The sequence below is a fragment of the Camponotus vicinus genome, unplaced genomic scaffold, assembly GCF_025532165.1.
Source record: "Camponotus vicinus isolate PSW18456_S1 unplaced genomic scaffold, iyCamVici1.0 SCAF_7, whole genome shotgun sequence".
Taxonomy (NCBI): domain Eukaryota; kingdom Metazoa; phylum Arthropoda; class Insecta; order Hymenoptera; family Formicidae; genus Camponotus; species Camponotus vicinus.
Window position 1 is genome coordinate 9,098,145 of NW_028141979.1, and position 142,500 is coordinate 9,240,644.

Consider the following 142,500-nt stretch of genomic DNA (forward strand, 5'->3'; position numbering starts at 1 on the left):
AAGAAATGATCCAAATCTTTCAAATTTCTAGAAATCCAGTAAAAGAAATTTAATAGGATCTGAATATATATATATATGTTTATATATTTATTTATGTTTATATATATAAATTACCGCAGAAATGTATATTTACACACTCAAATACACATAAATACTTCTTAACAATAGCACATAATAATGCCAGTTTTGATATCTACCAGAAACTTTTTCTTTTTGATTATTTATGATTAGTTATGATTATATCGAATTGATTATAGGCTCTGCCAAATTCCCGGATGATGGATTTGTTTGTAGTTCAAGTTCAACATGAATTACTCTATCTAAATGCTTATGTTGTTATAAATTCTACTATAGAATATAATAGTTATGCTGAAAATTATTTACAGTCTTCTCTTTCTCAAATCAAAGGTATGCATATAACATTGCATAATTAAACAATTAATTAATTAGAAATTTCTGAATGTTAATTTCATAGAAAATGAGAAAAGTCATTTATAAACAAAAGACCATGTACGATTCTTATGGAAATTGAATTTTGAAGTTTAGTGAAATTTGCAGAAACTCTGAAAATAATTAGTTTATGTGGCAAATCAAAAGTTACGATAAGCGCGATATCGTTTGATGATGCCGTTTCGTCACTACAAGCGTTCAAATGTTGAAATAAGGCATTATTTCAGTACTGAGAAAAAATAAATAATACTACTGAGGGAAAATAAATAATGTATTTAGTAGAATCACAGACACACATTTGATTACTTTTATTAATATATAGATATTATATTTACATGGAAAAGATATACATATATGTATATATAGGGTGTCCATAAAGTTCCCATCCACTATGTTTCAGAAACGGTTCAAGAATTACGAAAAACCATGAAACAGGTGTTCAATTATTTTGAGAGGCTAGTCTATCAAAGAAAAATTAAGAAAATTGTACCCCGTCCCCATCCGAAGAAGAAGACTTTGGAAAAATCCATATATTACTATACTTCTAACTAATTATATTTTATCAAATATCAAATAGGATGCTATGGCGACAGCGGCGATACGTCGATACACACATTTTTTCTATGTAAATATATTAGTAAAATGTATTAATAAAAATGATCAACTGTTATTTAATTCTAACATATTATTTACTTTTCCTTAATAGTATTTAAATATCGCCTTATTTCGATATTTGACTTGTAGCGACGAGACGTAGCGACTCCATCAACCAATATCGCATTTATATTTTGACATTTTTTTAACTTATTTTGTTTTCACATAAACTATTTATTTCTAAAGTTTCGGCAAATTTCATCGAAACTTAATTTCCATAAGAACCGTGCAAGGCCCTTCATTTGTAAAATTTAATTTTATTATTATTATTTTTAATATATTTTATTATAATATTAGCAATAATAATAATGAGAAACATAAGTAACTTTAAATTTAATTTTTATATAATTTTTGCATAAGTTTTTTAAATTACAAATATATATGTTTATCTAAGACTCCAAAAGATCATGATAAAACATGAAACTATCCGATTCTTTATAATTGTCTAATTTATTATTTTTATGAATATTTAATCAATCACTATTTATTTATTATTTTAAATTTTTTCGTTCAAATGTATTTAACAATCTTTCATAACTGTTTACTTTGATTTAATTACACAAACTTTGGGTGTGATATATTTAGTTTCATTAATTACGAATATATTCACAAACCTTTATTGCGCATTGCACAGTAAAGGCATTTTAAATATAGTAAATTTCTTTTCTTTTAAATTATAGGATCCATTATATGGCGCATGTTAGAACGAACATTGCCACCTTATATATTTTTAAAGGGATTTGAGAAATATTTAAATAATCAGTAAGTATAATGTATTGTAATGTAATAATATACATCATAGAAGAAAATCGAAATATATAATAAATTGAATAATATATTTATTTGTAATGTTTAAATTGTTAAATGTTTAAAAAATAGATATTTGAAATCTCACATTTATGTTATTTTATATTACTGTTATTTTATATTTATGTATTTTTGTGGAGATTGCAAATTTTACCTTGAGTTTCTCTTAATAAATATATAATAGAGATTCATATTTTCTAAATAACAAAAAATTCAAATTGAATAATTTCGAGAATCTAGTTTTACGAACAATATATAAACCCTCTAAAATCTTTGTAATATAAAAATTAAAATTATTATTTATTTAGTCGCGCCAAATGCTGACATAATTACACAGGACCACAAAATAAAATCGATGGAAGGTTCCATGGACCAGACCTAGTGCATAATATGTTTTTGGAGTCGCTGAAACCGAATCTGCAACCTATTTTTCTCTATCACGTCAGCATTTTTCCTAACCTCAAAAAATAGCTAAAAATGGTAAAATCCAACCTTATCAACCATGAAACCTCATTTAACCTTATAACTTTATACCCTTGTAACCCTTTAACTGTAAAAACGATAACTAATAACCCTAAATCTCATAACCTAAAAGTCATTAACCTCAAAACCCTAATTCTCAAACCCCAATAACCCAATAAACGCATGAAACAGCAGACATGTGAGATTCCAACCTAAATCTTGGATAATATTAATCTTAAAACCCCACAACCCTATAACCCCATAACCCTACGAGCCTGAAACGCAACTTCGGAAAAATTTATACGTAAGATTTTGACTCTGAATGTTACAGAGTTCAAACTCCATAAACTAACATCTTTATAAGTCCATCAACTTTAAATCTATAACCTTAAAACCTCATAACTCTATAACCTCACAATGCAGCATCAAAAGAACCCGGTAAGAATACCCGATAAGGTCACTTGTGTTACTTTTAACGAGAATTTCGTCCAGGGCATTGATTTGTAGCTGCATTTGAGAGTTTCAAGATTGTAAAGAAGATGTAGTTTTTTTTATCTTTTAGATCGAAGATTAAAGTTTTATCTGTAAGTCCTTTTGATGCTGCATTGTGAGGTTATAGGGTTATGAGGTTTTAAGGGGGGTTATAGGGTTGTGGGGTTTTAAGGTTAATATTATCCAAGATTTAGGTTGGAATCTCACATATCTGCTGTTTCATGCGTTTATTGGGTTATTGGGGTTTGAGAATTAGGGTTTTGAGGTTATGGACTTTTAGGTTATGAGATTTAGGGTTATTAGTTATCGTTTTTTACAGTTAAAGGGTTACAAGGGTATAAAGTTATAAGGTTAAATGAGGTTTCATGGTTGATAAGGTTGGATTTTACCATTTTTAGCTATTTTTTGAGGTTAGGAAAAATGCTGACGTGATAGAGAAAAATAGGTTGCAGATTCGGTTTCAGCGACCCCAAAAACATATTATGCACTAGGTCTGGTCCATGGAACCTTCCATCGATTTTATTTTGTGGTCCTGTGTTATTAATAAATACAATATATGTATATTAACATATAATTTTTAGTATATATTTTTGATAAAAATATTTTATTTATATATTATTTATATATTTCCATTTAATATACAGGGTGAGCCATTTTAATTAACGCACGCAATTATTTCGGAAACAAAGCATTTTAGAGAAAAATGTTTCAGACAAAAGTTGTTTGGTTTCGAGGGGGCCATAAGAGGGTATCATTGGATTGACCTTGAAGAGTTATTTGAAGGCCACATGAAGGTCACCTTCAATTTCTTAAATGGAACCTACTATTTGTCATTGCATATTCTTGTAGCTTATCTCGAGAGCTTTCCAAAACACTATAATTAAGTACCTTTTCGTTAAGTACTTTTTGAGTTATGAGGCTTGAAATAATTTCTTAATTTTACATAAACCGTAAAATATCTTGTAAAATATTCATTTTTCGATTATCTCACCTTAATACTTTTACGTACAAAATAATGAGAGGAATCAACTGGTGTAAAGAAAACACATAGTTGTTTTGAAGAAAAAATATGTAATTTGCAATTAACAATTTTATATTTTTTCTTAATAACAACTATGTGGTTTCTTTACACCAATTGATTCCTTTCATTATTTTGTACGTAAAAGTATTAAGGTAAGATAATCGAAAAATGAATATTTTATAAGATATTTTACGGTTTATGTAAAATTAAGAAATTATTTCAAGCCTCATAACTCAAAAAGTACTTAACAAAAAAGTACTTAATTATAGTGTTTTGGAAAGCTCTCGAGATAAGCTACAAGAATATGCAATGACAAATAGTAGGTTCCATTTAAGAAATTGAAGATGACCTTCATGTGGCCTTCAAATAACTCTTCAAGATCAATCCAATGATTCCGTCTTATGGCCCCCTCGAAACCAAACAACTTTTGTCTGAAACATTTTTCTCTCCCGGGCTTGGTTTTCGAGTTATTCTCCATTAAAGGTTAAAATGGTCCACCCTGTATATATATATATATATATATATATATATATATATATATATATATACAATTATATTAAATTTCATAAATTTCTATCTCTGTAAGAGTTACTTTATAGATTAACATACGATAATAAATTTTGTAAATTATGATTTTCTTCTTTAATATTTATTTATCAATTTTAATGTAGTGTTAAGATTATCATAATGTTAAATCTTATAGATTCCGTGAGTCTGAAGCAACAACTACCTATCATTTATGGAACGCTATGAGATCTGTCATGATTGAATTGAATTCCAAGTATGATTTTAATATAAAAGACACGATAGATTCGTGGATTATGCAGAGGCGTACTATCGTGTTGAAGGTGACGCGAAATTATTCTACTGCTCTTCTAACCGTATCAGTAGAATTTTACAACAAATTAGATGAGAAACAATATTATATACCTGTTACTTATACTACAGAATCGAAACTCGATTTTAATGTAACTTGGACGAATTTTTGGTTAACATCATGGCGTTCAAAAATCGAACTCTTTTTTGAGAAAAATGAATGGATTATTTTCAACTTACAACAAGCTGGTAAATATTGAATAAAAAATTTATCTTTATTGTTCATTTATGATACGTATATATCATTTATATATATATATATATATATATATATATATATTTCAAGTATATATAATTTAGTACATATATATTATGTCTGTAAAAAACCACTTTATATTAGTACAAAATTCATTACATATTCAAATTCTCAAAATTGTTTCATTATTATTTACACACACACACACACATAAATATATATATGTATATATATATATATATATATATATATATATATATATACAGGGTGTCCTAGACCACCCGTACACCCCTTTTCTTTCAAAAACTAAGCATTTTAAAGAAAAACGTTTTCGACAAAAATTGTATGGTTTTGAGGGGAACATAAGATGGTGTCATTGGTTTGACCTTGAATGGCATCGTTAAAGTTAGGTCAAGGACACCTTTAATTTCTTAAATGGAACCACCAATTTTTTATTGCATATTCTTATAGCTTATGTCGAGAGCTTTCCAAAACACTATAATAAAGTATTTTTTCATCAAGTACTTTTCGAGTTATAAGGCTTGAAATAATTTCTTAATTTTACATAAACCATAAAATATCTAGTAAAATATTCATTTCTCGATTATCTTACCTTAATACTTTTATGCACAGATCAATGTGAGGAATCAATTGGTGTAAAGAAAACACATAATTGTTTCGAAAAAAAAAATGTAATTGTTAATTGCAAATTACATTTTTTTTTTCGAAACAATTTTGTGTTTTCTTTACACCAATTGATTCCTCTCATTATTTTGTACATAAAAGTATTAAGGTAAGATAATCGAAAAATGAATATTTTACTAGATATTTTATGGTTTATGTAAAATTAAGGAATTATTTCAAGCCTTATAACTCGAAAAGTACTTGATGAAAAAAAACTTTATTATATTGTTTTGGAAAGCTCTCGACATAAGCTATAAGAATATGCAATAAAAAATAGGTGGTTCCACTTAAGAAATTAAAGGTGTCCTTGACCTCACCTTAACGATGCCATCCAAGGTCAAACCAATGACACCATCTTATGTTCCCCTCAAAACCATACAATTTTTGTCGAAAACGTTTTTCTCTAAAATGCTTAGTTTTTGAAAGAAAAGGGGTGTACGGGTGGTCTAGGACACCCTGTATAATATATGTATATAGTATATTTTATATATATATATATATATATATATATATATATAATGTAAGATATAAAGATATTACAAGAATATTGAAATTTTACCAATATATTTGAAATTTTGATTTCTTGCTATAATATGTAGAATTCCTGATACAGCCTTTATGTTAAATAATAAAAACGGAAGATGTAAACATCTCTAATTATAATAATATATTAAATTTATTTATAATAATCGAAATATCTTTAATATCTCTCGAAAAATACGTTTAATTAATATATATAATTTCAAAGTATTTAATAATCGACAAAAGTAATTTATTTTATAACAGGATATTATCGCGTCAATTATGATACTGCGAATTGGCGAAAAATTGCACAATACTTAAATTCTGAAAAATATAGTAATATACATGTTCTCAATCGCGCGCAAATCATCAATGATGCGTTTCATTTTGCGATAGAGAAGAAACTTGAATTCTCCGTATTTTGGGAACTCGCTTCTTATTTGGCACAAGAAAGAGATTATATAGCATGGTATCCTATGTTCAAAGCATTTGAATTTTTGTCGAATATCTTCCCATTCTTGGATTTTTATCCTGAATTCAAGGTACTATATACGGTTTATATATATATATATATATAAACAGTTTTTTATAAAATACCGTTCATTACACCAATTATTTCTACATAATACAACGATTTCGTATCATAATAATGAATTTTTAAAAAATAGATATATGTAATAAGCTGAACAAAAAATTAATTATACATTATTATTTATTTTTTTCTTCTTTCAAAAGTCAGAAATTTAAATTCAAAAGACCCTTATATATGTTTTTTTTCTTTAAATTTAATATAATCACATTTCATAAATTTTTAATTTTTATAAAGTTGTTTTCCTATAATAATAATATTTTAGGATTTATGTGCTAATTGATGATCAGTTATGTAATTAATAATGAATGTTTTAGGAAATTATAGAACACAGTATAACAATTATCTTTCTTACGTTAATTTTCTTCAGTAGTATTAGAACGTTTACGATGTTAAAAATATACAAACATTTTGCAGAGAAATTGACTTATATAATTTTAGGATAATTTTTTTACATTATATAACACATAATAATTTAATATATAATAATTCACTTGTAAATGCTTGTTTTATATAAGAAATTAATATTTAAAGTTTAAAATACTTAAAACCTATATTTGATATGCACAGATTTAAATTAAGAAAATAACTCATCATATATCAAAATCGATATATCAATCGATACATCAATATGCACAGACTAAAATATATATACAGAGTGTCTCGTAAAATATGATCGCGCGTACCTCGACTCTTGTTTTTTCATGGCTATGCGATACTCGCCGCTGACACACCGCGCATATCTTACGATCTAGCCTCGCGAAACGCGCGTTTATTCACATTTTTAATTAATATTTCAATAAATTATTGCGAAAAATTGCAAAATGGTAAAGGACCATTATGTTGAGTTTATTGCGTTTTATCCACTCACGAGCGTTAGCGCAATCTTATAAAACACTTTGTATATTGATATATCTGTATTAAGAATCCTTTAGATCATATAAAATCCATACCTATTTAGATGATAAAATATAATTATATACACAATTATTCACACACAAATAAGAAATTTGTAAATTTGGCTATTATGGTATTGATGCTACGAAGTCACATAAATATTAAAGAAATATAAAGAAAATTATCTAGGAAAAATGTTTATTTGCGCGTACATTATATTTGTTCTTGTAAATAATGATTAAACTAAATATAATGATACTTATTAAATTTTAGGGCGTGCTAAAGTTTGATTTTATGCGAAATTATAGATTTAGTAACTGGAATCTGTATGACGAAAATAACATTAACGATCATACTAAATGTTTAAAACAAGAACTCGCAAAGTGGGAATGTATTATAAGTGATTTTCCTTGCGAAAAGAAATCTACGCGTCATTTGAAATGGCATCTAGCAAATCCTGAAGAAAACAAGTAATTCTTTTCTTAATATTTGATTCTTTTTATAGGAATATTTTTTATATTTTGCATATGTTTGAGAAATCAGTTATCACTTATGTCAATAATTATTTATAAGACATTAAAGAAACTATTACCACAATTTCGTTAGAAGATATTTATTTCTTTCCTGGACTGTTTTTTGTAGACTTTTGCCTGGACGGAAGAGGTGGACATATTGTAATGGTTTGAAAATGGCAGATCGTGATACATGGAATAAAGTTTTTAATGATCACATGAAAGAAAATAATAAAATATTAGAATGTTTGGCTTACAGTAAAAATTCTGAAATTATAATCAATTATTTAGAAATTATCACAAATACTGTAATAATTCGAAAAATTTCAAAACCTTTGTATAATCAATCTCATCTTCAACTTGAACGGAGAGAGCGAGCTTATGCCTTAAATGCTAATATTTTCCTTTCTATTCTTGAGAGGAATACTAAGTACATGCTTACAAGTTTATTAAATAATTACAAAATAATAAGACACAGGTAACGATATTATTTAATAAAGATATACTACACGTAGACATGAAGATTTATTGAATGAATTATAAATGTACTGTTTTATTCTTCATAGGAAAATCAATAATATTGTGACATTAATTGTTATAATTAACAATGCTTATTCTAAGGGACAGTTGGATGAGGTAAATTTTAAATAAATCAAATTTCTATATTTTATATAATATTTTTCTATAATTCTGTTCATAATGATACTCTGTATTTGTGACAGTGCAATTATTAAATACGAAATCATTTATTAATAATAATTATTAAAATAATCCATTTTAGATAAAGGAATTTGTAAAAAAGGAGTTAAAAAATTCAGTCATATCCAATATTGAATACAAGATAGAAACACGCTGGTCGGAGATCGAAAAACAGATAAATTATTTTCGATCTTTATTTAACAATTGAATAACTAAATCTTGAAGACATTAACTGTTTAGAAATTAAAAATGCGGCATAAATGATTGTAATAATATTTATAAATGTATATACTTAATTATTCACTAATGTCATACAAGAATTAATAATTGTTTAATTGTATTTAATCAATATAATATTATAATTGTACAATATAATATTAAAAATATTGTGTATGTATAATATTGTATAAAAATATTGTATTGTATAATATTGTATAAAAATATTATATTATATTACAATATAATTCATATTATAAACATTATATATATTTTTAATATTATATTATATTACATATTATATTGTATTACTTTTCTGTGTTACAAATTTAATACATAGATATTGATTATATATTTACGTGTGTTTATTTTACACAGATACGTACATATGCAGGATGTTTCCAGTATCTCAGAACAAAATAAAACCATAAGTAGATCTCGCTAAACTGAATTAAAAAATCCTATACTATTTTGCAAGAAACCACGTAAAATTTCGAGATATGAATTACAAAATATTTAGTTACAGTGGGACGACCTTTCTCGTGGCGCGCTTCTAGTCACGCGCATTGACCGATCTTTTTTAAATAAGATGTCGAAATTTTACGTGGTTTCTTGCAAAATGATATAGGATTTTTTAGTTCAGTTTAGCGAGATCTACTTATGGTTTTACTTTGTTGGGAGATACTGGAAACACCCTGTATATATTTGAATCATATACTACAATATTAATTATACAGAAAACTCGGCTCTAAAAGATGCTTCTTTTTTAAATAAAAAAAATTTCGCAGAAAATATGAAAGTTTTTTAAAGTATTGTTTTATTAGCAGCTTTATTGCATATTAAGATCAGATAAATACATTTAAACTCTCGTGTGCATTCTTTTTTATCTCAGAATATATTAAAATGTTGAAATATCATTGAAATGTAAAAAAGTAAAAAAAATTTAATTTCTCTTTCTCCCCCCTTGCTTTCGCTTTCCCTTTTTAACTGGTTTCCATATTGTAATAAATTAATAATCACTAATATGTTCCGATCCGAATCGTCATCCATAACAACTGTATTATTGTGCATTATAGTTGAATTAAATTTTACTGTAATTGTATTTTTTTTATACAGGGTGATTCTGAACATACATTTGTCTTTAAAATATCAAATTCTTGAATGAATTCTAAGACGATTTTTTCTCTTGCAAAATTTTGCCCGAGTTTAGTTTTTAAACTATAAAGGAAAATAGTTAACTAATTGCGGAACGAGTACGAGAGATAGGCAGGGATGGCGCGATATAGGCGATTACGTGGGGCGCTCGCCGCGATCAGCTGATTGCTATACGCGATGAGTGTAGCAATCAGCTGATCGCGGCGAGCGCTCCACGTAATTGCCTATATCGCGCCATCCCTGCCCAGATAGCAAGCACACGTCATTTTGACGTTTTAAATTGGTCATTCGCTGACTATTCTTGACGTCACGAGCTGACGTTTTTATAACGTAAAAGTAACGGTCTAATGTCACAGATTCTTGACGTCGTCATGACATGTACCGCATTTTGATGTCATAAAATGTACCATATTTTGACGTCTTTTTCTCATCATAATAATATATTTAATAGCGTTGTCGAATAAAGCAGATTAACCGATTCGAGAGCATCATTGAACAATTACAGCCACTCTATTCTTCAGAGGATCGATTAAACTGCTTTATTTGAAAACGCTGGAAAACACAAATATGGTAAGAAAATAGGTCACAAGTTTTATATTGTTATTATTTTATTTAAACATAAATAAAAAAACTTACTTCTAATATCATATAAAATTTCAAGTAATGTCTTCCGTTGCCTGCGTTTTATAAAAATATATTTTGTCAATTAACTGTATTATAAAAAGATTCTAAAAAAATATATTTTTAAAAATATAAACTTAAATTTAAAGGCTATAAGAGCTAAACGCGGATGATAGTGCGTAAGTTCAACGAGAAAATAAGTTTTTCGTTGAAACTTATTTGTGTGCACAGGGCACAAATTTTCTTGGTACGATACCAAGCAAATTTAAATAATTCTCAATTCGAGAATTTATTTAATTATCCCTCTTTCCCCCCTGTAATGTTGTAGGCGAGAAAAATATCGGGCCGAAAGTCGCTGAATCGGGAATCGAACCCGAGTCTTTCGCTTGCCGGGCGACTGCTCTTACCACTGAGCTATTCAGACCCCTCAACTCGATACTTCTCGGTCGCCTACAATTATATACAGCAGGGGAAAGAGGGATAATTAAATAAATTCTCGAATTGAGAATTATTTAAATTTGCTTGGTATCGTACCAAGAAAATTTGTGCCCTGTGCACACAAATAAGTTTCAACGAAAAACTTATTTTCTCGTTGAACTTACGCACTATCATCCGCGTTTAGCTCTTATGGCCTTTAAATTTAAGTTTATGTTTTATACACAGAGCCTAATTTCTTATATAGTTATTTAAAATTCACGCCGGCGGAAGATGGCGTTATTCTTCAATTTAATATATAATTGTAGGCGACCGAGAAGTATCGAGTTGAGGGGTCTGAATAGCTCAGTGGTAAGAGCAGTCGCCCGGCAAGCGAAAGACTCGGGTTCGATTCCCGATTCAGCGACTTTCGGCCCGATATTTTTCTCGCCTACAACATTACAGGGGGGAAAGAGGGATAATTAAATAAATTCTCGAATTGAGAATTATTTAAATTTGCTTGGTATCGTACCAAGAAAATTTGTGCCCTGTGCACACAAATAAGTTTCAACGAAAAACTTATTTTCTCGTTGAACTTACGCACTATCATCCGCGTTTAGCTCTTATGGCCTTTAAATTTAAGTTTATGTTTTATACACAGAGCCTAATTTCTTATATAGTTATTTTAAAAATATATTATTTATTTAAAAATATTTATTTAAAAATATATTTCTAAAAATATATTATTATAAAAAATATATTTTTTGGCACTTTAATTACACTCGATTGATACAGCTAATATTTTCACTGTGCACTAATTTAATGAACATTTGAGTGGTTAAGCAACATAAGTCGTGCACAGATAAACGTATGCGTCGAAAGAAAAATGGTTAAAGTTTAATCGCGAAAGTCATGTTATATAAACTATTTAAAAAAATTTTTTTATGAGATCGATGTACTAACTAATCACATTAATAATAAAATAATCGTCAGTTCATGACTGAAATATGACGTCAAAATAATGTTATATCAAGACGTCAATATGAAGTCATGTAACAAATAAGTCATTTTGACGACATATGACCGAAAATGACCAGTTTGGAACGTCAAAATGACGTGTGCTTGCTATCTGGTTGCCTACCTCTCGTATTCGTTCCGCAATTAGTTAACTATTTTCCTTTATAGTTTAAAAACTAAGCTCCGGGCAAAATCTTCTGTATCTTGTATAATATAATAATTATCGTACTCACATACACTTGGTTTAATAAGATTGTTTATTCGAATTTAATTGTTCGAATTAAATTATATGCTTATATACATTTTACTAAAAATAAACTATATATACAGGGTGTCAGTGCAATTTTCCGCCAAAAATGACCATAAGTAGATCTCGATAAATTAATTAAAAAGTCATGTACCATTTTGAAAACCATCACGTAAAATTTCGAGATATTAAATAAAGAAGATCGGCCAATACATGCAAGCGCGATTATGATTCTTCAATTAATTTTCTCTCGCGAATGGTTTTCTAGAAAAATTGTTTCTACAAGTCTTTTAAATAAAACATTATATATGAAAACGTAATACAAAAACTAAAAGAGTATATACCTATTGACTTGTGTTGATGCGTAAGATATCCTATGCTACGTATAATCAAGATGATATTTATATAACACTACGTACCTTCTATACACTGTCATGTATGCCGACAGAGCCGTCAGTTTATAACAATCTCTTGAAGCGATAAGTTCGCGATTGAATGCTTTTGGTGTTAAATCTCGTATTAAACCTGGCTGATTCAACTAATAGGATATAAGGCATTAAATATATAATAAAATATTTATCTTTCTTTCTTTAAATGTGCATACAAAATTGCGTGGAGTAACAGGTGACGCTTCTATTTTATAAAAGACATTTTCTTTAATTTTCAAATCGACTAACTCCTTTTATTGTAAATATTATTTCTATCTTTTGCATACATTAGTGTTAATAGAAAAGAAAACATTTATTGTAATAGCATGTTTCGACCATTTTGAAATATAGAAAATGTAAAATCTGTAAGCTAAATTTCTTTTTGACATTATAAAATTATGATGTAATTAATTTCTTATTATTGCTATAAAATTATCAAAGCTATAAAATATTATCTAATTATCTAAGCTATAGCTATAAAATTATCTATCTTAAAAACGTATAATATTACCTGTGTTTTGTTTTTAAAATATTTTTTATAATGAATGTCTAGGACCAGTAGGATATGTTAATTTGAATGTGTAATAAACGAATAAACAACAAATAATAAAAAATTAACATTTTATTCAATTAACATTTTTATTCAAAAAAATGTGTTATAAAAATATTAACATAATTGTTTTTAGAATTTTGTTCGAATGTTTGATACAATTTTCCATATTATCAAAATTTCAAATATTTGATGATATTTGATTTCCGTTCAGTGTTTGTTATGTCTTTAATACATTTCTTACTTAAGAAACAGATTGATCTTGAAAATAACATGTTAGTAAACATATAGTCCATATCATGTATAAAATCGCGTTGTTCAGAATATACCTTTATTTCTCATACATTTTAATTATAAGCATTAAAATGTATGAGAAATGAAGGTATATTCTGAACAACGCGATTTTATACATGATATGGACTATATGTTTACTAACATGTTATTTTATATTTTATATATATATATATATATATATATATATATATATATACATTGAAATATGTAATTGCACTAGGAGAAATCTTAAAGATAGCTAAATTGAGATAAATAAGAGTTATGTTTATTGTGCTTGTCTTACTGGAATTATCTAAGTACATCCTTTATGTCTCCTAATATTCAAATCCAAGAAAAATATTTCATATGTCGTTTCACTAAGTTTTATATTTATCTTTTCTAATCATTTTTTTATTTATTAAACTGTATTATTATAATTCTTTTTTAAATTAATCGTATTTTCTTATGAAGCGTTTAGTAAATTCTCTTGAACGTTTTTTCACACAATAATCGATTTTATTGCATAATCTTTGCAAATACTTTTGTTTTTAATGAAGAAACGTTTTTTATAGATATCCGAGTGAAATTCAACATGACATTCTTAAAACTATTACTAAGTAATAGTATAATATACCTTGCCATGATGGCAATAGCGAGTCCTGTGCATGATGAAGAATCAAAAATCAAAGGAATCGATGAAGAATCGAAAACCTTCCGCAGTGTATTAAACAATAAATCAAGCAATATAACAGATTATATATTTCCGTTACATTATCATATGAAGTTAATGTTACACAATGATTATCTCTATAGCGAATGCAAAATCACTTTAAATATTTCTTATGCAAAACAATACATAAGTATTTATGCACCGGATTCAATGCGTATAATAGAATCGACATTAAGGAAAATTAATAGTAGGATTTATGAAACAAAAAACATAAGTCGTGGTGAAAACAATACTGTTTTGCTCGATTTCGGTGATGTCTTGTTGTGTGGACTGTACGATCTGTATATAGACTTTATAATCCCAATTAATATCGCAAGAGAGTCTTTCGGAACTCCGTACATAAATAAAGATGGAGAAATAGAGTAAGTAGAAGAATATATGAAATATCAAATTGTACATTTGTGCATTCTACGCTTACAATTTATCTAAAATTAGTCATTATCTAAAATATATCATTAAAATACGGTAGGTGGTTAATCGCAACAGTTAGCCAGCGAAGAAACAGCTATCAAAGGAAAAAACAGCAAATATTTCCATATTGGGACAAGCCAGAATTAAGAATTACTTTTATTATTTCCATAATGCATCATCCAAAATACAAAGCTTTGTCAAATATGCCGATACGAGATACTGAATTGACGAACGATAATATGATATGGACATACTTTCACGAGACTCCTTTGATCTCCATAGATAGTGTAGCATTTCTGGTATCCGGTTTTCATGAGATCATCCTCTCGGATGATGAAACAATTCGTTCATCCATATGGTTCAGACCACAATCGGAACCGCATCTAGAATTTGCGAAAACTGTTATTATTTCCGTTAGTGTATATATGCGTAAATGGAATATTTTCGAAACAGCACTTGAGGACATCTCTGTTTTATTTGAGAGCAAAGTGGATCATGTTGCAATCCCGGATTTACAAAAAGAAATCGTACATACTTTGGGTTTCATTTTTTATCGGTAATATATATAATTGAAAATAGATATATTAACTATTTTAATTACCTATTATATTATAATCTATTTACATAAGAGGTTATATTAATATCCAAAATATTTCATACATATAAGTATAATTATTTTTAGAGAAGCAGATATTACTTATAATGAAGAATTAGATCCTGTCGCATACAAAACGATAATTGCGCGCTTAATTGCACGTGGGATGATACAAAAATATATTAGAAATCAGTTCAGACCAACTTACTTAAGGCGTCATAAATGGTTAAACGAAGGATTTAATATATTTTATCAAGCATACATTATCGACAAGGTTATTTTATTATTAACGCTATTTGAATACGCAGTCAAATGATTAACAGTTTAGCAATGTAGATAATTGTTAAATATTTGTGCAAATATTCTGTTTTATTTCTTAATTATAAGAAATGATAAGAATCCAAGTCTTTTAAATTTCTAGAAATCCAGTAAAAGAAATTTAATGAGAACTAAAAATATGTAATTATATATTAAAATCGCAGAAAAATATATTTACGCACTCAAACACACATAAAAACTTTATTCTTAACAGTAGCATATAATAATGCCAGTTTTGATATCTACCATGGTAGATATGCAGTTTTTGATATGTACCAAAAACTTTTTCTTTTTGATTATTTATGATTAATTATGATTATATCGAATTGATTTTAGGCTCTGCCAAATTCCCGAATGATGGATCTGTTTGTAGTTCAAGTTCAGCATGAATTACTCTATTTAAATACTTATGTTGTTATAAATTCTACCATAGAATATAATATTTATCCTAAAAATTATTTACAGTCTTCTCTTTCTCAAATCAAAGGTATGCGTATAACATTGCATAATTAAACAATTAAATAATTATAAATTTCTGAATGTTAATTTCATAGAAAATGAGAAAAGTCATTTATAAACAAAAGACTCGGTATGGTTCTTATGGAAATTGAATTTTGAAGTTTGGTGAAATTTGCAGAAACTCTGGAAATAAATAGTTTATGTGGCAAATCAAAAGTCACAATAAGCGTGATATCGTTTGATGGAGCCGTTTCGTCACTACAAGCGTTCAAATGTCGAAATAAAGCATTATTTCATTACTACTGAGGAAAATAAATAATACATTATTGAGTAGAATCACGCACAGTTTATCATTTGTATTAATATATATAGGTAATATATTTATGTGGAAAAAATATACATGCATGTATATATAGAGTGTTCATAAAGTTCCCATCCACTATATTTCATAAAGGGTTCAAAAATTACGAAAAATCATGAAATAAGTGTTCAATTATTTTGTGGGGATAGTCTTTTGAAGGAATTAGGGAAGTTGTACCCTTCCTTCATCCGAAGGAGGAGACTTAGGAAAAATCCATATTATTATACTTTTTTTAACTAATTATATTTTATCAAATATCAAATAGCATGGCGACAACAGCGGCGATGCAGCGACACACACATTTTTTCCATGTAAATATATAAGTAAAATGTATTAATAAAAATGAACTGTGTCATGATAATATATTATTTACTTTTGCTTAATATCGCCTTATTTCGATATTTGAATAAATTGACTTGTAGCGACGAGATGACTTCATCAACCAATATCGCATTTATATTTTGACATTTGTTGAACTTTTATGGCGTTTTCAGATAAACTATTTATTTCCAAAGTTTCAGCAAATTTCATCGAAATTCAATTTCCACAAGAACCGTATGAGGCCCTTCATTTGTAAGATTTAATTTAATTATTATTATTTTTAATAGATTTTATTTCAATATTAGCAAGAACAATAATAAGAAAAATATCTAACTAAAATTTAATTTTTATATAACTTTTATATAATTTTATAATGCATAATTTTGTAAATTACAACTATATATGTTTATCTAAGACTTCGAAAAATCATAATAAAATATAAAACGATTTCTTATAATTGCTTAAAAAAAAATTAATTTTTAACAAATATTTCATCATTCAGTATTTATCTATTATTATAAATTATTTCGTTGAAATGTATTTAACAATTTTTTATAGCTGCTTACTTTGATTTAATTACACAAATTTTGTGTGATATATTTAGTTTTATTATTTACAAATATATTCACAAACTTTTATTGCGCATTTCAGTAAAGGGATTTTAAATATATTAAATTTTTTTTCTTTTAAACATTATAGGATCCATTATATGGCGCATGTTAGAACGAACATTGCCACTTGATATATTTTTAAAGGGATTTAAGAAATATTTGAACAATCAGTAAGTATAATGTATTGTAATATAATAATATACATCATAGAGGAAAAGGAAATCGAAATATATAATAAATTTAATAAGATATTTATCCTATTGTAATGTTTACAAAACATAGATATTTGAAATCTCAAATTTATACTGTTATTTTATATTTATGAATTTTTGTCGAGATTGTGAATTTCAACTTGAGTTTTTTCTAATAAATATATGATAGATATTCATATTTTTTAAATAACAAACAATTCAAATTGAATAATTTCGAGAATCTAGTTTTACAAACATAGAATATAAACACTCTAAAATCTTTGAAATATAAAAATTAATTTATTATTTATTCAGTCACGACAAATGCTAACATAATTATTAATAAAATATATATTAATATATATTAAATAAAAATATGTACATAAAATATAAATAAAATATTTTTATTAAAAATATGTACTAAAAAATATATATTACATATATGTATATATGTTTTTATTATTTTTGTATATGTTTTAAAAATAATATATATATATATATATATATATATTTTATTATATTTTTATAACATAAAATCCACGAATCAATCGTGTATATTATATATATATATATATGTATATATATATATATATATATATATATATATATATACAGGGTGTCATGAAAGTGAACATGACTTTAAAAAATTAAGGTAGATTGGCTCAAAATTAGAAGAAAAGTCTTGTACAGTTATGCAATATTCGCAATAATTAACGAGAAATAAATTAAAGAAGATCGGCCAATGCGCGTGGCTAGAAGTGTGTGGCGGTGAAGGCAGTCTCACTGTAACATAATGACAGCGCGCGGTGAAACGGTGATTGGAGAGGGGAAGAGCCTTTGCCGCGCGCTTACACGCTCATCGCTCCTGGCCACGCGCATTGGCCGATTTTCTTTAATTTATTTCTCGTTAATTATTGCGAATATTGCATAACTGTACAAGACTTTTCTTCTAATTTTGAGCTAATCTACCTTAATTTTTTAAAGTCATACTCACTTTCATGACACCCTGTATATATATATATACAATTATATTGAAATTCATAAATTTCTATCTCTGTAGTTACATTATACAGTAGATTAAAATACGATATTAAATTTTTTGTAAATTATGATTTTCTTTTTAAATATTTATCAGCTTTAATATAGTGTTAAAACGATCATATTGTTAAATTTTATAGATTCCGTAAGCCTGAAGCAACAACTTCCGATCATTTATGGTACGCCATGACATCTAAGATGATTGAATCGAATCCCGAATATGATTTTAATATAAAAAACACAATAGAATTGTGGATTATGCAGAGATGTTCTTTCGAGTTGGTGGTGACGCGAAAATATTCTACTGTATACGTATCGGTACAATTTTACAACAAATCAGATGAAGAACAATATCATATTCCTGTTACTTATACTACGGAGTCGAAACTTGATTTTACCGTAACTTGGACGAATTTTTGGTTAACACCATTGCAGTCAAAAGTGCATATCAATCTTGAAGAAAATGAATGGTTTATTTTCAATTTACAACAAGCTGGTAAATATTGAATAAGAAATATTTATATCTTTATTGTTCATTTATATATATATATTTCAAGTATATATATTTTAGTACATATATATACAGGGTGATTCTGAACAAACGTTTGTCTTTAAAATATCAATTTCTTGAATGAATTCTAAGACGATTTTTCCTCTTGTAAAATTTTGCTCGGAGCTTAGTTTTCAAACTATAAAGGAAAATAGTTAACTACTTACGGAACGAGTACAAGAGGTAGGCAGGGACGGCGCGATACGTGGAGCGCTCGCCGCGATCAGCTGATTGCTATACGCGATGACTGTAAAAATCAGTGTGTGTGTGAGAATGTGTACGCACGTGAGGGCGAAAATTTCCTGACACCCTGTATAATATAAGATATTACGAATAATATTACAAGAATATTGAAATTTTAACGATATATTTGAAATTTTCATTTCTTGCTGTAATATGTAGAATTGCTGATACAGCCTTCATGTTAAATAATAAAAACGGAAGATACAAACTTCTCTAATAATAATAATATATTTAATATCGAAATATCTTTAACATCTCGAAATATGTTTAATCAATATATATCATTTCAAAGTATTTAATAATCGACAATAGTAATTTATTTTATAACAGGATACTATCGCGTCAATTATGATATTGCGAACTGGCGAAAAATTGCACAATACTTAAATTCTGAAAAATATAGTAATATACATGTTCTCAATCGCGCGCAAATCATCAATGATGCGTTTCATTTTGCGATAGAGAAGAAACTTGAATTCTTCGTATTTTGGGAACTCGCTTCTTATTTGGCACAGGAAGAAGATTATATAGCATGGTATCCTATGTTCAAAGCATTTGAATTTTTGTCGAATATCTTCCCATTCTTGGATTTTTATCCTGAATTCAAGGTATATATATACATACAGGGTATATATATATATATATATATTTGGGTATATAATATATATATATTTGAATTTAAATTTCTGACTTTTGAAACAAAAAAAATAAATAGTAATGTATAATTAATTTTTTTGTTCAGCATACTACATATATCTATTTTTAAAAAATTTATTATTATGATACAAAATCGTTATATTATGCTTAAATATTTGGTATATTGGATGGTATTTTATAATAAACTGTTTATATATATACAGGGTGTCCTAGACCACCCGTACACCCTTTTTCTTTCAAAAACTAAGCATTTTAGAGAAAAACGTTTTCGACAAAAATTGTATGGTTTTGATGGGAACATAAGATGGTGTCATTGGTTTGACCTTGGATGACATCGTTAAGGTGAGGTCAAGGACACCTTTAATTTCTTAAATGGAACTACCTATTTTTTATTACATATTTTTATAGCTTATGTCGAGAGCTTTCCAAAACACTATAATAAAGTATTTTTTCATCAAGTACTTTTCGAGTTATGAGGCTTGAAATAATTTCTTAATTTTACATAAGCCATAAAATATCTAGTAAAATATTCATTTTTCGATTATCTTACCTTAATACTTTTATGTACAAAATAATGAGAGGAATTGATTGGTGTAAAGAAAACACATAATTGTTTCGAAAAGAAAAATGTAATTGTTAATTGCAAATTACATTTTTCTTTACGAAACAATTTTGTGTTTTCTTTACACCAATTGATTCCTCTCATTATTTTGTACATAAAAGTATTAAGGTAAGATAATCGAAAAATGAATATTTTACTAGATATTTTATGGCTTATGTAAAATTAAGAAATTATTTCAAGCCTCATAACTCGAAAAGTACTTGACGAAAAAATACTTTATTATAGTGTTTTGGAAAGCTCTCGAGATAAGCTACAAGAATATGCAATAAAAAATAGGTGGTTCCATTTAAGAAATTAAAGGTGTCCTTGACCTCACCTTAACGATGCCATCCAAGGTCAAACCAATGACACCATCTTATGTTGCCCTCAAAACTATACAATTTTTGTCGAAAACGTTTTTCTCTAAAATGCTTAGTTTTTGAAAGAAAAAGGGTGTACGGGTGGTCTAGGACACCCTGTATATATATATATATATATATATATATATATATATATATATAATTAATAATACATTATTATTTATTTTTTTTTTTCAAAAGTCAGAAATTTAAATTCAAAAAAGGCGCTTACATATGTTTTTTCTTTACATTTAATATAATCACATTTCATAAATTTTGAATTTTTCATAAAGTTATTTTCCTCTAATAATAACTTTAGAATTTATATGCTAACTAATGATCAATTATGTAATTAATAATGAGTGCTTTAGGAAATTATAACACAGTAAGAATTATCTTTCTTATATTAACTTTCTTCCATAGTATTAGAATGCTTACGATGTTAAAAATGTACAAATATTTTGCGAGAAATTGAGTTATAATTTTAACATAATTGTGTTACATTATATAACACTTAATAATTTAACACATAATAGTCCACTTGTAAATGCTCGTTTTATAAAAGAAATTAATTGATTTAAAATTTCAAACACTTAAAATCTATATTGATATGCCACAGATTTAAATTAAGAAAATTAAGATTAAATTAAGAAAATACCTGATTATACATTAAAATCATCGATACATTAATATGTATAGACTAAAAGGTAAATGTTTACTTTATGTCACACAGATCGAAAAATTTTTATTTTCACATATGTTGTAGAGGATACATTCCTAAGTAATACATCGTTTGAATTTTGTGGCGCTTTCTCTTCGTTCCTGAGATATGCAATTTTAAAATTTTATACTTATTTGTATCATCTTTTCGTTACTTTCTAAATATGTTTATATTTTTCTGTTTACATCTGAGGTCATCTTTCTGAATAACTTTTAGAAGGTTTTAGCCGCTTATTGTTATTTATTAAATAGTTATTAACAAAAAAAGTTTCAAGAATACAATATAATTTTACCACATCATGTATGTTTAAGAAGAAATATAGGCACACACACACACACACACGCGCGCGCGCGCGCGCGGGAGGGTGCAAGGAGGGCCTTCGGCTTCCCCTCTCGCAACCACCCCGCCGGTAGGGGACGCATTGCGAAGAGTTGAGTCACAATGGATATACATATGCTGTAAGTTGTAAAGCGAGGTCCACCTTGACTACCGACGGGGTGGTTGCGTGAGGGGGGGCCGAAGGCCCCCCTTGAACCCCCCGCGTGTGTGTGTGTGTGTGTGTACACATACATTTCTGATATTTCTATAGCTTAGCGACATGGAAGTGACATGGAAGTCACAACGAGTAAACGTAAATAAAAAAATATAAACACACAAAGAAAATATAATATGAAACCGTGTTGAGCAAATGTAAACAAAAAATGTAAACACATAAATAGGATATAACGAAAAGATGACATGAAAGTATGAAACTTCAAAATTGCATATCTCAGGAACGAAGAGAGAGCGCCACAAAATTCAAACGGTGTATTATTTAGGAATGTATCCTCTACAACATACGTGAAAATAAAAATTTTTCGAGCTATGTGACGTAAAGTAAACATTTACCGACTAAAATATGCAGAGTGTTTCGTAAAGCTTGATCGCGCGTGCGTAAAGCTTGACTCTTGTGTTTTCATTGCTATGCGACACTAGCCGCTGACACATCTACTGCGCATACTCTACGATCTAGCCTCGCGAAATGCGCGCTTATACACATTTTTAATTAATATTTCAATAAATTATTGCGAAAATTGCAGAATGGTAAAGGACCTTTGTGTTGAGTTTATTATATTTAGATATTTATTATTGCGCTTTACCCACTCACGAGCGTTAGCTTATGAACCACTTTGTATATCGATATATATGTGTTAAGAATTCATTAGATGATATAAAATCCATACCTATATAGATGATAAAATACATACACAATTATTCACACACAAATAAGAAATTGGTAAATCTAGTCATTATGGTATTGATGTTATAAAGTCACATAAATATTAAAGAAATATAATAGAAAATTATCTAGGAAAAATGTTTATTTGCGCATACATTATATTTGTTCTTGTAAATAATGAATAAACTAAATATAATAATACTTATCAATTTTTAGGGCGTGCTAAGGTTTGATGTTATGCAGAATCTTACATCTAGATACTGGAATCTGTATGACGAAATTACCATTAACGATCATACTAAATGTTTAAATCAAGAACTCGCTAAGTGGGAATGTATTATAAATGAAAATCCTTGCGAAGAAAGGTCTAGGCGTCATTTGAAATGGCATCTAGCAAATCCTAAAGAAAACTTGTAAATCTTCTTATAACGTATGATTTTTTTTTATAGGGATATTTTTTATATTCTTCATATGTTTAAGAAATTAGTTATCGCTTATGTCAAAAATTATTTATAAAACACTAAAGAAATTATTAACACAATTTTGTTAGAAGATTTTTATTTCTTTTCTGGACTGCAGAATTTTGCCTGGATGGAAGAGGTGGACATATTGCAATGGTTTAAAAACGGCAGATCGTGATACATGGAATAAAGTTTTTAATGATTACAGAAATGGAAATGATACAATTTTAGAATGTTTGGCTTACAGTAAAAATTCTAAAATTATAATCAATTATTTAGAAATAAAATTATCACAAATTTTATTCGAACTCAATCTATCTGATCATCAGCTTAAACTAATGAAGCGAGCTTATGCCTTAAATGCTAATATTTTTCTTTCTGTCATTGAGAGGCACACTAAATACATGCTTACAAGTTTATTAAATAATTACAAAATAATTAGACACGAGTAACGATATTATTTAATAAATATATACCACACATAGACATGAAGATTTATTGAATAAATTATAAATGTATTGTTTTATTCTTCACAGGCAAGTTGATGATATTGTGACATTAACTGTTATAATTAACAATGCGTATTCTAAGGAACAGTTGGATGAGGTAAATTTTAAATAAATCAAATTTCTACATTTTTTAAATTTTTATTTTAAAATTTATATTTCACTATAATTTTTATAAATTTTATATAATATTTTTCTATAATTCTACTCATAATGATACACCGCATTGTGTGACAGTGCAATTATTAAATAGGAAATCATTTATTGATGATAATTATTAAAATAATCCATTTCAGATAAAAAAATTCGTAAAAAAGGAACTCAAAAATTCAATCATTTCTAATGTTGAATACAAGATAGAAACACGCTGGTCGGAGATCGAAAAACAGACAAAATATTTTCGGTCTTTATTTAACAATTGAATAACTAGACTTCTAATACATTAAGTGTTTGGAAATTATAAATACAGCATAAATGATTGTGATAATATTTATAAATGTATATACTTAATTATTCACTAATGTCATACAAAAGTTAATAATTGTTTAATTATTTAATTAAATATTAATTGTATTTAATCAGTTTAATATTACTTGTACAATATAATATTAAAAATATTGTATTGTATAATATTGTATAAAAATATTGTATTATATAATATTTTATAAAAATATTATATTATTTATATTAATATTATATTATATAATTCATAATATGAATATTTTTAATATTATATTATATTACATATTATATTGTATTACTTTTCTGTATATTACAAATTTAATACATAGATGTTCATTATATATTTACGTTTGTTTATTTTACACAGTTACATACATATACATAATGTTTCCGATATCTCGCAACAAAGTAAAACCATGAGTAGATCTCGCTAAACTGAACTAAAAAATCCTATATCATTTTGCAAGAAACCACGTTGCTTTATTAGCAGCTTTATTGCATAGTAAGATCAGCTAAATACATTTAAATTCACGTGTGCATTCTTTTTTATCTCAGAATTTATTAAAATTTTGAAATATCATTGAAATATAAAAAAGTAAAAAAAATTTAATTTCTCTTTCTCTCTCTTGCTTTCGCTCTCCCTTTTTCACTGGTTTCCGTATTGTAATAAATTAATAATCACGAATATGTTCCCATCCGAATCGTCATACTTAACAACTGTATTATTGTGCATAAAATTCGTATTAAATTTTACGGTAATACAAAAACACATGCAAATTATCACGTTGAACACGTTAAATTATTTATTTATATCGCGCACTAATATATTAATCATATTATAATCGTTACAAATCTTTTCTTAAATATATTTAAGTTGAACTTATTTAACTTGTAAAAAATGCATAAAAATATGCTGATCAAAACAGAATTAAAGAATTAAAATCTCGAATTTAAAAAAATATGTAAGCTTATAAAGCTATCACATTATATAAATATGTTATCGAAGAAATGTCAATAGTTATCGATCTAAAAATGGTACCAAAAATATCTCGCGATACTTAATACTTGAAGAAAAATAGTTTACACTTGTATCGCACTTATATTGTAGTTACATTTTTCGCAATGCGGAAATCGGAGGCTGCTTGACCGAATCATCAATATTCGAGTATCAATTTCCCATTTGCATTAATATCGACGATATACGCTGCTATCAGTATTTGAGTTCACGAAGCCAAATCCTCACGGATAATCCTAATCGTCGAAATGATGCAACGTATTATCTGTTAATCCCGCACTGGACGCCTACGATCGAATTAGATTGACGTCGTTTAAGATTTATATCTGGCCATGAAAGAGATTTTTATATCGGATCGCGAGAAAGAGGGAAAGGAGAGCTCGGAGGAGTATACATTGTGTATGCGTTTAAAATTTAATTTTTAAATGCATTTTTAAAAGTCAACGAAAATCGAATCAGCTGAGATAAAATCTGATTCTCTTATTTATATTTTAATTATAAAGATAATGGAAATATCAATAAGTTAAACAAAAATTAAATTTTACAATTTAAAATCAGAGATTCTTAATATATCGCATTCTTTTCTTACTTTATACTTTGATATTATTTTATCATATATTTAAATTATTGTAATATATTTCTTATGTAATTCTCATAATTATTATATATTTAAGAAAATAAAGCGAGAATAATTTGCTTTCATCTAAGATATTACGATTGAAGACACGTGAAGTATCAAGATTAAAAATTCTACTGGAATTTTCACAATTTTCAAACATAGGCAGTTACACAGTTCAGTATATTGTGCATTATTAAATTGGAAAATGCAATCATGCTCTTTAGCAATACCGTATATTTGCTGCACAAAGTAAAACGCTAAAAGTCGTAAAGTGGCTGGGTTTGCTGTAATTCTAATTTTTTTTATATATGTATTTTTTTAATATATATATATTTCTCTTTTCTATTTGGAAATTATCCTACCTTATTATCGTACCTCTTGTGCAATATGTATTATCAAATTTCTTTAAAGATGTTACGCATTTTCTTTTGTATTTTGTATAATAATTATCGTACTCACATACACTTAGTATTAATGAGATTGTTTATTCGAATTTAATTATTCCAATTAAATTATATGCTTATATACATTTTACTAAAATTAAACTATATGTACAGGGTGTCAGTGCAATTTCCCGCCAAAAAAAACATAAGTAGATCTCGATAAACTAACTAAAAAGTCATGTACCATTTTGAAAACCACCACGTAAAATTTCGAGATATTAATTAATGAAGATCGGCCAATACATGCAAATATAAGCGCGATTATGATTCTTCAACTAATTTTCTCTCGCGAATGGTTTTCTAGAAAAATTGTCTTTAAAAGTCTTTCAAATAAAATTTTATACGAAAACGGAATACAAAAACTAAAAAAGTATATACTTATTGACTTCTGATGCGTAAGATATCCTATGGTATGTATAACCAAGATGATATTTATATAACACTACGTATAACTAGGGCCGTCTTAAGCATTAATGCAGTCTGTGTGCCAGCAAATAATTGTCGCTCCTCCTTTATTGGATTGGACAGGGCAGGAAAGACTTATTTCTATAGAGTCAATAAACAGGAATTTTATAGAACTTTAAGCATTTATTTAAATACGTAAATAAAATTATAGGTTAATAATGAAGAAATCATAATACATCTATGTATTATATCTATGTATATATATATATATATATATATATATATATATATATATATATAGGTATATAATTATTACTTCAAAAAAGCGAGAAAAACATAATTTAACTATTAATTTAATTATTGAAATCAATATTTACCTTTCTGACTTTTTTACTAGCAAATTCTTTAATAATTTCTTTTATATATGTATATATAAGCTTTCAAATATTTCATTCTCTATACTTAAAGTAGCTAAAGATTTTAGTCTTTATTGGCACGTTGAAGATCTCAGATAACTTTTTATTAATTTGAGCTTAGAAAAAAATCTTTCTCCTGTAGCTACTGTTGAAGGTAGGGTCAGTAAAATTCTTATAGATACTGTTAAATTTGGAAATATTGTGGTTAATTCATTTTTTAACATAAATTGCTATACATCGAAAGCATTAAGTTTACCTTCAAAGAAAACTGAATCATTTTCGATTTCCGTATTAAGTTCTATCGCATCGATATCACACTCTTCGAGTGAAGGATCACTCAATTTTATTTGTAGGTCCATGCAAGTTTTCAGTCTAATATCTTTATTTTCCTTATTAAATTCTTTTATATTATTTAAAAAACCAGTCATGAAAATTCTTTAAGTGTTCAAATCGTTCTTCAACCTTCGAAAAGGCAATGTCTATAATAGTGTAGAAAAAAATAAATATATACATATATACATATATATATATATGTGTGTGTGTGTGTGTGTGTGTGTGTGCGCGCGCGCGCGCGCGCGCGCGTGTGTGTGTAGAGATAGAGAGAGAGAGAGAGGGAGAGAGAGAGAGAGGGAGGGAGAGATGGAGAGAGGGAGAAAGGTTTTCCTTTTATAATAAATTACATTGTTAACCAAAATTTGCCGCCCCTTATATACTGCCGCTCGTGTGGAATGCACACTTCGTACACGCAGTTAAGACGGCCCTGCGTATAATCTTCTATATACCTGTTAGGTATGCCAACAGAGCCATCAGTTTATGGTAGTCTCTTGAAGCGATAAGTTCGCGATTGAATGCTTTTGTGTTAAATCTGGTATTAAACCTGGCTGATTGAACTAATAGGATAAGGCATTAAATATATAATAAAATATTTATCTTTCTTTCTTTAAATGTGCATACAAAATTGTGTGGAGTAACAGGTAACGCTTTTATTTTATACAAGACGTTTTCTTTAATTTTCAAATCGACTAACCCATTTTATTGTAAATATTATTTTTATCTTTTACATACATTACAGTTAATAGAAATGAAGACATATACGTTTGTACTGTAATAGCATGTTTCGATCATTTTGACATATAGAAAATGTAAAATTTATAAGCTAAATTTTTTTTTGACATTATAAAATTATTGTGTAATTATTTTTATATTATTGCTATAAAATTATCTAAGCTATAAAATACTATCTCATTATCTAAGTTATAAAATTATCTATCTTAAAAACGTATAATATTACCTGTGTTATGTTTTTAAAATATTTTTTATAATGAATATCTAGGCCCAGTAGGATATGTTAATTTAAATGTGTAATGAACGAATGAATAGCAAATAATGAATAAGTAACATTTTATTCAAAAAGATGTGTTATAAAAATATTAACATAATTGTTTTTAGAATTTTGTTCGAATGTTTGATACAAATCGCTATAATATCAAAATTTCAAATATTTGATGATATTTGTTTTCCATTCAGTGTTTATATGTTTTTAATATATTTCTTACTTAAGGAACAGATCGATCTTGAAGTAACATGTTAGTAAATATACAGTCCATATCACGTATAAAATCGCGTTGTTCAGAATATACTTTCATTTCTCATACATTTTAATGCTTATTTTATATATATATATATATATATATATATATATATATATATACTGAAATATGTAATTGCACTAGAAGAAATCTTAAAGATAGCTAAATTAAGATAAATAAGAGTTATGTTTATTGTGCTTGTCCTATTGGAATTATCTAAATACGTCCTTTTGTCTCCTAATATTCAAATCCGAGAAAAATATTTCATATGTCGTTTGAATAATTTTTATATTTATCTTTTCTAATCATTCCTTTATTTATTAAACTGTATTATTTTAATTTCTTTTTAAATTAATCCTATTTTCTTATGAAACGTTAGTAAATTCTCTTGAACGTTTTTTTCACACAAAAGTCGATCGAATCGCATACTCTTTGTAAACACCTTGTTTTTAACGCAAGAACGTTTTTTATAGATATCCGAACGAAATTTAACATGACATTCTTAAAACTATTATTAAGTAGTAGTATAATATACATAACCATAATGGCAATAGCGAGTTCTATGGATGATGAAGAATCAAAAATCAAAGGAGTAGAAATCGATGAAGAATCGAAAATCGCAGTGCGCAGTGTATTAAACAACAAATCAAGCAATATATCAGATTATATATTTCCGACACATTATAATATGAAGTTAATGTTACACAATAATTATCTCCATAGCGTATGCATAATCACTTTAAATATTTCTCATGCAAAACGATACATAAGTTTTTATGTACCGGATACAACATTTATAGCGTACTCAAAATTAAATCAAAATGGTACGGTTTATGAAACAAATTCAACAAATTTTATTAAAAACAATATTGTCGTGCTCGATTTCGGTGATGTCTCGTTGTGTGGAATATACGATCTGTATATAGAGTATGCAATCTCGATTAATATCGTAATGGAATCTTTCGGAACTCCGTACATAAACGATCATGAAGAAATAGAGTAAGTAGAAGAATATATGAAATATCAAAAACAAATTGTACATTTCTGCATTCTACGCTTACAATTATCTAAAATTAGTCATTATCTAAAATATATCATTAAAATACGGTAGGTGGTTAATCGCAACAGGTATTCAGCGAAGAAAGGGATCAGACGAAAGGTATCAAACGAAAAAACAGCAAATATTTCCATATTGGGACAAGCCAGAATTAAGAATTACTTTTAATATTTCCATAATGCATCATCCAAAATACAAAGCTTTGTCAAATATGCCGATACGAGATACTGAATTGATAAACGATAATATGATATCGACATATTTTCACGAGACTCCTTTGATCTCCATAGATAGTGTAGCATTTCTGATATCCGGTTTTCATGAGATCATCCTCTCGTATGATGCAACAATTCGTTCATCCATATGGTTCAGACCACAATCGGAACCGCATCTAGAATTTGCGAAAACTGTTATTTCTTCCGCTAGTGTATACATGCGTAGATGGAATATATGGAGAAGAAAACTTGCGCAGGCCTCTGTTTCATTTGAGAGCAAAATGGATCATGTCGTAATCCCGGATTTAAAAAATAAAATCGAACAGACTTTTGGTTTCATTTTTTATCGGTAATATATATAGTCAAAAATATAGATATATTTTCAAAACTATTTTAATTACATATTATATTGTAATCTATTTACACAAGAAATTATATTAATGTCCAAAATTTGTCATACATATAAGTATAATTATTTTTAGAGAAGCAGATATCACTTATAATGAAGAATTAGATCTTGTCGCATACAAAACGATAATTGCGCGCTTAATTGCACGTGGGATGGTACAATTATATGTTAGAAATCTGTTCAGACCATCTTACTTATGGCCTCATACATTGTTAAACGAAGGATTTAATATATTTTATCAATCATACATTATCGACAAGGTTATTACGTTTATTACTAACGCTATTTGAATACGCAGTCAAATGATTAACAGTTTAGCAATATAAATAATTGTTAAATATTTGTGCATATATTCCGTTTTGTTTCTTAAATATAAGAAATTATAAGAATCCAAGTCTCTATAATTTCTTGAAAGCCGGTGAAAGAAATTTAATAAGAGCTAAATATGTATATGTTTTTGTATGAAAATTATCGCAGAAAAATTTACACACACAAACACACATACAAACTTTATTTTTAACAACAGCATATAATAAGCTAATTTTGATATGTACCAAAAACTTTTTCTTTTTGATTATTTATGATAAGTTATGATTATATCGAATTGATTTTAGGCTCTGCCAAATTCCCGGATGATGGATTTGTTTGTAGTTCAAGTTCAACATGAATTACTCTATCTAAATACTTATGTTGTTATAAATTCTACTATAGAATATAATATAAGCTATCCTGAAAATTATATACAGTCTTCTCTTTCCCATATCAAAGGTATGCGTATAACACTGCATAATTAAACAATTAAATAATTATAAATTTCTCAATGTTAATTTCATAAAAAATGAGATCACTTTATAAACAAAAGTCCTCGTACGATTCTTATGGAAAATGAATTTTGAAGTTTGGTGAAATTTGCAGAAACTCTGAAAATAAATAGTTTGTGGCAAATCAAAAGTCACATTAATCGCGATATCGATTTGATAGAGCCATTTCATCGCTACAAGCGTTCAAATGTCGAAATAAGGCGTTATTTCATTACTACTGAGGGAAAATAAATAATGTATTATTGAGTAGAATCACACACAGTTGATTACTTTTATTAATATATATTATATTTACGTGGAAAATATGTACATAAATGTATATATAGGGTGTACATAAATTTCCCATCCACTATGTTTCAGAAACGGTTCAAAAATTACGAAAAATCATGAAACAGGTGTTTAATTATTTTGAGAGGCTGGTCTTTTAAAGCAAATAGGGAAGTTGTATCCCTCTTCCATCTGAAGGGGGAGACTTAGGGAAAACCTATATAATAACTATGCTTTTAACTAATTATATTTTATCAAATATCAAATAGCATGTTATGGCGACGACAGCGGCGATGCTGCTACACACACATTATTTCCATGTAAATATATTAGTAAATATTAGTAAATATATTAGTAAATATATTAGTAAATATATTAGTAAAATGTATTAATAAAAATGATCACCTGTGTGTCACATTCTAATATATTATTTACTTTATTTGATATATTATTTACTTTTCCTTAATATTGAAATAACGTCTTTTTTCGATATTTTAATACTTGTAGTGACGAAACGACTTCATCAAACTTATCACATTTATTTTGACATTTTTTAAACTTTTATTGTGTTTTCACGTAAACTTTATTTCCAAAATTCAGCAAATTCAATCAAAATTCAAATTTCTTCGAAATTTAATTTCCATAGAAAGAACCGTGCAAGGCCCTTCATTTGTAAAATTTAATATATTTTTTTTTAATATTTGCAATAACGTAATAATATCTAACTTTAAAATTAAATTTTTATATAATTTTTAGATAATTTTATAATGTGTAATTTTTTTAATATTATGATTTTAAAAAATCATAATAAAATATAAAATTAACTGATTCCTTATAATTATCTAATTTACTATTTTTAACCTATTTTAATTATTTTTACTATTTTATCTAATTTAAATTTTTAATCATTCACTATTTATCTATTATTACAAATTTTTTCGTTGAAATGTATTTAACAATTTTTTATAGCTACTTACTTTCATTTAATTGCACAAATTTTGTGTGTGATATATTTAGTTTTATTAGTTACAAATATATTTACAAATATATTTACAAACCTTTATTGCACATTTCAGTAAAGGGATTTTAAATAAATTAAATTTTTTTTCTTTTAAACATTATAGGATCCATTATATGGCGCATGTTAGAACGAACATTACCACTTCATATATTTTCAAAGGGATTCATGAAATATTTGGATAATCAGTAAGTATAATGTATTGTAATGTAATAATATACATCATAGAGGAAAAGGAAATCAAAATATAAAATATAAAATAAATTTAATAATATATTTCTAGTTTTTTAATGTTTAAAAGACATAGATATTTCAAATCTTAAATTTATACTGCTATTTTATATTTATAAATTTTTGTTAATTGAATTTCAACTTTTTTCTTAATAAATATATAATAGATATTCATATTTTCTACATGACAAATAATGCAAATTAAATGATTTCGAGAATCTAGTTTTACAAACATAGAATATAAACTCTCTAAAATCTCTTTGTAATATAAAAATTGAAATTATTATTTATTCAGTCACGATAAATGCTGACATAATTACTTATAAATATATATTAATATATACTAATAAGAATATATATATATATATATATATATATATAGTATATACAATTATATTAAAGTTCATAAATTTCTATCTCTATAGGAGTCACATTATAGATTAAAATACGAAAACAAATTATGTGTAAATTATGATTTTTTTTCTTATTATTTATTTATCAATTTTAATATAGTGTTAAAATTATTATATTGTTAAATCTTATAGATTAGATGAGCCTGAAGCAACAACTTCTGTTGATTTATGGAATGCTGTGAGATTTGCCATGTTTGAATTGAATTTCAATTATAAACTTGATATAAGAAACATGATAGATTCATGGATTATGCAGAGATATCCTTCCGTGTTGGAGGTGACGCGAAATTATTCTACGTATCTTGTAACTGTATCGGTACAATTTTACAACAAATTAGAGAAACAATATTATATACCTGTTACTTATGCTACGGAGTCGAATCCCAATTTTACCATAATTTGGACAAATATTTGGTTAACACCATGGCATTCAAAATTTGAATTTTTCTTTCTTGAGAATAATCAATGGATTATTTTCAATTTACAACAAGCTGGTAAATAATGAATAATAATTTACATCTATATTGCCTATTATATAATAATAAATTTACAATTATATTGTATATAATTTCAAGTATACATATATAAGATATAAAGATATTACAAGAATATTGAAATTTTACCAATATATTTGAAATTTTGATTTCTTGCTGTAATATGTAGAATTCCTGATACAGCTTTTATGTTAAATAATAAAAACGGAAGATGTAAACATCTGTAATTATAATAATATATTAAATTTATTTATTATAATCGAAATATCTTTAATATCTCCCGAAGAATACGTTTAATTAATATATATAATTTCAAAGTATTTAATAATCGACAATAGTAATTTATTTTATAACAGGATACTATCGCGTCAACTATGATATTGTGAACTGGCGAAAAATTGCACAATACTTAAATTCTGAAAAATATAGTAATATACATGTTCTCAATCGAGCGCAAATCATCAATGATGCGTTTCATTTTGCGATAGAGAAGAAACTTGAATTCTCCATATTTTGGGAACTCGCTTCTTATTTGGCACATGAAAGAGATTATATAGCATGGTATCCTATGTTCAAAGCATTTGAATTTTTGTCGAATATCTTCCCATTCTTGGATATTTATCCTGAATTCAAGGTATATATACATATATACATATATATATATAAACAGTTTTCTTATAAAATATCATCCATTATGATAATTATCCATATAATATAACAATTTCGTAACATAATAATGAATTTTCTAAAAATAGATATATGTAGTGAGTTAAACAAAAAAATTGATTATACAATAATATTCAATTTTTTTGTATCAAAATTCAGAAATTTAAATTCAAGAGGCGCTTATGTTACATATTTATGTTATATATTTTTTCTTTATATTTAATACAATCACATAAATTTTGAATATTTCATCAAGTTATTTTTCTATAATAATAATACATTAGTATTTACATGATAATTGATGATCAATTGTGTAATTAATATTTAATTATTTTTAGGAAATTATAGAACACAGTATATAACACAATTATCTTTCTTATATTAATTTTCTCCCGTAGTATTCGAAGTTTACGCTGTTAAAAATATACAAATATTTTCCAGAGAAATTGACTTATATAATTTTAAGATAATTTTTTTACATTATACAACATAATAATTTAATATATAATAATCCACTTGTAAATGCCTGTTTTATAAAAGAATTTGATGATTAAAGTTTAAAATACTTAAAACCTATATTTGATATGCACAGATTTAAATTAAGAAAATAACTCATCATATATCAAAATCGATACATCAATCGATACATCAATATGCACGGACTAAAATATATATACAAAGTGTCTCGTAAAGTTTGATCGCGCGTATCTCGAATCTTGTTTTTTCATGGCTATGCGATACTCGCCGCTGGCACACCTACCGCGCATATCCTACGATATAGTCTCGCGAAACGCACGCTTATTCATATTTTTAATTAATATTTCAATAATTATTGCGAAAATTGCAGAATGGTAAAGAATCTTTCTGTTCAGTTTATTGCGTTCTACCCACTCACGTTAGCACAACTTATGAAACAATTTATATATCGATACGTGTGTTAAAAATCCATTAAATGATATAAAATACATACCTATATAGATGATAAAATACATACACAATTATTCACACACAAATAAGAAATTGGTAAATCTGGTCATTATGGTATTGATGCTATAAAGTCACATAAATATTAAAGAAATGTAAAAAAAATTATTTAGGAAAAACGTTTATTTGCGCGTACATTATATGTGTTCTTGTAAATAATGAATAAACTAAATATAATAATACTTATCAACTTTTAGGGCGTGTTAAGGTTTGATTTTATGCAGAATATTACATCTAGATACTGGAAGCTGTATGACGAAAGTAACATCAACGACCATACTAAATGTTTAAAACAAGAACTCCCAAAGTGGGAATGTATTATAAATGAAAATTCTTGCGAAGAAAATTCTAAGCGTCATTTGAAATGGCATCTAGCAAATCCTAAAGAAAACAAGTAATTCTTTTCATAATATTTTATTCTTTTTCTAGGATTATTTTTTTATATACTACATATGTTTGAGAAAGTGAGTTATCACTTATTTCAAAAATAATATATAAAACACTAAAGAAACTATTAACACAATTTCGTTAGAAGATTTTTATTTCTTTTCTGGACTACAGAATTTTGCCTGGATGGAAGAGGTGGACATATTGCAATGGTGTGAAGACGGCAGATCGTGATACATGGAATAAAGTTTTTAATAATTACATTTTTAATGATTACATGAAAGGAAATAATAAAATATTAGAATGTTTGGCTTGCAGTAAAAATTCTGAAATTATAATCAATTATTTAGAAATGATCACAAATATTGTAATGATTCCACAAAAAATTTTAAAACCTTTGTATAATCAATCTCATCTTCAACTTGAACCGACAGAGCGAGCTTATGCCTTAAATGCTAATATTTTCCTTTCTATTCTTGAGAGGAATATTAAGTACACGCTTACAAGTTTATTAAATAATTATAAAATAATAAGACACAGGTAACGATATTATTTAATAAAAATATACTACACGTAGACATGAAGATTTATTGTACGAATTAGTTATAATATTGTTCTTATATTTCTTCATAGGAGAGTCAGTGAGATTGTAACATTAATTGTTATGATTAACAATGCGTATTCTAAGGAACAGTTGGACGAGGTAAATAAATCAAATTTCTACATTTAAAAAATTTTTTTTTTTTAATTTACTTTAAACTATAATTGTTATATATTTTATATAATATTTTTCTACAATTCTGCTCATAATGATGTGTGACAGTACAATTATTAAATACGAAATCATTTATTGATAATAATTATTAAAATAATCCATTTTAGATAATGGAGTTTGTAAAAAAGGAACTGGAAAATTCAATCATTTCTAATGTTGAATACAAGATGGGAACACGCTTGTTGGAAATCGAAAAACAGATAAAATATTTTCGGTCTTTATTCATATAATTGAATAACTATATTTCTAAGACATTAAGTGTTTTGAAATTATAAATACAGCATAAATGATTGTGATAATATTTATAAATGTATATACTTAATTATTCACTAATGTCATATAAAAGATAATAATTGTTTAATTATTTAATTAAATATTAATTGTATTTAATCAATTTAATATTAATTGTACAATATAATATGAAAAATATTGTATTGTATAATATTGTATAAATATTGTATTATATAACATTTTATAAAAATATTATATTACAATATAATTCATATTATGAATATTTTAAATATTATATCATATTACATATTATATTGTATTACTTTTCTGTATTACAAATTTAATACATAGTTGTTGATTATATATTTACGTGTGTTTATTTTACACAGTTACTTACATATACAGGGTGTTTCCGCTATCTCGCAACAAAGTAAAACCATAGAGTAGATCTCGCTAAACTGAACTAAAAAATCCTATATCATTTTGCAAGAAACCACGTTGCTTTATTAGCAGCTTTATTGCATAGTAAGATCAGCTAAATACATTTAAATTCTCGTGTGCATTCCTTTTTATCTCAGAATATATTAAAATTTTGAAACATCATTGAAATATAAAAAAGTAAAAAAAATTTAATTTCTCTTTCTCCCTCTTGCTTTCGTTCTCCCTTTTTCACTGGTTTCCGTATTGTAATAAATTAATAATCACGAATATGTTCCCATCCGAATCGTCATCCGTAACAACTGTATTATTGTGCATTATATTCGGATTAAATTTTGCGGTAATACAAAAACACATGCAAATTATCACGTTGAACATGTTAAATTATTTATCTATATTGCGCACTAATATATTAATCATATTATAATCGTTGCAAATCTTTTCTTAAATATATTTAAGTTGAACTTATTTAACTTGTAAAAAATGCATAAAAATATGCTGATCAAAATGGAAACAGAATTAAAGAATTAAAATCTCGAATTTAAAAATATATGTAAGCTTATAAAGCTATCACATTATATAAATATATTATTGAAGAAATGTCAATAGTGATCGATCTAAAAATGGTACCAAAAATATCTCGCGATATTTAATACTTAAAGAAAAATAGTTTACACTTGTATCGCGCTTATATTGTAGTTACATTTTTCGCAATGCGGAAATCTTAGGAAATCTCGAGGCTGCTTGACCGAATCATCAATATTCGAGTATCAATTTCCCATTTGCACTAATATCGACGATATACGCTGCTATCAGTATTTGAGCTCACGGAGCCAAATCCTCGCGGATAATCCTAATCGTCGAAACGATGCAACGTTTCATCTGCTAGTCCCGAACTGGACGCCTACGACGATCGAATCAGATTGACGTCGTTTAAGATTTATATCTGGCCATGAAAGAGATTTTTATATCGGATCGCGAGAAAGAGGGAGAGGCGAGCTCGGAGGAGTATACATTTTAAAAGTCAACAAAAATTGAATCAGCTGAGATAAAATCTGATTCTCTTATTTATATTTTAATTATAAAGATAATGGAAATATCAATAAGTTAAACATAAATTAAATTTTACATTTTAAAATCTGAGATTCCTAATATATCGCACTTTATCCTTACTTTATACATTGATATTATTTTATCATATACTTAAATTATTGTAATATATTTTTTTTATGTAATTCTTATAATTATTATATATTTAAGAAAATAAAGCGAGAATAATTTGCTTTAATCTAAGATACTACAATTGAAGACACGTGAAGTATCAAGATTAAAAATTCTTCTGGAATTTTCACAATTTTCAAACATAGGCAGTTACACAGTTCAGTATATTGTGCATTATTAAATTGGAAAATGCAATCATGCTCTTTAGCAATACCGTATATTTGCTGCACAAAGTAAAACGCTAAAAGTCGTAAAGTGGCTGGGTTTGCTGTAATTCTAATTTTTTTTATATATGTATTTTTTTAATATATATATATTTCTCTTTTCTATTTGGAAATTATCCTACCTTATTATCGTACCTCTTGTGCAATATGTATTATCAAATTTCTTTAAAGATGTTACGCATCTTCTTTTGTATCTTGTATAATAATTATCGTACTCACATACACTTGGTATTAATAAGATTGTTTATTCGAATTTAATTATTCCAATTAAATTATATGCTTATATACATTTTACTAAAATTAAACTATATGTACAGGGTGTCAGTGCAATTTCCCGCAAAAAAAAAACATAAGTAGATCTTGATAAACTAACTAAAAAGTCATATACCATTTTAAAAACCACCACGTAAAATTTCGAGATATTAATTAATGAAGATCGGCCAATACATGCAAGTATAAGCGCGATTATGATTCTTCAATTAATTTTCTCTCGCGAATGATTTTCTAGAAAAATTGTCTTTAAAAGTCTTTCAAATAAAATTTTATACGAAAACGGAATACAAAAACTAGAAAAGTATATACTTATTGACTTCTGATGCGTAAGATATCCTATGGTATGTATAACCAAGATGATATTTATATAACACTACGTATAACTAGGGCCGTCTTAAGCATTAATGCAGTCTGTGTGCCAGCAAATAATTGTCGCTCCTCCTTTATTGGATTGGACAGGGCAGGAAAGACTTATTTCTATAGAGTCAATAAACAGCAATTTTATAGAACTTTAAGCATTTATTTAAATACGTAAATAAAATTATAGGTTAATAATGAAAAAATCATAATATATCTATGTATTATATATGTATATTATATGTATATATATATATAGGTATATGATTATTACTTCAAAAAAGCGAGAAAACAAACATAATTTAACTATCAATTTAATTATTGAAATCAATATTTACCTTTCTGACTTTTTTACTAGCAAATTCTTTAATAATTTCTTTTATATATGTATATATAAGCTTTCAAATATTTCATTCTCTATACTTAAAGTAGCTAAAAATTTTAGTCTTTCTTGGCACGTTGAAGATCTCAGATAACTTTTTATTAATTTGAGCTTAGAAAAAATCTTTCTCCTGTAGTTACTGTTGAAGGTAGGGTCAGTAAAATTCTTAAAGGTACTGTTAAATTTGGAAATATTGTGGTTAATTCATTTTTTAACATAAATTGCAATACATCGAAAGCATTAAGTTTACCTTCAAAGAAAACTGAAACATTTTCGATTTCCGTATTAAGTTCTATCGCATCGATATCACACTCTTCGAGTGAAGGATCACTCAATTTTATTTGTAGGTCCATGCAAGTTTTCAGTCTAATATCTTTATTTTCCTTATTAAATTCTTTTATATTATTTAAAAACCCAAACCAGTCATGAAAATTTTTTAAGTGTTCAAATCGTTCTTCAACCTTCGAAAAGGCAATGTCTATAATAGTGTAGAAAAGAATAAATATATACATATATACATATATATGTGTGTGTGTGTGTGTGTGTGTGTGTGTGTGTGTGTGTGTGTGTGTGTGTGTGTGTGTGTGTGTGTGTGGAGAGAGAGAGAGAGGGAGGGAGAGAGGGAGAAAGGTTTTCCTTTTATAATAAATTACATTGTTAACCAAAATTTGCCGCCCCTTATAATCTGCCGCCCGTGTGCAATGCACACTTCGTACACGCAGTTAAGACGGCCCTGTGTATAACCTTCTATATACCTGTTAGGTATGCCAACAGAGCCATCAGTTTATGGTAGCCTCTTGAAGCGATAAGTTCGCGATTGAATGCTTTTGGTGTTAACTCTGGTATTAAACCTGGCTGATTGAACTAATAGGATAAGGCATTAAATATATAATAAAATATTTATCTTTCTTTCTTTAAATGTGCCATTTTCTTTAATTTTCAAATCGACTAATCCATTTTATTGTAAATATTATTTTTATCTTTTACATACATTACAGTTAATAGAAATGAAGACATATACGTTTGTACTGTAATAGCATGTTTCGACCATTTTGACATATAGAAAATGTAAAATTTATAAGCTAAATTTCTTTTTGACATTATAAAATTATTGTGTAATTAATTTTATATTATTGCTATAAAATTATCTAAGCTATAAAATACTATCTCATTATCTAAGCTATAAAATTATCTATCTTAAAAACGTATAATATTACCTGTGTTTGGTTTTTAAAATATTGTTTATAATGAATATCTAGGCCAAGTAGAATACGTTAATTTAAATGTGTAATGAACGAAAGAATAACAAATAATGAATAAGTAACATTTTATTCAAAAAGATGTGTTATAAAAATATTAACATAATTGTTTTTAGAATTTTGTTCGAATGTTTGATACAAATCGTTATATTATCAAAATTTCAAATATTTGATGATATTTGATTTCCGTTCAGTGTTTATATGTTTTTAATATATTTCTTACTTAAGGAACAGATCGATCTTGAAATAACATGTTATATATATATATATAATATAAGCATTAAAATGTATGAGAAATGAAGGTATATTCTGAACAACGCGATTTTATACGTAATATGGACTGTATGTTTACTAACATGTTATTTCAAGATCTATAAAAGACGTTCTTGCGTTAAAAACAAGGTGTTTACAAAGAGTATGCGATTCAATCGACTTTTGTGTGAAAAAAACATTCAAGAGTATTTACTAACGTTTCGTAAGAAAATAGGATTAATTTAAAAAGAAATTAAAATAATAGAGTTTAATAAATAAAGGAATGATTAAAATAGATAAATATAAAAATTATTCAAACGACATATGAAATATTCTTCTCGGATTTGAATATTAGGGGACAAAAGGACGTATTTAGATTATTCCAATAGGACAAGCACAATAAACATAACTCTTATTTATCTTAATTTAGCTATCTTTAAGATTTCTTCTAGTGCAATTACATATTTCAGTATATATATATATATATATATATATATATATATATATATATATACTGAAATATGTAAGGGGAATTCCCTAGTAGCGGACACTTAAGGTTTTTTGTAGATAAATTAAAAAAATGTATTTTATTTCTTTTATATTTTGCATTAATTATTAGTTAACAATAATAGAAATGAGAATAAATAAACGGAATAATCAACTTTTTTATAATATAATATTTAAATCAGTGTCAAACTTTGGTATAAAATTTTGTACGATCTTGAAGTGGCGCCTAGTACCGGACATGGTTAAAATAGATCCCCTAAACACCGTATAATTTCAAAATAATTTATAATGATCACAAATATAATTATCAGAACACTCAGGGATATCAGCATATGCCTCGTGAGCTCATTCCTAGCAGATGGAGTATTGAATTTAATCTTTTCATTGTTCTCTAGGCAAACTACACAGGTAGTATCATCGTTTGTATGTTTAGATGTTAGTGTTCTAGTTTTCTTTATCTTCTTTAATCGATTCGTGTTCTTTTTAAACTTATTTCTTCACAGACATGCAATACTGACATTTTTAGTATCTGGCAAGATTAGAACAAAATATTCTGTCCGAGCCAGAGGACAAAATATGTATTAAAAAATAACGAATTCGTAAAAATTACTTTACTTTATGCAATAAGCACATAGATATTTGAAAACTATTTATCAAAATACTTCATAATACAAGAACATGTATTGTAGACAACAAATCTTCGTAAGTATGACCTGTTTCTAAATTATACAATGCAACGTTTTATCTTCAAACGCATCGATTAACAGTCCTCTTAGATTGCGTATGCAAATCTGGAGTGTGTCGCATCCTGCACGTGGATTACTATACTTTCTCCGCCCTGTCACCGAAATTATCACCCGATCGCGTTTTTATTCGCATAGATATGACATATGTCCGGTACTAGGTGCCGTCCGGCGCTAGGGGAACTCCCCCTAATTGCACTAGAAGAAATCTTAAAGATAGCTAAATTAAGATAAATAAGAGTTATGTTTATTGTGCTTGTCCTATTGGAATTATCTAAATACGTCCTTTTGTCTCCTAATATTCAAATCCGAGAAAAATATTTCATATGTCGTTTTAATAATTTTGATATTTATTTTTTCTAATCATTCCTTTATTTATTAAACTGTCTTATTTTAATTTCTTTTTAAATTAATCGTATTTTCTTATAAAACGTTAGTAAATTCTCTTGAACGTTTTTTTCACACAAAAGTCGATTGAATTGCATACTCTTTGTAAACATCCTGTCTTTAACGCAAGAACGTTTTTTATAGATATCCGAACGAAATTTAACATGACATTCTTAAAACTATTATTAAGTAGTAGTATAATATACATATCCATAATGGCATTGGCGAGTCCTATGGATGATGAAGAATCAAAAATCAAAGGAATCGATGAAGAATCGAAAATCGTGCGCAGTGTATTAAATAACAAATCAAGCAATATATCAGATTATATACTTCCGATACATTATAACATACAGTTAATGTTACACAATAATCTCCACAAATATCTCTATAGCGAATGCATAATCACTTTAAATATTTCTTATGCAAAACAATACATAAGTTTTTATGCACCGGATTCAGCGAATATAATTGTATCGACATTAAAGAAAAATAATAGTATGGTTTATAAAACAAATTCACCAATTTTTATTAAAAATAATATTGTCGTGCTCGATTTCGGTGATGTCTTGTTGCGTGGAATGTATGATCTGTATATAAAGTATAAAATCTCAATTAATATCGTAAGGGAATCTTTCGGAACTCCGTACATAAACGAAGATGAAGAAATAGAGTAAGTAGAAGAATATATGAAATATCAAAAACAAATTGTACATTTGTGCATTCTACGCTTACAATTATCTAAAATTAGTCATTATCTAATGTTTATCATTGAAATACGGCAGGTGGTTAATCGCAACAGGTATCCAGCGAACAAATAGGTACCAAACGAAAAAACAGCAAATATTTCCATATTGGGACAAGCCAGAATTAGGAATTTCTTTTGATATTTCCATAATGCATCATCCAAAATACAAAGCTTTGTCAAATATATATATATATATGCCGATAGAAACTATATTTATGTCCGACATTATGATGTGGACATATTTTCACGAGACTCCTTTGATCTCCATAGATAGTGTAGCATTTCTGGTATTCGATTTTCATCAGATCATCCTCTCGGATGATGAAACAATTCGTTCATCCATATGGTTCAGACCACAATCGGAACCGCATCTAGAATTTGCGAAAACTGTTATTTCTTCCGCTAGTGAATACATTCGTAATTGGAATATTTTGAGGAGAGAACTTGAGCGGACCTCTGTTTCATTTGAGAGCAAAGTAGATCATGTTGTAATCCCGGATTTACAAAATGAAATCGGACAGACTTTGGGTTTCATTTTTTATCGGTAATATATATAATTAAAAATATAGACATATTTTAAAAACTATTTTAATTACATATTATATTATAATCTATTTACATAAGAAATTATATTAATATCCAAAATTTTTCATACATATTAGTATAATTATTTCTAGAGAAGCAGATATCACTTATAATGAAGAATTAGATTCTGTCGCATACAAAACGATAATTGCGCGCTTAATTGCACGAGGGATGGTACAAAAATATATTAGAAATCTGTTTAGACCATCTTACTTATGGCCTCATACATGGTTAAACGAAGGATTTAATATATTTTATCAAGCATACATTATAGACAAGGTTATTTTATTACTAACGCTATTTGAATACGCAGTCAAATAATTAACAGTTTAGCAATATAGATAATTGTTAAATATTTGTGCAAATATTCCGCTTTATTTCTTAATTATAAGAAATTATAAGAATCCAAGTCTCTAAAATTTCTAGAAATCCGATGAAAGTAATTTAATAAGCACTAAATATATGTTTATATATTAAAATTATCGAAAAATACATTTACACACTCAACACATATAAAAACTTTATTCTTAACAATAGCACATAATAATGCTAATACTTTTGATATGTACGAAAAACTTTTTCTTCTTGATGATTTATGATTTGTTATGATTATATCGAATTGATTTTAGGTTCTGCCAAATTCCCGGATGATGGATTTGTTTGTAGTTCAAGTTCAACATGAATTACTCTATCTAAATACTTATGTTGTTATAAATTCTACTACAGAATATAATATAAGCTATCCTGAAAATTATATACAGTCTTCTCTTTCTCATATCAAAGGTATGCGTATAACACTGCATAATTAAACAATTAAATAATTATAAATTTCTCAATGTTAATTTCATAAAAAATGAGAAGTCATTTTATAAACAAAAGAACCCGTATGATTCTTATGAAAAATAAATTTTGATAAAATTTGCAGAAATTCTGAAAATAAATAGTTTACGTGACAAATCAAAAGTCACAATAAGCTTAATATCGGTTGAAGGAGCCGTTTCGTCACTATAAGCGTTCAAATGTCGAAATAAAGCGTTATTTCAGAACTGCTGAAGGAAATAAATAATGTATTATTGAGTAGAATCACGCACAGTTTGTCAATTTTATTAATATATAGGTATTATATTTATGTGGAAAAAATATACATGCATGTATATATAGAGTGTCCATAAAGTTCCCATCCACTATATTTCATAAATGGTCCAAAAATTACGAAAAATCATGAAACAGGTGTTCAATTATTTTGAGAGGTTAGTCTTTTGAAGGAATTAGGGAAGTTGTACCCTTCCTTTATCCGAAGGAGGAGACTTAGGAAAAATCCATATTATACTTTTTACTATACTTTTTTTAACTAATTATATTTTATCAAATATCAAATAGCACGGCGACAACAGCGACGATGCAGCGACACACATTTTTTCCATGTAAATATATAAGTAAAATGTATTAATAAAAATGAACTGTGTCATTCTAATATATTATTTACTTCCCTTAATATTGCCTTATTTCGATATTTGAATAAATTGACTTGTAGCGACGAAACGACTTCATCAATCAATATCGCATTTATATTTTGACATTTGTTTAACTTTTATTGCGTTTTCACATAAACTATTTATTTCCAAAGTTTCAGCAAATTTCATCAAAATTCAATTTCCACAAGAACCGTACGAGGCCCTCCATTTGTAAAATTTAATTTAATTATTATTATTTTTAATAGATTTTATTATAATATTAGCAAAAACAATAAGAAAAATATCTAACTAAAATTTAATTTTTATATAACTTTTATATAATTTTATAATGTATAATTTTGTAAATTACAACTATACATGTTTATCGAAGACTTCGAAAAATCATAATAAAGTATAAAACGATTTCTTATAACTGTTTAAAAAAAAATTTATTTTTAACAAATATTTCATCATTCAGTATTTATCTATTATTATAAATTATTTCGTTAAAATGTCTTTAACAATTTTTTATAGCTGCTTACTTTGATTTAATTACACAAATTTTGTGTGATATATTTAGTTTTATTATTTACAACTATATACACAAACTTTTATTGCGCATTTCAGTAAAGGGATTTTAAATATATTAAATTTTTTTTCTTTTAAACATTATAGGATCCATTATATGGCGCATGTTAGAACGAACATTACCACTTCATATATTTTCAAAGGGATTCATGAAATATTTGGATAATCAGTAAGTATAATGTATTGTAATGTAGTAATATACATCATAGAGGAAAAGAAAATCGAAATATATAATAAATTTAATAAGATATTTATCCCATTGTAATGTTTACAAGACATAGATGTTTGAAATCTCAAATTTATCCTACTGTTATTTTATATTTATGAATTTTTGTCGGGATTGTGAATTTCAACGAGTTTTTTTCAATAAATATATGATAGAGATTCATATTTTTTAAATTATAAATAATTAAAATTAAATAATATTTCGAGAATCTAGTTTTATAAAAATACAATATAAACATTCTAAAATCTTAGTAATATAGAAATTAAAATTATTATTTATTCAGTTAAAACAAATGCTTATTAGCATTATACAATTATTAATAAATATATATAAATATTAATATAAAAATGTATAAACATGTATAAAATGTATAAAATATACATTTTTATATATTATATATATATATATATATATATATATATATATATACAGGGTGTCGGGGAAATTTTGATCCACACGAAGTGAGGAGATAGATTGGCTCAAATTAAGAAGGAAGGACTTGTACTGTTTTGTGATATTCGCAATAATTAACGAAAAATTAAATAAAGAATATCGGCCAATCTGCGTGAGTAGAAGCGCGCGGCGACGAGAGTCGTCCCACTGTAATCCTATACTAGGCGTGCGGCGAAGCGATGGGCGGATCGCTCTCCGAGACATGATGGTGGCGTGCGATATATCGCAATACCGCGCCGAAAAATGACCCGTTCTTTTAGTGGCGAGAAAATGATGCGCTATCATTTCCACACCACCTTGCGGTAGATAGCATGGTGCGCTTTTTTTATAGTGGTTTCCCCCATAGGCCTATTCCACTCTCAATTTAAATGTTTGTGAAAATTGTTCAAAATGCCGTTACTGTACGCTGAATGTATCGTAAATGTAAAAAATTGATGATGACAGTACCTTCACAAAAATTGATCCGTGGTTGAAAATCCCTCGATAAAATGTGTTACACACGTTGGTAATGATACGGACGTAATCCATTACACGTAAAGCGTGATGTACTGCGTATCGCGAAAAACCAAATTCGTGTGTCACATGACGCACGCTAGTTCCAGGATTTTCATAAAATGCTTCCAGAATTCTTTCTTCATCTCGTACACAAAGACGCACTGCTGGACCGGTTATCCCGATATTATCACGACACTCAGTTTCACATAATTATTGCACAACTCGTAAAACTGTACGTTCACTTGGCTTTCGTGCACGCCCGGAAAATCATTCCACGTAAGGCCTATGGGGGAAACCACTATAAAAAAAGCGCACCATGCTATCTACCGCAAGGTGGTGTGGAAATGATAGCGCATCATTTTCTCGCCACTAAAAGGACGGGTCATTTTTCGGCGCGGTATTGCGATATATCGCATGCCACCATCATGTCTCGGAGAGCGATCCGCCCATAGCTTCGCCACGCGCCTAGTATAAGATTACATTGGGACGACTCTCGTCGCCGCGCGCTTCTACTCACGTAGATTGGCCGATATTCTTTATTTAATTTTTCGTTAATTATTGCGAATATCACAAAACAGTACAAGTCCTTCCTTCTTAATTTGAGCCAATCTACCTCCTTACTTCGTGTGGGCAAAAATTTCCCTGACACCCTGTATACAATCAAATTAAAGTTTATAAATTTATATCTTTTAAGGAGTTACATTATAGAATGAAGTATGAAAATAAATTCTGTGTAAATTATATGATTTTCTTTCTTATTATTTATTTATCAAGTTTGATATGTGGTGTTAAAATTATCATAATATTAAATCTTATAGATACAATGAGCCTACAGCAACAAGTTCTGCTCATTTTTGGAACGCTATGACATCTGTCATGAATGAATTAAATCCCAAGTATGATTTTAATATAAAAAACATGATAGATTCGTGGATTATGCAGAGGTGTTCTTTCGTGTTGAAAATGACGCGAAATTCTAATTCTAATTCTTATGATCTTCTAACCGTATCAGTAGAATTTTACAACAAATTAGATGAGAAAATATATTATATACCTTTTACTTATACTACGGAGTTTAATCCCAATTTTACAATAACTTGGCCGAATATTTGGTTAACACCATTGCATTCAAAAGTGCATATCTTTCTTGAGAAAAATCAATGGATTATATTCAATTTACAACAAGCTGGTAAATATTGAATAATAAATTTACATCTATATTGTCTATTATATAATAATAAATTTACAATTATATTGTATATAATTTCAAGTATATATATTTCAATATATAAATACATATATTTGTATTATTATTAAATATATACATATATATATATATATATATTATGTTTGTAGTCGACGCCATTTTATGTTTGCACTAAATTGCATATCCAAATTTTCAGAATTGTTCAATTCTTATACACACACACACACATACTGGGTGTTAAAAAACTGGACACGGTCGAGTATCTCGATAAGGAAGAGTTACTAGAAAGTGTTTCAGACAAAAGTTGTATGGTTTCGAGGGGGCCATAAGAAGGTACCATTGGTTTGACCTTGAAGAATCATTTTAAGGTCACATGAAGGTCACCTTCAATTTGTTAAGTGGAACACTATATTTTTTATTGCATATTTTTGTAGCTTATCTCGAGGGCTTTCCAAAACACTATAATTAAGTTAGTTTTCATTAAGAACTTTCCGAGTTATGAGGCTTGAAATCATTTCTTAATTTTGCATAAACCATAAAATATCTGGCAAGATATTCATTTTTCGATTATCTTACCTTAATACTTTTATGTACAAAATAATGAGAGGAATCGATTGGTGTAAAGAAAACACATAATTGTTTCGAAAAAAAGAAATGTAATTGTTAATTGCAAATTACATTTTTTCTTTCGAAACAATTATGTGTTTTCTTTACACCAATTGATTCCTCTTATTATTTTGTACATAAAAGTATTAAGGTAAGATAATCGAAAAATGAATATTTTACAAGATATTTTACGGTTTATGTAAAAGTAAGAAATTATTTCAAGCTTCATAACTCGGAAAGTACTTAATGAAAACTAACTTAATTATAATGTTTTGGAAAGCTCTCGAGATGAGCTACAAGAATATGCAAAAGCATATAGGGTGTCCCATTTAAAAAGTTAAAGGTGACCTTCACGTGACCTTCAGGTGACTCTTCAAGGCCAAATTATGGCACCATCTTATGTCCCCCTTGAAATCATACAACTTTTGTCTGAAACATTTTTCTCTAAATTGCTTCATTTCCGAAATATAAATTTGTAACACTTTACGTGGGCCACCCTGTATACATATACGTATATATATAATATCATATATATTATATATGACATAAATTTTAATAAAAAATAATCATAAGATGTATTAAAACTCATATATATAATATAAGATATAACAAAAGATATTACAATATATTTGAAATTTTCATTTCTTGCTGTAATAAAAGATGTAGAATTGCTGATACAGCCTTCATGATAAATAATAAAAACGGAAGATACAAATTTCTCTAATAATAATAATATATTTAATATCGAAATATCTTTAACATTTCGAAATATGTTTAATCAATATATATAATTTCAAAGTATTTAATAATCGACAAAAGTAATTTATTTTATAACAGGATACTATCGCGTCAATTATGATATTGCGAACTGGCGAAAAATTGCACAATACTTAAATTCTGAAAAATATAGTAATATACATGTTCTCAATCGAGCGCAAATCATCAATGATGCGTTTCATTTTGCGATAGAGAAGAAACTTGAATTCTCCGTATTTTGGGAAATTGTTTCTTATTTGGCACATGAAAGAGATTATATAGCATGGTATCCTATGCTCAAAGCATTTGAATTTTTGTCGACCATCTTTCCATTCTTAAATTTTTATCCTGAATTTAAGGTATACAGGGTGTTCGGAAATTCAATCAACAAATTTTCAGAGATTGTCGGGGGCACCATAAGAATCATTTTTTGCAAATGAACCTAGGGTCGGAAACGTGTCATTACATCGCTACGGCATATCACGGCACATACATCCCTATCTTTCTCTGGAGGCCTGCCCCGGCCCTATCTTGGGGTCCATCCGCCACTGCTATTTGGTACAGTGGGGATTTTAGTATATACTAGAGGGATCTTGGGGGATGTGTTCACTCTACGGCGTTGTGCTCGTCGGTGCCGTTTCATACGGAAGGCCAGTCGGAAGCCAGCATGCACGCGAATACCTCCACCGGCACTTATTTGGTCAACGAGCGACCTTTAAGGGATTCTCCGTGGCAATCGGCATTGCATCCATCGAGTGAGATACCAACATCGCTCTGGAGTCGCATATCACCGTGTTAAAAAGCAGTATTAGGTGTGAGGTCTGGATAGCGCAGTGGTCTAGAACAGTTGCCCGGAAAGCGAAAGACTCGGGTTCGATTCCCGATCCAGCCACTTGCGCCTCACATATTTTTCTAGTCTGCGAATATTGTTTTCTAGCAGTTATTCGTTAGGCTGAAAAATGTGTGAATGCTCTCTCCACAGGATATGCGTCAATGCCGTTGCCACGGATGGATTCTGTCGCTCGTTGATCAAATGGGCGTAAAGACACGTCCGACCTCCTCCCACATACATCCCTATCTTTCTCGGCTTACTTAAAGTTGGTAAAATTAGTGCTTTGAAAAGGTCTCGAGAAGGGCTACAAGAATATGCAATAAAAAGTGGAGGCTTCCATTTCATAAATTCAAGATGGCCTTGTCGTGACCTTGGCGACGCCATCCAAGGTCAAACACATGGCGCCAGTAAATAGACCTTTTTACACCCTACAACTTTTGTTTGAAACAATTTTTTGTAAAACTTCTATTTTTTGTGATTTTCGAGATCCCGACACTTTCGAACACTCTGTATGCCGTAGCGATGTACTATAATGACACGTTTCCGACCCCAGGTTCATTTGCAAAAAATGATTCTTCTGGTGCCACTGACAATCTCTGAAAATTTGTCGTTTGAATTTCCGAACATCTTGTATAGATATAACATTTTTTATAAAAAAAATTATTCATTACACCAATTATCTATTTTATAATACAACGATTTCATATCATAATAATGAATTCTTTTAAAAATAGATATATGTAGTGAGTTAAACAAAAAAATTAATTATACATTAATATTTAATTTTTTTGTACCAAAATTCAGAAATTTAAATTCAAAAGGCGCTTATATTACATATTTATGTTATATATTTTTTCTTTATATTTAATACAATCACATAAATTTTGAATATTTCATCAAGTTATTTTTCTATAATAATAATACATTAGTATTTACATGATAATTGAAGATCAATTGTGTAATTAACATTTAATTAGTTTTAGGAAATTATAGAACACAGTATATAACATAATTATCTTTCTTATATTAATTTTCTTCCGTAGTATTCGAATGTTTATGATGTTAAAAATATACAAACATTTTGCAGAGAAATTGACTTATATAAGGAAGAGGGCCCCTAAGGCCTATATTCCGCCCCCTTGAAATTTTGATCCAAATGATTGAAATCTATTTCCTGACAAAGAAAAAGTATATTTTTAATGATTTTAGGTGAAACGAGGGTGTTTTGGGCAAATTAACCCTTAGATTAGTAGGGGTTTGTTTAAAAAAAGGTCAAAAATATCTGAAAAATATATTCTGGAAAATATTTTCAAATTGTCAAGTAATTCGCTTGAAACTCGTTACTCGGAGATTTTCGGGGTCGCTGATTACGAATCTGTTGTCGGATTTCAAAAATTCAATTTTAAAAACGAGTAAAATCTTTTTTTGGTTAAAAAAGGATAATATAGAGTGGAACGGGAGTGTTTCCAGCAATGTTTTCTATAGAATGTGAGTTAGACTCGAATGCGGTGGGGAAGTGGTTTTTCTTGTAAAAAATAATTCTGACAACTCAAATATTTATCGAATTAATTAAGTTTTAGTTTCGAATACTCTGGAGGATTTGTACTAGAAGATATACGAGTTTCAAGCGAATTACTTGACAATTTGAAAATATTTTCCAGAACATATTTTTGACCTTTTTTTAAACAAACCCCTACTAATCTAAGGGTTAATTTACCCAAAACACCCTCGTTTCACCTAAAATCATTAAAAATATACTTTTTCTTTGTCAGGAAATAGATTTCAATCATTTGGATCAAAATTTCAAGGGGGCGGAATATAGGCCTTAGGGGCCCTCTTCCTTTTAAAATAATTTTCTTACATTATACAACACATAATAATTTAATATATAATAATCCACTTGTAAATGCTTGTTTTATAAAAGAAATTGTTATTTAAAGTTTAAAATACTTAAAACCTATATTTGATATGCCACAGATTTAAATTAAGAAAATAACTCATCATATATCAAAATTGATACATCAATCGATACATCAATATGCACGGACTAAAATATATATACAGAGTGTCTCGTAAAGTTTGATCGCGCGTACCTCGACTCTTGTTTTTTCATTGCTATGCGACACTCGCTGACACACCTACCACGCATATCTTACGATCTAGCCTCGTGAAACGCGCGTTTATTCACATTTTTAATTAATATTTCAATAAATTATTGCAAAAATTGCAAAATGGTAAAGGACCTTTGTGTTGAGCTTATTGCGTTTTATCCACTTACGAGCGTTAGCACAAAATCTTATAAAACACTTTGTATATCGATTATATGTGTTAAGAATCCATTATATGATATAAAATCCATACCTATTTAGATGATAAAATATATATACAATTATTCACACACAAATAAGAAACTGGTAAATCAAGTTATTATGGTATTGATGCTACGAAGTCACATAAATATTAAAGAAATATAAAGAAAATTATTTAGTAAAAATGTTTATTTGCGCTTACATTATATTTGTTCTTGTAAATAATGAATAAACTAAATATAATGATACTTATTAAATTTTAGGGAGTGCTAAGGTTTGATTTTATGCAGAATTTTAGATCTATTTATTGGAATCTGTATAACGAAAGTCACATCAACGATCATGCTAAATGCTTAAAACAAGAACTCGCAAAGTGGGAGTGTATTATAAATGAAAATCCTTGCGAAGAAAAGTCTAAGCGTCATTTGAAATGGCATCTAGCAAATCCTAAAGAAAACAAGTAATTCTTTTCATAATATTTTATTCTTTTTATAGAAATATGTTTTTATATTCTGTATATGTTTGAGAAATTAATTATCACTTATTTCAAAAATTATTTATAAAACACTAAAGAAACTATTAACACAATTTCGTTAAAAGATTTTTATTTCTTTTTTGGACTGTCTTCTGTAGACTTTTGCCTGGATGGAAGAGGTGGACATATTGTAATGGTTTGAAAATTGCAGATCGTGATACATGGAATAAAGTTTTTAACGATTACATGAAAAGAAATGATAAAATATTAGAATGTTTGGCTTATAGTAAAAATTCTGAAATTATAATCAATTATTTAGAAGTTATCACAAATACTCTAATAATTCCACAAATTTCAAAACCTTTGTATAATCAATCTCATCTTCAACTTGAACCGATAGAGCGAGCTTATGCCTTAAATGCTAATATTTTCCTTTCTGTTCTTGAGAGGAATACTAAGTACATGCTTACAAGTTTATTAAATAATTACAAAATAATGAGACATAGGTAACGATATTATTTAATAAAGATATACTACACGTAGACATGAAGATTTATTGAATGAATTATGAATGTACTGTTTTATTCTTCATAGGAAAATCAATAATATTGTGACATTAATTGTTATAATTAACAATGCGTATTCTAAGGAACAGTTTCACGAGGTAAATTTTAAATAAATCAAAATTCTATATTTTTTAAAATTAATTTTTAAATTTACTTTTCGCTATAATTGTTATATATTTTATATAATATTTTTTTATAATTCTGTTCATAATGATAATCTCATGTGTGACAGTGTAATTATTAAATAAAAAATTATTTATTGATGATAATTATTAAAATAATCTATTTTAGATAAAGAAATTTGTAAAAAAAGAGCTCAAAAGTTCAATCATTTCAATTACGGATGTTGAACAGAAGATGGGAACACGCTGGTCGGAGATCGAAAAACAGACAAAATATTTTCGATCTTTATTCAATAATTGAATAACTATATTTCTAAGACATTAAGTGTTTTGAAATTATAAATACAGCATAAATAATTGTGATAATATTTATAAATGTATATACTTAATTATTCACTAATGTCATATAAAAGTTAATAATTGTTTAATTGTATTTTATCAATAATATTAATTGTACAATATAATATTAAAAATATTGTATTGTATAATATTGTATAAAAATATTATATTGTATAATATTGGATAAAAATATTATATTACATTACAATATAATTCATATTATGAATATTATGTATATTTTTAATATTATATTATATTACATATTATATTGTATTACTTTTCTGTATTATTCTGTAAATTTAATACATAGATGTTGATTATATATTTACATGTATTTATTTTACACAGATACGTACATATACAGGGTGTTTCCAGTATCTCGGAACAAAGTAAAACCATAAGTAGATCTCGCTAAACTGAACTAAAAAATCCTATACCATTTTGCAAGAAACCACGTAAAATTTCGAGATATAAATTACAAAATATTTAGTTACAGTGGGACGACCTTTCTCGCAGCGCTCTTCTAGTCCCGCGCATTGGCTAATCTTTTTTAAATAAGATGTCGAAATTTTACGTAGTTCCTTGTAAAATGATATAGGATTTTTTAGTTCAGTTTAGCGAGATCTACTTATGGTTTTACTTTGTTGGGAGATACTGGAAACACACTGTATATATTTGAATCATATACTACAATATTAATTATACAGAAAACTCGGCTCTAAAAGATGCTTCTTTTTTAAATAGAAAAAATTTCGCAGAAAATATGAAAGTTTTTTAAAGTATTGTTTTATTAGCAGCTTTATTGCATAGTAAGATCAGATAAATACATTTAAACTCTCGTGTGAATTCTTTTTTATCTCAGAATATATTAAAATATTGAAATATCATTGAAATGTAAAAAAGTAAAAAAAATTTAATTTCTTTTCTTCCCCCTTACTTTCACTCTCCCTTTTTAACTGGTTTCCATATTGTAATAAATTAATAATCAGTAATATGTTCCCATCCGAATCGTCATCCATAACAACTGTATTATTGTGCATTATATTCGAATTAAATTTTGCTGAAATTGTAATTTTTTTTATATATGTATTTTTTTAATATATATATTTCTCTTCTCTATTTGGAAATTATCCTACCTTCTTATCGTACTTCTTGTGCAATATGTATTATCAAGTTTCTTTAAGATGTTATATATCTTCTTTTGTATCTTGTATAATAATAATCGTACTCACATACACTTGGTATTAATGAGATTGTTTATTTGAATTTAATTATTCCAATTAAATTATTAGCTTATATACATTTTATTAAAAGTAAACTATATATACAGGGTGTCAGTGCAATTTCCCGCCAAAAATAACCATAAGTAAATCTCGATAAACTAACTAAAAAGTCATACCATTTTGAAAAACACCACGTAAAATTTCGAGATATTAATTAAAGAAGATCGGCCAATACATGCAAGTATAAGCGCGATTATGATTCTTCAATTAATTTTCTCTCGCGAATGGTTTTCTAGAAAAATTGTCTTTGAAAGTCTTTCAAATAAAATTTTATACGAAAACGGAATGTAAAAACTAAAAAAGTATATACTTATTGACTTCTGATGCGTAAGATATCCTATGGTATATAATACATATATATAATACATATATATATACATATATATATATATATATATATATATATATATATATAATACATAGATATATTATGATTTTTTCATTATTTACCTATAATTTTACTTACCTATTTAAATAAATGCTTCAAGTTCTATAAAATTGCTGTTTATTGACTCTATAGAAATAAGTCTTTCCTGCCCTGTCCAATCCAATAAAGGAGGAGCGACAATTATTTGCTGGCACACAGACTGCATTAATGCTTAAGACAGTCCTAGTTATACATAGTGTTATATAAATATCATCTTGATTATACATACCATAGGATATCTTACGCATCAGAAGTCAATAAGTATATACCTCTTTAGATTTTTTATTCCGTTTTCGTATAAAATTTTATTTGAAAGACTTTTAAAGACAATTTCTCTAGAAAACCATTCGCGAGAGAAAATTAATTGAAGAATCATAATCGCGCTTATACTTGCATGTATTAGCCGATCTTCTTTAATTAATATCTCAAAATTTTACGTGGTGTTTTTCAAAATAGTACATGACTTTTTAGTTAGTTTATGGAGATCTACTTATGGTTATATATATATATATATATATATACATATAGGTATATGATTATTACTAAACAAAAAAGCGAGAAAAACAAACATAATTTAACTTATCAATTTAATTATTGAAATCAATATTTACCTTTCGGACTTTTTTACTAGCAAATTCTTTAATAATGTCTTTTATATATACAGGGTGTTTCAGACCACCCGTTCCACCTATTTAAAAACTAGAGAAGTGGTTATTTCAAAAAAGTAAAAACATTTTCTTTATAAATCGGGTGCGCTCTATCGAATGGTGATATTTTCAACTTTTGGTTCCGGCCGGAAATAGGCGATTCAGACCGGAAGTGTATTTTTTTAAATGGAACCCCCTATTTTTTATTACATATTCTTGTAGCTCATCTCGAGAGCTTTCCAAAACACTATAATTAAGTTAGTTTTCATAAAGTACTTACCGAGTTATGAGGCTTGAAATCATTTCTTAATTTTACATAAGCCGTAAAATGTCTTGTAAAATATTAATTTTTCGATTATCTTACCTAATACTTTTACGTACAAAATAATGAGAGGAATCAATTGATGTAAAGAAAACATATAGTTGTTTCGAAGAAAAAGTATGTAATTTACAAATAACCATTACATATTTTTTTCTTAAAAATAACTATGTGTTTTCTTCATACCAATTGATAGAGCGCACCCGATTTATAAAGATAATGTTTTTACTTTTTTGAAATAACCACTTCTCTAGTTTTTAAATGGGAGGTACGGATGGTCTGAAACACCTGTATATAAGCACACTGTATATAAGCTTTCAAATATTTCATTCTCTATACTTAAAATAGCTAAAGAATTGAGTCTTTCTTGGCACGTTGAAGATCTCAGATAACTTTTTATTAATTTGAGCTTAGAAGAAGATCTTTCTCCTGCAGCTACTGTTACAGGTAGGATCAGTAAAATTCTTAAATAATACTGTTAAATTTGGAAATATTGTAGTTAATTCATTTTTTAACATAAATTGCAATACATCGAAAGCATTAAGTTCATCTTCAAAGAAAACTGAAACATTTTCGATTTCCTTATTAAGTTCTATCGCACTTAATCATCAATATCACACTCTTCGAGTGAAGGATCACTCAATTCTATTTGTAGGTCCATGCAAGTTTTCAGTCTAATATCTTTATTTTCTTTATTAAATTCTTTTATATTATTTAAAAACCCAAACCAGTCATGAAAATTTTTTAAGTGTTCAAATCGTTCTTCAACCTTCGAAAAGGCAATGTCTATAATAGTGTAAAAAAAAATAAATATATACATATATACATATATACATATATACATATATACATACATATATATGTGTGTGTGTGTGTGTGTGTGTGTGTGTGTGTGTGTGTGTGTGTGTGTGTGTGTGTGTGTGTATGTGTGTGTCGAGAGAGAGAGAGAAAGAGAGAGGGAGGGAGAGAGAGGGAGAGAGGGAGAAAGGTTTTCCTTTTATAATAAATTACATTGTTAATCAAAATTTGCCGCCCCTTATATTCTGCCGCCCGTGTGCAATGCACACTTCGTACACGCAGTTAAGACGGCCCTGCGTATAACCTTCTATATACCTGTTAGGTATGCCAACAGAGCCATCAGTTTATGGTAGCCTCTTGAAGCGATAAGTTCGCGATTGAATGCTTTTGGTGTTAACTCTGGTATTAAACCTGGCTGATTGAACTAATAGGATAAGGCATTAAATATATAATAAAATATTTATCTTTCTTTCTTTAAATGTGCATACAAAATTGTGTGGAGTAACAGGTAACGCTTTTATTTTATAAAAGACATTTTCTTTAATTTTCAAATCGACTTCATTTTATTGTAAATATTATTTTTATCTTTTACATACATTACAGTTAATAGAAATGAAGACATATACGTTTGTACTGTAATAGCATGTTTCGATGTAATAGCATTTTGACATATAGAAAATGTAAAATTTATAAGCCAAATTTCTTTTTGACATTATAAAATCATTGTGTAATAAATTTTATATTATTGCTATAAAATTATCTAAGCTATAAAATACTATCTCATTATCTAAGCTATAAAATTATCTATCTTAAAAACGTATAATATTACCTGTGTTTTGTTTTTAAAATATTGTTTATAATTAATATCTAGGCCAAGTAGGATATGTTAATTTAAATGTGTAATGAACGAATGAATAACAAATAATGAATAAGTAACATTTTATTTAAAAAGATGTGTTATAAAAATATTAACATAATTGTATTTAGAATTTTGTTCGAATGTTTGATACAATTCGCTATATTATCAAAATTTCAAATATTTGATGATATTTGATTTCCGTTCAGTGTTTGTATGTTTTTAATATATTTCTTACTTAAGGAACAGATCGATCTTGAAAATAACATGTTAGTAAACATACAGTCCATATCACGTATAAAATCGCGTTGTTCAAAATATACCTTCATTTCTCATACATTTTAATGCTTATATCATATATATATATATATATATATATATATATATATATATATATATATATATACTGAAATATGTAATTGCGCTGGAAGAAATCTTAAAGATAGCTAAATTGAAATAAATAAGAGTTATGTTTATTGTGCTTGTCCTATTGGAATTATCTAAATACGTCCGTTTGTCTCCTAATATTCAAATCCGAGAAAAATATTTCATATGTCGTTTCACTAAGTTTTATTTAAGTATTTACCTCTTCTAATCATTCCTTTATTTATTAAACTGTATTATTTTAATTTCTTTTTAAATTAATCGTATTTTCTTATGAAACTTTTCTTAGTAAATTCTTTTGAACGATTTTTCACACAAAAGTCGATTGAATTGCATACTCTTTGTAAACCTTGTTTTTAACGCAAGAACGTTTTTTATAGATATCCAAACGAAATTTAACATGACATTCTTAAAACTATTATTAAGTAGTAGTATAATATACATAACCATAATGGCAATAGCGAGTTCTATGGATGATGAAGAATCAAAAATCAAAGGAGTAGAAATCGATGAAGAATCGAAAATCGCAGTGCGCAGTGTATTAAACAACAAATCAAGCAATGTATCAGATTATATATTTCCGACACATTATAATATGAAGTTAATGTTACACCATAATTATCTCCATAGCGTATGCATAATCACTTTAAATATTTCTCATGCAAAACGATACATAAGTCTTTATGTACCGTATACAGCATTTATAGTGTACTCAAAATTAAATCAAAATAATACTACGATTTGTGAAATAAATTCAACAAATTTTATTAAAAACAATATTGCCATGCTCGATTTCGGTGATGTCTCGTTGCGTGGAATATACGATCTGCATATAGAGTATGCAATCTCAATTAATATCGTAATGGAATCTTTCGGAACTCCGTACATAAACGATCATGAAGAAATAGAGTAAGTAGAAGAATATATGAAATATCAAAAACAACTTGTACATTTCTGCATTCTACGCTTATAATTATCTAAAATTAGTCATTATCTAAAATATATCATTAAAATACGGTAGGTGGTTAATCGCAACAGGTATCCAGCGAAAAAATAGGTACCAAACGAAAAAACAGCAAATATTTCCATATTTGGACAAGCCAGAATTAGGAATTACTTTTAATATTTCCATAATGCATCATCCAAAATACAAAGCTTTGTCCAATATGCCGATACGAGATACTGAATTGACGAACGATAATATGATATGGACATACTTTCACGAAACTCCTTTGATCTCCATAGATAATGTAGCATTTCTGGTATCCAATTTTCATAAGATCATCCTCTCGGATGATGCAACAATTCCTTCATCCATATGGTTCAGACCACAATCGGAACCGCATCTAGAATTTGCGAAAACTGTTATTTCTTCCGCTAGTGGATACATTCGTAATTGGAATATTTTGAGAAGAGAACTTGAGCGGACCTCTCTTTCATTTGAGAGCAAAGTCGATCATGTTGTAATCCCGGATTTAAAAGATGAAATCAAACAGACTTTGGGTTTCATTTTTTATCGGTAATATATATAGTTAAAAATATAGATATATTTTAAAAACTATTTTAATTACATATTTTATTGTAATCTATTTACACCAAGAAATTATATTAATATCCAAAATTTGTCATACATGTAAGTATAATTATTTTTAGAGAAGCAGATATCACTTATAATGAAGAATTAGATCCTGTCGCATACAAAACGATAATTGCGCGCTTAATTGCACGTGGGATAGTACAAATATATGTTAAAAATCTGTTCGGACCATCTTACTTATGGCCTCATACATTGTTAAACGAAGGATATAATATATTTTATCAATCATACATTATCGATAAGGTTATTTTATTACTAACGCTATTTGAATACGCAGTCAAATGATTAACAGTTTAGCAATATAGATAATTGTTAAATATTTGTGCAAATATTCCGTTTTATTTCTTAAATATAAGAAATTATAAGTATCCAAGTCTCTAAAATTTCTTGAAATCCGATGAAAGAAATTTAATAAGAACTAAATATGTATATGTTTTTGTATGAAAATTATCGCAGAAAAATTTACACACACAAACACACATACAAACTTTATTCTTAACAACAGCATATAATAAGCTAATTTTGATATGTATCAAAAACTTTTTCTCTTTGATGATTTATGATTTGTTATGATTATATCGAATTGATTTTAGGTTCTGCCAAATTCCCGGATGATGGATTTGTTTGTAGTTCAAGTTCAACATGAATTACTCTATCTAAATACTTATGTTGTTATAAATTCTGCTATAGAATATAATATAAGCTATCCTGAAAATTATATACAGTCTTCTCTTTCCCATATCAAAGGTATGCGTATAACACTGCATAATTAAACAATTAAATAATTATAAATTTCTCAATGTTAATTTCATAAAAAATGAGATCATTTTATAAACAAAAGTCCTCGTATGATTCTTATGGAAAATGAATTTTGAAGTTTGGTGAAATTTGCAGAAACTCTGGAAATAAATAGTTTGTGACAAATCAAAAGTCACATTAACCGCGATATCGTTTGATGGAGCCAATTCGTCGCTTCAAGTGTTCAAATGTCGAAATAAGGCGTTATTTCATTACTACTGAGGGAAAATAAATAATGTATTATTGAGTAGAATCACACACAGTTGATTACTTTTATTAATATATATTATATTTACGTGGAAAATATGTACATAAATGTATATATAGGGTGTCCATAAATTTCCCATCCACTATGTTTCAGAAACGGTTCAAAAATTACGAAAAATCATGAAACAGGTGTTTAATTATTTTGAGAGGCTGGTCTTTTAAAGCAAATAGGGAAGTTGTATCCCTCTTCCATCTGAAGGTGGAGACTTAGGGAAAACCTATATAATAACTATGCTTTTAACTAATTATATTTTATCAAATATCAAATAGCATGTTATGGCGACGACAGCGGCGATGCTGCTACACACACATTTTTTCCATGTAAATATATTAGGAAAATGTATTAATAAAAATGTGTATGACATTCTAATATATTATTTACTTTATTTAATATATTATTTACTTTTCCTTAATAATATTGAAATAACGCCTTATTTCGATATTTGAATATTTGTAGTGACGAAACCACTTCATGAACCTTATCACATTTATTTTGACATTTTTTAAATTTTTATTGTGTTTTCACGTAAACTATTTATTTCCAAAATTCAGCAAATTCAATCAATATTCAAATTTCTTCGAAATTCAATTTCCATAGAAAGAACTGTGCAAGGCCCTTCATTTGGAAAATTTAATATATCTTTTATAATATTTGCAATAACGTAATAATATCTAACTTTAAAATTAAATTTTTATATAATTTTTGGATAATTTTATAATGTGTAATTTTTTTTAAATTATAACTATACATGTTTATCTAAGATTTCAAAAAATTGTAATAAAATATAAAATTAACTGATTCCTCATAATTGTCTAATTTGTTATTTTTAACAAATTTTTAATCATTCACTATTTATCTACTATTACAAATTTTTTCGTTGAAATAAATTTAACAATTTTTTATAGCTACTTACTTTGATTTAATTGCACAAATTTTGTGTGTGATATATTTAGTTTTATTAGTTACAAATATATTGAGAAACCTTTATTGCACATTTCAGTAAAGGGATTTTAAATATATTAAATTTTTTTTTTTTAAACATTATAGGATCCATTATATGGCGCATGTTAGAACGAATATTACCAATTCATATATTTTCAAAGGGATTCATTAAATATTTGGATAATCAGTAAGTATAATGTATTGTAATGTAATAATATACATCATAGAGGAAAAGGAAATCAAAATATAAAATATAAAATAAATTTAATAATATATTTCTAGATTTTGTTTAAAAATTGTAAAATGTTTAAAAGACATAGATATTTCAAAGCTTAAATTTATACCGCTATTTTATATTTATAAATTTTTGTTGATTGAATTTCAACTTTTTTCTTAATAAATATATAATAGATATTCATATTTTCTACATAACAAATAATGCAAATTAAATGATTTCGAGAATCTAGTTTTACAAACATAGAATATAAATTCTCTAAAATCTTTGTAATATAAAAATTAAAATTATTATTTATTCAGTCACGATAAATGCTGACATAATTACTTATAAATATATATTAATATATACTAATAAGAATATATATATATATATATATACATATATATATATATAGTATACACAATTATATTAAAGTTCATAAATTTCTATCTCTGTAGGAGTCACATTATAGATTAAAATACGAAATTATGTGTAAATTATGATTTTTTTTCTTATTATTTATTTATCAATTTTAATATAGTGTTAAAATTATTATAATGTTAAATCTTATAGATTAGATGAGCCTGAAGCAACAACTTCTGTTCATTTATGGAATGCTGTGAGATTTGCCATGTTTGAATTGAATTTCAATTATAAATTTGATATAAGAAACACGATAGATTCGTGGATTATGCAGAGATATCCTTCCGTGTTGGAGGTGACGCGAAATTATTCTACGTATCTTGTAACTGTATCGGTACAATGTTACAACAAATTAGAGAAACAATATTATATACCTGTTACTTATGCTACGGAGTCAAATCCCAATTTTACCATAACTTGGACAAATATTTGGTTAACACCATGGCTTCCAAAATTTGAATTTTTCTTTCTTGAGAATAATCAATGGATTATTTTCAATCTACAACAAGCTGGTAAATAATGAATAATAATTTACATCTATATTGCCTGTTATATAATAATAAATTTACAATTATATTGTATATAATTTCAAGTATACATATATAAGATATAAAGATATTACAAGAATATTGAAATTTTACCAATATATTTGAAATTTTGATTTCTTGCTGTAATATGTAGAATTCCTGATACAGCTTTTATGTTAAATAATAAAAACGGAAGATGTAAACATCTGTAATTATAATAAAATATTAAATTTATTTATTATAATCGAAATATCTTTAATATCTCTCGAAGAATACGTTTAATTAATATATATAATTTCAAAGTATTTAATAATCGACAAAAGTAATTTATTTTATAACAGGATACTATCGCGTCAACTATGATATTGTGAACTGGCGAAAAATTGCACAATACTTAAATTCTGAAAAATATAGTAATATACATGTTCTCAATCGAGCGCAAATCATCAATGACGCGCTTCATTTTGCGATAGAGAAGAAACTTGAATTCTCCATATTTTGGGAACTCGCTTCTTATTTGGCACAGGAAAGAGATTATATAGCATGGTATCCTATGTTCAAAGCATTTGAATTTTTGTCGAATATCTTCCCATTCTTGGATATTTATCCTGAATTCAAGGTATATATACATATATACATATATATATATATATATATATATATATATATATATATATATATATATATATAAACAGTTTTCTTATAAAATATCCATTATGATAATTATCCATATAATATAACAATTTCGTAACATAATAATGAATTTTCTAAAAATAGATATATGTAGTGAGTTAAACAAAAAAATTGATTATACAATAATATTCAATTTTTTATATCAAAATTCAGAAATTTAAATTCAAGAGGCGCTTATGTTACATATTTATGTCATATATTTTTTCTTTATATTTAATACAATCACATAAATTTTGAATATTTCATCAAGTTATTTTTCTATAATAATAATACGTTAGTATTTACATGATAATTGATGATCAATTGTGTAATTAATATTTAATTAGTATTAGGAAATTATAGAACACAGTATATAACACAATTATCTTTCTTATATTAATTTTCTTCCGTAGTATTCGAAGTTTACGCTGTTAAAAATATACAAACATTTTCCAGAGAAATTGACTTATATAATTTTAAGATAATTTCTTTACATTATACAACACATAATAATTTGATATATAATAATCCACTTGTAAATGCTTGTTTTATAAAAGAATTTGATATTTAAAGTTTAAAATACTTAAAACCTATATTTGATATGCACAGATTTAAATTAAGAAAATAACTCATCATATATCAAAATCGATACATCAATCGATACATCAATATGCACAGACTAAAATATATATACAGAGTGTCTCGTAAAATATGATCGCGCGTACCTCGACTCTTGTTTTTTCATGGCTATGCGATACTCGCCGCTGACACACCTACCGCGCATATCTTACGGTCTAGCCTCGCGAAACGCGCGTTTATTCACATTTTTAATTAATATTTCAATAAATTAATGCGAAAATTGCAAAATGGTAAAGGACCTTTGTGTTGAGTTTATTGCGTTTTATCCACTCACGAGCGTTAGCACAATCTTATGAAACACTTTGTATATCGATATATCTATGTTAAGAATCCATTAGATCATATAAAATCCATACCTATTTAGATGATAAAATATATACACAATTATCACACACAAATGAGAAATTGGTAAATTTGATTATTATGGTGTTGATGCTACGAAGTCACATAAATATTAAAGAAATATAAAAGAAAATTATCTAATAGAAATGTTTGTTTGCGCGTACATTACATTTGTTCTTGTAAATAATAAATAAACTAAATATAATGATACTTATTAAATTTTAGGGAGTGCTAAGGTTTGATTTTATGCAGAATTTTACATCTAATTATTGGAATCTGTATGACGAAAGTCACATCAGCGATCATGCTAAATGCTTAAAACAAGAACTCGCAAAGTGGGAGTGTATTATAAATGAAAATCCTTGCGAAGAAAAGTCTAAGCGTCATTTGAAATGGCATCTAGCAAATCCTAAAGAAAACAAGTAATTCTTTTCATAATATTTTATTCTTTTTCTAGGATTATTTTTTTATATTCTGCATAGGTTTGAGAAAATGAGTTATCACTTATTTCAAAAATTATTTATAAAACACTAAAGAAACTATTAACACAATTTCGTTAAAAGATTTTTATTTCTTTTCTGGACTGTCTACTGCAGAATTTTGCCTGGATGGAAGAGGTGGACATATTGCAATGGTTTGAAAACGGCAGATCGTGATACATGGAATAAAGTTTTTAATGATTACATGAAAGGAAATGATAATATATTAGAATGTTTGGCTTATAGTAAAAATTCTGAAATTATAATCCATTATTTAGAAATAAAATTATCACAAATTTTATTCGAACTATTCAATCAATCTGGTCATCAGCTTGGACTGACGAAGCGACCTTATGCCTTAACTGCTAATATTTTTCTTTCTGTCATTGAAAGGCATGCTAAATATATGCTTACAAGTTTATTAAATAATTACAAAATAATAAGACACAGGTGACAATATTATTTAATAAAGGTATACTACACATAGATGTGAAGATTTATTGTACGAAATAGTTATAATATTGTTCTTATATTTTTTCATAGGAGAGTCAGTGAGATCGTAACATTAATTGTTATAATTAACAATGCGTATTCTAAGGAACAGTTGGACGAGGTAAATTTTAAATAAATCAAATTTATACATTTTTTTAATTTTTATTTTAAAATTTACTTTTCACTATAATTGTTATATATTTTATATAATATTTTTCTACAATTCTGCTCATAATGATACTCTGTATGTGTGACAGTACAGTTATTAAATACGAAATCATTTATTGATAATAATTATTAAAATAATCCATTTTAGATAATGGAATTTGTAAAAAAGGAACTGGAAAATACAATCATTTCTAATGTTGAATACAAGATGGGAACACGCTTGTTGGAGATCGAAAAACAGATAAAATATTTTCGGTCCTTATTCACATAATTGATTAACTATATTTCTAAGACATTAAGTGTTTTGAAATAATATATACAGCATAAATAATTGTGATAATATTTATAAATGTATATACTTAATTATTCACTAATGTCATATAAAAGATAATAATTGTTTAATTATTTAATTAAATATTAATTGTATTTAATCAATATAATATTAGTTGTACAATATAATATTAAAAATATTGTATTGTATAATATTGCATAAATATTGCATAAATATTGTATTATATAATATTTTATAAAAATATTATATTACAATATAATTCATATTATGAATATTTTAAATATTATATCATATTACATATTATATTGTATTACTTTTCTGTATTACAAATTTAATACATAGATGTTGATTATATATTTACGTGTGTTTATTTTACTCAGTTACATACATATACAGGGTGTTTCCGGTATCTCGCAACGAAGTAAAACCATGAGTAGATCTCGCTAAACTGAACTAAAAAATCCTATATCATTTTGCAAGAAACCACGTTGCTTCATTAGCAGCTTTATTGCATAGTAAGATCAGCTAAATACATTTAAATTCTCGTGTGCATTCTTTTATATCTCAGAATTTATTAAAATTTTGAAATATCATTGAAATATAAAAAAGTAAAAAAAATTTAATTTCTCTTTCTCTCTCTTGCTTTCGCTCTCCCTTTTTCACTGGTTTCCGTATTGTAATAAATTAATAATCACGAATATGTTCCCATCCGAATCGTCATACTTAACAACTGTATTATTGTGCATAAAATTCGTATTAAATTTTACGGTAATACAAAAACACATGCAAATTATCACGTTGAACACGTTAAATTATTTATTTATATTGCGCACTAATATATTAATCATATTATAATCGTTACAAATCTTTTCTTAAATATATTTAAGTTGAACTTATTTAACTTGTAAAAAATGCATAAAAATATGCTGATCAAAACAGAATTAAAGAATTAAAATCTCGAATTTAAAAAAATATGTAAGCTTATAAAGCTATCACATTATATAAATATGTTATCGAAGAAATGTCAATAGTTATCGATCTAAAAATGGTACCAAGAATATCTCGCGATATTTAATACTTGAAGAAAAATAGTTTACACTTGTATCGCACTTATATTGTAGTTACATTTTTCGCTATGCGGAAATCTTAGGCACTCTCGAGGCTGCTTGACCGAATCGTCAATATTCGAGTATCAATTTCCCATTTGCATTAATATCGACGATATACGCTGCTATCAGTATTTGAGTACACGAAGCCAAATCCTCACGGATAATCCTAATCGTCGAAATGATGCAACGTATTATCTGTTAATCCCGCACTGGACGCCTACGATCGAATTAGATTGACGTCGTTTAAGATTTATATCTGGCCATGAAAGAGATTTTTATATCGGATCGCGAGAAAGAGGGAAAGGAGAGCTCGGAGGAGTATACATTGTGTATGCGTTTAAAATTTAATTTTTAAATGCATTTTTAAAAGTCAACGAAAATCGAATCAGCTGAGATAAAATCTGAGTCTCTTATTTATATTTTAATTATAAAGATAATGGAAATATCAATAAGTTAAACAAAAATTAAATTTTACATTTTAAAATCAAAGATTCTTAATATATCGCATTCTTTTCTTACTTTATACTTTGATATTATTTTATCATATATTTAAATTATTGTAATATATTTCTTATGTAATTCTTATAATTATTATATATTTAAGAAAATAAAGCGAGAATAATTTGCTTTCATCTAAGATATTACGATTGAAGACACGTGAAGTATCAAGATTAAAAATTCTTCTGGAATTTTCACAATTTTCAAACATAGGCAGTTACACAGTTTAGTATATTGTGCATTATTAAATTGGAAAATGCAATCATGCTCTTTAGCAATACCGTATATTTGCTGCACAAAGTAAAACGCTAAAAGTCGTAAAGTGGCTGGGTTTGCTGTAATTCTAATTTTTTTTATATATGTATTTTTTTAATATATATATATTTCTCTTTTCTATTTGGAAATTATCCTACCTTATTATCGGACCTCTTGTGCAATATGTATTATCAAATTTCTTTAAAGATGTTACGCATTTTCTTTTGTATTTTGTATAATAATTATCGTACTCACATACACTTGGTATTAATGAGATTGTTTATTCGAATTTAATTATTCCAATTAAATTATATGCTTATATACATTTTACTAAAATTAAACTATATGTACAGGGTGTCAGTGCAATTTCCCGCCAAAAAAAACATAAGTAGATCTCGATAAACTAACTAAAAAGTCATGTACCATTTTGAAAACCACCACGTAAAATTTCGAGATATTAATTAATGAAGATCGGCCAATACATGCAAATATAAGCGCGATTATGATTCTTCAACTAATTTTATCTCGCGAATGGTTTTCTAGAAAAGTTGTCTTTAAAAGTCTTTCAAATAAAATTTTATACGAAAACGGAATACAAAAACTAAAAAAGTATATACTTATTGACTTCTGATGCGTAAGATGTCCTATGGTATGTATAACCAAGATGATATTTATATAACACTACGTATAACTAGGGCCGTCTTAAGCATTAATGCAGTCTGTGTGCCAGCAAATAATTGTCGCTCCTCCTTTATTGGATTGGACAGGGCAGGAAAGACTTATTTCTATAGAGTCAATAAACAGGAATTTTATAGAACTTTAAGCATTTATTTAAATACGTAAATAAAATTATAGGTTAATAATGAAGAAATCATAATATATCTATGTATTATATCTGTGTATATATATATATATAGGTATATGATTATTACTTCAAAAAAGCGAGAAAAACATAATTTAACTATTAATTTAATTATTGAAATCAATATTTACATTTCTGACTTTTTTACTAGCAAATTCTTTAATAATTTCTTTTATATATGTATATATAAGCTTTCAAATATTTCATTCTCTATACTTAAAGTAGCTAAAGATTTTAGTCTTTCTTGGCACGTTGAAGATCTCAGATAACTTTTTATTAATTTGAGCTTAGAAAAAAATCTTTCTCCTGTAGCTACTGTTGAAGGTAGGGTCAGTAAAATTCTTATAGATACTGTTAAATTTGGAAATATTGTGGTTAATTCATTTTTTAACATAAATTGCTATACATCGAAAGCATTAAGTTTACCTTCAAAGAAAACTGAATCATTTTCGATTTCCGTATTAAGTTCTATCGCATCGATATCACACTCTTCGAGTGAAGGATCACTCAATTTTATTTGTAGGTCCATGCAAGTTTTCAGTCTAATATCTTTATTTTCCTTATTAAATTCTTTTATATTATTTAAAATACCAGTCATGAAAATTCTTTAAGTGTTCAAATCGTTCTTCAACCTTCGAAAAGGCAATGTCTATAATAGTGTAGAAAAAAATAAATATATACATATATACATATATATATATATATATATATATATATGTGTGTGTGTGTGTGTGTGTGTGTGTGTGTGTGTGTGTGTGTGTGTGTGTGTGTGCGCGCGCGCGCGCGCGTGTGTGTAGAGATAGAGAGAGAGAGAGAGAGGGAGAGAGAGAGAGAGAGGGAGGGAGAGATGGAGAGAGGGAGAAAGGTTTTCCTTTTATAATAAATTACATTGTTAACCAAAATTTGCCGCCCCTTATATTCTGCCGCTCGTGTGGAATGCACACTTCGTACACGCAGTTAAGACGGCCCTGCGTATAATCTTCTATATACCTGTTAGGTATGCCAACAGAGCCATCAGTTTATGGTAGTCTCTTGAAGCGATAAGTTCGCGATTGAATGCTTTTGTGTTAAATCTGGTATTAAACCTGGCTGATTGAACTAATAGGATAAGGCATTAAATATATAATAAAATATTTATCTTTCTTTCTTTAAATGTGCATACAAAATTGTGTGGAGTAACAGGTAACGCTTTTATTTTATACAAGACGTTTTCTTTAATTTTCAAATCGACTAACCCATTTTATTGTAAATATTATTTTTATCTTTTACATACATTACAGTTAATAGAAATGAAGACATATACGTTTGTACTGTAATAGCATGTTTCGATCATTTTGACATATAGAAAATGTAAAATTTATAATCTAAATTTTTTTTTGACATTATAAAATTATTGTGTAATTATTTTTATATTATTGCTATAAAATTATCTAAGCTATAAAATACTATCTCATTATCTAAGTTATAAAATTATCTATCTTAAAAACGTATAATATTACCTGTGTTTTGTTTTTAAAATATTTTTTATAATGAATATCTAGGCCCAGTAGGATATGTTAATTTAAATGTGTAATGAACGAATGAATAGCAAATAATGAATAAGTAACATTTTATTCAAAAAGATGTGTTATAAAAATATTAACATAATTATTTTTAGAATTTTGTTCGAATGTTTGATACAAATCGCTATAATATCAAAATTTCAAATATTTGATGATATTTGTTTTCCATTCAGTGTTTATATGTTTTTAATATATTTCTTACTTAAGGAACAGATCGATCTTGAAGTAACATGTTAGTAAATATACAGTCCATATCACGTATAAAATCACGTTGTTCAGAATATACTTTCATTTCTCATACATTTTAATGCTTATTTTATATATATATATATATATATATACTGAAATATGTAATTGCACTAGAAGAAATCTTAAAGATAGCTAAATTAAGATAAATTAGAGTTATGTTTATTGTGCTTGTCCTATTGGAATTATCTAAATACGTCCTTTTGTCTCCTAATATTCAAATCCGAGAAAAATATTTCATATGTCGTTTGAATAATTTTTATATTTATCTTTTCTAATCATTCCTTTATTTATTAAACTGTATTATTTTAATTTCTTTTTAAATTAATCCTATTTTCTTATGAAACGTTAGTAAATTCTCTTGAACGTTTTTTTCACACAAAAGTCGATCGAATCGCATACTTTTTGTAAACACCTTGTTTTTAACGCAAGAACGTTTTTTATAGATATCCGAACGAAATTTAACATGACATTCTTAAAACTATTATTAAGTAGTACTATAATATACATAACCATAATGGCAATAGCGAGTTCTATGGATGATGAAGAATCAAAAATCAAAGGAGTAGAAATCGATGAAGAATCGAAAATCGCAGTGCGCAGTGTATTAAACAACAAATCAAGCAATATATCAGATTATATATTTCCGACACATTATAATATGAAGTTAATGTTACACAATAATTATCTCCATAGCGTATGCATAATCACTTTAAATATTTCTCATGCAAAACGATACATAAGTTTTTATGTACCGGATACAACATTTATAGCGTACTCAAAATTAAATCAAAATGGTACGGTTTATGAAACAAATTCAACAAATTTTATTAAAAACAATATTGTCGTGCTCGATTTCGGTGATGTCTCGTTGTGTGGAATATACGATCTGTATATAGAGTATGCAATCTCAATTAATATCGCAATGGAATCTTTCGGAACTCCGTACATAAACGATCATGAAGAAATAGAGTAAGTAGAAGAATATATGAAATATCAAAAACAAATTGTACATTTCTGCATTCTACGCTTACAATTATCTAAAATTAGTCATTATCTAAAATATATCATTAAAATACGGTAGGTGGTTAATCGCAACAGGTATTCAGCGAAGAAAGGGATCAGACGAAAGGTATCAAACGAAAAAAGAGCAAATATTTCCATATTGGGACAAGCCAGAATTAAGAATTACTTTTAATATTTCCATAATGCATCATCCAAAATACAAAGCTTTGTCAAATATGCCGATACGAGATACTGAATTGATAAACGATAATATGATATCGACATATTTTCACGAGACTCCTTTGATCTCCATAGATAGTGTAGCATTTCTGATATCCGGTTTTCATGAGATCATCCTCTCGGATGATGAAATAATTCGTTCATCCATATGGTTCAGACCGCAATCGAAACCGCATTTAGAATTTGCGAAAACTGTTATTTCTTCCACCAATGAATACATGCGTAATTGGAATATTTTGAGGAGAGCCCTTAAGCGGTCCTCTGTTTCATTTGAGAGCAAAGTGGATCATGTCGCAATCTCGGATATACAAGATGAAATCAAACATACTTTGGGTTTCATCTTTTATCGGTATATATATAGTGAAAAATAGATATATTTTAAAAATTATTTTGATTACCTATCATATTATAATCTATTTATATAAGAAGTTATATTAATATCCAAAATTTTTCATACATATTAGTATAATTATTTTTAGAGAAGCAGATATCACTTATAATGAAGAATTAGATCCTGTCGCATACAAGACGATAATTGCGCGCTTAATTGCACGTGGGATGGTACAAAAATATATTAGAAATCTGTTCGAACCAACTTACTTATGGCGTCATACATGGTTAAACAAAGGATTTAATGTATTTTATGAAGCATACATCATCGACAAGGTCATTTTATTACTAATGCTATTTGAATACGCAGTCAAATGATTAACAGTTTAGCAATGTAGATCATTGTTAAATATTTGTGCAAATATTGTGTTTTATTTCTTAATTATAAGAAATGATCCAAATCTTTCAAATTTCTAGAAATCCAGTAAAAGAAATTTAATAGGATCTGAATATATATATATATGTTTATATATTTATTTATGTTTATATATTTAAATTACCGCAGAAATATATATTTACACACTCAAATACACATAAATATTTCTTAACAATAGCACATAATAATGCCAGTTTTGATATCTACCAGAAACTTTTTCTTTTTGATTATTTATGATTAGTTATGATTATGTCGAAATGATTATAGGCTCTGCCAAATTCCCGGATGATGGATTTGTTTGTAGTTCAAGTTCAACATGAATTACTCTATCTAAATGCTTATGTTGTTATAAATTCTACTATAGAATATAATAGTTATGCTGAAAATTATTTACAGTCTTCTCTTTCTCAAATCAAAGGTATGCATATAACATTGCATAATTAAACAATTAATTAATTATAAATTTCTGAATGTTAATTTCATAGAAAATGAGAAAAGTCATTTATAAACAAAAGACCATGTACGATTCTTATGGAAATTGAATTTTGAAGTTTGGTGAAATTTGCTGAAACTCTGAAAATAATTAGTTTATGTGGCAAATCAAAAGTTACGATAAGCGCGATGCCGTTTCGTCACTACAAGCGTTCAAATGTTGAAATAAGGCATTATTTCAGTACTGAGAAAAAATAAATAATACTACTGAGGGAAAATAAATAATGTATTTAGTAGAATCACAGACACACAGTTGATTACTTTTATTAATATATAGATATTATATTTACATGGAAAAGATATACATATATGTATATATAGGGTGTCCATAAAGTTCCCATCCACTATGTTTCAGAAACGGTTCAAGAATTACGAAAAACCATGAAACAGGTGTTCAATTATTTTGAGAGGCTAGTCTATCAAAGAAAAATTAAGAAAATTGTACCCCGTCCCCATCCGAAGAAGAAGACTTTGGAAAAATCCATATATTACTATACTTCTAACTAATTATATTTTATCAAATATCAAATAGGATGCTATGGCGACAGCGGCGATACGTCGATACACACATTTTTTCTATGTAAATATATTAGTAAAATGTATTAATAAAAATGATCAACTGTTATTTAATTCTAACATATTATTTACTTTTCCTTAATAGTATTTAAATATCGCTTTATTTCGATATTTGACTTGTAGCGACGAGACGTAGCGACTCCATCAACCAATATCGCATTTATATTTTGACATTTTTTTAACTTATTGTGTTTTCACATAAACTATTTATTTCTAAAGTTTCGGCAAATTTCATCGAAATTTAATTTCCATAAGAACCGTGCAAGGCCCTTCATTTGTAAAATTTAATTTTATTATTATTATTTTTAATATATTTTATTATAATATTAGCAATAATAATAATGAGAAACATAAGTAACTTTAAATTTAATTTTTATATAATTTTTGTATAATTTTTTTAAATTACAAATATATATGTTTATCTAAGACTCCAAAAGATCATGATAAAACATAAAACTATCCGATTCTTTATAATTGTCTAATTTATTATTGTTACGAATATTTAATCAATCACTATTTATCTATTATTTTAAATTTTTTCGTTCAAATGTATTTAACAATCTTTCATAACTGTTTACTTTGATTTAATTACACAAACTTTGGGTGTGATATATTTAGTTTCATTAATTACGAATATATTCACAAACCTTTATTGCGCATTGCACAGTAAAGGCATTTTAAATATAGTATAAATTTCTTTTCTTTTAAACTATAGGATCCATTATATGGCGCATGTTAGAACGAACATTGCCATCTTATATATTTTTAAAGGGATTTCAGAAATATTTAAATAATCAGTAAGTATAATGTATTGTAATGTAATAATATACATCATAGAAGAAAATCGAAATATATAATAAATTGAATAATATATTTATCCCATTGTAATGTTTAAAAAATAGATATTTGAAATCTCACATTTATGTTATTTTATATTAATGTATTTTTGTGGAGATTGCAAATTTTACCTTGAGTTTCTCTTAATAAATATATAATAGAGATTCATAGTTTCTAAATAACAAAAAATTCAAATTGAATAATTTCGAGAATCTAGTTTTACGAACAATATATAAACACTCTAAAATCTTTTTGTAATATAAAAATTAAAATTATTATTTATTTAGTCGCGCCAAATGCTGACATAATTATTAATAAATACAATATATATTAACATATATTATTTAGTATATATTTTTGATAAAAATATTTTATTTATATATTATTTATATATTTCCATTTAATATATATTAATATATAATAGAAATAGAGTTACATTATAGATTAACATACGATAATAAATTTTGTAAATTATGATTTTCTTCTTTAATATTTATTTATCAATTTTAATGTAGTGTTAAGATTATCATAATGTTAAATCTTATAGATTCCGTGAGTCTGAAGCAACAACTACCTATCATTTATGGAACGCTATGAGATCTGTCATGATTGAATTGAATTCCAAGTATGATTTTAATATAAAAGACACGATAGATTCGTGGATTATGCAGAGGCGTACTATCGTGTTGAAGGTGACGCGAAATTATTCTACTGCTCTTCTAACCGTATCAGTAGAATTTTACAACAAATTAGATGAGAAACAATATTATATACCTGTTACTTATACTACAGAATCGAAACTCGATTTTAATGTAACTTGGACGAATTTTTGGTTAACATCATGGCGTTCAAAAATCGAACTCTTTTTTGAGAAAAATGAATGGATTATTTTCAACTTACAACAAGCTGGTAAATATTGAATAAAAAATTTATATCTTTATTGTTCATTTATGATACGTATATATCATTTATATATATATATATATATATATATATACAGGGCGATCCTGAAAAACGTTATGTCTTTAAAATGACGTATTCCTGACACCATTCTAAGACAATTTTTCCTTTACCAAAATTTGATTTGAAGCGTAGTTTTTGAATTATGAGCAAAAATAGTTAGTAAATCACGCGTCGGGTACAGAAGGCAGGCAGGAGCGGCGCGGCGTGCCGCGAGCGCGGGCGCAGCTGACCGCCCGACCGGTGATTATCACCACATGAGTCGCTAACTATTTTATCTTATAACATAAAATTATGCTTTAAATGAAATTTTGGTAAAGAAGAAAATGTTTTAGAATTACGTCAGAAATACGTGTTGCTTAAAATAACGTTATTTTAATAATGAAAAGTTGTTCCGGATCGCCGGCCGTCCGACGTTGCAATCAGCTGATTGCTACACGCGATGTGTGTATGGCGGAGTGTGTGCGTAAGAGAGAGAGAGAGAGAGAGAGAGAGAGAGAGAGAGAGAGAGAGAGAGAGAAAGAGAGAGAGAGAGAGGGAGGGTAGGAGGGACAGACATTCATACACACGCACGCACTTTTTTTCTCGCTCTCTTTCTCTCTTTTACGCAACACTCGTACACTCTCTCATTCAGTCTCTCACTCACACTCTCTCGGACACTCACTCACTCACTCACCTGCTTACTCACTTGCTCACTCTCCTTGTAGCAGCGTAGCGAATCTTCATGCTATGTATTGTTGTTATCTGCTGCACGGTTATGATTGCTAGAGATGCACGACACATCGAAATTTTTTCGATTATTAGTCTCACACTCGATTGACACAATACAGATTACACGATAACGAGTTTACTGTTTATTCACTCACTATTGATTTATCGATACCAAAAATTACTTTCAAAGAAACGCGAATGCAAACAGCACATGACTCGACGCGAAGCGACGGACCGCGGAGACTGCGCGACCACAAGAGTTATGTTGCCAGAAACGCGACACGCGACATCTAACAAATGACTTGCGCGTGGCGCGTGATTGACGCGAGATAAGACGAACGATCGGCTAAAACCTTCGCATTGCGAATGCGGTAGAAAACATGAAACGTATAATGACATACTTAAAAAATTAATTATTTATTATAAATAATAACTATTTCTAATTATAATAAATAATTATTATTTTAAAAAGCATGTGTTGTACGTTATTACGTTTTCGAAATTATTGCATTCACGATGCGAAGATTTAAGTCAATCGCAAGAATAATGTAATTAAAATTACATTTGGAAAAATTTATTTTTATTCTGCTCACAATGAAATGTTCCAACGTGAAAATGTATTGGTCGCTCTGAAAAGAGCGGATTGATTAAAAAAAATTTTAAAGCAGATGCTCAAAATGCCCGCCATCCATCCTAATGCAAGCTCTCATGCGTTTTAATAAGTTTCTTTCGACGTTTTCCATTATTTCTTCGTCAATATTCCAAATAGAGAATCGTAATCTTGTCTCCAGATCTTCAATATCTTCGGGAAGCGTTTTATAAATTACTTCCTTGCAGTATCCCCATAAGAAAAAATCTAGAGGATTGAGATCCGGAGATCTTGCGGGCCAACGTATCGGGCCGTACCGACCCATCCAGCGTCCGGGAAAATTCTCGTTTAAGTAATTCGTAACGATCCTGGCGTTGTGTGGCCCAGCACCGTCTTGTTGGAAGATAATATCGTTTCTTTCAAATAATGGCACATCTTCTAAGAAATGTGGTAGATTTTCTGTTAATAAATCGACGTAGGTTCTTCCAGTTAAAATATCTGGAAGAATAACTGGACCAAGTATTTCAGTGCCCATTATTCCAGCCCATACATTAATCTTCCAACGAGTTTGAAAATTTCGAAATCGCGTGACTCTGGGATTTTCTTCGCTCCAAAAGTGCATATTATGCACATTAAAAATTCCTTCTTGTGTGAATAGCGATTCATCGCTGAATATCACACGAGAGGAATATCTGGGATCTCGATCGACGTTTCGCAGAAAATTTTCGCAAAACGTTCGTCTTGCAGGGTAATCTGCTGGTCGTAAATGCTGCACGCGTGTATAATGAAACGCGTGCAACTTTTCTTCTTTTAATATTCTTTGTACGGTTGTATAGGATAAATCATGTTCTCGAGCAACTACCCGAATACTTGTTTCGGGATTATCCTCGAAAGTACGTATGACTCTCTCCGTGTTCCGTACATTTCTAACATCGCGATTTCTCCCAGCGTCGTGTTTGTTCGGCAGGACACTGCCAGTATCATACAGTCTTTGAGCTGCTCTAAGTATGACGTTACCCGATGGATGTCTTCGGTTTGGATATAATTCGGCGTATCTTCTTGCAGCAGGGTTTTGCTGCCCGTGACACTCGCCAAGTGCCATCAGCATGTCATAATATTCTTGACTTGTGTACGCTGCCATATCTTCTTCGCGCTTATTGATAATCGCTGATAATCGCAGGCTTATTGATTGCATCATCGATCGTGCGTCTAATTTATACGATCTTCGCTGGGGGTCTATGCCCCTCCTCGCCTCCCGCGACCAATCGCGAATGTCGCGGACGCTAATTAGTGATTGGTCGCGGGAGGCGAGGAGGGGCATAGACCCCCAGCGAAGATCGTATAAATTAGACGCACGATCGATGATGCAATCAATAAGCCTGCGATTATCAGCGATTATCAATAAGCGCGAAGAAGATATGGCAGCGTACACAAGTCAAGAATATTATGACATGCTGATGGCACTTGGCGAGTGTCACGGGCAGCAAAACCCTGCTGCAAGAAGATACGCCGAATTATATCCAAACCGAAGACATCCATCGGGTAACGTCATACTTAGAGCAGCTCAAAGACTGTATGATACTGGCAGTGTCCTGCCGAACAAACACGACGCTGGGAGAAATCGCGATGTTAGAAATGTACGGAACACGGAGAGAGTCATACGTACTTTCGAGGATAATCCCGAAACAAGTATTCGGGTAGTTGCTCGAGAACATGATTTATCCTATACAACCGTACAAAGAATATTAAAAGAAGAAAAGTTGCACGCGTTTCATTATACACGCGTGCAGCATTTACGACCAGCAGATTACCCTGCAAGACGAACGTTTTGCGAAAATTTTCTGCGAAACGTCGATCGAGATCCCAGATATTCCTCTCGTGTGATATTCAGCGATGAATCGCTATTCACACAAGAAGGAATTTTTAATGTGCATAATATGCACTTTTGGAGCGAAGAAAATCCCAGAGTCACGCGATTTCGAAATTTTCAAACTCGTTGGAAGATTAATGTATGGGCTGGAATAATGGGCACTGAAATACTTGGTCCAGTTATTCTTCCAGATATTTTAACTGGAAGAACCTACGTCGATTTATTAACAGAAAATCTACCACATTTCTTAGAAGATGTGCCATTATTTGAAAGAAACGATATTATCTTCCAACAAGACGGTGCTGGGCCACACAACGCCAGGATCGTTACGAATTACTTAAACGAGAATTTTCCCGGACGCTGGATGGGTCGGTACGGCCCGATACGTTGGCCCGCAAGATCTCCGGATCTCAATCCTCTAGATTTTTTCTTATGGGGATACTGCAAGGAAGTAATTTATAAAACGCTTCCCGAAGATATTGAAGATCTGGAGACAAGATTACGATTCTCTATTTGGAATATTGACGAAGAAATAATGGAAAACGTCGAAAGAAACTTATTAAAACGCATGAGAGCTTGCATTAGGATGGATGGCGGGCATTTTGAGCATCTGCTTTAAAATTTTTTTTAATCAATCCGCTCTTTTCAGAGCGACCAATACATTTTCACGTTGGAACATTTCATTGTGAGCAGAATAAAAATAAATTTTTCCAAATGTAATTTTAATTACATTATTCTTGCGATTGACTTAAATCTTCGCATCGTGAATGCAATAATTTCGAAAACGTAATAACGTACAACACATGCTTTTTAAAATAATAATTATTTATTATAATTAGAAATAGTTATTATTTATAATAAATAATTAATTTTTTAAGTATGTCATTATACGTTTCATGTTTTCTACCGCATTCGCAATGCGAAGGTTTTAGCCGATCGTTCGTCTTATCTCGCGTCAATCACGCGCCACGCGCAAGTCATTTGTTAGATGTCGCGTGTTGCGTTTCTGGCAACATAACTCTTGTGGTCGCGCAGTCTCCGCGGTCCGTCGCTTCGCGTCGAGTCATGTGCTGTTTGCATTCGCGTTTCTTTGAAAGTAATTTTTGGTATCGATAAATCAATAGTGAGTGAATAAACAGTAAACTCGTTATCGTGTAATCTGTATTGTGTCAATCGAGTGTGAGACTAATAATCGAAAAAATTTCGATGTGTCGTGCATCTCTAGCAATCATAACCGTGCAGCAGATAACAACAATACATAGCATGAAGATTCGCTACGCTGCTACAAGGAGAGTGAGCAAGTGAGTAAGCAGGTGAGTGAGTGAGTGAGTGTCCGAGAGAGTGTGAGTGAGAGACTGAATGAGAGAGTGTACGAGTGTTGCGTAAAAGAGAGAAAGAGAGCGAGAAAAAAAGTGCGTGCGTGTGTATGAATGTCTGTCCCTCCTACCCTCCCTCTCTCTCTCTCTCTTTCTCTCTCTCTCTCTCTCTCTCTCTCTCTCTCTCTTACGCACACACTCCGCCATACACACATCGCGTGTAGCAATCAGCTGATTGCAACGTCGGACGGCCGGCGATCCGGAACAACTTTTCATTATTAAAATAACGTTATTTTAAGCAACACGTATTTCTGACGTAATTCTAAGACATTTTCTTCTTTACCAAAATTTTATTTAAAGCATAATTTTATGTTATAAGATAAAATAGTTAGCGACTCATGCGGTGATAATCACCCGTCGGGCGGTCAGCTGCGCCCGCGCTCGCGGCACGCCGCGCCGCTCCTGCCTGCCTTCTGTACCCGACGCGTGATTTACTAACTATTTTTGCTCATAATTCAAAAACTACGCTTCAAATCAAATTTTGGTAAAGGAAAAATTGTCTTAGAATGGTGTCAAGAATACGTCATTTTAAAGACATAACGTTTTTCAGGATCGCCCTGTATATATTTCAAGTATATATATTTTAGTACATATACAGGGTGACCCATTTTAACTTAGGCAGCCAAATAACTCGAAAAATAAGCAAGATAGAGAAAAATGTTTTAGACAAAAGTTGTATGGTTTCGAGGGGGCCATAAGATGGTATCATTGGTTTGACCTTGAAGAGTCATTTGAAGGTCACGTGAAGGTCACTTCAATTTTTTTAAATGGAACATCCTATATATTTTTGTACATTCTTGTAGCTCATCTCGAGAGCTTTCCAAAACACTATAATTAAGTACATTTTCGTTAAGTACTTTTTGAGTTATGAGGCTTGAAATAATTTCTTAATTTTACATAAACCGTAAAATATCTTGTAAAATATTCATTTTTCGATTACCTTACCTTAATAGTTTTATGTACAAAATAATGAGAGGAATCAATTGGTGTAAAGAAAACACATAGTTGTTTCGAAGAAAAAATATGTAATTTGCAATTAACAATTCCATATTTTTTCTTAAAAACAACTATGTGTTTTCTTTACACCAATTGATTCCTCTCATTATTTTGTACATAAAAGTATTAAGGTAAGATAATCGAAAAATGAATATTTTACAAGATATTTTATGGTTTATGTAAAATTAAGAAATTATTTCAAGCATCATAACTCAAAAAGTACTTAACGGAAAGGTACTTAATTATAGTGTTTTGGAAAGCTCTCGAAATAAGCTACAAGAATGTACAAAAATATATAGGGTATTCCATTTAAAAAAATTGAAGTGACCTTCACGTGACCTTCAAATGACTCTTCAAGGTCAAACCAATGATACCATCTTATGGCCCCCTCGAAACCATACAACTTTTGTCTAAAACATTTTTCTCTATCTTGCTTATTTTTCGAGTTATTTGGCTGCCTAAGTTAAAATGGGTCACCCTGTATATTATGTCTGTAAAAAACCACTTTATATTAGTACAAAATTCATTACATATCCAAATTCTCAAAATTGTTTCATTATTATTTACACACACACACACATAAATATATATATATATATATATATATATATATATATATATATATATATATATATATATATATATATACCTTGAATTCAAGATAAAAATCCAAGAATGGGAAGATATTCGACAAAAATTCAAATGCTTTGAGCATAGGATACCATGCTATATAATCTCCTTCCTGTGCCAAATAAGAAGCGAGTTCCCAAAATACGGAAAATTCAAGTTTCTTCTCTATCGCAAAATGAAACGCATCATTGATGATTTGCGCGCGATTGAGAACATGTATATTACTATATTTTTCAGAATTTAAGTATTGTGCAATTTTTCGCCAGTTCACAATATCATAATTGACGCGATAGTATCCTGTTATAAAATAAATTACTTTTGTCGATTATTAAATACTTTGAAATGATATATATTAATTATAAGCATTTTTCGAGATGTTAAAGATATTTCGATATTAAATATATTATTATTATTAGAGAAGTTTGTATCTACTGTTTTTATTATTTAACATGAAGGCTGTATCAGCAATTCTACATTTTACAGCAAGAAATGAAAATTTCAAATATATTGTTAAAATTTCAATATTCTTGTAATATCTTTTGTTATATCTCATATTATATATATGAGTTTTAGTACATCTTATGATTATTTTTAATTAAAATTTATGCCATATATGATATATATGATACTACACTCACCCGCAAAAAAAGCGGTACACCTACAATTTGAGAAAATTTCATCAAATTTTAAATGATCATAACTTGGTAAATAATGATGATAAAAATATGTTTAAAAAAACAAAATGAAGGCTGTAATGTCCACTTTAAGAATATTTAAGTGGCAATTATGCTCAGCCATTGTTTTCAAAATGGCGGATAAGGAAGTGAAAGGATGTAAAATTGATTATTAAAGGATCGAGTTTGGGACGGTGCACGGCGTAAATCAGGTAACGCAGCCCAATGAGACCAAATGCTCGTGAAAGTGTGGAGTGTTATCTTTAAAATGTTTTTTTACCGAGCTCGATACGATGATTTTTCGCTGAGTTATTCCGAATTTAATTAAAAACGCTCTTTTTTCTTCTTCAATTTGCAGCTCAGCGAATAATTATCGTATCGAGCTCGGTAAAAAAGCATTGTAAAGGTGATACTCCACACTTTCACATGCATTTCGTCCCATTGGGCTGCGATACCTGATTCACGCCACGCACTGGAGCAAAGCGGGAACCTTTATTTATCGGTTTTGTATGCTTTCATTTATCCGCTATTTTGAAAAAAAATGGTTGCACATAATTTCAATTTAATTTAGGTGTGTGTGTGTGTGTGTGCTCGTTTGTATACCACAAGGATAAGGACCCCGTGGTTCGTCAGCTCCACAGTATTTAAAGACTCCAAACCCTCCTTGTGGCGTGTGTGTGTGTGTGTGTGTGTGTGTGTGTACGGGCGCACGCATGTGTGTATTAATAGTGGGTATGACCTCCTCGTGCGCGTATTACCTCATTCATACGATCAGGCATACTCTGTATTAGTCTTTTTATTTCATCCTGCGTAATTGCATCCCATGCATTTTGAAGAACTCTTTGAAGTTCTTGCAGTGACTGAGGTGCAGGTACGTGATTTCATACTTTCTTGCCGAGATTGTCCCACAAATGCTCAATGGGATTTAAATCCGGACTACTTGCTGGCCAAACAAGTCGATTTATGCCAACTTCATCGAGGAAATCAAACACTCTTCTCGCAGTGTGTGGTCGAGCATTGTTTTGCATAAACAAGAAGTTCTCTCCGATAAAGGGTGCATACGGAACAACATACGGAAGGAGTATGTCTTCCACGTATACATCTGCGTTCATGTTCCTGTCAAAAAAGTGCAAATCTGTATGAGCGTCCGCTGAAATACCTGCCCAAACCATCACAGAGCCTCCATTGTAGCTGTACCTTTCACTTACAGTACAATCTGCAAATCCTTCTCCACGACGACGATAAACTCGTTCTCGTCCATCTGGAGAATAGAGACAAAAACGAGATTCATCGCTAAAGAGTACTTTGCCCCAGTCTGCGTAATTCCAGTCTCTATGCGCAACTGCAAAATTGAGTCGAGCTACGCGATGACGACCTGTAAGAAAAGGTACAGCCGCTGGCCTGCGCGAAAACAGATTTTGTTCCGCTAATCTTCTCCGAACGGTGTCAACGGATACATTGCAATTGTGGACATCCCTTAAATTGTTTCGAATTTGAACAGCTGTTCGATGTCTGTCTCTTAATGAATTTAAAACAATAAATCGGTCATCGTTTTCATTGGTACGTCGAGGGCGCCCAGAACCAGGCCTCCTCTTGAAAGAATTGGTGTCTAAGTACCTGGCATAAGCACGTTGCACAGTTGACACTGACAGATCAAGTGCCTCAGCAACGTATCTTCGACTTCTGCCATCTTCAATTAAAGCAACAACTTGAGCAGCTTTTTCTGGAGTTATCGTTGCCATAATCGAGAAGTAATTTCGAGAAGAAGTAATTAATTATGGTTTCAATAGATGAAGTCGCAAGGAGCAACGCGTCTAGAGAGCTAGCAAATCAATCGCATAACTTGTACTATAGTCTTTCAATGTACCTGGCATAAGCACGTCTCAAACGGAAAAAACATTGAAAGACTATAGTACAAGTTATGCGATTGATTTGCTAGCTCTCTAGACGCGTTGCTCCTTGCGACTTCATCTATTGAAACCATAATTAATTACTTCTTCTCGAAATTACTTCTCGATTATGGCAACGATAACTCCAGAAAAAGCTGCTCAAGTTGTTGCTTTAATTGAAGATGGCAGAAGTCGAAGATACGTTGCTGAGGCACTTGATCTGTCAGTGTCAACTGTGCAACGTGCTTATGCCAGGTACTTAGACACCAATTCTTTCAAGAGGAGGCCTGGTTCTGGGCGCCCTCGACGTACCAATGAAAACGATGACCGATTTATTATTTTAAATTCATTAAGAGACAGACATCGAACAGCTGTTAAAATTCGAAACAATTTAAGGGATGTCCACAATTGCAATGTATCCGTTGACACCGTTCGGAGAAGATTAGCGGAACAAAATCTGTTTTCGCGCAGGCCAGCGGCTGTACCTTTTCTTACAGGTCGTCATCGCGTAGCTCGACTCAATTTTGCAGTTGCGCATAGAGACTGGAATTACGCAGACTGGGGCAAAGTACTCTTTAGCGATGAATCTCGTTTTTGTCTCTATTCTCCAGATGGACGAGAACGAGTTTATCGTCGTCGTGGAGAACGATTTGCAGATTGTACTGTAAGTGAAAGGTACAGCTACAATGGAGGCTCTGTGATGGTTTGGGCAGGTATTTCAGCGGACGCTCATACAGATTTGCACTATTTTGACAGGAACATGAACGCAGATGTATACGTGGAAGACATACTCCTTCCGTATGTTGTTCCGTATGCACCCTTTATCGGAGAGAACTTCTTGTTTATGCAAGACAATGCTCGACCACACACTGCGAGAAGAGTGTTTGATTTCCTCGATGAAGTTGGCATAAATCGACTTGTTTGGCCAGCAAGTAGTCCGGATTTAAATCCCATTGAGCATTTGTGGGACAATCTCGGCAAGAAAGTACGAAATCACGTACCTGCACCTCAGTCACTGCAAGAACTTCAAAGAGTTCTTCAAAATGCATGGGATGCAATTACGCAGGATGAAATAAAAAGACTAATACAGAGTATGCCTGATCGTATGAATGAGGTAATACGCGCACGAGGAGGTCATACCCACTATTAATACACACATGCGTGCGCCCGTACACACACACACACACACACACACACACACACACACACACACACACACACACACACACGCCACAAGGAGGGTTTGGAGTCTTTAAATACTGTCGAGCTGACGAACCACGGGGTCCTTATCCTTGTGGTATACAAACGAGCACACACACACACACACACACACACGCCACAAGGAGGGTTTGGAGTCTTTAAATACTGTGGAGCTGACGAACCACGGGGTCCTTATCCTTGTGGTATACAAACGAGCACACACACACACACACACACACACACACACACACACACGCCACAAGGAGGGTTTGGAGTCTTTAAATACTGTGGAGCTGACGAACCACGGGGTCCTTATCCTTGTGGTATACAAACGAGCACACACACACACACACCTAAATTAAATTGAAATTATGTGCAACCATTTTTTTTCAAAATAGCGGATAAATGAAAGCATACAAAACCGATAAATAAAGGTTCCCGCTTTGCTCCAGTGCGTGGCGTGAATCAGGTATCGCAGCCCAATGGGACGAAATGCATGTGAAAGTGTGGAGTATCACCTTTACAATGCTTTTTTACCGAGCTCGATACGATAATTATTCGCTGAGCTGCAAATTGAAGAAGAAAAAAGAGCGTTTTTAATTAAATTCGGAATAACTCAGCGAAAAATCATCGTATCGAGCTCGGTAAAAAAACATTTTAAAGATAACACTCCACACTTTCACGAGCATTTGGTCTCATTGGGCTGCGTTACCTGATTTACGCCGTGCACCGTCCCAAACTCGATCCTTTAATAATCAATTTTACATCCTTTCACTTCCTTATCCGCCATTTTGAAAACAATGGCTGAGCATAATTGCCACTTAAATATTCTTAAAGTGGACATTACAGCCTTCATTTTGTTTTTTTAAACATATTTTTATCATCATTATTTACCAAGTTATGATCATTTAAAATTTGATGAAATTTTCTCAAATTTTAGGTGTACCGCTTTTTTTGCGGGTGAGTGTATATATATACGTGTATATATATATATATATATATATATATATATATATATATATTTATATATATATATTTATACAGGGTGTCCTAGACCACCTGTACACCCCTTTTTTTTCAAAAACTAAGCATTTTAGAGAAAAACGTTTTCGACAAAAATTGTATGGTTTTGAGGGGAACATAAGATGGTGTCATTGGTTTGACCTTGGATGGCATCGTTAAGGTGAGGTCAAGGACACCTTTAATTTCTTAAATGGAACCACCTATTTTTTATTGCATATTCTTATAGCTTATGTCGAGAGCTTTCCAAAACACTATAATAAAGTATTTTTTCATTAAGTACTTTTCGAGTTATAAGGCTTGAAATAATTTCTTAATTTTACATAAACCATAAAATATCTAGTAAAATATTCATTTTTCGATTATCTTACCTTAATACTTTTATGTACAAAATAATGAGAGGAATCAATTGGTGTAAAGAAAACACAAAATTGTTGTTGTTTCTTGCTATAATATGTAGAATTCCTGATACAGCCTTTATGTTAAATAATAAAAACGGAAGATGTAAACATCTCTAATTATAATAATATATTAAATTTATTTATAATAATCGAAATATCTTTAATATCTCTCGAAAAATACGTTTAATTAATATATATAATTTCAAAATATTTAATAATCGACAAAAGTAATTTATTTTATAACAGGATATTATCGCGTCAATTATGATACTGCGAATTGGCGAAAAATTGCACAATACTTAAATTCTGAAAAATATAGTAATATACATGTTCTCAATCGCGCGCAAATCATCAATGATGCGTTTCATTTTGCGATAGAGAAGAAACTTGAATTCTCCGTATTTTGGGAACTCGCTTCTTATTTGGCACACGAACGAGATTATATAGCATGGTATCCTATGTTCAAAGCATTTGAAATTTTGTCGAATATCTTCCCATTCTTGGATTTTTATCCTGAATTCAAGGTACTATATACGGTTTATATATATATATATATATATATAAACAGTTTTTTATAAAATATCGTTCATTACACCAATTATTTCTACATAATACAACGATTTCGTATCATAACAATGAATTTTTTAAAAATAGATATATGTAGTAAACTGAACAAAAAAATTAATTATACATTATTATTTATTTTTTTTGTTTCAAAAGTTAGAAATTTAAATTCAAAAGGCCCTTACTTATGTTTTTTTTTCTTTAAATTTAATATAATCACATTTTATAAATTTTGAATTATTCATAAAGTTGTTTTCCTATAATAATAATACTTTAGGATTTATGTGCTAATTGATGATCAGTTATGTAATTAATAATGAATGTTTTAGGAAATTATAGAACACAGTATAACAATTATCTTTCTTACGTTAATTTTCTTCAGTAGTATTAGAACGTTTACGATGTTAAAAATATACAAACATTTTGCAGAGAAATTGACTTATATAATTTTAGGATAATTTTTTTACATTATACAACACATAATAATTTAATATATAATAATTTTCACTTGTAAATGCTTGTTTTATATAAGAAATTAATATTTAAAGTTTAAAATACTTAAAACCTATATTTGATATGCACAGATTTAAATTAAGAAAATAACTCATCATATATCAAAATCGATACATCAATCGATACATCAATATGCACAGACTAAAATATATATACAGAGTGTCTCGTAAAATATGATCGCGCGTACCTCGACTCTTGTTTTTTCATGGCTATGCGATACTCGCCGCTGACACACCTACCGCGCATATCTTACGATCTAGCCTCGCGAAACGTGCGTTTATTCACATTTTTAATTAATATTTCAATAAATTATTGCGAAAAATTGCAAAATGGTAAAGGACCATTATGTTGAGTTTATTGCGTTTTATCCACCCACGAGCGTTAGCACAATCTTATAAAACACTTTGTATATTGATATATCTGTATTAAGAATCCTTTAGATCATATAAAATCCATACCTATTTAGATGATAAAATATAATTATATACACAATTATTCACACACAAATAAGAAATTTGTAAATTTGGCTATTATGGTATTGATGCTACGAAGTCACATAAATATTAAAGAAATATAAAGAAAATTATCTAGGAATAATGTTTATTTGCGCGTACATTATATTTGTTCTTGTAAATAATGATTAAACTAAATATAATGATACGTATTAAATTTTAGGGCGTGCTAAAGTTTGATTTTATGCGAAATTATAAATTTAGTAACTGGAATCTGTATGACGAAAATAACATTAACGATCATACTAAATGTTTAAAACAAGAACTCGCAAAGTGGGAATGTATTATAAATGAAAATCCTTGCGAAAAGAAATCTACGCGTCATTTGAAATGGCATCTAGCAAATCCTGAAGAAAACAAGTAATTCTTTTCTTAATATTTGATTCTTTTTATAGGAATATTTTTTATATTTTGCATATGTTTGAGAAATTAGTTATCACTTATGTCAATAATTATTTATAAGACATTAAAGAAACTATTACCACAATTTCGTTAGAAGATATTTATTTCTTTCCTGGACTGTTTTTTGTAGACTTTTGCCTGGACGGAAGAGGTGGACATATTGTAATGGTTTGAAAATGGCAGATCGTGATACATGGAATAAAGTTTTTAATGATCACATGAAAGAAAATAATAAAATATTAGAATGTTTGGCTTACAGTAAAAATTCTGAAATTATAATCTATTATTTAGAAATTATCACAAATACTGTAATAATTCGAAAAATTTCAAAACCTTTGTATAATCAATCTCATCTTCAACTTGAACGGAGAGAGCGAGCTTATGCCTTAAATGCTAATATTTTCCTTTCTATTCTTGAGAGGAATACTAAGTACATGCTTACAAGTTTATTAAATAATTACAAAATAATAAGACACAGATAACGATATTATTTAATAAAGATATACTACACGTAGACATGAAGATTTATTGAATGAATTATAAATGTACTGTTTTATTCTTCATAGGAAAATCAATAATATTGTGACATTAATTGTTATAATTAACAATGCTTATTCTAAGGGACAGTTGGATGAGGTAAATTTTAAATAAATCAAATTTCTATATTTTATATAATATTTTTCTATAATTCTGTTCATAATGATACTCTGTATTTGTGACAGTGCAATTATTAAATACGAAATCATTTATTAATAATAATTATTAAAATAATCCATTTTAGATAAAGGAATTTGTAAAAAAGGAGTTAAAAAATTCAGTCATATCCAATATTGAATACAAGATAGAAACACGCTGGTCGGAGATCGAAAAACAGATAAATTATTTTCGATCTTTATTTAACAATTGAATAACTAAATCTTGAAGACATTAACTGTTTAGAAATTAAAAATGCGGCATAAATGATTGTAATAATATTTATAAATGTATATACTTAATTATTCACTAATGTCATACAAGAATTAATAATTGTTTAATTGTATTTAATCAAGATAATATTATAATTGTACAATATAATGTTAAAAATATTGTGTATGTATAATATTGTATAAAAATATTGTATTGTATAATATTGTATAAAAATATTATATTATATTACAATATAATTCATATTATAAACATTATATATATTTTTAATATTATATTATATTACATATTATATTGTATTACTTTTCTGTGTTACAAATTTAATACATAGATATTGATTATATATTTACGTGTGTTTATTTTACACAGATACGTACATATGCAGGATGTTTCCAGTATCTCAGAACAAAATAAAACCATAAGTAGATCTCGCTAAACTGAATTAAAAAATCCTATACTATTTTGCAAGAAACCACGTAAAATTTCGAGATATGAATTACAAAATATTTAGTTACAGTGGGACGACCTTTCTCGTGGCGCGCTTCTAGTCACGCGCATTGACCGATCTTTTTTAAATAAGATGTCGAAATTTTACGTGGTTTCTTGCAAAATGATATAGGATTTTTTAGTTCAGTTTAGCGAGATCTACTTATGGTTTTACTTTGTTGGGAGATAGTGGAAACACCCTGTATATATTTGAATCATATACTACAATATTAATTATACAGAAAACTCGGCTCTAAAAGATGCTTCTTTTTTAAATAGAAAAAATTTCGCAGAAAATATGAAAGTTTTTTAAAGTATTGTTTTATTAGCAGCTTTATTGCATATTAAGATCAGATAAATACATTTAAACTCTCGTGAGCATTCTTTTTTATCTCAGAATATATTAAAATATTGAAATATCATTGAAATGTAAAAAAGTAAAAAAAATTTAATTTCTCTTTCTCCCCCCTTGCTTTCGCTTTCCCTTTTTAACTGGTTTCCATATTGTAATAAATTAATAATCACTAATATGTTCCGATCCGAATCGTCATCCATAACAACTGTATTATTGTGCATTATAGTTGAATTAAATTTTACTGTAATTGTATTTTTTTTATACAGGGTGATTCTGAACATACATTTGTCTTTAAAATATCAAATTCTTGAATGAATTCTAAGACGATTTTTTCTCTTGCAAAATTTTGCCCGAGTTTAGTTTTTAAACTATAAAGGAAAATAGTTAACTAATTGCGGAACGAGTACGAGAGATAGGCAGGGATGGCGCGATATAGGCGATTACGTGGGGCGCTCGCCGCGATCAGCTGATTGCTATACGCGATGAGTGTAGCAATCAGCTGATCGCGGCGAGCGCTCCACGTAATTGCCTATATCGCGCCATCCCTGCCCAGATAGCAAGCACACGTCATTTTGACGTTTTAAATTGGTCATTCGCTGACTATTCTTGACGTCACGAGCTGACGTTTTTATAACGTAAAAATAATGGTCTAATGTCACAGATTCTTGACGTCGTCATGACATGTACCGCATTTTGACGTCATAAAATGTACCATATTTTGACGTCTTTTTCTCATCATAATAATATATTTAATAGCGTTGTCGAATAAAGCAGATTAACCGATTCGAGAGCATCATTGAACAATTACAGCCACTCTATTCTTCAGAGGATCGATTAAACTGCTTTATTTGAAAACGCTGGAAAACACAAATATGGTAAGAAAATAGGTCACAAGTTTTATATTGTTATTATTTTATTTAAACATAAATAAAAAAACTTACTTCTAATATCATATAAAATTTCAAGTAATGTCTTCCGTTGCCTGCGTTTTATAAAAATATATTTTGTCAATTAACTGTATTATAAAAAGATTCTAAAAAAATATATTTTTAAAAATATATTATTTATTTAAAAATATTTATTTAAAAATATATTTCTAAAAATATATTATTATAAAAAATATATTTTTTGGCACTTTAATTACACTCGATTGATACAGCTAATATTTTCACTGTGCACTAATTTAATGAACATTTGAGTGGTTAAGCAACATAAGTCGTGCACAGATAAACGTATGCGTCGAAAGAAAAATGGTTAAAGTTTAATCGCGAAAGTCATGTTATATAAACTATTTAAAAAAATTTTTTTATGAGATCGATGTACTAACTAATCACATTAATAATAAAATAATCGTCAGTTCATGACTGAAATATGACGTCAAAATAATGTTATATCAAGACGCGTCAATATGAAGTCATGTAACAAATAAGTCATTTTGACGACATATGACCGAAAATGACCAGTTTGGAACGTCAAAATGACGTGTGCTTGCTATCTGGTTGCCTACCTCTCGTATTCGTTCCGCAATTAGTTAACTATTTTCCTTTATAGTTTAAAAACTAAGCTCCGGGCAAAATCTTCTGTATCTTGTATAATATAATAATTATCGTACTCACATACACTTGGTTTAATAAGATTGTTTATTCGAATTTAATTGTTCGAATTAAATTATATGCTTATATACATTTTACTAAAAATAAACTATATATACAGGGTGTCAGTGCAATTTTCCGCCAAAAATGACCATAAGTAGATCTCGATAAATTAATTAAAAAGTCATGTACCATTTTGAAAACCATCACGTAAAATTTCGAGATATTAAATAAAGAAGATCGGCCAATACATGCAAGCGCGATTATGATTCTTCAATTAATTTTCTCTCGCGAATGGTTTTCTAGAAAAATTGTTTCTACAAGTCTTTTAAATAAAACTTTATATATGAAAACGTAATACAAAAACTAAAAGAGTATATACCTATTGACTTGTGTTGATGCGTAAGATATCCTATGCTACGTATAATCAAGATGATATTTATATAACACTACGTACCTTCTATACACTGTCATGTATGCCGACAGAGCCGTCAGTTTATAACAATCTCTTGAAGCGATAAGTTCGCGATTGAATGCTTTTGGTGTTAAATCTCGTATTAAACCTGGCTGATTCAACTAATAGGATATAAGGCATTAAATATATAATAAAATATTTATCTTTCTTTCTTTAAATGTGCATACAAAATTGTGTGGAGTAACAGGTGACGCTTCTATTTTATAAAAGACATTTTCTTTAATTTTCAAATCGACTAACTCCTTTTATTGTAAATATTATTTTTATCTTTTACATACATTACAGTTAATAGAAAAGAAAACATTTATTGTAATAGCATGTTTCGACCATTTTGAAATATAGAAAATGTAAAATCTGTAAGCTAAATTTCTTTTTGACATTATAAAATTATGATGTAATTAATTTCTTATTATTGCTATAAAATTATCAAAGCTATAAAATATTATCTAATTATCTAAGCTATAGCTATAAAATTATCTATCTTAAAAACGTATAATATTACCTGTGTTTTGTTTTTAAAATATTTTTTATAATGAATGTCTAGGACCAGTAGAATATGTTAATTTGAATGTGTAATAAACGAATAAACAACAAATAATAAAAAATTAACATTTTATTCAATTAACATTTTTATTCAAAAAAATGTGTTATAAAAATATTAACATAATTGTTTTTAGAATTTTGTTCGAATGTTTGATACAATTTTCCATATTATCAAAATTTCAAATATTTGATGATATTTGATTTCCGTTCAGTGTTTGTTATGTCTTTAATACATTTCTTACTTAAGAAACAGATTGATCTTGAAAATAACATGTTAGTAAACATATAGTCCATATCATGTATAAAATCGCGTTGTTCAGAATATACCTTTATTTCTCATACATTTTAATTATAAGCATTAAAATCTCATGTATGAGAAATGAAGGTATATTCTGAACAACGCGATTTTATACATGATATGGACTATATGTTTACTAACATGTTATTTTATATTTTATATATATATATATATATATACATTGAAATATGTAATTGCACTAGGAGAAATCTTAAAGATAGCTAAATTGAGATAAATAAGAGTTATGTTTATTGTGCTTGTCTTACTGGAATTATCTAAGTACATCCTTTATGTCTCCTAATATTCAAATCCAAGAAAAATATTTCATATGTCGTTTCACTAAGTTTTATATTTATCTTTTCTAATCATTTTTTTATTTATTAAACTGTATTATTATAATTCTTTTTTAAATTAATCGTATTTTCTTATGAAGCGTTTAGTAAATTCTCTTGAACGTTTTTTCACACAATAATCGATTTTATTGCATAATCTTTGCAAATACTTTTGTTTTTAATGAAGAAACGTTTTTTATAGATATCCGAGTGAAATTCAACATGACATTCTTAAAACTATTATTAAGTAATAGTATAATATACCTTGCCATGATGGCAATAGCGAGTCCTGTGCATGATGAAGAATCAAAAATCAAAGGAATCGATGAAGAATCGGAAATCTTGCGCAGTGTATTAAACAACAAATCAAGCAATATATCAGATTATATATTTCCGACACATTATAATATGACGATAATGTTAGACAATAATTATCTCCATAGCGTATGCATAATCACTTTAAATATTTCTTATGCAAAACAATATATAAGTTTTTATGTACCGGATACAACATTTATAGTGTACTCAAAATTAAATCAAAGTAATAGTACAGTTTATGAAACAAATTCAACAAATTTTATTAAAAACAATATTCACGTGATCGATTTCGGTGATGTCTTGTTGCGTGGAATGTACGATCTGTGTATAGAGTTTCTAATCCCAATTAATATCGTAAGGGAATCTTTCGGAACTCCGTACATAAATAAAGATGGAGAAATAGAGTAAGTAGAAGAATATATAAAATATCAAAAACAAATTGTACATTTAAGCATTCTACGCTTAAAATTATCTAAAATTAATCATTACCAAAATTATATCATTAAAATACGGTAGGTGGTTAATCGCAACAGGTATTCAGCGAAGAAAGGGATCAGACGAAAGGTATCAAACGAAAAAACAGCAAATATTTCCATATTGGGATAAGCCAGAATTAAGAATTACTTTTATTATTTCCATAATACATCATCCAAAATACAAAGCTTTGTCAAATATGCCGATACGAGATACCGAATTGATGAACAATAATATAATATGGACATATTTTCACGAGACTCCTTTGATCTCCATAGATAGTGTAGCATTTCTAGTATCCGGTTTTCATCAGATGATCCTCTCGGATGATGAAACAATTCGTTCGTCCATATAGTTCAGACCACAATCGGAACCGCATCTAGAATTTGCGAAAACTGTTATTTCTTCCGCTAGTGTATACATGCGTAGATGGAATATTTTGAGGAGAGCACTTGCGCGGACCTCTGTTTCATTTGAGAGCAAAGTGGATCATGTCGTAATCCCGGATTTACACAATGATATCGAACAGACTTTGGGTTTCATTTTTTATCGGTAATATATATGGTTAATGATATAGATATATTTTAAAAATTATTTTAATTACATATTATATGATAATCTATTTACATAAGAAATTATATTAATATCCAAAATTTTTCATACATATTAGTATAATTATTTTTAGAGAAGCAGATGTCACTTATAATGAAGAATTAGATCCTGTCGCATACAAAACGGTAATTGCGCGCTTAATTGCACGTGGGATGATACAAAAATATATTAGAAATCTGTTCAGACCAACTTACTTATGGCCTCATACATGGTTAAACGAAGGATTTAATATATTTTATCAAGCATATATTATCGACAAGGTTATTTTATTACTAATTTTATTACTATTTGAATACGCAGTCAAATGATTAACAGTTTAGCAATGCAGATAACTGTTAAATATTTGTGCAAATATTCTGTTTTATTTCTTAATTATAAGAAATGATAAGAATCCAAGTCTCTAAAATTTCTGGAAATCCGGTGAAAGAAATTTAATAAGAACTAAATATGTATATGTTTTTGTATTATAATTATTGTAGAAAAATTTACACATCCAAACACACATACAAACTTTATTCTTAACAATAGCATATAATAAGCTAATTTTGATATGTACCAAAAACTTTTCTTTTTTTATTATTTATGATTAGTTATGATTATATCGAATTGATTTTAGGCTCTGCCAAATTCCCGGATGATGGATCTGTTTGTAGTTCAAGTTCAACATGAATTACTCTATCTAAATACTTATGTTGTTATAAATTCTACTATAGAATATAATAGTTATCCTAAAAATTATTTACAGTCTTCTCTTTCTCAAATCAAAGGTATGCGTATAACATTGCATAATTAAACAATTAAATAATTATAAATTTCTGAATGTTAATTTCATAAAAAATGAGAAAAGTCATTTATAAACAAAAGACTCTGTATGATTCTTATGGAAATTGAATTTTGAAGTTTGGTGAAATTTGCAGAAACTCTGGAAATAAATAGTTTGTGGCAAATCAAAAGTAACATTAACCGTGATATCGTTTGATAGAGCCATTTCGTCGCTACAAGCGTTCAAATGTCGAAATAAGGCGTTATTTCATTACTACTGAGGGAAAATATGTAAATAGTGTATTATTGAGTAGAATCACACACAGTTGATTACTTTTATTAATATATACATATTATATTTACGTGGAAAATATGTACATAAATGTACATATAGGTTGTCCATAAATTTCCCATCCACTATATTTCAGAAACGGTTAAAAAATTACGAAAAATCATGAAATAGGTGTTTAATTATTTTGAGAGGCTGGTCTTTTAAAGCAATTAGGGAAGTTGTATCCCTCTGCCATCCGAAGGGGGAGACTTAAGGAAAACCTATATAACTATACTTTCAACTAATTATATTTTATCACATATCAAATAGCATGTTATGACGACGACAGCGGCGATACTGCTACACACATTTTTTCCATGTAAATATATTAGTAAAATGTATTAATATAAATGATCAACTGTGTACGACATTCTAATATATTATTTACTTTATTTAATATATTTTTTACTTTTCCTTAATAGTATTGAAATAACGCCTTATTTCGATATTTGAATATTTGTAGTGACGACACCACTTCATGAACCTTATCACATTTATTTTGACATTTTTTAAATTTTTATTGTGTTTTCACGTAAACTATTTATTTCCAAAATTCAACAAATTCAATCAAAATTCAAATTTCTTCAAAATTCAATTTCCATAGAAAGAACCGTGCAAGGCCATTCATTTGTAAAATTTAATATATTTTTTTATAATATTTGCAATAACGTAATAATATCTAACTTTAAAATTAAATTTTTATATAATTTTTGAATAATTTTATAATGTGTAATTTTTTTTAATTTATAACTATACATGTTTATCTAAGATTTCAAAAAATCATAGTAAAATATAAAATTAACTGATTCCTTATAATTATAATTATAATTGAAATTCAATTTCATCATGACAGATTTTACAGCATTCCATAAATGATCGGCAGTTGTTGCTTCAGGCTTACTAAGTCTATAAGATTTAACATTATGATAATTTTAACATTATATTAAAATTGATAATTAAATAATAAGAAAAAAGATCATAATTTACACATAATTTATTTTCGTATTTTAATCTATAATGTAACTCCTACAGAGATAGAAATTTCATGATGAAATTGAATTTCAATTTATAATTGTCTAATTTATTATTTTTAACAAATTTTTAATCATTCACTATTTATTTATTATTACAAATTTTTTCGTTGAAATTTATTTAACAATTTTTTATAGCTACTTACTTTGATTTAATTGCACAAATTTTGTGTGTGATATATTTAGTTTTATTAGTTACAAATATATTCACATACCTTTATTGCACATTTCAGTAAAGGGATTTTAAATATATTAAATTTTTTTTCTTTTAAACATTATAGGATCCATTATATGGCGCATGTTAGAACGAACATTACTTCATATATTTTTAAAGGGATTCATCAAATATTTGGATAATCAGTAAGTATAATGTATTGTAATGTAATAATATACATCATAGAGGAAAAGGAAATCAAAATATAAAATATAAAATATAAAATAAATTTAATAATATATTTCCAGTTTTTTAATGTTTAAAAGACATAGATATTTAAAAGCTTAAATTTATGCTGCTATTTTATATTTATGAATTTTTGTTAAGATTAGATTTCAACTTTTTTCTTAATAAACATACAGGGTGATGCAGACCACCCGTTTCAGCTGAATATCTCAAAAACTGAGCGCGGCAGACAAAAATATGTCAGACAAAAGTTGTAAGGTTTCAAGTAACGCATTACATGGCGATATCAGTATGACCTTGAAGAGTCTTGTCAAGGTAACGTAAAGGTCACCTTGAATTCTGTAAATGGAAACCGCAATTTTTTATTACATATTCTTATAGCTTATCTCGAGAGCTTTCCAAAACACTATAATAAAGTATTTCTTCAATGAGTACTTTTCGAGTTATGAGGCTTGAAATCATTTCTTAATTTTACATAAACCGTAAAATATCTTGTAAAATATTCATTTTTCGATTATCTTACCTTAATACTTTTATGCACAAAATAATGAGAGGAATCAATTGGTGTAAAGAAAACACATAGTTGTTTCGAAGAAAAAATATCAAATTAATTGCAAATTACATATTTTTTCTTCGAAACAACTATGTGTTTTCTTTACACCAATCAATTCCTCTCATTATTTTATGCATAAAAGTATTGAGGTAAGATAATCGAAAAATGAATATTTTACAAGATATTTTACGGTTTATGTAAAATTAAGAAATGATTTCAAGCCTCATAACTCGAAAAGTACTCATTGAAGAAATACTTTATTATAGTGTTTTGGAAAGCTCTCGAGATAAGCTATAAGAATATGTAATAAAAAATTGCGGTTTCCATTTACAGAATTCAAGGTGACCTTTACGTTACCTTGACAAGACTCTTCAAGGTCATACTGATATCGCCATGTAATGCGTTACTTGAAACCTTACAACTTTTGTCTGACATATTTTTGTCTGCCGCGCTCAGTTTTTGAGATATTCGGCTGATATGAGTGGTCTGCGACATAATAGATATTCATATTTTCTAAATAACAAATAATTCAAATTGAATGATTTCGAGAATCTAGTTTTACAGACATAGAATATAAACACTCTAAAATTTTTGTAATATAAAAATTAAAATTATTATTTATTCAGTCACGATAAATGCTGACATAATTACTAATAAATATAAATTAATATATGTATACTAATAAGAATATATATATATATATATATATATATATATATATATATGTATATACAATTATATTAAAGTTCATAAATTTCTATCTCTGTAGGAGTTACATTATAGATTAAAATACGAAAATAAATTATGTGTAAATTTTATGATCTTTTTTCTTATTATTTATTTATCAATTTTAATATAATGTTAAAATTATCATAATGTTAAATCTTATAGACTTAGTAAGCCTGAAGCAACAACTGCCGATCATTTATGGAATGCTGTAAAATCTGTCATGATGAAATTGAATTTCAATTATGAATTTGATATGAAAAACACGATAGATTTGTGGATTATGCAGAGATATCCTTCCGTGTTGGAGGTGACGCGAAATTATTCTACTGTATACGTATCGGCACAATTTTACAACAAATCAGATGAGAAACAATATCATATTCCTGTCACTTATACTACGGAGTCGAATCCCAATTTTACCGTAACTTGGACGAATATTTGGTTAACACCATGGCATTCAAAAATTGAACTCTTTCTTGAGAAAAATGAATGGATTATTCTCAACTTACAACAAGCTGGTAAATCTTGAATAAAAAATTTATATCTTTATTGTCCATTTATATATATACTATATATACAGGGTGTCATGAAAGTGAGCATAACTTTAAAAAATTAAGGTAGATTGGCTCAAAGTTAGAAGAAAAGTCTGGTACAGTTATGCAATATTCGCAATAATTAACGAGAAATAAATTAAAGAAAATCGGCCAATGCGCGTGGCTAGAAGTGCGTGGCGGTGAAGGCGGTCTCATTGTAACATAATGGCGGCGCGCGGCGAAGCAGTGATTGGAGAGGGGAAGAGCCTTCGCCGCGCGCCTACACACTCATCGCTCCTCCCCTCCCCAATCACCGTTTCGCCGCGCGTCGCCATTATGTCACAGTGAGACCGCCTTCACCGCCACGCACTTCTAGCCACACGCATTAGCCGAATTTCTTTAATTTATTTCTCGTTAATTATTGCGAATATTGCATAACTGTACAAGACTTTTCTTCTAACTTTGAGCCAATCTACCTTAATTTTTTAAAGCCATGCTCATTTTCATGACACCCTGTATATATATATATATACAGGGTGACCCATTTTAACTTAGGCAGCCAAATAACTCGAAAAATAAGCAAGATAGAGAAAAATGTTTTAGACAAAAGTTGTATGGTTTCGAGGGGGCCATAAGATGGTATCATTGGTTTGACCTTGAAGAGTCATTTGAAGGTCACGTGAAGGTCACTTCAATTTTTTTAAATGGAACATCCTATATATTTTTGTACATTCTTGTAGCTCATCTCGAGAGCTTTCCAAAACACTATAATTAAGTACATTTTCGTTAAGTACTTTTTGAGTTATGAGGCTTGAAATAATTTCTTAATTTTACATAAACCGTAAAATATCTTGTAAAATATTCATTTTTCGATTACCTTACCTTAATAGTTTTATGTACAAAATAATGAGAGGAATCAATTGGTGTAAAGAAAACACATAGTTGTTTCGAAGAAAAAATATGTAATTTGCAATTAACAATTCCATATTTTTTCTTAAAAACAACTATGTGTTTTCTTTACACCAATTGATTCCTCTCATTATTTTGTACATAAAAGTATTAAGGTAAGATAATCGAAAAATGAATATTTTACAAGATATTTTACGGTTTATGTAAAATTAAGAAATTATTTCAAGCATCATAACTCAAAAAGTACTTAACGGAAAGGTACTTAATTATAGTGTTTTGGAAAGCTCTCGAAATAAGCTACAAGAATGTACAAAAATATATAGGGTATTCCATTTAAAAAAATTGAAGTGACCTTCACGTGACCTTCAAATGACTCTTCAAGGTCAAACCAATGATACCATCTTATGGCCCCCTCGAAACCATACAACTTTTGTCTAAAATATTTTTCTCTATCTTGCTTATTTTTCGAGTTATTTGGCTGCCTAAGTTAAAATGGGTCACCCTGTATATATATATATATATATATATATATATATATATATATATATATATATATATTAGTACATATCATGTTTGTAAAAAGACCACTTTATATTAGTACAAAATTCTTTACATATACAAATTCTCAGAATTGTTTCATTATTATTTACATATATATATATATATATATATATATATATATATATATATATATATATATACATGTGTATATATATATATATATATATATATATATATATACATGTGTGTATATATATATATATATATATATATATATATATATATATATATAAGATAAGATATAATAAAAGATATTACAAGAATATTGAAATTTTACCAATATATTTGATATTTTGATTTCTTGCTGTAATATGTAGAATCGCTTTATGTTAAATAATAAAAACGGAAGATGCAAACACCTCTAATTATAATAATATATTTAATATTGTAATATCTTTAACATCTCGAAATATGTTTATAATTAATGTACATATATTATTTAAAAGTATTTAATAATCGACAAAAGTAATTTATTTTATAACAGGATATTATCGCGTCAATTATGATACTGCGAATTGGCGAAAAATTGCACAATACTTAAATTCTGAAGATTATAGTAATATACATGTTCTCAATCGCGCGCAAATCATCAATGATGCGTTTCATTTTGCGATAGAGAAGAAACTTGAATTCTCCGTATTTTGGGAACTCGCTTCTTATTTGGCACACGAACGAGATTATATAGCATGGTATCCTATGTTCAAAGCATTTGAAATTTTGTCGAATATCTTCCCATTCTTGGATTTTTATCCCGAATTCAAGGTATACATTAATAGATATAAAAACAGTTTTTTATAAAATACCATTTAATACCAATTATTTCTACATAATACAACAATTTCGTATCATAATAATGAATTTTTAAAAAATAGATATATGTAGTAAACTGAACAAAAAAATTAATTATACATTATTATTTATTTTTTTTGTTTCAAAAGTTAGAAATTTAAATTCAAAAGGCCCTTACTTATGTTTTTTTTTCTTTAAATTTAATATAATCACATTTTATAAATTTTGAATTATTCATAAAGTTGTTTTCCTATAATAATAATACTTTAGAATTTATATGCTAATTGATGATCAATTATGTAATTAATAATGAATATTTTAGGAAATTATAGAACACAGTATAACAATTATCTTTCTTACATTAATTTTCTTCCGTAGTATTAGAATATTTACTGTGTAAAAAATATACAAACATTTTGCAGAGAAATTGATTTAGAATTCAAAGATAACTTTGTTACATTATATGACACTTAATAATTTAATACATAATAATTCATTTGTGAATGCTTGTTTTATAAAAAAAATTAATTGATTTGATTTATTGATTTATTGATTTGAAATACTTAAAATCTATATTTGATATGCCACAGATTTAAATTAAGAAAATAACGGATCATACAACAAAATTATCGATATATCAATATGCATAGACTAAAATATATATACAGAGTATCTCGTAAAGCTCTTGATCGCGCGTGCCTCGACTTTTGTTTTTTCATTGTTATGCGACACTCGCCGCTGACACACCTACCGCGCATTATCTTACGATCTAGCTTCGCGAAACGCGCGCTTATTCATATTTTTAATTAATTTTTCAATAAGTATTGCAAAAATTGTAGAATTGTAAAGGACTTTTCGATTCAGTTTACTGCGCTGTAACCACTCACGAGCGTTAGCGCAATCTTAAGAAACACTTTATATATCGATATATATATATGTGTTAAGAATCTATTAGATGATATAAAATCCATACTTATTTAGATGATAAAATATATACACATTTATTCACACACAAATAAGAAATTGGTAAATCTGGTTATTATGATATTGATGCTATGAAGTCACATAAATATTAAAGAAATATAAAGAAAATTATTTAGTAAAAATGTTAAATTTGCGCGTACATTTTATTTGTTCTTGTAAATAATGAATAAACTAAATATAATGACACTTATTAAATTTTAGGGCGTGCTAAAGTTTGATTTTATGCGAAATTATAGATTTAGTTACTGGAATCTGTATGATGAAAATAACATTAACGATCATACTAAATGTTTAAAACATGAACTCGCAAAGTGGGAATGTATCATAAGTGATTTTCCTTGCGAAAAAAAATCTACGCGTCATTTGAAATGGCATCTAGCAAATCCTAAAGAAAACAAGTAATTATTTTCATAATATTTGATTCTTTTTATAGAAATATCTTTTATATTCTGCATATGTTTGAGAAATTAGTTATCATTTATGTCAAAAATTATACAGGGTGTCCGATTCGTGAGGGACCAGACGAAAAGTGATGATAGATTGTGTCAAACTAAGAAGAAAAGTCCTCAACCATTTTGCAAAATTCGCAATAATTATTAAGTAATAAGCAAAAATGTCACATGAAGGTTTAATTTTTTAAATGGAACCCCCTATTTTTTATTATGTATTCTTATAGCTTATCTCGAGAGCTTTCCAAAACACTATAATAAAGTATTTCTTCATTGAGTACTTTTCGAGTTATGAGGCTTGAAATAATTTCTTAATTTTACATAAATCATAAAATATCTAGTAAAATATTCATTTTTCGATTATCTTACCTTAATACTTTTATATGCAAAATAATGAGAGGAATCAATTGGTGTAAAAAAGAAACAACTATGTTTTTTTTTACACCAATTGATTCCTCTCATTATTTTGCATATAAAAGTATTAAGGTAAGATAATCGAAAAATGAATATTTTACTAGATATTTTATGGTTTATGTAAAATTAAGAAATTATTTCAAGCCTCATAACTCGAAAAGTACTCAATGAAGAAATACTTTATTATAGTGTTTTGGAAAGCTCTCGAGATAAGCTATAAGAATACATAATAAAAAATAGGGGGTTCCATTTAAAAAATTAAACCTTCATGTGACATTTTTGCTTATTACTTAATAATTATTGCGAATTTTGCAAAATGGTTGAGGACTTTTCTTCTTAGTTTGACCCAATCTATCATCACTTTTCGTTTGGTCCCTCACGAATCGGACACCCTGTATATAAAACACTAAAGAAATTATTAACACAATTTCGATTAGAAGATTTTTATTTCTTTTCTGGACCATCTTCTGTAGGCTTTTGCCTGGATGGAAAAGGTGGACATATTGTAATGGTTTAAAATCGGCAGATCGTGATACATGGAGTAAAGTTTCTATTAATTACATGGAAGGAAATGATACAATTTTAGAATGTCTGGCTTACAGTAAAAATTCTGAAATTATAATCAATTATTTAGAAATTATCACAAATATTGTAATAATTCCACAAATTTCAAAACCTTTGTATGATCAATCTCATCTTCATCTTGAACGGACAGAGCGAGCTTATGCCTTAAATACTAATGTTTTCCTTTCTGTTCTTAAGAGGAATACTAAGTACATGCTTACAAGTTTATTAAATAATTACAAAAGAATAAGACACAGGTAACGATATTATTTAATAAAGATATACTACACGTAGACAGAAGATTTATTGAATGAATTATAAATGTACTGTTTTATTCTTCATAGGAAAATCAATAATATTGTGACATTAATTGTTATAATTAACAATGCGTATTCTAAGGAACAGTTGGGCGAGGTAAATTTTAAATAAATCAAATTTCTACATTTTTTAAATATTTATTTTAAAATTTACTTTTTACTATAATTGTTATATATTTTATGTAATATTTTTGGTAAATGTTTACTTTAGGTTACACAGCTCGAAAAATTTTTATTTTCATATATGTTGTAGAGGATACATTCCTAAGTAATACACCGTTTGAATTTTGCGGCGGTCTCCTTTCGTTTCTGAGATATGCACTTTTGAATTTTCATATTTTTATGTCATCTTTTCGTTATGTCCTATTTATATATTTACATTTTTTGTTTACATTTGTTCATCACGGTTTCATATTATATTTTACTTGTATGTTTATATTTTTTTGTTTACGTTTGCTATCTCTAATTAATATTCTAATATAAATATTCTAATAAAAAAAGGTAAACAATTTAAATTTATATAGAATTTAATACAATTTAATACAATTAAAAAATATCACAAATGTATGTGTACACACACACACGCGCGCGCGCGCGGGGTTCAAGGGGGGCCTTCGGCCCCCCCTCCCGCAACCTCCCCTCCGGTAGGCATGGTGGACCTCGCTTTACAACTTACAGCATATATCCATTGTGATTGAACTCTTCGCAATGCGTCCCCTACCGGCGGGGTGGTTGCGGGAGGGGGGCCGAAGGCCCCTCTTGCACCACCCCCCCCCCCGTGTGTGTGTGTGTACACATACATTTGTGATATTTTTTATTTGTATTAAATTATATTAAATTTTATATAAATTTAAATTGTTGGGCCCTTTTTATGCATAATTACCTATATTCTCTCTTCTTAAACATATATGATGTGGTAAAATTATATTCTATTCATGAAACTTTTTTTGTTAATAACTATTTAATAAATAACAAACGGTTAAAACCTTTTGAAAGTTTTTCAGAAAGATGACCTCGGTAAATGTAAACAAAAAAATATAAACATATTTAGAATGTAACGAAAAGATGATACAAGTATAAAATTTCAAAATCGCATATCTCAGGAACGAAGAGAGACCGCCGCAAAATTCAAACGGTGTATTACTTAGGAATGTATCCCCTACAACATATGTGAAAATAAAAATTTTTCGAGCTGTGTAACCTAAAGTAAACATTTACCATATTTTTCTATAATTCTGTTCATAATGATACTCTGTATGTCTGACAGTACAATTATTAAATACGAAATTATTTATTGATAATAATTATTAAAATAATCCATTTTAGATAAAGGAATTTGTAAAAATGGAGTTGAAAACTTCAGTCATATCCAATATTGAATACAAGATAGAAACACGCTGGTCGGAGATCGAAAAACAGATAAATTATTTTCGATCTTTATTTAACAATTGAATAACTAAATCTTGAAGACATTAACTGTTTAGAAATTAAAAATACAGCATAAATAATTGTAATATTTGTAAGATTTATAAATGTATATACATACTTAATTATTCACTAATGTCATATAAGAATTAATAATTGTATAATTGTATTTAATCAATATAATATTATAATTGTACAATATAATATTAAAAATATTGTATTGTATAATATTGTATAAAAATATTATATTGTATAATATTGTATAAAAATATTATATTACATTACAATATAATTCATATTATGAATATTATGTATACTTTTAATATTATATTATATTACATATCATATTGTATTACTTTTCTGTATTATTCTGTAAATTTAATACACAGATGTTGATTATATATTTACATGTGTTTATTTTACACAGATACATACATATACAGGGTGTTTCCAGTATCACGCAACAAAGTAAAACCATAAATAAATCTCGCTAAACTGAACTAAAAAATCCTATATCATTTTGGAAACCACCACGTAAAATTTCGAGATATTAATTTAAAAAATCGGCCAATACATACAAGTATAAGCGCGCTTATGATTCTTAAATTAATTTTCTCTCGCGAATGGTTTTCTAGAAAAATTGTTTCTAAAAGTCTTTTAAATAAAACTTTATATATGAAAACGGAATACAAAACTAAAAGAGTATATACCTATTGACTTTTGTTGATGCGTAAGATATCCTATGCTACGTATAAGATCAAGATGATATTTATATAACACTATGTACCTTCAATTTATTGTCAGGTATGTCGACAGAGCCGTCAGTTTATGATAGTCTCTTGAAGCGATAAGTTCGCGATTGAATGCTTTTAGTGTTAAACCTGGCTGCTTCAACTAATAGAATATAAGGCATTAAATATATAAAAAATAATAAAATATTTATCTTTCTTTCTTTAAATGTACATACAAAATTGTGTGGAGTAACAGGTAACGCTTTTATTTTATAAAAGACATTTTTTTTAATTTTCAAATCGACTAACTCATTTTATTGTAAATATTATTTTTATCTTTTACATACATTACAGTTAATAGAAATGAAGACATTTACGTACTGTAATAGCATGTTTCCACCATTTTGACATATAGAAAATGTAAAATTTATAATCTAAATTTCTTTTTGACATTATAAAATTATTGTGTAATTAATTTTATAATATTGCTAAAATTATCTAAGCTATAAAATATTATCTCGTTATCTAAGCTATAAAATTATCTATCTTAAAAACGTATAATATTACCTGTGTTTTGTTTTTAAAATATTATTTATAATAAATGTCTAGGACCAGTAGGATATGCTAATTTGAATGTGTAATGAATAAATAAACAACAAATAATAAAAAATTAACATTTTATTCAAAAAGATGTGCTATAAAAATATTAACATAATTGACATTTTAGAATTTTGTTCGAATGTTTGATGCAAATCGCTATATTATCAAAATTTCAAGTATTTGATGATATTTGATTTCCGTTCAGTGTTTGTATGTCTTTAATACATTTCTTATTTAAGAAACAGATTGATCTTGAAAATAACATGTTAGTAAACATATAGTCCATATCATGTATAAAATCGCGTTTTCAGAATATACCTTCATTTCTCATACATTTTAATGCTTATATTATATATACAGGGTGACCCATTTTAACTTAGGCAGCCAAATAACTCGAAAAATAAGCAAGATAGAGAAAAATGTTTTAGACAAAAGTTGTATGGTTTCGAGGGGGCCATAAGATGGTATCATTGGTTTGACCTTGAAGAGTCATTTGAAGGTCACGTGAAGGTCACTTCAATTTTTTTAAATGGAATACCCTATATATTTTTGTACATTCTTGTAGCTTATTTCGAGAGCTTTCCAAAACACTATAATTAAGTACCTTTCCGTTAAGTACTTTTTGAGTTATGATGCTTGAAATAATTTCTTAATTTTACATAAACCGTAAAATATCTTGTAAAATATTCATTTTTCGATTATCTTACCTTAATAGTTTTATGTACAAAATAATGAGAGGAATCAATTGGTGTAAAGAAAACACATAGTTGTTTCGAAGAAAAAATATGTAATTTGCAATTAACAATTCCATATTTTTTCTTAAAAACAACTATGTGTTTTCTTTAGACCAATTGATTCCTCTCATTATTTTGTACGTAAAAGTATTAAGGTAAGATAATCGAAAAATGAATATTTTACAAGATATTTTACGGTTTATGTAAAATTAAGAAATTATTTCAAGCATCATAACTCAAAAAGTACTTAACGGAAAGGTACTTAATTATAGTGTTTTGGAAAGCTCTCGAAATAAGATACAAGAATGTACAAAAATATATAGGGTATTCCATTTAAAAAAATTGAAGTGACCTTCACGTGACCTTCAAATGACTCTTCAAGGTCAAACCAATGATACCATCTTATGGCCCCCTCAAAACCATACAACTTTTGTCTAAAACAAATTTCTCTATCTTGCTTATTTTTCGAGTTATTTGGCTGCCTAAGTTAAAATGGGTCACCCTGTATATATATATATATATATATATATATATATATATATATATACATATATATATATACATTGAAATATGTAATTGCACTAGGAGAAATCTTAAATATAGCTAAATTGAGATAAATAAGAGTTATGTTTATTGTGCTTGTCCTATTGGAATTATCTAAATAGGTTCTTTATGTTTCCTAATATTCAAATCCGACAAAAATATTTCATATGTCGTTTCAATAAGTTTCATATTTATCTTTTCTAATCATTCCTTTATTTATTAAACTGTATTATTTTAATTTCTTTTTAAATTAATCGTATTTTCTTATGAAGTGTTAGTAAATTCTCTTGAACGTTTTTTCACACAAAAATCGATTTTATTGCATACTTTTTGCAAATACTTTTGTTTTTAATGATGAAACGTTTTTTATAGATATCAGAGTGAAATTCAACATGACATTCTTAAAACTATTACTAAGTAATAGTATAATATACCTTGCCATTATGGCAATAGCGAGTCCTGTGGATGATGAAGAATCAAAAATCAAAGGAATCGATGAAGAATCGAAAACCTTCCGCAGTGTATTAAACAATAAATCAAGCAATATATCAGATTATATATTTCCGTTACGTTATCATATGAAGTTAATGTTACACAATGATTATCTCTATAGCGAATGCAAAGTCACTTTAAATATTTCTTATGCAAAACAATACATAAGTATTTATGCACCGGATTCAATACATATAATAGAATCGACATTAAAGAAAATTAATAGTAGGATTTATGAAACAAAAAACATAAGTCGTGGTGAAAACAATACTGTTTTGCTCGATTTCGGTGATGTCTTGTTGTGTGGACTGTACGATCTGTATATAGACTTTATAATCCCAATTAATATCGCAAGAGAGTCTTTCGGAACTCCGTACATAAATAAAGATGGAGAAATAGAGTAAGTAGAAGAATATATGAAATATCAAAAACAAATTGTACATTTGTGCATTCTACGCTTACAGTTATCTAAAATTAGTCATTATCTAAAATATATCATTAAAATACGGTAGGTGGTTAATCGCAACAGTTAGCAAGCGAAGAAACAGCTATCAAAGGAAAAAACAGCAAATATTTCCATATTGGGACAAGCCAGAATTAAGAATTACTTTTATTATTTCCATAATGCATCATCCAAAATACAAAGCTTTGTCAAATATGCCGATACGAGATACTGAATTGACGAACGATAATATGATATGGACATATTTTTACGAGACTCCTTTGATCTCCATAGATAGTGTAGCATTTCTGGTATCCGGTTTTCATGAGATCATCCTCTCGGATGATGAAACAATTCGTTCATCCATATGGTTCAGACCACAATCGGAACCGCATCTAGAATTTGCGAAAACTGTTATTTCTTCCGCTAGTGAATACATTCGTAATTGGAATATTTTGAGGAGAGAACTTGGGCGGACCTCTGTTTCATTTGAGAGCAAAGTAGATCATGTTGTAATCCCGGATTTACAAAATGAAATCGGACAGACTTTGGGTTTCATTTTTTATCGGTAATATATATTATTAAAAATATAGATATATTTTAAAAACTAATTTAATTACATATTATATTCTAATCTATTTACATAAGAAATTATATTAATATCCAAAATTTTTCATATATATTAGTATAATTATTTTTAGAGAAGCAGATATCACTTATAATGAAGAATTAGATCCTGTCGCATACAAAACGATAATTGCGCGCTTAATTGCACGTCAAATGGTACAAAAATATATTAGAAATCTGTTCAGACCAACTTACTTATGGTCTCATACATGTTTAAACGAAGGATTTAATATATTTTGTCAAGCATACATTATCGGCAAGGTTATTTTATTACTAACACTATTTGAATACGCAGTCAAATGATTAACAGTTTAGCAATGTAGATAATTGTTAAATATTTGTGCAAATATTCTGTTTTATTTCTTAATTATAAGAAATGATAAGAATCCAAGGCTCTAAAGTTTCTAGACATCCGGTGAAAGAAAGAATGACCGCAAAAACAGGCCTAAAATCGCCCGTTTCGTGGACATCGAAGTTTGAGTCGATTTTGGCGGTAAATAATTGTACATCATGGAACACCAATCTTCTGAAAATTTCAGATTGAGCATATCTTTATTACTGAGATATGAGGGGTTAAATTGGTCACTATACATCAATGAAGGGTATGCCATTTTATCCGTTCAACACAAAATACCTCGCGGTTATTTCTCATATCAAAAAATGTTTCAGATAAGATTTGTTTATCTGTTAGAAGACTAATTTATCGTGACCTCAAATCGACGTTTAAGTCAAAATTGTGAATAATCTTAAAGTATCTTGTGTTGAACGTGTAAAATGGCGTACCCTTCGTGAATACTACCAACTTCAACCCTTCATATCTCAGCAATAAAAGGTATGCTCAATTCGAAATTTTTAGGGAATGAATATTTAATGATATACAATCATTTACCACCAAAATCGTATCAAAACTCGAGGTCCACGAAACGGGAGATTTTTGCGGTCATTCTTTAATAAGAACTATATATGTATGTTTTTGTATAAAAATTATCGCAGAAAAATTTACACACACAAACACACATACAAACTTTATTCTTAACAATAGCATATAATAAGCTAATTTTGATATGTACCAAAAACTTTTTCTTTTTGATTATTTATGATTAGTTATGATTATATCGAATTGATTTTAGGCTCTGCCAAGTTCCCGGATGATGGATTTGTTTGTAGTTCAAGTTCAACATGAATTACTCTATCTAAATACTTATGTTGTTATAAATTCTACTATAGATAATAGTTATCCTGAAAATTATTTACAGTCTTCTCTTTCTCAAATCAAAGGTATGTGTATAATATTGCATATTTAAACAATTAAATAATTATAAATTTCCGAATGTTAATTTCATAGAAAATGACAAAAGTCATTTATAAACAAAAGACTCTGTACGATTCTTATGGAAATTGAATTTTGAAGTTTGGTGAAATTTGCAGAAACTCTGGAAATAAATCGTTTGTGACAAATCAAAAGTTACATTAACCGCGATATCGTTTGATAGAGCCATTTCGTCGCTACAAGCGTTCAAATGTCGAAATAAAGCGTTATTTCATTACTACTAAGGGAAAATAAATAATGTATTATTGAGTAGAATCACACACAGTTGATTACTTTTATTAATATATAGATATTATATTTACGTAAAAAATATGTACATAAATGTATATATAGGGTGTCCATAAACTTCTTATACATATGTTATATTTCAAAAACGGTTCAAAAATTGCGAAAAATCATGAAACAGGTGTTTAATTATTATGAGAGGCTAGTCTTTTAAAACAATTAGAGAAGTTGTATCCCTCTCCCATCCGAAGAGGGAAACTTAGGACAAACCTATATAATAACTATACTTTTAACTAATTATATTTTATCAAATATCAAATAGCATGTTATGGCGATGATAGCGACGATGCTGCTACACACACATTTTTTCCATGTAAATATATTAGTAAAATGTATTAATAAAAATGATCAACTGTGTATGACATTCTAATATATTATTTACTTTATTTAATATACTATTTACTTTCCCTTGTGTGTGATATATTTAGTTTTATTTGTTACAAATATATTCACAAACCTTTATTGCACATTTCAGTAAAGGGATTTTAAATATATTTAATTTTTTTTCTTTTAAACATTATAGGATCCATTATATGGCGCATGCTAGAACGAACATTACCACTTCATATATTTTCAAAGGGATTCATGAAATATTTGGATAATCAGTAAGTATAATGTATTGTAATGTAATAATATACATCATAGAGGAAAAGGAAATCAAAATATAAAATATAAAATAAATTTAATAATATATTTCTAGTTTTTTAATGTTTAAAAGACATAGATATTTAAAAGCTTAAATTTATACTGCTATTTTATATTTATGAATTTTTGTTAAGATTGAATTTCAACTTTTTTCTTAATAAATATATAATAGATATTCGTATTTTCTAAATAACAAATAATTCAAATTAAATGATTTCGAGAATCTAGTTTTACAAACATAGAATATAAACACTCTAAAATCTTTGTAATCTAAAAATTAAAATTATTATTTATTCAGTCACGATAAATGCTGACATAATTACTAATAAATATATATTAATATATACTAATAAGAATATATATATATATATATATATATATATATGTATATACAATTATATTAAAGTTCATAAATTTCTATCTCTGTAGGAGTTACATTATAGATTAAAATACGAAAATAAATTATGTGTAAATTATGATTTTTTTTCTTATTATTTTCTTATTATCTATTTATTTATCAATTTTATTATAATGTCAAAATTATTATAATGTTAAATCTTATAGATTAGATGATCCTGAAGCAACAACTTCTGTTGATTTATGGAATGCTGTGAGATTTGCCATGTTTGAATTGAATTTCAATTATAAATTTGATATAAAAAACACGATAGATTCGTGGATTATGCAGAGATATTCTTCCGTGTTGGAGGTGACGCGAAATTATTCTACGTATCTTGTAACTGTATCGGTACAATTTTACAACAAATTAGAGAAACAATATTATATACCTGTTACTTATGCTACGGAGTCGAATCCCAATTTTACCATAACTTGGACGAATATTTGGTTAACACCATGGCATTCAAAAATTGAATTTTTCTTTCTTGAGAATAATCAATGGCTTATTTTCAATTTACAACAAGCTGGTAAATAATGAATGATAAATTTACATCTATATTGCTTATTATATAATAATAAATTTACAATTATATTGTATATAATTTCAAGTATATATATATATATATATATATATATATATATATATATATATATATATATAATGTTTGTAGTCGAAGTCATTTTATGTTTGCACTAAATTGCATATCCAAATTCTCAGAATTGTTCAATTGTTACACATACATACATACATACATACATACATACATAAATACATACATATATATATATATATATATATATACATATATATATACATATAAACACAGGATGTTAATGAATATCTGTTACAAACTTGTAGAGTAAAATTACAGAGTTACATTAGAGTAAATGTAACATTACAAAAATACACTACAAAAATGTTTAGCAATGTCAAAACAGATGGCTACAATAATTGCTCATAATGACAACAAGAAATCCAAATGACGCCTAATATTTTGGAAAGAGTGTACCAGAACATGTTTCGCAGGTGCAATGCTTGCATCGAAGTTGGTGGTCGTCATTATGAGCAATTATTGTAGTCATCTGTTTTGACATTGCTAAACATTTTTGTAGTGTAATGTAAGCAAATAAAGTTATTATGAGAATTATTCCTAATACTGAACATACCAACAGTTCCAGTCTGTAGCTCGCAAACGGTGCGTTTCCGGTTATGAGTTCCTTATTAAAAGTTAGTCTACTTTGAACCCTCTACATACCCTAGAAGTTTGTAACAGGTATTCATATACATACATATGCATATATATATATATATATATATATATATATATATATATATATATATAGGGGAGACCGGGGACAAAAGTAACAGCGTCATGAAAGTAACAAGCCTCCTACTAAACTACACAATATGTTGAATAATTTGTACTATATAATCAAACGCGTACGCCCCCATTCTCTTCCTTTTCAGTTAATTGTTGTAGAACGATCGCGCCGGTTGCACATGCAGGAGTGAAATTCGTGTATTTGCATTATTCACCTAAGTATTTCTTGTTTTAGTTTTTTTGTATCTATGCCTAATTAAAGTGTATATATTGATGTAATTATTTGCCGGTGTATTCTTCTAAAATGTATTCATAAGTTTTTATAGTTGATTTGGCTAAGTCTTACATTATATTTAGGTTATAATGCTTTTATTCTAAAAAATGTGTTTGGGGACGAAAGTAACACGACACTCTGTGAACGAAAGTAACATGTTTCAATGCTTAAAGTATAAGGGCTGGTCCCATAATAACTGTACCAAAGGCGATTCTTATTACGTATGCCATAATTGTGATTCGGAATAGATACCAATCTCTTTTGTATAAGTAGTTATCATACAATTTTTACACTATTATTTAGAATTAAACTATTATTTAGTTGTACTTAAAAAAGTACAAAACTGGTGTGATATTAAGTATAATTATTTTATGATATTACTTATAATTATTTTGCTTAACGAAGATTATTTCTTTTAAGTTTTTTAAAGATGATAAAAATAAATATTTATTTTATTTTTTATTTTAATATAATATAATACAAATTTATAATAAAAGTTATCTTGCTTAATAAAAGATTATAATAAAAGTTGCCTTAAATTGAAAAAAGGCATATTTATTTTATTTTCCCAAAAATAAGAACTGTTACTTTCATCCCCAGACTATGTTACTTTCGTTCCCGGCCCCCAGGACGGAAGTAACAATCAACGTACTTGTGAAAAGCTATAATAACTCTTTAAATATTTATCATTTGAGATTGAAACATAGGTATAATAATAGAGCAATAAATGGGGTTTTTTAACATATAATTTGTCCTTCTTTTTATATCTCTAACGATAATTAATTAATGACCTATAATACAAAAAATGTTACTTTTGTCCCCGGTCTCCCCTATATATATATATATATATATATATATATATATATATATATATATACATATATATATATGTATGTATGTATATATATAATATATAAAGATATTGCAAGAATATTGAAATTTTAACAATATATTTGAAATTTTCATTTCTTGCTGTAATATGTAGAATTGCTGATACAGCCTTCATGTTACATAATAAAAACGGAAGATGCAAACATCTCTAATTATAATAATATATTTAATTTATTATAATCGAAATATCTTTAACATCTCGAAAAAATATGTTTAATTAATATATATAATTTCAAAGTATTTAATAATCGACAAAAGTAATTTTATAACAGGATATTATCGCGTCAATTATGATACTGCGAATTGGCGAAAAATTGCACAATACTTAAATTCTGAAGAATATAGTAATATACATGTTCTCAATCGCGCGCAAATCATCAATGATGCGTTTCACTTTGCGATAGAGAAGAAACTTGAATTCTCCGTATTTTGGGAACTCGCTTCTTATTTGGCACACGAACGAGATTATATAGCATGGTATCCTATGTTCAAAGCATTTGAAATTTTGTCGAATATCTTCCCATTCTTGGATTTTTATCCCGAATTCAAGGTATACATTAATAGATATAAAAACAGTTTTTTATAAAATGACATCCATTACACCATTTATTTCTGCATAATATAACGATTTCGTATCATAATAATGAATTTTTTTAAAGTAGATATATGTAATAAGCTGAACGAAAAATTAATTATACATTATTATTTATTTCTATTTTGTTTCAAAAGTCAGAAATTTAAATTCAAAAGGACCTTACATATGTTTTTTTTCTTTAAATTTAATATAATCACATTTCATAAATTTTGAATTTTTCATAAAGTTGTTTTCCTATAATAATAATACTTTAGGATCTATATGCTAATTGATGATCAATTATGTAATTAATAATGAATGTTTTAGGAAATTATAGAACACAGTATAATAATTATCTTTCTTACATTAATTTTCTTCCATAGTATTAGAATGTTTACGGTATTAAAAATGTACAAACATTTTACAGAAAAATTGACTTATAATTTTAAGATAATTTTGTTACATTTCATAACACTTAATAATCTAATACATAATAATCCACTTGTAAATACTTGTTATATAAAAAAAATTAATTGATTTAAAGTTTGAAATACTTAAAATCTATATTTGATATGCCACAGATTTAAATTAAGCAAACAACTGATCAAAATTATCGATATATTAATATGCATAGACTAAAATATGTATACAGAGTGTCTGGTAAAGCTTGATCGCGCGTGCCTTGACTCTTGTTTTTTCATTGCTATGCGACACTCGCCGCTGACACATCTACCGCACATATCTTACGATCTAGCCTCACGAAACGCGCGCTTATTCATATTTTTAATTAATATTTCAATAAGTTTTGCGAAAATTGCAGAATGGTAAAGGATCTTCCTTTTCAGTTTATTGCGTTCTACTCACTCACAAGCATTAGTACAATCTTATGAAACACTTTGTATATCAATATAGATATATACAGGGTTTCCCAGATCACCCGTACACCCCTTTTAAAATGAAAATAAATGGCTTTTATCAAAAATCGCGAACAATTTTTAAGTAAATCGGGTACGCTCTATCAAATGGTGATATTTTCAACTTTTGATTCCCACTGGAAATACGCCATCCGGATCGGAAGATGAATTTTTTTAGGGAAACATGGTAATTTTTATTATAAATTCGAATTGTACATGAAAAAATAAGAAACTTTTGTATTAAACGTTTTTTCTGAAAGCGCCTCTGTCAATCTTAAAATTGACCTTGAAAGTAACTGTGATGAACTTCAAATGTTAACATTGACAGAGGCACTTTGTATTTTTGTATGTATTTTTTTAATATATATATATTTCTCTTTTCTATTTGGAAATTATCCTACCTTATTATCGTACCTCTTGTGCAATATGTATTATCAAATTTCTTTAAAGATGTTACGCATCTTCTTTTGTATCTTGTATAATAATTATCGTACTCACATACACTTGGTATTAATGAGATTGTTTATTCGAATTTAATTATTCCAATTAAATTATATGCTTATATACATTTCACTAAAATTTAACTATATGTACAGGGTGTCAGTGCAATTTCCCACAAAAAAAAACATAAGTAGATCTCGATAAAGTAACTAAAAAGTCATGTACCATTTTGAAAACCACCACGTAAAATTTCGAGATATTAATTAATGAAGATCGGCCAATACATGCAAGTATAAGCGCGATTATGATTCTTCAATTAATTTTCTTTCGCGAATGGTTTTCTAGAAAAATTGTCTTTAAAAGTCTTTCAAATAAAATTTTATACGAAAACGAAATACAAAAACTAAAAAGTATATACTTGTTGACTTCTGATGCGTAAGATATCCTATGGTATGTATAATCAAGATGATATTTATATAACACTACGTATAACTAGGGCCGTCTTAAGCATTAATGCAGTTTGTGTGCCAGCAAATAATTGTCGCTCCTCCTTTATTGGATTGGACAGTGCAGGAAAGACTTATTTCTATAGAGTCAATAAACAGCAATTTTATAGAACTTTAAACATTTATTTAAATAGGTAAATAAAATTATAGGTAAATAATGAAAAAATCATAATATATCTATGTATTATATGTATATATATATATATATATATATATATATATACATATATATATATACATATATATATAATACATGTGTGTATATATATATATATTTATATATATATTTATAGGTATATATATATAGGTATATGATTATTACTTCAAAAAAGCGAGAAAACAAACATAATTTAACTATCAATTTAATTATTGAAATCAATATTTACCTTTCTGACTTTTTTACTAGCAAATTCTTTAATAATGTCTTTTATATATATTTAAGCTTTCAAATATTTCATTCTCTATACTTAAAATAGCTAAAGAATTGAGTCTTTCTTGACACGTTGAAGATCTCAGATAACTTTTCATTAATTTGGGCTTAGAAAAAGATCTTTCTCCTGCAGCTACTGTTAAAGGTAGAATCAGTAAAATTCATAAAGATATTGTTAAATTTGGAAATATTGTGGTTAATTCATTTTTTAACATAAATTGCAGTACATCGAAAGCATTAAGTTCATCTTCAAAGAAAACTGAAATATTTTCAATTTCTGTAATTAAGTTCTATCGCATCGATATCACACTCTTCGAGTGAAGGATTAATTTTATTTGTAGGTGCATGCAAGTTTTCAGTATAAAATCTTTATTTTCCTTATTAAATTCTTTTATATTATTTAAAAACCCAAATCAGTCATGAAAATTCTAAGTGTTCAAATCGTTCCTCAACCTTCGAAAAGGCAATGTCTATAATAGTGTAGAAAAAATATATATATATACATATGTGTGTGTGTGTGTGTGTCGAGAGAGAGAGAGAGAGCTTTTCCTTTTATAATGAATTACATTGTTAACCAAAATTTGCCGCCCCATATATTTTGCCGCCCGTATGCAAGGCACACTTTGCACACGCAATTAAGACGGCCCTGCGTATAACCTTTTATATACTGTTAGGTATGCCAACAGAGCCATCAGTTTATGATAGCCTCTTGAAACGATAAGTTCGCGATTGAATGATTTTGGTGTTAAATATCGTATTAAACCTGGCTGTTTCAACTAATAGGATAAGGCATTAAATATATAATAAAATATTTATCTTTCTTTCTTTAAATGTGCAAAAATGTATGGAGTAACAGGCAACGCTTTTATTTTATAAAATACATTTTTCTTTAATTTTTAAATTGACTGACTCCTTTTATTGTAAGTATTGTTTTTTATCTTTTACATATATTATAGTTAAAAAAATAAAGACATTTACGTTTGTACTGTGATAGCATGTTTCGACTATTTTGATATATAGAAAGTGTAAAATCTATAAGCAAAAATTCCTTTTGACATTATAAAATTATTATGTAACTTTATATTATTGCTATAAAATTTTACCTAAGCTATAAAATATTATCTAATTATCTAAGCTATAGCTATAAAATTATCTATCTTAAAAACGTTTAATATTACCTGTGTTTTGTTTATAAAATATTTTTTATAATGAACGTCTAGGACCAGTAGGATATGTTAATTTGAATGTGTAATGAACGAATAAACAACAAATAATAAAAAATTAACATTTTATTCAAAAAGATGTGTTATAAAAATATTAACATAATTGTTTTTAGAATTTTGTTCGAATGTTTGATACAATTCGTTATATTATCAAAATTTCAAATATTTGATGATATTTGATTTCCGTTCAGTGTTTATATGTCTTTAATACATTTCTTACTTAAGAAACAGATTAATCTTGAAAATAACATGTTAGTAAACATACAGTCCATATCATGTATAAAATCGCGTTGTTCAGAATATACCTTCATTTCTCATACATTTTAATGCTTATATTATATTATATATATATGTATATATATATACATATATATATATATATATACACTGAAATAATTGCACTAGAAAAAATCTTAAAGATATCTAAATTGAGATAAATAAGAGTTATGTTTATTGTGCTTGTCCTATTGGAATTATCTAAATACGTTTTTTTGTCTTCTAATATTCAAATCCGAAAAAAATATTTCATATGTCGTTTTAATAATTTTTATATTTATCTTTTCTAATTAATCCTTTATTTATTAAACTGTATTATTTTAATTTCTTTTTAAATTAATCGTATTTTCTTATGAAACGTTAGTAAATTCTTTTAAACGTTTTTTTCACACAAAAGTCGATTGAATTGCATACTCTTTGTAAACACCTTGTTTTTTAACGCAGGAACGTTTTTTATAGATATCCGAACGAACAATTTAACATGACATTCTTAAAACTATTATTAAGTAGTAGTATAATATACATAACCATAATGGCAGTAGCGAGTTCTATGGATGATGAAGAATCAAAAATCAAAGGGGTAGAAATCGATGAAGAATCGGAAATCATGCGCAGTGTGTTGAACAACAAATCACGCAATATAACAGATTATATATTTCCGTTACATTATCATATGAAGTTAATGTTACACAATGATTATCTCTATAGCGAATGCAAAATCACTTTAAATATTTCTTATGCAAAACAATACATAAGTATTTATGCACCGGATTCAATGCGTATAATAGAATCGACATTAAGGAAAATTAATAGTAGGATTTATGAAACAAAAAACATAAGTCGTGGTGAAAACAATACTGTTTTGCTCGATTTCGGTGATGTCTTGTTGTGTGGACTGTACGATCTGTATATAGACTTTATAATCCCAATTAATATCGCAAGAGAGTCTTTCGGAACTCCGTACATAAATAAAGATGGAGAAATAGAGTAAGTAGAAGAATATATGAAATATCAAATTCTACATTTGTGCATTCTACGCTTACAATTTATCTAAAATTAGTCATTATCTAAAATATATCATTAAAATACGGTAGGTGGTTAATCGCAACAGTTAGCCAGCGAAGAAACAGCTATCAAAGGAAAAAACAGCAAATATTTCCATATTGGGACAAGCCAGAATTAAGAATTACTTTTATTATTTCCATAATGCATCATCCAAAATACAAAGCTTTGTCAAATATGCCGATACGAGATACTGAATTGACGAACGATAATATGATATGGACATACTTTCACGAGACTCCTTTGATCTCCATAGATAGTGTAGCATTTCTGGTATCCGGTTTTCATGAGATCATCCTCTCGGATGATGAATCAATTCGTTCATCCATATGGTTCAGACCACAATCGGAACCGCATCTAGAATTTGCGAAAACTGTTATTATTTCCGTTAGTGTATATATGCGTAAATGGAATATTTTGGGAACAGTACTTGAGGACATCTCTGTTTTATTTGAGAGCAAAGTGGATCATGTCGCAATCCCGGATTTACAAAAAGAAATCGAACAAACTTTGGGTTTCATTTTTTATCGGTAATATATATAATTGAAAATAGATATATTAACTATTTTAATTACCTATCATATTATAATCTATTTACATAAGAGGTTATATTAATATCCAAAATATTTCATACATATAAGTATAATTATTTTTAGAGAAGCAGATATCACTTATAATGAAGAATTAGATCCTGTCGCATTCAAAACGATAATTGCGCGCTTAATTGCACGTGGGTTGATACAAAAATATATTAGAAATCTGTTCAGACCAACTTACTTAAGGCGTCATAAATGGTTAAACGAAGGATTTAATATATTTTATCAAGCATACATCATCGACAAGGTTATTTTATTATTAACGCTATTTGAATACGCAGTCAAATAATTAATTGTTTAGCAATGTAGATAATTGTTAAATATTTGTGCAAATATTCTGTTTTATTTCTTAATTATAAGAAATGATAAGAATCCAAGTCTTTTAAATTTCTAGAAATCCAGTAAATGATATTTAATAAGAACTAAAAATATGTAATTATATATTAAAATCGCAGAAAAATATATTTATGCACTCAAACACACATAAAAACTTTATTCTTAACAGTAGCATATAATAATGCCAGTTTTGATATCTACCATGGTAGATATGCAGTTTTTGATATGTACCAAAAACTGCATATCTAAATGCAACTTTCTTTTTGATTATTTATGATTAATTATGATTATATCGAATTGATTTTAGGCTCTGCCAAATTCCCGAATGATGGATCTGTTTGTAGTTCAAGTTCAGCACGAATTACTCTATTTAAATACTTATGTTGTTATAAATTCTACCATAGAATATAATAGTTATCCTAAAAATTATTTACAGTCTTCTCTTTCTCAAATCAAAGGTATGCGTATAACATTGCATAATTAAACAATTAAATAATTATAAATTTCTGAATGTTAATTTCATAGAAAATGAGAAAAGTCATTTATAAACAAAAGACTCTGTATGATTCTTATGGAAATTGAATTTTGAAGTTTGGTGAAATTTGCAGAAACTCGGGAAATAAATAGTTTATGTGGCAAATCAAAAGTCACAATAAGCGTGATATCGTTTGATGGAGCCGTTTCGTCACTACAAGCGTTCAAATGTCGAAATAAAGCATTATTTCATTACTACTGAGGAAAATAAATAATACATTATTGAGTAGAATCACGCACAGTTTATCATTTGTATTAATATATATAGGTAATATATTTATGTGGAAAAAATATACATGCATGTATATATAGAGTGTTCATAAAGTTCCCATCCACTATATTTCATAAAGGGTTCAAAAATTACGAAAAATCATGAAATAAGTGTTCAATTATTTTGAGGGGATAGTCTTTTGAAGGAATTAGGGAAGTTGTACCCTTCCTTCATCCGAAGGAGGTGACTTAGGAAAAATCCATATTATTATACTTTTTTTAACTAATTATATTTTATCAAATATCAAATAGCATGGCGACAACAGCGGCGATGCAGCGACACACACATTTTTTCCATGTAAATATATATATAAGTAAAATGTATTAATAAAAATGAACTGTGTCATGATAATATATTATTTACTTTTGCTTAATATCGCCTTATTTCGATATTTGATTAAATTGACTTGTAGCGACGAAATGACTTCATCAACCAATATCGCATTTATATTTTGACATTTGTTTAACTTTTATGGCGTTTTCAGATAAACTATTTATTTCCAAAGTTTCAGCAAATTTCATCGAAATTCAATTTCCACAAGAACCGTACGAGGCTCTTCATTTGTAAGATTTAATTTAATTATTTTTAATAGATTTTATTTCAATATTAGCAAAAACAATAATAAGAAAAATATCTAACTAAAATTTAATTTTTATATAACTTTTATATAATTTTATAATGCATAATTTTGTAAATTACAACTATATATGTTTATCTAAGACTTCGAAAAATCATAATAAAATATAAAACGATTTCTTATAATTGCTTAAAAAAAAATTAATTTTTAACAAATATTTCATCATTCAGTATTTATCTATTATTATAAATTATTTCGTTGAAATGTATTTAACAATTTTTTATAGCTGCTTACTTTGATTTAATTACACAAATTTTGTGTGATATATTTAGTTTTATTATTTACAAATATATTCACAAACCTTTATTGCGCATTTCAGTAAAGGGATTTTAAATATATTAAATTTTTTTTCTTTTAAACATTATAGGATCCATTATATGGCGCATGTTAGAACGAACATTGCCACTTGATATATTTTTAAAGGGATTTAAGAAATATTTGAACAATCAGTAAGTATAATGTATTGTAATATAATAATATACATCATAGAGGAAAAGGAAATCGAAATATATAATAAATTTAATAAGATATTTATCCTATTGTAATGTTTACAAAACATAGATATTTGAAATCTCAAATTTATACTGTTATTTTATATTTATGAATTTTTGTCGAGATTGTGAATTTCAACTTGAGTTTTTTCTAATAAATATATGATAGATATTCATATTTTTTAAATAACAAACAATTCAAATTGAATAATTTCGAGAATCTAGTTTTACAAACATAGAATATAAACACTCTAAAATCTTTGAAATATAAAAATTAATTTATTATTTATTCAGTCACGACAAATGCTAACATAATTATTAATAAAATATATATTAATATATATTAAATAAAAATATGTACATAAAATATAAATAAAATATTTTTATTAAAAATATGTACTAAAAAATATATATTACATATATGTATATATGTTTTTATTATTTTTGTATATGTTTTAAAAATAATATATATATATATATATTTTATTATATTTTTATAACATAAAATCCACGAATCAATCGTGTATATTATATATATATATATATATATATATATATATATATATATATATATATATACAGGGTGACCCATTTTAACTTAGGCAGCCAAATAACTCGAAAAATAAGCAAGATAGAGAAAAATGTTTTAGACAAAAGTTGTATGGTTTCGAGGGGGCCATAAGATGGTATCATTGGTTTGACCTTGAAGAGTCATTTGAAGGTCACGTGAAGGTCACTTCAATTTTTTTAAATGGAACATCCTATATATTTTTGTACATTCTTGTAGCTCATCTCGAGAGCTTTCCAAAACACTATAATTAAGTACATTTTCGTTAAGTACTTTTTGAGTTATGAGGCTTGAAATAATTTCTTAATTTTACATAAACCGTAAAATATCTTGTAAAATATTCATTTTTCGATTACCTTACCTTAATAGTTTTATGTACAAAATAATGAGAGGAATCAATTGGTGTAAAGAAAACACATAGTTGTTTCGAAGAAAAAATATGTAATTTGCAATTAACAATTCCATATTTTTTCTTAAAAACAACTATGTGTTTTCTTTACACCAATTGATTCCTCTCATTATTTTGTACATAAAAGTATTAAGGTAAGATAATCGAAAAATGAATATTTTACAAGATATTTTACGGTTTATGTAAAATTAAGAAATTATTTCAAGCATCATAACTCAAAAAGTACTTAACGGAAAGGTACTTAATTATAGTGTTTTGGAAAGCTCTCGAAATAAGCTACAAGAATGTACAAAAATATATAGGGTATTCCATTTAAAAAAATTGAAGTGACCTTCACGTGACCTTCAAATGACTCTTCAAGGTCAAACCAATGATACCATCTTATGGCCCCCTCGAAACCATACAACTTTTGTCTAAAACATTTTTCTCTATCTTGCTTATTTTTCGAGTTATTTGGCTGCCTAAGTTAAAATGGGTCACCCTGTATATATATACAGGGTGTCATGAAAGTGAACATGACTTTAAAAAATTAAGGTAGATTGGCTCAAAATTAGAAGAAAAGTCTTGTACAGTTATGCAATATTCGCAATAATTAACGAGAAATAAATTAAAGAAGATCGGCCAATGCGCGTGGCTAGAAGTGTGTGGCGGTGAAGGCAGTCTCACTGTAACATAATGACGGCGCGCGGTGAAACGGTGATTGGAGAGGGGAAAAGCCTTTGCCGCGCGCTTACACGCTCATCGCTCCTGGCCACGCGCATTGGCCGATTTTTTTAAATTTATTTCTCGTTAATTATTGCGAATATTGCATAACTGTACAAGACTTTTCTTCTAATTTTAGAGCCAATCTACCTTAATTTTTTAAAGTCATACTCACTTTCATGACACCCTGTATATATATATACAATTATATTGAAATTCATAAATTTCTATCTCTGTAGTTACATTATACAGTAGATTAAAATACGATATTAAATTTTGTAAATTATGATTTTCTTAAATATTTATCAGCTTTAATATACAGGGCGATCCTGAAAAACGATCCGTCTATAAAATGACATATTCCTGACACCATTCTAAGACAATTTTTCCTTTACCAAAATTTGATTTGAAGCGTAGTTTTTGAATTATGAGCAAAAATAGTTAGTAAATCACGCGTGGGGTACAGAAGGCAGGCAGGAGCGGCGCGGCGTGCCGCGAGCGCGGGCGCAGCTGACCGCCCGACGGGTGATTATCACCGCATGAGTCGCTAACTATTTTATCTTATAACATAAAATTATGCTTTAAATAAAATTTTGGTAAAGAAGAAAATGTCTTAGAATTACGTCAGAAATACGTGTTGCTTAAAATAACGTTATTTTAATAATGAAAAGTTGTTCCGGATCGCCGGCCGTCCGACGTTGCAATCAGCTGATTGCTACACGCGATGTGTGTATGGCGGAGTGTGTGCGTAAGAGAGAGAGAGAAAGAGAGAGAAAGAGGGAGAGAGGGAGGGTAGGAGGGACAGACATTCATACACACGCACGCACTTTTTTTCTCGCTCTCTTTCTCTCTTTTACGCAACACTCATACACTCTCTCATTCAGTCTCTCACTCACACTCTCTCGATCACTCACTCACTCACTCACCTGCTTACTCACTTGCTCATTCACCTTGTAGCAGCGTAGCGAATCTTCATGCTATGTATTGTTGTATCTGCTGCACGGTTATGATTGCTAGAGATGCGCGACACATTGAAATTTTTTCGATTATTAGTCTCACACTCGATTGACACAATACAGATTACGCGATAACGAGTTTACTGTTTATTCACTCACTATTGATTTATCGATACCAAAAATTACTTTCAAAGAAACGCGAATGCAAACAGCACATGACTCGACGCGAAGCGACGGACCGCGGAGACTGCGCGACCACAAGAGTTATGTTGCCAGAAACGCGACACGCGACATCTAACAAACGACTTGCGCGTGGCGCGTGATTGACGCGAGATAAGACGAACGATCGGCTAAAACCTTCGCATTGCGAATGCGGTAGAAAACATGAAACGTATAATGACATACTTAAAAAATTAATTATTTATTATAATAATTATTTATTATAAATAATTAATTTTTTAAGTATGTCATTATACGTTTCATGTTTTCTACCGCATTCGCAATGCGAAGGTTTTAGCCGATCGTTCGTCTTATCTCGCGTCAATCACGCGCCACGCGCAAGTCGTTTGTTAGATGTCGCGTGTCGCGTTTCTGGCAACATAACTCTTGTGGTCGCGCAGTCTCCGCGGTCCGTCGCTTCGCGTCGAGTCATGTGCTGTTTGCATTCGCGTTTCTTTGAAAGTAATTTTTGGTATCGATAAATCAATAGTGAGTGAATAAACAGTAAACTCGTTATCGCGTAATCTGTATTGTGTCAATCGAGTGTGAGACTAATAATCGAAAAAATTTCAATGTGTCGCGCATCTCTAGCAATCATAACCGTGCAGCAGATACAACAATACATAGCATGAAGATTCGCTACGCTGCTACAAGGTGAATGAGCAAGTGAGTAAGCAGGTGAGTGAGTGAGTGAGTGATCGAGAGAGTGTGAGTGAGAGACTGAATGAGAGAGTGTATGAGTGTTGCGTAAAAGAGAGAAAGAGAGCGAGAAAAAAAGTGCGTGCGTGTGTATGAATGTCTGTCCCTCCTACCCTCCCTCTCTCCCTCTTTCTCTCTCTTTCTCTCTCTCTCTTACGCACACACTCCGCCATACACACATCGCGTGTAGCAATCAGCTGATTGCAACGTCGGACGGCCGGCGATCCGGAACAACTTTTCATTATTAAAATAACGTTATTTTAAGCAACACGTATTTCTGACGTAATTCTAAGACATTTTCTTCTTTACCAAAATTTTATTTAAAGCATAATTTTATGTTATAAGATAAAATAGTTAGCGACTCATGCGGTGATAATCACCCGTCGGGCGGTCAGCTGCGCCCGCGCTCGCGGCACGCCGCGCCGCTCCTGCCTGCCTTCTGTACCCGACGCGTGATTTACTAACTATTTTTGCTCATAATTCAAAAACTACGCTTCAAATCAAATTTTGGTAAAGGAAAAATTGTCTTAGAATGCTGTCAGGAATATGTCATTTTATAGACGGATCGTTTTTCAGGATCGCCCTGTAGTGTTAAAACGATCATATTGTTAAATTTTATAGATTCCGTAAGCCTGAAGCAACAACTTCCGATCATTTATGGTACGCCATGACATCTAAGATGATTGAATCGAATCCCGAATATGATTTTAATATAAAAAACACAATAGAATTGTGGATAATGCAGAGATGTTCTTTCGAGTTGGTGGTGACGCGAAAATATTCTACTGTATACGTATCGGTACAATTTTACAACAAATCAGATGAGGAACAATATCATATTCCTGTTACTTATACTACGGAGTCGAAACTTGATTTTACCGTAACTTGGACGAATTTTTGGTTAACACCATTGCAGTCAAAAGTGCATATCAATCTTGAAGAAAATGAATGGTTTATTTTCAATTTACAACAAGCTGGTAAATATTGAATAAGAAATATTTATATCTTTATTGTTTATTTATATATATATATTTCAAGTATATATATTTTAGTACATATATATACAGGGTGATTCTGAACAAACGTTTGTCTTTAAAATATCAATTTCTTGAATGAATTCTAAGACGATTTTTCCTCTTGTAAAATTTTGCTCGGAGCTTAGTTTTCAAACTATAAAGGAAAATAGTTAACTACTTACGGAACGAGTACAAGAGGTAGGCAGGGACGGCGCGATACGTGGAGCGCTCGCCGCGATCAGCTGATTGCTATACGCGATGACTGTAAAAATCAGTGTGTGTATGAGAATGTGTACGCACGTGAGGGCGAAAATTTCCTGACACCCTGTATAATATAAGATATTACGAATAATATTACAAGAATATTGAAATTTTAACGATATATTTGAAATTTTCATTTCTTGCTGTAATATGTAGAATTGCTGATACAGCCTTCATGTTAAATAATAAAAACGGAAGATACAAACTTCTCTAATAATAATAATATATTTAATATCGAAATATCTTTAACATCTCGAAATATGTTTAATCAATATATATCATTTCAAAGTATTTAATAATCGACAAAAGTAATTTATTTTATAACAGGATACTATCGCGTCAATTATGATATTGCGAACTGGCGAAAAATTGCACAATACTTAAATTCTGAAAAATATAGTAATATACATGTTCTCAATCGCGCGCAAATCATCAATGATGCGTTTCATTTTGCGATAGAGAAGAAACTTGAATTCTTCGTATTTTGGGAACTCGCTTCTTATTTGGCACAGGAAGAAGATTATATAGCATGGTATCCTATGTTCAAAGCATTTGAATTTTTGTCGAATATCTTCCCATTCTTGGATTTTTATCCTGAATTCAAGGTATATATATACATACAGGGTATATATATATATATATATATTTGGGTATATAATATATATATATTTGAATTTAAATTTCTGACTTTTGAAACAAAAAAAATAAATAGTAATGTATAATTAATTTTTTTGTTCAGCATACTACATATATCTATTTTTAAAAAATTTATTATTATGATACAAAATCGTTATATTATGCTTAAATATTTGGTATATTGGATGGTATTTTATAATAAACTGTTTATATATATACAGGGTGTCCTAGACCACCCGTACACCCTTTTTCTTTCAAAAACTAAGCATTTTAGAAAAAAACGTTTTCGACAAAAATTGTATGGTTTTGAGGAGAACATAAGATGGTGTCATTGGTTTGACCTTGGATGGCATCGTTAAGGTGAGGTCAAGGACACCTTTAATTTCTTAAATGGAACCACCTATTTTTTATTACATATTTTTATAGCTTATGTCGAGAGCTTTCCAAAACACTATAATAAAGTATTTTTTCATCAAGTACTTTTCGAGTTATGAGGCTTGAAATAATTTCTTAATTTTACATAAGCCATAAAATATCTAGTAAAATATTCATTTTTCGATTATCTTACCTTAATACTTTTATGTACAAAATAATGAGAGGAATTGATTGGTGTAAAGAAAACACATAATTGTTTCGAAAAGAAAAATGTAATTGTTAATTGCAAATTACATTTTTCTTTACGAAACAATTTTGTGTTTTCTTTACACCAATTGATTCCTCTCATTATTTTGTACATAAAAGTATTAAGGTAAGATAATCGAAAAATGAATATTTTACTAGATATTTTATGGTTTATGTAAAATTAAGAAATTATTTCAAGCCTTATAACTCGAAAAATACTTGATGAAAAAATACTTTATTATAGTGTTTTGGAAAGCTCTCGAGATAAGCTACAAGAATATGCAATAAAAAATAGGTGGTTCCATTTAAGAAATTAAAGGTGTCCTTGACCTCACCTTAACGATGCCATCCAAGGTCAAACCAATGACACCATCTTATGTTGCCCTCAAAACTATACAATTTTGGTCGAAAACGTTTTTCTCTAAAATGCTTAGTTTTTGAAAGAAAAGGGGTGTACGGGTGGTCTAGGACACCCTGTATATATATATATATATATATATATATATATATATATATATATATATATATATATATATAATTAATAATACATTATTTATTTTTTTTTTCAAAAGTCAGAAATTTAAATTCAAAAAAGGCGCTTACATATGTTTTTTCTTTACATTTAATATAATCACATTTCATAAATTTTGAATTTTTCATAAAGTTATTTTCCTCTAATAATAACTTTAGAATTTATATGCTAACTAATGATCAATTATGTAATTAATAATGAGTGCTTTAGGAAATTATAACACAGTAAGAATTATCTTTCTTATATTAACTTTCTTCCATAGTATTAGAATGCTTACGATGTTAAAAATGTACAAATATTTTGCGAGAAATTGAGTTATAATTTTAACATAATTGTGTTACATTATATAACACTTAATAATTTAACACATAATAGTCCACTTGTAAATGCTCGTTTTATAAAAGAAATTAATTGATTTAAAATTTCAAACACTTAAAATCTATATTGATATGCCACAGATTTAAATTAAGAAAATTTAGATTAAATTAAGAAAATACCTGATTATACATTAAAATCATCGATACATTAATATGTATAGACTAAAAGGTAAATGTTTACTTTATGTCACACAGATCGAAAAATTTTTATTTTCACATATGTTGTAGAGGATACATTCCTAAGTAATACATCGTTTGAATTTTGTGGCGCTTTCTCTTCGTTCTTGAGATATGCAATTTTAAAATTTTATACTTATTTGTATCATCTTTTCGTTACTTTCTAAATATGTTTATATTTTTCTGTTTACATCTGAGGTCATCTTTCTGAATAACTTTTAGAAGGTTTTAGCCGCTTATTGTTATTTATTAAATAGTTATTAACAAAAAAAGTTTCAAGAATACAATATAATTTTACCACATCATGTATGTTTAAGAAGAAATATAGGCACACACACACACACACACGCACGCGCGCGCGCGCGGGAGGGTGCAAGGAGGGCCTTCGGCTTCCCCTCTCGCAACCACCCCGCCGGTAGGGGACGCATTGCGAAGAGTTGAGTCACAATGGATATACATATGCTGTAAGTTGTAAAGCGAGGTCCACCTTGACTACCGACGGGGTGGTTGCGTGAGGGGGGGCCGAAGGCCCCCCTTGAACCCCCCGCGTGTGTGTGTGTGTGTGTGTACACATACATTTCTGATATTTCTATAGCTTAGCGACATGGAAGTGACATGGAAGTCACAACGAGTAAACGTAAATAAAAAAATATAAACACACAAAGAAAATATAATATGAAACCGTGTTGAGCAAATGTAAACAAAAAATGTAAACACATAAATAGGATATAACGAAAAGATGACATGAAAGTATGAAACTTCAAAATTGCATATCTCAGGAACGAAGAGAGAGCGCCACAAAATTCAAACGGTGTATTATTTAGGAATGTATCCTCTACAACATACGTGAAAATAAAAATTTTTCGAGCTATGTGACGTAAAGTAAACATTTACCGACTAAAATATGCAGAGTGTTTCGTAAAGCTTGATCGCGCGTGCGTAAAGCTTGACTCTTGTGTTTTCATTGCTATGCGACACTAGCCGCTGACACATCTACTGCGCATACTCTACGATCTAGCCTCGCGAAATGCGCGCTTATACACATTTTTAATTAATATTTCAATAAATTATTGCGAAAATTGCAGAATGGTAAAGGACCTTTGTGTTGAGTTTATTATATTTAGATATTTATTATTGCGCTTTACCCACTCACGAGCGTTAGCTTATGAACCACTTTGTATATCGATATATATGTGTTAAGAATTCATTAGATGATATAAAATCCATACCTATATAGATGATAAAATACATACACAATTATTCACACACAAATAAGAAATTGGTAAATCTAGTCATTATGGTATTGATGTTATAAAGTCACATAAATATTAAAGAAATATAATAGAAAATTATCTAGGAAAAATGTTTATTTGCGCATACATTATATTTGTTCTTGTAAATAATGAATAAACTAAATATAATAATACTTATCAATTTTTAGGGCGTGCTAAGGTTTGATGTTATGCAGAATCTTACATCTAGATACTGGAATCTGTATGACGAAATTACCATTAACGATCATACTAAATGTTTAAATCAAGAACTCGCTAAGTGGGAATGTATTATAAATGAAAATCCTTGCGAAGAAAGGTCTAGGCGTCATTTGAAATGGCATCTAGCAAATCCTAAAGAAAACATGTAAATCTTCTTATAATGTTTGATTTTTTTTTATAGGGATATTTTTTATATTCTTCATATGTTTGAGAAATTAGTTATCGCTTATGTCAAAAATTATTTATAAAACACTAAAGAAATTATTAACACAATTTTGTTAGAAGATTTTTATTTCTTTTCTGGACTGCAGAATTTTGCCTGGATGGAAGAGGTGGACATATTGCAATGGTTTAAAAACGGCAGATCGTGATACATGGAATAAAGTTTTTAATGATTACAGAAATGGAAATGATACAATTTTAGAATGTCTGGCTTACAGTAAAAATTCTAAAATTATAATCAATTATTTAGAAATAAAATTATCACAAATTTTATTCGAACTCAATCTATCTGATCATCAGCTTAAACTAATGAAGCGAGCTTATGCCTTAAATGCTAATATTTTTCTTTCTGTCATTGAGAGGCACACTAAATACATGCTTACAAGTTTATTAAATAATTACAAAATAATTAGACACGAGTAACGATATTATTTAATAAATATATACCACACATAGACATGAAGATTTATTGAATAAATTATAAATGTATTGTTTTATTCTTCACAGGCAAGTTGATGATATTGTGACATTAACTGTTATAATTAACAATGCGTATTCTAAGGAACAGTTGGATGAGGTAAATTTTAAATAAATCAAATTTCTACATTTTTTAAATTTTTATTTTAAAATTTACATTTCACTATAATTGTTATATATTTTATATGATATTTTTCTATAATTCTGCTCATAATGATACACCGCACTGTGTGACAGTGCAATTATTAAATAGGAAATCATTTATTGATGATAATTATTAAAACAATCCATTTCAGATAAAAAAGTTCGTAAAAAAGGAACTCAAAAATTCAATCATTTCTAATGTTGAATACAAGATAGAAACACGCTGGTCGGAGATCGAAAAACAGACAAAATATTTTCGGTCTTTATTTAACAATTGAATAACTAGACTTCTAATACATTAAGTGTTTGGAAATTATAAATACAGCATAAATGATTGTGATAATATTTATAAATGTATATACTTAATTATTCACTAATGTCATACAAAAGTTAATAATTGTTTAATTATTTAATTAAATATTAATTGTATTTAATCAATTTAATATTAATTGTACAATATAATATTAAAAATATTGTATTGTATAATATTGTATAAAAATATTGTATTATATAATATTTTATAAAAATATTATATTATATTATTTATATTAATATTATATTATATAATTCATAATATGAATATTTTTAATATTATATTATATTACATATTATATTGTATTACTTTTCTGTATATTACAAATTTAATACATAGATGTTCATTATATATTTACGTTTATTTATTTTACACAGTTACATACATATACATGGTGTTTCCGGTATCTCGCAACAAAGTAAAACTATGAATAGATTTCGCTAAGCTGAATTAAAAAGTCCTATATCTTTTTGCAAGAAACCACGTAAAATTTCAAGATATTAATTAAAAAAGATTGGCCAATGCGCATGACTAAAAGCGCGAAAAGGTCGTCCCACTCTAACTTGATGCTAGATACGTGGAGAAGCGGCGAGTGGGGCGCTCTCCAAAACAGGTTAGTGGTACGCGGCGCTTTAGCGTTACGTTGGTGAGTAAACCTCGCCCACCGCTTTGCCGTGCACCTAGTATCAAGTCACAGTGGGACGACCATCCCCGTCACGCGAGATACTGGAAACACCCTGTATATATTTGGATCATATACTGCAATATTAATTATACAGAAAACTCGACTCTAAGAGGTGCTTCTTTTTTAAATAGAAAAAGTTTCGCAGAAAATATGAAAGTTTTTTAAAGTATTGTTTTATTAGCAGCCTTATTGCATAGTAAGATCAGATAAATACATTTAAACTCTCGTGTGCATTTTTCTTTATCTCAGAATATATATTAAAGAATATACATTAAAATTTTGAAACATCATTGAAATATAAGAAAGTAAAAAAAAATTTTATTTCTCTTTCTCCCCCTTGCTTTCGCTTTTCCTTTCTTACTGGTTTCCGTATTGTAATAAATTAATAATCACGAATATGTTCCTATCCGAATAGTCATCCGTAACAACTGTATTATTGTGTATTATATTCGGACTAAATTTTGCAGTAATACAAAAACAAAGGCAGATTATTACGTTGAACACGTTAAATTATTTATTTATATTGCGCACTAATATATTAATCATATTATAATCGTTGCAAATCTTTTCTTAAATATATTTAAATTGAACTTATTTAACTTCTAAAAAATGCATAAAAATGTGCTGCCCAAAATGGAAACAGAATTAAAGAATTAAAATCTCGAATTTGAAAAAATATGTGAGCTTATAAAGCTATCACGTTATATAAACATGTTATTGAAGAAATGTCAATAGTGATCGATCTAAAAATGGTACCAAAAATATCTTGCGATATTTATTACTTGAAGAAAAATAGTTTACACTTGTATCGTGCTTATATACGTAGTTACATTTTCCGCAATGCGGAAATCTCAGGCACCCTTGAGGCTGCTTGACCGAATCACCAATATTCGAGTATCAATTTGCCATTTGCACTAATATCGATGATATACGCTGCTATCAGTATTTGAGTTCACGAAGTCAAATCCTCGCAGATAATCCTAATCGTTGAAACGATGCAACGTTTCATCTGCTAATCCCGAACTGAACGCCTACGACGATCGAATCAGATTGACATCGTTTAAGATTTATATCTAGCCATAAAAGAGATTTTTATATCGGATCGCGAGAAAGAGGGAGAGGCGAGCTCGGAGGAGTATACATTTTAATAGTCAACAAAAATCGAATCAGCTGAGATAAAATCTGATTTTCTTATTTATGTTTTAATTATAAAGATAATGGAAATATCAATAAGTTAAACAAAAATTAAATTTTACATTTTAAAATCTGAGATTCTTAATATATCGCACTCTTTCCTTACTTTATACATTGATATTATTTTATCATATACTTAAATTATTGTAATATATTTTTTTATGTAATTCTTATAATTATTATATATTTAAGAAAATAAGGCGAGAATAATTTGCTTTAATCTAAGATATTACGATTGAAGACACGTGAAGTATCAAGATTAAAAATTTTTCTGAAATTTTCACAATTTTCAAACATAGACAGTTACACAGTTCAGTATATTGTGCATTATTAAATTGGAAAATGCAATCATGCTCTTTAGCAATACCGTATATTTGCTCCACAATGTAAAACGCTAAAAGTCGCAAAGTGACTGGTTTTGCTGTAATTGTAATTTTTTTTATATATGTATTTTTTTAATATATATATATTTCTCTTTTCTATTTGGAAATTATCCTATCTTATTATCGTACCTCTTGTGCAATATGTATTATCAAATTTCTTAAGATTTCTTAATTTCTAAAGATGTTACGCATCTTCTTTTGTATCTTGTATAATAATTATCGTACTCATCATACACTTGATATTAATGAGATTGTTTGTTCGAATTTAATTATTCCAATTAAATTATATGCTTATATACATTTCACTAAAATTTAACTATATGTACAGGGTGTCAGTGCAATTTCCCACAAAAAAAAACATAAGTAGATCTCGATAAAGTAACTAAAAAGTCATGTACCATTTTGAAAACCACCACGTAAAATTTCGAGATATTAATTAATGAAGATCGGCCAATACATGCAAGTATAAGCGCGATTATGATTCTTCAATTAATTTTCTTTCGCGAATGGTTTTCTAGAAAAATTGTCTTTAAAAGTCTTTCAAATAAAATTTTATACGAAAACGGAATACAAAAACTAAAAAGTATATACTTGTTGACTTCTGATGCGTAAGATATCCTATGGTATGTATAATCAAGATGATATTTATATAACACTATGTATAACTAGGGCCGTCTTAAGCATTAATGCAGTTTGTGTGCCAGCAAATAATTGTCGCTCCTCCTTTATTGGATTGGACAGTGCAGGAAAGACTTATTTCTATAGAGTCAATAAACAGCAATTTTATAGAACTTTAAACATTTATTTAAATAGGTAAATAAAATTATAGGTAAATAATGAAAAAATCATAATATATCTATGTATTATATGTATATATTGTTTGATCCTCTCTTATGCAGTATTCATGCCTAGCTGCCGATCAAAAATCAACTATCAGGGGCACGAAGCACTGACCGCGCTCACTACCTTTTGTTTTTGACTGCCCCTGCGTGGTGGCAGTTATGTCGCCTAGTCAGTCGGCCTCATGGCGTAGAGCAAACAAGACTGTTTCTTTGTTAATTAATTAAAAATAAATATGCATATCAAACAAGAAAGTGGGCTCGTGATTTATTGTAAACACAGCCATTTCACCCATACATGGAACATGGTCCTTCGAGCCGGATAGTACCGGATACATTATCGAATAATTTGACGAATATTGGCAAATATTCAGAAATATCAACACAAACGGCATTTTCTTCTTGAGAATCACGGAGCGTGTCTGTGAATATCTGTGACAAGGCGTTACAGCAGACGTATTATCCACAGCAGCAAACCGAGTAGCAAGGCTACGTAACACAAGCATTGTGAATCAGCACAAGTATCGACGATTCTCGACGGCATAACGACGATCGTCGACGGCCATTTTTTTCCTTGCGGACATATTGGTGAGTCGCATCATATTCTCGTCCTTGACGACGATACGACGGCCATCTTTTCTTTTTTGTGGACATTCTGGTGAGTCACGTCATATTCTCGTCTTTATTACATCTCAAAAAAAAAAACTATTGTTTCGTTGTAATGGCGGAAGCCGAATTAAAGAAGGCTAGAATAAAACGCGGGGCGATTAAGAGTGCTCTCACGCGAGCTCGCACATTTCTCGATTCTGACGATGCAATCACCGCTATCTTATCACAAATACATCAACGTAAACAAAAGATAGAAGCAACATGGGATGAGTTCGATAAAGTCCAAACAACGATAGATCTCGCGACAGATGAGGAGGTCATGCACGAAGAAAGAAAACTTTTCGAGGATGCATATTTTGATATTATTTCGCGATTTGACGAACTTATATTATCTCGCACACCCGCCGAAGTTGTCGCGCCGCCACGAGAAGATGAGCGAGCGCATCGGCATGAAGTTAATAATAATTTGCGATTGCCGAAAATTGAATTGCCGACTTTTTCAGGAGGATATGAAGAATGGTATCCATTCCACGATACTTTCCAGTCACTCATACATGATGTGGAAGCCATTCCAAGCATTCAAAAATTCCATTATTTGAGATCATCGCTCCGAGGTGAGGCCGCCGATGTTATACAATCTCTAGAGGTTTCTGCGGACAATTACTTAGAAGCATGGCAGATGCTGCGCCAAAGATACGACAATAAACGACTAATTGTTCAAAAACATATAAAGGCAATGTTTGAGTTGCCCACAGTGTCAAAGGAAAATCATTCATCTCTACGATCTCTCATCGACGGTACTCTAAAACATAAACGTGCCCTGCGAGCTCTCGGTCGTTCCACAGGCGAATGGGATGATCTTCTTGTGTATTTGATCACGAGTAAACTCGATGTAGTTACTAATCGAGAATGGGAAAACAGTTTGAAGGAACCGAACATTCCGACACTTCAGGAGTTAATAGACTTTTTGGAACATAGGTGCCATACGCTAGAAATAATTCAAAGAAAGGCGCTACCGTCAAGCACGTCAGTCACTGCAAGCAAACAGCGCCAAGTGAGATCAGTTTCTGCAAACGCTGCGGTCCAAGGCAAAAAATGTCCTATTTGTAAAGGTGAGCATTTTGTTCATGTGTGACACGTTATTAAAAATGAGCGTTCAGGACAGATCAAAGGCTGTTAGAGACAGCAAATTATGTTTGAATTGTTTGAGATCCACATCGCATCAGGCTAAAAATTGTTCTTCGCGTGGATGTAAAACTTGTGGTAAGCGGCATAACACGTTGCTACATTTCGCATCATCTGAGGATCAAGGCGAATTGCAAAAGGAGTCCAAGCAAGGAGAAGCAATAGCTCAATCTTCAATAGTCACGAGTGCAATTCGTCCTGAGGACCACAATGGTCAAGTATGGCTATCGACTGCGATCATTCAGGTGTTAGACGTAGACGGGAATGCTCATTCATGCCGTGCCCTTCTTGATCCTGGTTCCCAATCCAATTTGATAACGGAAACATTGGCGAAGAAATTGAGATTACCGTGCCACACTGTAAACATTCCTATTGTGGGAGTAAATCAAGCAATGAGTCTCGCCCGAAATATCACAAAGGTCACGATTAATTCAAGACATTATTCATTTCGCAGGGAAGCGGATTGCCTCATATTGAAGCGTATCACAGACAGGCTTCCATCGGTATCATGCAACAAATTAAGCTTAGATATTCCGCAAAATCTAAGGTTAGCGGATCCCAAATTCCATATTTCAGATGACATTGACATGCTTATTGGAGCTACAATTTTCTGGGAAAGTTTGTGTGTCGGACAAATTAAGGCCACATCTGAGCGTCCAGTTCTCCAAAAAACGCTTTTCGGTTGGATATTAGGTGGCTCAAGTGAATCCACGAGACAGAAGCGAATGCCGACACATTGCAACCTCATTACAAACCAACAACTTGACGCAAGCCTCACAAGATTCTGGGAGCAGGAACAATGTCCTAAACGAATTACTCTTACAGCTGAAGAGAAACTCTGTGAACAGCACTTTGTAGAAACACATCGTCGTGACGACGAAGGACGATTCATCGTGCAACTTCCGTTTAGAAGAGATATAATCGAGCAACTTGGTGAATCTAAAGATATAGCATTGCGTCGATTTTACGCGTTGGAACGGAAGCTGAATAAAAATCCAACGTTACGAAATCAATACATTGAATTTCTCGACGAATACCAACGATTGGGACATATGGAATCGGTTGGAAAGCATGACTCATCGACAACTGTCATTAAAGAAGCGAGTTCAACTACTAAATTGCGTGTCGTTTTTGATGCATCTTGCAAAACCACAACTGGAATTTCGCTCAATGATGCACTCATGGTAGGGCCAACTTTGCAGCAAGATCTCTTAGACATAATTTTCCGATTTCGTTGTTGGCAATACGTTGTGACGGCCGATATAGAGAAGATGTATAGGCAAGTTCGTGTTGAGCAATCTCAAACTCGATATCAGCGTATTCTTTGGAGAACAAATCCAGAAGAAGAAATAAGGGCATTTGAGCTCAAAACGGTCACTTATGGCACCGCATCGGCATCGTTCTTATCGATACGAGCATTGCAAGAATTAGCACACATAGAGAGATCAAATTTCCCATTGGGAGCTGCAGCAGTATTGTCAGACTTTTATGTTGACGATCTGTTAACTGATGCAAACGATTTAGACTTAGCACTCAAGATCCGTGATGAAGTGATGGCTATACTAGCCAAGGGCGGATTCCAATTGAGAAAATGGGCATCGAATTGTCAGGAATTGCTTCAGAATATTCCGGATTCAGCATCAGAGCAATCAGTCTTAACCTTAAGCAAGAGTGAGCATCTATCAACTCTGGGATTACAGTGGCATTCGGTCAACGACACCTTGCAATACCAAGTGAAGCAATCAACACCTTACAACACAGTAACGAAAAGGACTATTCTATCGAGTGTTGCTCGAATTTTTGATCCCCTTGGATTGCTCGGACCAGTCATCATAGTCGCAAAAATTTTAATACAGAAGCTTTGGTTACTCAAACTTGATTGGGACGAAACAGTACCTGTGGAAATTGAGACAAGATGGCGCAATTACGAGGCTCAATTGGCTCTTTTAATCACGCTAAGAATACCTAGAAAGGTCATAATGCAGTCATCGCCTCACACTGTCGAAATGCATGGATTCTGTGATGCTAGTATGGATGCTTACGGAGCCGTAGTATACATTAGAACAACAGGTTCCGATGGTCATAAAGAAGTACGTCTACTCTGTGCAAAATCACGTGTTGCCCCAGCTAAGGCAGTCACTCTTCCAAGATTGGAGCTTTGTGCGGCGCACTTGCTTGCCCAACTAACTTACAGAATTTTACAGACTCTTAGCATTAAATTTGACAACATTTATTATTGAACAGATTCCATGATCACACTGGGATGGATACAAGCAGACGCAAAACGTTGGAACACTTTTGTGGCAAATCGTGTCGGACAAGTCCAAGAACTAACAGATGCATCATCGTGGAGGCATGTAAATTCTAAGGAGAATCCTGCTGACGCAATATCTCGAGGGATCTCACCTTCTCAATTGATCCAATCAGATCTCTGGTGGAATGGGCCGCAGTGGCTCAAATGTGGAATTGCAGACTGGAAAGCGGAATCAGTTCTCGTGTCCATACCGGAAAATCTTCCAGAAGCTCGCAAGGGTACTTTAATTGCAATAAACAGATCGCAGGAGTGGAGCATTTTTTACACTATGTCCAGTGCAACTCGCTTAATCCGATCTATGGCATATGCTTTACGTTTCATAGAGAACGCCAGAAGGGTTAAGCAAGAACGACAGATTGGTCCTCTCACCGCTCAAGAATTATGTCGAGCGACTACACAACTGTCGAAAATCGTTCAAAAATCCGCATTCTCACTCGAAATAAGGGCATTACAGAAGGGCGATTCAGTGCCCCGCAACAGCAAGCTTATTGGTTTATCGCCATTTTTGGATAATGATGGTATT

At 28.6% G+C, this 142,500-nt stretch overlaps 10 protein-coding genes and 1 pseudogene across 14 annotated transcripts in view; all 11 read left to right on the forward strand.

The window, feature by feature from the left end:
* The window catches only part of LOC145975232 (aminopeptidase N-like), an 11,927-nt gene extending 2,796 nt beyond the window's left edge, over positions 1–9,131 (forward strand). Inside the window, exons 5-12 of the mRNA XM_083105570.1 lie at positions 258–408; positions 1,785–1,866; positions 4,590–4,951; positions 6,429–6,706; positions 7,924–8,120; positions 8,293–8,640; positions 8,729–8,798; positions 8,944–9,131. Of these exons, the coding sequence (XP_082961696.1) occupies positions 258–408; positions 1,785–1,866; positions 4,590–4,951; positions 6,429–6,706; positions 7,924–8,120; positions 8,293–8,640; positions 8,729–8,798; positions 8,944–9,069 (1,614 nt within the window). The 3' untranslated portion in view covers positions 9,070–9,131. The remainder of the gene's footprint in view (positions 1–257; positions 409–1,784; positions 1,867–4,589; positions 4,952–6,428; positions 6,707–7,923; positions 8,121–8,292; positions 8,641–8,728; positions 8,799–8,943) is intronic.
* Positions 9,132–14,368: 5,237 nt separating this feature from the next.
* On the forward strand, positions 14,369–24,597 carry LOC145975233 (aminopeptidase N-like). The gene is made up of 11 exons (XM_083105571.1): positions 14,369–14,874; positions 14,982–15,479; positions 15,606–15,792; positions 16,173–16,323; positions 17,677–17,758; positions 18,958–19,313; positions 19,941–20,218; positions 23,384–23,580; positions 23,747–24,076; positions 24,165–24,234; positions 24,431–24,597. The coding sequence occupies exons 1-11, from the start codon at positions 14,375–14,377 to the stop codon at positions 24,554–24,556; spliced, it is 2,775 nt and encodes a 924-aa protein (XP_082961697.1). The 5' UTR covers positions 14,369–14,374; the 3' UTR covers positions 24,557–24,597.
* A 3,726-nt stretch (positions 24,598–28,323) lies between these two features.
* LOC145975234 (aminopeptidase N-like) lies at positions 28,324–37,109 on the forward strand. Its single transcript, XM_083105572.1, has 12 exons — positions 28,324–28,468; positions 29,557–30,082; positions 30,195–30,704; positions 30,838–31,024; positions 31,379–31,532; positions 32,977–33,058; positions 33,647–34,008; positions 34,365–34,642; positions 35,856–36,052; positions 36,220–36,585; positions 36,679–36,748; positions 36,928–37,109. The coding sequence occupies exons 2-12, from the start codon at positions 29,577–29,579 to the stop codon at positions 37,048–37,050; spliced, it is 2,835 nt and encodes a 944-aa protein (XP_082961698.1). The 5' UTR covers positions 28,324–28,468; positions 29,557–29,576; the 3' UTR covers positions 37,051–37,109.
* Positions 37,110–43,255: 6,146 nt separating this feature from the next.
* LOC145975235 (aminopeptidase N-like) lies at positions 43,256–54,825 on the forward strand. The gene is made up of 11 exons (XM_083105574.1): positions 43,256–43,767; positions 43,880–44,386; positions 44,520–44,706; positions 45,057–45,210; positions 46,557–46,638; positions 48,462–48,832; positions 50,294–50,571; positions 53,617–53,813; positions 53,987–54,334; positions 54,423–54,492; positions 54,686–54,825. The coding sequence occupies exons 1-11, from the start codon at positions 43,259–43,261 to the stop codon at positions 54,815–54,817; spliced, it is 2,835 nt and encodes a 944-aa protein (XP_082961700.1). The 5' UTR covers positions 43,256–43,258; the 3' UTR covers positions 54,818–54,825.
* Positions 54,826–58,747: 3,922 nt separating this feature from the next.
* LOC145975236 (aminopeptidase N-like) lies at positions 58,748–67,450 on the forward strand. Its single transcript, XM_083105575.1, has 12 exons — positions 58,748–58,837; positions 59,950–60,478; positions 60,591–61,088; positions 61,223–61,409; positions 61,760–61,913; positions 63,280–63,361; positions 63,965–64,326; positions 64,683–64,960; positions 66,220–66,416; positions 66,591–66,923; positions 67,017–67,086; positions 67,282–67,450. Exons 2-12 carry the CDS (start codon positions 59,970–59,972, stop codon positions 67,402–67,404), a joined length of 2,793 nt encoding a protein of 930 aa, XP_082961701.1. The 5' UTR covers positions 58,748–58,837; positions 59,950–59,969; the 3' UTR covers positions 67,405–67,450.
* Positions 67,451–71,186: 3,736 nt separating this feature from the next.
* Positions 71,187–90,017, forward strand: LOC145975238 (aminopeptidase N-like). 2 transcript variants are annotated; one of them, XM_083105576.1, is made up of 8 exons: positions 71,187–71,331; positions 72,404–72,929; positions 73,042–73,551; positions 73,682–73,868; positions 74,236–74,386; positions 75,752–75,833; positions 76,421–76,782; positions 89,942–90,017. In XM_083105576.1, the coding sequence occupies exons 2-8, from the start codon at positions 72,424–72,426 to the stop codon at positions 89,956–89,958; spliced, it is 1,815 nt and encodes a 604-aa protein (XP_082961702.1). In that variant the 5' UTR covers positions 71,187–71,331; positions 72,404–72,423; the 3' UTR covers positions 89,959–90,017. The 2 variants fall into 2 exon arrangements, with proteins under 2 accessions (XP_082961702.1, XP_082961703.1); XM_083105577.1 differs by lacking the exons at positions 75,752–75,833; positions 76,421–76,782; positions 89,942–90,017 and adding an exon at positions 74,816–75,074.
* A 5,384-nt stretch (positions 90,018–95,401) lies between these two features.
* Positions 95,402–107,402, forward strand: LOC145975237 (aminopeptidase N-like; annotated as a pseudogene).
* Positions 107,403–108,233: 831 nt separating this feature from the next.
* LOC145975028 (aminopeptidase N-like) lies at positions 108,234–118,106 on the forward strand. The gene is made up of 9 exons (XM_083105169.1): positions 108,234–108,327; positions 110,321–110,840; positions 110,953–111,450; positions 111,584–111,770; positions 112,640–112,787; positions 113,648–113,729; positions 114,334–114,695; positions 116,928–117,205; positions 118,050–118,106. Exons 2-9 carry the CDS (start codon positions 110,341–110,343, stop codon positions 118,104–118,106), a joined length of 2,112 nt encoding a protein of 703 aa, XP_082961295.1. The 5' UTR covers positions 108,234–108,327; positions 110,321–110,340.
* Positions 118,107–120,287: 2,181 nt separating this feature from the next.
* LOC145975240 (aminopeptidase N-like) lies at positions 120,288–134,775 on the forward strand. Of its 4 annotated transcripts, none has more exons than XM_083105580.1 (11): positions 120,288–120,440; positions 121,479–122,006; positions 122,114–122,611; positions 122,738–122,924; positions 123,321–123,471; positions 124,823–124,904; positions 129,121–129,476; positions 130,104–130,381; positions 133,561–133,757; positions 134,342–134,411; positions 134,608–134,775. In XM_083105580.1, exons 2-11 carry the CDS (start codon positions 121,501–121,503, stop codon positions 134,731–134,733), a joined length of 2,451 nt encoding a protein of 816 aa, XP_082961706.1. In that variant the 5' UTR covers positions 120,288–120,440; positions 121,479–121,500; the 3' UTR covers positions 134,734–134,775. The 4 variants fall into 4 exon arrangements, with proteins under 4 accessions (XP_082961706.1, XP_082961705.1, XP_082961708.1 ...); XM_083105582.1 differs by lacking the exon at positions 120,288–120,440 and adding an exon at positions 133,924–134,253 and having other exon boundaries at positions 121,478–122,006; XM_083105579.1 differs by lacking the exons at positions 134,342–134,411; positions 134,608–134,775 and adding an exon at positions 133,924–134,312.
* Positions 134,776–139,619: 4,844 nt separating this feature from the next.
* LOC145974622 (uncharacterized) lies at positions 139,620–141,903 on the forward strand. The gene has a single exon (XM_083104584.1). The coding sequence runs from the start codon at positions 139,627–139,629 to the stop codon at positions 141,901–141,903; it is 2,277 nt and encodes a 758-aa protein (XP_082960710.1). The 5' UTR covers positions 139,620–139,626.
* Positions 141,780–142,500, forward strand: part of LOC145974623 (uncharacterized) — a 2,377-nt gene continuing 1,656 nt past the window's right edge. Inside the window, exon 1 of the mRNA XM_083104585.1 lies at positions 141,780–142,500. This exon is cut by the window's right edge and continues 1,134 nt beyond it. Within this exon, the coding sequence (XP_082960711.1) occupies positions 141,913–142,500 (588 nt within the window). The 5' untranslated portion in view covers positions 141,780–141,912.

Excerpts from the sequence above, each read along its gene's own strand:
- LOC145975235 (XM_083105574.1), top strand. The coding sequence starts at position 43,259 with ATGACATTCTTAAAACTATTATTAAGTAGTAGTATAATATACATATCC. Across the intron at positions 44,387-44,519 it reads TTGGGTTTCATTTTTTATCG|AGAAGCAGATATCACTTATA; the intron begins GTAATATATATA and ends AATTATTTCTAG. Across the intron at positions 45,211-46,556 it reads TTCTCTTTCTCATATCAAAG|GATCCATTATATGGCGCATG; the intron begins GTATGCGTATAA and ends TAAACATTATAG.
- LOC145975236 (XM_083105575.1), top strand. The coding sequence starts at position 59,970 with ATGACATTCTTAAAACTATTATTAAGTAGTAGTATAATATACATAACC. Across the intron at positions 61,089-61,222 it reads TTGGGTTTCATTTTTTATCG|AGAAGCAGATATCACTTATA; the intron begins GTAATATATATA and ends AATTATTTTTAG. Across the intron at positions 63,362-63,964 it reads ATTAAATATTTGGATAATCA|ATTAGATGAGCCTGAAGCAA; the intron begins GTAAGTATAATG and ends TAAATCTTATAG.
- LOC145975238 (XM_083105576.1), top strand. The coding sequence starts at position 72,424 with ATGACATTCTTAAAACTATTATTAAGTAGTACTATAATATACATAACC. Across the intron at positions 73,552-73,681 it reads TTGGGTTTCATCTTTTATCG|AGAAGCAGATATCACTTATA; the intron begins GTATATATATAG and ends AATTATTTTTAG. Across the intron at positions 75,834-76,420 it reads CAGAAATATTTAAATAATCA|ATTCCGTGAGTCTGAAGCAA; the intron begins GTAAGTATAATG and ends TAAATCTTATAG.
- LOC145975233 (XM_083105571.1), top strand. The coding sequence starts at position 14,375 with ATGACATTCTTAAAACTATTACTAAGTAATAGTATAATATACCTTGCC. Across the intron at positions 17,759-18,957 it reads AAGAAATATTTGAACAATCA|ATTCCGTAAGCCTGAAGCAA; the intron begins GTAAGTATAATG and ends TAAATTTTATAG. Across the intron at positions 24,077-24,164 it reads TACAAAATAATTAGACACGA|GCAAGTTGATGATATTGTGA; the intron begins GTAACGATATTA and ends TATTCTTCACAG.
- LOC145974622 (XM_083104584.1), top strand. The coding sequence starts at position 139,627 with ATGAGCGTTCAGGACAGATCAAAGGCTGTTAGAGACAGCAAATTATGT.
- LOC145975240 (XM_083105582.1), top strand. The coding sequence starts at position 121,501 with ATGACATTCTTAAAACTATTATTAAGTAGTAGTATAATATACATAACC. Across the intron at positions 122,612-122,737 it reads TTGGGTTTCATTTTTTATCG|AGAAGCAGATATCACTTATA; the intron begins GTAATATATATA and ends AATTATTTTTAG. Across the intron at positions 129,477-130,103 it reads TTTCAATTTACAACAAGCTG|GATACTATCGCGTCAATTAT; the intron begins GTAAATATTGAA and ends ATTTTATAACAG.
- LOC145975028 (XM_083105169.1), top strand. The coding sequence starts at position 110,341 with ATGACATTCTTAAAACTATTACTAAGTAATAGTATAATATACCTTGCC. Across the intron at positions 111,771-112,639 it reads AAGCATACATTATCGGCAAG|GCTCTGCCAAGTTCCCGGAT; the intron begins GTTATTTTATTA and ends AATTGATTTTAG. Across the intron at positions 113,730-114,333 it reads ATGAAATATTTGGATAATCA|ATTAGATGATCCTGAAGCAA; the intron begins GTAAGTATAATG and ends TAAATCTTATAG.
- LOC145975234 (XM_083105572.1), top strand. The coding sequence starts at position 29,577 with ATGACATTCTTAAAACTATTATTAAGTAGTAGTATAATATACATAACC. Across the intron at positions 31,533-32,976 it reads TTCTCTTTCCCATATCAAAG|GATCCATTATATGGCGCATG; the intron begins GTATGCGTATAA and ends TAAACATTATAG. Across the intron at positions 36,749-36,927 it reads CTAAGGAACAGTTGGACGAG|ATAATGGAGTTTGTAAAAAA; the intron begins GTAAATAAATCA and ends AATCCATTTTAG.